We start from the raw sequence: 144,179 nt of genomic DNA on the forward strand, positions 1-144,179 counted from the left end.
TATAAGCAGCTAGTTTTTATAAGTTTATTTGAGCTTATAAGTATTTAAAATTTAAACAGTTACATATTTGGTTAAAGTACTTATAAGTGATTGATAAGTAGTTGACGCATTTGGTAAAATGTGACTTATAAGTATATTTTATTATTAAAATGACTAAAATTGTACTATAGTAACATGACCTTTATAAAATATAAAAATAAAGGTATATTATGGAATTTTAAAATTAAATAGAGATAATGTGATAATATACTTGATCAAACTAACTTATAAGTAGAGTTCTTATAAGATAAAAAAAGATACATTTCCCCAACTTATTTTGTTGGCTTATAAAAGTATCTTCAATTGTGCTTTTAATTTAAAAAGCATATTTCACATAAATAAATAACATCTTCATTAATTTATAAATATAAATAACAAAATTTGTATTCAAATCCAATAGACTCTTTAAATTAGACTTAATAAATAGGAGAGAGAATTGATAATAAAAAGCATAAAAACTTGTAATTTATTAAATAAAATTGGGATAAAGAGTGAAATTTGACACTATAGATATAGAGAGTCAAACTCATTCTTTAATTTATAATTAAAGAATAAAAAGTCTATTGCACTTATGTTTTTATGGACAAATTCTTTATAATAAAGAATTTGAATCATATAAAAAATCATTTGAAGATGCTATAAGCCCAACTTATAAGTCAAAAAAAGTTACAGTAAAACCTCTCTATAGTCATAATGATGAGACTAATTGATTTTATTACTATAAGAAGGTTATAATTTAATAGATGTGTAGTTACAAAAATTTCTTATTTTATAATTCATGTTTTAGTAGTACACTATTAGAATTTCAATTCATGTTTTAATAATATTAGAATTTCAATTCAACACTTCAATTACCTACTTTTTAAACGAATAGAATATCATGTCTTAGAATTAGCAAAGATAAGTGTCCTTGATGAAATTGCAAATACAGTTGCTGCATGACTAAATTGATGTGAAACCACATACAATTGTCAAATGTTTTAAGCATTACAAAATTAGAATCCCTGATGTCGATGAATTGCAAGTTATAAATAAAGTGGATGAGAAGAATCAAAGAATCATTGTAGAATTGAGTGATCAGATTTGATAATTTTTTTACACTAATCGAATAGATATTAATGTCTTCCTCAACCATTCAAATGAGCAACAAGTGATATATGTTTTAACTGAAGAAGAAATCATTGTTACAATTACACAAGAAGAGAAAGGAAATAATAATGAGGATGATAGTACGGAAATACAAAAAGTTTTGTGACAAGAAGCTCAAAACATGCTTGAGAAGCTATAAATATTTTGGCTTCAATAAGAAAATGTACATGCTAGTGAGTAATGTATTCGCAAGTTAAAAGACGTGCTAACAACTTTAAAACATAAATCATTCTCTCAAACAACTGTAGAGAAATATTTTATTTCATTCTAAACTTTTAATGTAACAAATAATATATTTTTTTGTAATATACACATAATTATTACTATGTGGATGCAACTTTCCTTAAGACGGAAATTAGAAAAAATATAACTTATTATAATGTAGAGTTTATTCTTATTTATAAATATCCCAAGTTGGAAATAAAATTTTTTATGACTATATAAAGTTTATTCTTATATAAAGTATTATTATAAATATATTTTACTGTATAAATAAATATATTAATTTAATTTTAGAGCTTATAAATTAGTTTTAGAAAAACACCAAATAAATAATGTCATCAAATTGGATACAAAGAGGTCCTGCTTAATAAGAAGGTAATTGAAATTGTTGCGATATTGTTGTGGTTGTGCATCTTGCCAAAAGAATATTATTAATTTAAACAATAAATAATCTTATTTTTCTCTTTGTCCAATAAATTAATTAAAAATTGGTCGCGATTAATATATTATTTAGCATCCTGAAAGATTTTACCTGATTATAAGCAATATCTGGCCTCATCATCTTTAGCTAGATTCTCCCAGTTATTATATAGTAAACGGCTTTTTGGCAACTGAACAATTGCTTAACGACAATTTTTTCACCTTTAAAATATTATTTTATTATTTAAATTTATATTATATTTTTAATTTTCACCGATTCCACGTTATGATCACTCTCTACCCCAATTATCATTCACTAAAACCCCTTATACCCTACTCTAATCGTCCCCACTAATCACCGACAATTCGATTAAAGTTTACACAGTCGCCTCTCCCAAGTTAAATTCTGATAAATCCCAACCATCAAAATCTAACTTCTCACCACTAAAATCTCATCGACCTCCCTTCTTCAAAAACCCAATTAACCTAGACCAAATTTACTCTCTATTTATCATCAAAATATAAATTTAAATAATAAAATGATATTTTGAAAGTCTGCAAAGAAAAAAAAAAAAACAATCTTTAAACTACCATTTGAGTGGAAAAAGGTCGTTAACTCCTTTAGCATAATACAATTCTATCAAACATATAAAAACTAATCAAAAATCAAAATAGCAAGATACCCATCTCAAAAATGCATAATTTTTTCTTCACTTATTTCCTCGTTTCTAGGCAAACTGAACCATATGGTGACCGATTCACCCAAACAGTACACAAAACGCAAGGACCATTCAATTATAATATTTGTAGAGACTAGCTTGAAAGCTGGGCCAATACAGAAGCACACAATCTCTTTATATTAGAAGACTTGTGAAGAAAATAAACTCAAAATCCTTGTAACGGAATGCAAAATAACAAACACAAACTCTCTTCACAACCGCATTAACATCCTACAACAAATGTAGAAACAGTAGAAGGAAGAGATCCCGGTACATATTATCTCTTTAACATATTTAGTAGATTATAAAAGCCAAGGATGATTTGCCTGCCCGGTGATGTGATCTCACCGAACAACTGAGGCACAGTGCTGCATTCCACTGCACATGAATCTCCCACGGTTTTGGATGGCACTACCCATGTGGGCAGACATGCCAGAGAACCCACGATCAGGCTGCCGCAAAATGACATCACTGTTGGATACACTAGTGACATCTGAGCAGGAGGTTACTGAAGCAACATATCCAACAGTTCCCGAGTGACTTTCAAATTCTGACGTAATGTTCTTTTTGTGGAAGTGGTTGGAGTCTGAAATGCCACTGGCACTATTAATGCTAGTTGAATCAGCCTGTTCGAGCTTCTTAGAGCTGAGAAATCGTCCACCAGATCCCCGAACCCTTTTTACCGCATGAAGATGCCGAGACTCATGGAGATATGGCTGCAAATTATTGAAAAGAATAAAGATGAGTGGATAAAGGCTCTCTATTGAAGAAGGATAGATACACCAATACAACGGGATAATTATCATTACATGCTACTTAAATTATTAATGTTAAAGTTATGTGTATACTGGATTTGTTGTCCCTTCCCTGAAAAAAGTCAGAATTGTCGAACTTCAAACATGACGTTGAGTTTCCAAGAAATTACAGAACTTTAGAGATCTACTCCTCTGTGGTACCAAAACTTCAAAACGAATGCTAACCGAACATACATACCTTTCGAGTTTTGACAAGTTTGTTCTGGGCCTCAAGCTTTGCACGTGACTGTCTTCTTCTCAGTATCCCATGGTACTGTTTTGGATTGACAAAAATGGGCCCATCTTCTGCAGGATCAAGGGGCAGTGGGACCCGTGCTGGTGCTATCCCCACCATCTGGGAGCCTATATGAGGCTGGATCTGATGATTTTTTGCAAAAAATCATCGGTGAAAAGTCATAAAAGGGACATACATAGATCGAAATGAAGCACAAATGAAAAAATATGATCTAAGCTCTATCTTTTGGCTTTCAGACCCATAGTTCAGGAGTACAGTTCAGCCTTAGCATAGATATTAACCCTCCCCACATTTTAATAAGAAGTAGAACTTCTTTTCATGGCATGGTTTTATTGCAAATTAGCATTTACTTTGATCTAATTTCTCTAGATAAAAAACTACTTAGTATGGTTGCATGTGCACACTCAGTAGAACTTACAAGAGCTTGTGGTCCATATGGAGTAAATAACCCACCAAAATAACGATCACCATAAGGATATGGAGTATGAACCTGAAACAGGTGGGAACCATTAGTTTCACAACTGAGCAAACAAGCTGAAATCCAGAAACTACATTCCAACATACCATTGATTGATTATAATCAGCGTGTGGTGGGTTGAACACAACTTCAGAATTGCTCAACAAGAAAAAAGGCTTCATTTGACCTTCCACGCCCTTCCCACAACTTTCATCTTGACCTGAGTGCACGCAAAGACAGAAATTAATTTGATTTAACTCAGCCTAGCTTATTTATCAGGTTAGTTCACGTAGCCACTTTAAGTCCCATATCAAAAATTAAAGCACAGCAAATCAATCCATGTCATCACAAATGGAAATCGTGACAGAAAAGCTATCATGATGAACCATTTTCAAAAAGAACCCAAAAGCAGATAGTATTTTTATTTCTCAAATAATTTATTAATGATATGCTGTACAAAGCTTCTCAACCAATGTTCCACAAGAACTCACAAATGCTGCGCTATAACCAGAGATAGGTACTACTAACTAGGTGGAGATGAAGGGAAAGACAAGAACTAGAAAAACGTAAGCATATGTATTAAGATGATAGAGACATGTCTCTGGAGAAAATATGAACTTTTATGACAAAGAATCAAGGATAATACTCTGCGCTATTTGGGGGAACGATTTACCGACAAAACACATGGAAGCTAAATTTAAAGATCAATACCCCCCTCATCAAACTATGACAAATCAACTTCTCCATATTTCTTCCCATAACTTCTCATTGTAAGAATCAAGTGCAACAAAAAGCAGGCAAGGGGAGAAAGATATACTATTAGTGCATCTACAGGAGCACCAGGCATAAATTATTGCAGAGATATAATGTTTTGTAATTATAGAACCGTGGTTTTGCATTTCTAATATGAAAAACAATATATACCATCAAAAGAGGACATCCTATCATCAGAAGAAATTGAGAAAAAGAAAAGAAGGATTTAAAGCTTCAATGTTTGTGAGCCACTCATGAACGAATCAAACCAAAGACAAAAAGCATGCACATATAAGGTGTAACAAGACAGCACGTTAAAGGTTCCAGGCCTATCAATACCTGCCACTTGATAGTTTCTTTCCCAATTATATATTTTTCTTCTCTTCTCTCTCATTTTGTAGGATGATAGAAACACTCTCATTATAACAACACAAGTGTGACAAGAAAATGTTTTATAATAGCCAATAAAATCATAAATCCAAAAGTATAAGTACCAGATTCTGATGATATGCATCGATCTTGAGAATTCGCCCCTCCTACAGCACTCACTTCAAGGTGAGATTGGCCAATTGATTGAGCTGAAGATGATTCCTGGTCCGCTAGTTGAAGACCTAAATACTTTCCATCATGAAAAAGCTGGGGTGGAGATTCTACTTTCAGACTACTATTCTTGGATAAAGACTGCGAAATTTTCTGTTCACTTGAATTCCACCATGATGGGCAACTAACAGAAAAATGTGGCATAGAACAACCAGAACTTTGATCAAAAATTTTCTTGGTCAAGTCTTGAATTCGAATAGCCATATAGTTCACCAGTTGTACTAAACCTTCATGCAGAAATTCACAAAATCCTTAAGAACCAACAGCTTCGTTTCCCCACTTTGGTTTAGCTACTCAAAGGAAAAGTGAGAAAACCAAAAAAAAAAAAAAAAATTAGCTTTCAATTATACTGGGGAACAAATTATGACACAATCGTAGTGTTCAATATATCTTAAAAAAAAAAAAAAAAAAAAAAGGCAAGAAAGAATCTGCCAAAAAAATCAATATATATATATATTGATTTCACATAATATAATGATACACCATTAACATATCCCAGCAAAATGCAATGAATCTCAATGGCAAAAATAATTAGTTAGTTGACAATCATAAAAATAACAGACACACAATACTTGACTAGCTGAAAGAAATGAATGCAACAGTTTAAATAGGATGAAATATTCACATAATACCAGCACTAAGGCCACCGAAAAGAGGATGTATCTAAAATATAGTGGTGTGACAATGTTCATCTAAGTCATAATAGATGCCAATAACTAGGTTTTTTAAATTGGCTTATATAAATTAGAAAATGATATTTTAGGATGTCAAAACAACATTTTTTTTTTTTTTTTGGTGACCAGGGGTGTTGGGTCAGCTTGCGCGTGTCTCAACAATCCCCCGGGGCTCTAAAGTTGACAGCTGGATAAATCCCCTCAGTGGCACCCCTATTAGCAATTCAAGTAAATCGAATCAGACTTCTTGAGTAATACACCCAAGGTCCTAGTTAACCGTTGGGCCACCCAATGGTGGTTATCCAAACAACATATTGTACACCACAGTATATCACCAAAGCAAATTCATGATATGTGTATATGCCACATGAGCAAACAATCATATGATCATATGAAGTAAGGAAATCATCCCAGCACAAAACCCTAGAAGGGATATCAATATAATTGCCAAACAATTATACCTACATTATAAACTCTAAGGGATGCCTATATCATACAATGCTAGCTCTACTGTCAAAACATCAACAATAATAAAGGAGGCCCAAAAAGGGTTTTAAAAAATAAAAAGAAACAAACACGCAAGTAATAATAGCCTTAGCAAGTGGTGAAACGCTTCACTATTACAGTATGAGAACATTTACACACTACACAATCCCAGAAAACCAGTTTTAATAGTGGGACAAACCATTGATAAAGGAACAGTGATGTTTTCTTTTCTTTTCAATCTCTCTCTCTCTCTCTTTTTTTTTTTTAAAATTAAAACTTAAACCGAAGGACATATTTATTCACTTTACAGAAAAACCAGGTAAAAGCATGTTCTAATAACGGACCAGTAATCCAGTTCGCTTATGAGTCAACAACAGAAAATTTTTCATCTCATGCACTGGTAAAATAAAGCAAGACAAAAACCAGATATACACCAGCTAACCTGATGACTCCATCTCTAACAAGAAATCAACACCAATTTGGGGTCCAATCCTGACTCTTTAGAGCACCAAAAGGATTTATCGATAAATTTTCAAACAAAATACAACTAACCAAGCTGTTTACTTTGATAATAGAGTAAACCCTAGTTCAGAAACAGACACTGACACAAACATAAGTACCCAGCCAATACATTTGTTTACTTAATATAGAGACATAAGGCAGGCTTTTTGTGTAGATGCAAAGTGAAGAACAAATCAAACTCAAACAAACCACCAGCCATATGAACCAGGGAGCCAGAGCCTCGCATCTTATTCAATGCAATGAACCGTTGAAAAGTCATTGACTTTATGAAAATAAAATGAAAAAGCTCACTCACACAAAACTCCAGGCAATAAGTGGGAAAAAAATGCAGTCACAAATTCATTTCAGAAATGGAATTTTGGTAGAGACATGAATTGTTTCAGTGGAAGCTAAAACATCCCAAAAACAGCAAGTACAGAAATTAACAGTTGTAAGTACTTCACCTATCACAAACTCTACTATTTCACACCAACGTAATCTCAAACTGCACAGCATTCAGGAAATAGCCCATAAAACAAACCCACTTGGATTCTACTACCACCCATATCCAAATATAAACAAAACTAGAAAGAAAAAGAGAGAGTGAAAGAAAAGAGAAAGAGAAAGAAAAGAATCAAAAGAGCAAGCCAAGTGAAGCAATAAGAAAAAAAGAAAAAAGAAAAAGAAAGAAAAGAAAGATGATAAGAATGAGAAAAACACAAAGAGAGAGAAGAGAACCTTTGGGATCTGTTGAGACAAGAAGAAGCATAAAACGCAAGTGTTGGGAAGAGCTTGGGCAGTCTCCTTCATGAAACTCTCTCTCTACCCACCAAAACCAAAACAAAACTATCTTCAACTCGTTTTTCTCTCTGTTTCTTGGTTGTGACTGCCTATCTAACTCAATAGTCATTAACTTTTAATAATAATTTCCTCTTAATTTTATATTGATTAAGACAAAAACCACCCACCACCACCACTATACTTTCTTACCTTTCTTCTTTTTGTTTGTGGTTTTTTTTAATAATAACGTCATTTTCTTCTGTGGACCACCCAACACGCCCTTCAACTTTTGGCTTTATCCATAGCCGCCCTTAACTGAATGTGTTTCACATACCCGCGCTCGCCATGTCCACTCGGACAAGTGTCACCTTTCTTTTAAACTTTTTGTTCTATTGGTCCGTACTTTTGGTGACGCGTGAGTAGGAGTTATCAATCGTCAAGGATGTAATAAATTTAGAAAATTTTATGTAAGTTTACCCCTGTTTAATGGATTTATTTCGAAAATACCCTGTCGTCTATTAATGATGTATCATCAGTTCCGATGCGCACAACTGGACAAATGAACTGTATTAATATTTTTAATATTAATTTTTTATATAGTATATCTTTCACTCAATTTTTTTAATAAAAATCAGTTTAATTATTTTGAGATTAAGAAATAAGATTTAAAGGATAATTAATTATTTTTGAATTATTTGGGTGAGAAAGTTAATTGACTTTATAGTGCGTTCCTTTTCTTGTCCTCGTTGGAGTTGTTTAATAGCGTGCTTTGGTCAGACAAGTCATGATTTAACGTGTTTAGGTTTTGAAATTTAATTAAATCCTTGAATTAGGGAGAAAATATAAAGATTAACTATTCTATCATTGTAATTATATAGAATAATATTTCGTCGTACATTATAATTCAAAGGGTTAGTTTGGTAGTTAAAAAATTATTTTATTTATGAGTTTTTGGGTTCAAACTTTGAGACACATACCACAATACTATTAAAATTTACTTAGTTATTCAATTGTAAAATGTTCATCAATCCAAAGATTAATTGAGGTGAAAAAAGAAAAAATATTATTCAATTGTTAGATTATGTGAATTATTAGATATAAAGGTAATATTAACATTATCAATTTTATCTTGATAAATAAATAAACTTTGGGCTATAGAATGTTCAATAGATTTTAGAAATTGATTGAGATCGTGCAAGTTGATCCGGATATCTTGGTTACCCAAAAAAAAAAAACATTCAATTGTCATCATGTGAATTATTAGAAGTAAGGGTAATATAACATCTATCAATCTTATCTTGATAAATAAATAATACTTTAGAATTATAGAATATTTAATAAATTTTAAGGATTGATTAAGATGCGTGCAAGCTAATCTGGATACCTGGTACAAAAAAAAAAAAATAATAATTAATTATCACATCATGTGAATGATTAGAAGTAAGAGTAATTAACATCTATCAATCTTATCTTGATAAATATAATACTTTGAACTTATGAATATTAATGAATTTTAGGATTAAGATGCGTGTAAGTTAATTCAGATATGTTGATTAAAAAAACAAAACAAAAATTTAATTGTCACCTCATGTAAATGATTAAAAAAGAGTAATATATCATCTATCAATTATCTGATAAATAAATAATATTTTAAATTTATAAAATATTTAATAAATTTTAAGAATTATTTGAATTACATGTAAATTATTGATAAAAAAATATATATATTATTCAATTGTGACATCTTTTGAATTATTAGAATTAAGCTTGAATCCTTAATCTTAACTTGGTAAAGATAATAGTTAAACCATCTTTATCACCCAATTTCAGTGTGATTAATAATAATCATCATGTTTCATTAATATTGAATGCGATAGACTTGATCACTTACAACTGCTTGGATTGAATCGAGTTCGGAATATAGATATAACATGGAGGGTAATTAAGTAAATAGGGATACCGAGAATGAATTTGTCGTATTGTGAATGTTGTCCTGTACAAGATAAGAATCAATAGCTTGTTGGAAAAAGTAATCAGATGTTACCCTCACAACAGGACCAAACCTTTTACGAAAGCTACTGTCACAAACAAGTGCCACTTCACTTCACCCCAACTCCTGGGCGGTTCAAAGAATCACGCTTTCAATTAATTTTCTTTTGCATACAATTTACAATTTACGTGTAGTAAAGAAAGCTTACTTGCACCAACCTCAGAGCTGATAGTCATAGATACCCAGTCAATTCTTTTTCACTTTCAGTAAGTAAACTGTAATCATTTTAATAACCAAACAACACTTCATGGGCCTTCTTTACATTTAAGATTCTTGTTTACACCAAAAATATTCAAATATATAACGCCTGTAAAGTGAACGCCAGAATGGCAAATCAAACTCACACATGCTAAAGAATCTTTATATAAATCAAACATACTAAATCTAACAAATAAATGAAATCCAAATTCGAGCCACTTGGACAAGTGAGTGAATGTGCCGGGGATACTGGGAGCCTTGTTTATGTGGCTCCTCAGATACAAATATCATGAATTTGATTCCTATAACAATGAAGACTAGAGATGACTGTACAAATTTTGATGCGGTTGTTCTGCGACTCACTTCCATTTCTCAAATTTTAACACTGCCACCAACAAACATCAAGTAATAGTTCAACATTCATCCGGTGCTTTGAAGCACCGCAGCAGAATATATTATTTTGGTCATCACTGAAAAAAGCAGGGAAAAGTAGGTTTAATGACGAGACAAGCAAGCTACTAAAGAACGATTAAAACTAACAATAATACAACCAAAAAAGCAAATAAGATCCTAGGCTCACTGATAATAAAGTATTGTTAATGGAACACTAGAAGTACTCACCTATAAATCTATAGTTGTAAGTCAATCTTTTCAGACCATTTGAAAATATCAGAGTAAACTTGATCTCCACCCAAGCGTTCTCCAGTAGCCCCAGCTGCTACTCTTAAAATATCCTCAATCAATGCAAAATTCCCCATTATATCAACATGAGCACCACTTTGGGAGCCTCGCCCCTCTAGAAGATTAGCTGGAGGAGCATGATCATACTCTCTTATGTAAGTACGAATGCCTGAAGGATTAAATCGTGTTTTCCCCCTCCATCCTTTTGCACCATGAACCCTGCACTAAAACAGGAACCGTTTCATCTCCATTGACAGAAAGAACTCCACCTTTCAAACAAGAATCTACACTTCCACCATCGCAGAACTGTCTATCTGGAAGGGAATGTAGCATTCAGAAGCTGGAGTTAATTTATAGACATATGCTCTTTCTGTAGGGACTCCAACTCCATACATAGAATAAATCTCCATGTCCGGAGCATTTGGTAACCTGAAAGAGAAGCACAGAAGTAAGCATCATATTAATGTACAAATTGGACAAACAACGAACTTTAATCAGCTGTCAGAACCAGTTTTAAATGAAGGACCTAATGAAACTATATTAGTTTTGTCAGACAAGGTGGGAAATTATTTAATTGAGCAGAGACAGTTTCCAATCACCAGAACATGTGGCATGTACAATCTGATAAGATGTATGCTCGGGTAATCAAATTCTTACACTAGTATATTACATTAGTGCAACTACAAAAAATTTCAAATTAGCTGATTTGTCAAAACAGGAACAACGAGTGATAAACAAAGAAAAGTTGAAAATCTTACTTCGTTTCTAAGGGGTTCGACCAGTACTTGTAGTGATTGTATTTCGGGTCATCCAAATTGTCAGCTATTCCATATGAAAATTGAGCACCTCCACGTGCCATCAACTTTGGGGCAACAAACTGAACAGGTCCAAAATTGATCCAGCTGTGTAGACTTTGCAATCGGCAACAGCTTTAACACCCCCAACACCCATTCATGGTACTCTGTCCATACATCACAACGGGTTTATTCACAAGGTTACTACCCTTGACAGCACCCTGCCCATCAACAAGCCATTAACATACAAGATTCCAATCAAGCAACTAAGAAAAGAATTTATGTCATAGCTCCAAGCACATTTGGGTACAATAAAACAATACACTGCCTCTCAAAGATTGGTGGAGCTTTCTAGCAGTTGAAATGAAATTGTTTTTCACGATTATAACATATGATATTGTTAGGATCCCACATTGAAAGGGAAAAGGGTGGACATGTGGGTTATAAAGGCTTGAGCACCCTCCCTTGACAAGATGGTTTTAAGGAGAGGTTTACCCAAGCCCATGGAAGACCCATAGCCCAACCCAAATTATTGAGTTATTAGAGTGGGTTCCTATCAATTGGTATCAGAGCATGATCCTGCACCTATATGGTAACGCACCGCGGCAGGCTGACCTTGGGTCCGGGTTGCTACTCAAGAAAGGGCATGGAGGCTCGGGGGAAAGGGGATCCGCGTAGTCACCAAGGGGTAAAAAGACCGACGTGGACATTGATTGCGGAAGCTGGGTGGAATGTTAGGATCCACATTGAAAGGGAAAAGGGTGGGCATATGGGTTAAAGGCTTGAGTACCTCCTTTTTGCAAGCTAGTTTTCCAAGGAAAGTTCTACCCAAACCCATGAAAGACCCATAGCCCAGCCCAAATTATTGACTTATGGAGTGGGTTCTTACAGATATAAAAACATTACTCTTAAGACACAAATTTGAGAACCAAAAAAAAAAAAAAAATAAGCAATTTGTATCTATATACTAATAAAGGAAAAGATAGAAAAGAATTCTAATGTTATTTAAAGTATGAGAAAAGAACAGTGTCCAGTTAGTTCCATTTGAGTTTTTTTTTAATATAATACCAAATTGAAACTAGCAACATTACCCTGAAATCCATCCTCTCAAACTTGGAGGAATGTGCCTCCGCCACATCTTTTCCAAAGGAAATAAATCTTCCATAATTTACTTTTTTTGTGCTAGCCAAATCCCCATTACCATTTTGGCGAGCAGTGCAAGTATCATTGTTCTTCAGCTTCTTTGCACTACAGTTATAGCCTCCTTCAGGTGACCAATCAAGACCTCCCCATATAGTATCTCCACCTTTTGGGATCATTGACATGGTTGCATCCCATGTACGAGTCATCCGCATTATATGTTGTAAAGTTTGAAGACCAAACACGTCCTTATTCAAAACACCTGGTGCGAAAGCCCTGTTTTAGGATTAGCATTTCATCAAGAGTTGAAAACTGAAAGAATAAAACATACATGTTTTAAGCGTGAAGAATTATTATAGGTCATGAAGTCAATGTATTAAACACTTAAGCTTAGTAAAGATATAAGCGTTTAATACATTGACTAAGCTTGTGGTTACTTTGATTGCTGCAAAATCTTTAGAAAAGATATAAATTTTTTAAATCTTTGATTCCTGCAAAATCTTAAGCAAGTACTATTTCAAACCAAATGCTCATTGTGGTTACTAATTTCTTGCAAGATTGTTGTATAGAGGTACTTCATCGGCTATTAGTAGAGCAGAGTGGTAGAAGGATTTTTTAAGTCAGGGAGAAAGTTACTTGTTTGTTATGGGACAAAGTTCATTTCTTTGCTTTTCTTTGGGAGTCAGTTTCCGATGTTTTCAACGATCTTCCATCCCTCTTTTTTTTATTTACTTTTTACCCGAAGAACTAGGAAGCTATAGTTAGTTAATTTTACTTTAGGTCATTCCTATTTGTGATTTGTAAATTTGTAATAGGAAGTTTTAACCTTGTGGACAGCTTCTTCACTTTTCTATATTAATGAACTCATAAGCTCCTATCCATAAAAAAAAATGTTATGATAATTATATAAGAGGAAATACTATAAAACACCTTACAAGTCAACAGGGAACCAGCCTTTCCCATTGAGGAAAAATGAAGGTCTTTCAATAACTATGTTGTCATCTCTCAAGGCGGAGAAGGAAAAATAAGAAGAAAAACTTTCTGCTACTAACATAAGTGAATGCAACAAAACTTCAATGAAAGCCTAGGCATAAGTTGGGCTTAGGGATTGACACAGCTTGCAGTAGGTATTCACACCATGTTTAATGTTTTTACAGGATACCTAGACAACAAGGTTCCAGAAACTAGAAGATATGGCCCAAATCTCAGCAGTTCACCACTCAACTAAAGAAAACAGGAGGGCTCAATAAGACAAGTCATCACAAGAAACTGAACAGAACCTATACACATCAAAACAGTTCAGAGGAATACCTGGCAACAGCAATATCCTTGGCTTCAATAGAAAATAGTCCTGCCACGGCCTTTGGAACACCTAAAAAGGGTCCCCCAATGTTCATGACTGCCTTTATATGCTTAGCGCACCAATCTGATCCACCCCCACCACCCATCGGAGTTGTTGCCTCAACCCATTTCATAAAATGCAGAAAGTACAGGACACCCATTGAATGCGGAATAACAACCACCTTTTTCCCACCATTTGTAGCTACCATGAGTTCTATGTTACTTTTAATCCTGCTTAAAGCTTGGTCCCTGACCTGACCAATTCAGTAAGCCATAAAAAAATCAAATAACACCAAGAGGACTATATACAATTTACATTTACTAGAACAAGATGACCAACTAGGGAGTGGATCTTACACAAAAACTGTACCTCTGTGTTCTGAAATGATATTCTCCAATCATATGCAGCCATGTACATGGTTTTCTCCTCATATCCAATACGAGCCAAATTAGCGATCAAAACTGCCCAAACAAAATAACCAGGGGCAAAGTAGTCAGCTGCCACTAGTCCTGATACAGGCCTGACCCTTATACCAGAAGGGTCCAGTCCAGTTTCATTATCCAGAGACATGTGCTCAACCCAGCATAGTGGTCTGCATAATCATAGAGAGAAACACGAGGGAAGCAAAATTATCAATTGCAGTGCATCTGTAAAAACTTCATGTATGATTAAAACCTGAGAAATAGTAATCAGAATCAACGAGGAGACATTAATCAAAACCAGAAACTCTTAATCAAATTATGAACTTACACAAATAGTAACAGGCATAAAGTACTTTCTTTCTCTTTAATAATGTTTTCAGTTTTATGGGAAAAGTCAAACAAACTAAAATATTTACCAGATCGAAAGAGTGGCTAAACAACAAACACTTGAAAACAGTACTTTGGCAATTTTACCACTTAAGATTCAAATAACATAGAAAACTCAAGTTTCCTCAACAAACACTTGAAAAAGTACTTGAGCAGCTCCTTCATATGTCGTTAAACAACTGATTTAGCATCCTAGAAGAACAAAGGAAAAAATCTTCCCCAAATTATTGAGCCATGTGAATAGAGGAAATCCAAAAGCTATAAGGGAGAATGAAGACCAACAACAGGTAGAATCTGCCTAATTGAAAAAAGTAGAAAGAAATTGCCTGAAGGCACAAAATTCTACAAGCAAACACGAGCATTAAATCCTCAATAATGACCTAGGAATTGTTTAGTTAACACCATTATTGGCACGAGAACATCAACATTTAGAAATTCTCAAAAGCACAGATTTCATTCTTTTGAATGCAGTATACTACCACTGTCAAATGGTTTCAAATACTCCCCCATAGAGATTAAAATGTTGTCAACGACTAAAACGAAAACATATACAACATCATCACTCACAGCACACCAAAAAGTTCTTCTAGTACACGCCTAATGTAAAAAACTTTGTTTTACTAATTTATCAACCGATAAAACAGTTGTTTATGGTAATCAGTTACTATAGTCAGCTTTTTCTATACTAGCAACCAAGTAAGTAATCGAACACTGAGAGAAATCTGCATATAAAAGCAGCAATCCAGGGAACAACTGAGTCCACTTCCTTAAATATCAAGCAAAAAGACCAATGTCTAACTTTACGCCCACATTGACCAGTCATAAGTAACTACACCTCACTCACTTAATAGCTTTCTAAATAAGCGATTCCCAGAACACATAGCAAAAACAAAAAAAAGAAATTACCTTTTATACAACTCACCAAATGTGCCACCCCAAAGTCGCTTTCTAAACAAGCCATCAGCGCACTGGTGGCCCTCCCACAGCTCGAGACCACCTGTCACGATCCCAGGCACAAACACTATGGGATGCTTAGCTTTCAAGCCCTCCTTCCACAACTTCAGGCCCGGCGGGTCTGGTAACGGCCCCGTTATGGCCTCCGTTACGTACTGAGGTAACGATGCCGGCATGGCGTTGTATAAAAACAGTAAAAGCCACCAAGTGAGACATACGCAGCCAATGAACCAGCAACAGCTATCAAGACAAGACCATTTTCTAATTTTCTCTTCGTCTGCTTTTCTTTTTGATTCATCGTCTCCTTTTCTCTTTGATTTTTCCTGTTTATCATTATGGGAATCCGAGTTCTGCGATTTTGAAGTTTCTGAGCCCTTTCTGCGTCTAAGAAACGACATCGTTTGGTTAAAGCTATAGAGTGTAGGGTCAGATCTATAAATGCTCTGAGACTGACTACTGAGGGAGACACTTTATTTCATTATTAATTAGTCTGTTTTGCCGGTGACAGACTAACCGGCGGGATTGGCTCTTTTTGCGTCCTCTCTTTTTTTTTTTTTTTTTACACCTTTTCGATGAAACAAGGGTGGATTAATTATTTTCAGTTTCAGATCTCTGACGAGGTAGTATTTATTGTACGTGGCGTAATCACGTAAGTTCTGGAACAAGGTATTTTTTATTAGTTGTTGGGGCGGTGGAAAGACAATCAACGGAGTTGGTGTGAAAGATGAATGGGGAGGAGGTGACGTTATGCTCGAAGCATGGAGGTGTAGTTTGGATGTTCGTGAACGGAGTTGGAATCTCCTCCGAAAGGCTCCTGATGTCTGCAACTGTAAGGGGGTCAGAATCGTCAGAGCTCCAATCAAATGATTTACGTAATACGCGTTTGGATGTTCGTGAAATTAGCCGCTACCAATGCAATAAGACATCAAATTTCACTTTTCTTTTTATTTTTATGTAATTTCTTTATAATTAAATTATTAAACAATTTTGTAAAATTATATTATAATAAGAATTAACAATAAAAATCGTTTTGTATAGAAGTTTGGGTTTTAAGGGATATATTATAAGAAAAATGCTATCCTAGTGAGCTACAAAGTGATATTATTAGGAAGAAAAAAAAATAGAAAAAGAGGGAGAGAAAAAGAGAAATCATAAAAATGAACGGTAAAAATTATCTTTGTATGCTCTATTTATTTTTGTCTTTATAAGAATAGTATTGCTCATATTATAATAGTACACCAAGAATAATATCTTTTCGCCTCCATATGTTTTAAGTACTCACATGAATATAATTTTAAAAAAGTATTACTATGCGTTACCATGATTTAATCTCATAATCTTTTTTTATAATCCTAATATAACAGTTAAATTAACAATTATCATATCAGTTCTTATCACACTTAAGACATTAAATAATTTTGTTTTAATACAAATGATTGTTTTTTAAAGGCAAACGATTTTTCTTTCATAAGGAATGATTGTTCTTTATAAAGAAACAATCGTTTCTCTGTCATTCTTTTATTAATGGAATAATTATTCTTTATTAATGAATTATTGGTTATCTCTAAAGAATGGTCGTTTGTGTGATAATACTAACTTTGTTGGCACATTAAGGTTGTAATTAAAGGTTGTGAAAATTGGTTGTAAACATGGTATTTTTGTTTTAAAAATAATTCTTTTCATCAACTTTTAAGTTTTTTGTTAAGATTTATCTGCGGGTTTTGACAATATATTAATGATTTATATATTTATAATTGAGTATGGTGTAGCTAGCTTCACTATTTCTAAATGAACTTTTATAGCAATTAAAAAAAATGCTACTTTTAGCTGTAATCAAATAATTAACTAATTTATAATTTTAAAATTAAATTCACTGTATCTATAACTTTTGGAACTCACAATTGAAAAATAAGATTTATCAAAAAAAAAAATTTCAAATTATTTTTAAAGTTACATTAATCCTACANGGAGAAAACAATAAAGATTAACTATTCTATCATTGTATTATTATAAGAATAATATTTCGTCGTACAATTATAATTTCAAAGGGTTAGTTTGGTAGTTAAAAAAATTTATTTTATTTATTGAGTTTTTGGGTTCAAACTTTGAGACCACATACCACAATACTATTAAAATTTACTTAGTTATTTCAATTTGTAAAATGTTCAATCAATCTCAAAGATTAATTGAGGTGAAAAAAGAAAAAATATTATTCAATTGTTAGATTATGTGAATTATTAGATATAAAGGTAATATTAACATTTATCAATTTTATCTTGATAAATAAATAATACTTTGGGCTTATAGAATGTTCAATAGATTTTAGAAATTGATTGAGATACGTGCAAGTTGATCCGGATATCTTGGTTACCCAAAAAAAAAAAACATTCAATTGTCATATCATGTGAATTATTAGAAGTAAGGGTAATATTAACATCTATCAATCTTATCTTGATAAATAAATAATACTTTAGACTTATAGAATATTTAATAAATTTTAAGGATTGATTAAGATGCGTGCAAGCTAATCTGGATACCTTGGTTACAAAAAAAAAAAAATAATAATTTAATTATCACATCATGTGAATGATTAGAAGTAAGAGTAATATTAACATCTATCAATCTTATCTTGATAAATAAATAATACTTTGAACTTATAGAATATTTAATGAATTTTAAGGATTGATTAAGATGCGTGTAAGTTAATTCAGATATGTTGATTAAAAAAAACAAAAAACAAAAATTTAATTGTCACATCATGTAAATGATTAAAAAAAAGAGTAATATTATCATCTATCAATTTTATCTTGATAAATAAATAATATTTTAAATTTATAAAATATTTAATAAATTTTAAGAATTATTTGAATTACATGTAAATTATTGATTAAAAAAAATATATATATTATTCAATTGTGACATCTTTTGAATTATTAGAATTAACCTTGAATCCTTCATTNATATAGAGACAGAGAAAGAGAGAGAGAGAGAGAGTAAAACCTCTCTATAGTTATAATGTTGGGACCAACTAAATTTATTACTATGAGAAAGTTTAACTTAATAGAGGTGTAGTTACAAGAATTATTGTTTTGTGATTCATGTTTTAGTAGTATTAGGATTTCAATTCATTGTTTTAGTAGCATTAGGATAGTAACGAAAATGGATATCAAAGAGTCATTGCAAAATTAAGTGATCAAATTCGACAACTTCACTATAATCAAATAGATATTAATGGCTTCATCAATCATCCAAATGAGCAACAAGTCATGTATACTTTAACTGAAGAAGAATTATTGGAATTAAACAAAAACAGTAAGGAGATAATCCTAAGGACGATAGTACGGAAATACCAAAAGTTTCGTGCTAAGAAGCTCTAAAAATGCTTGAGAAACTAGAAATATTTTGGCTTCAATAAGAATGTGTCTATGCTGGCAACTTATTACATACCCACAAGATAAAAGATGTAGTAATAACTCTAAAGCATAAATCATTGTCCCAAACAACTTTAGATAAATATTTTATTTTATCTTAAACCTTTGATATAACATAACATATATTTTTTGCAATATACATAAATTATTACTATGTAGAGGCAAGTTCCTTAAGACAGGACCTAGAAAAATTATAACTTATTACAATGTGAAATTTATTCTTATTTATAACTGGCTCAAGTTGGGACCAGAATTTTTTATGATTACATAGAGGTTATTTCTATACAGAGTATCACTATAAAGAGATTCTACTATATATGTGTGTGTGTGTGTGTGAAATATCCATCAAAGTATTCCATACATAGGTAATATTAATTGGGCAATAATATTGCATAGTAGGCATGCTGAATGCCTCCATTGAATATCATGTAATAGTATTAGTATGGGTGATTATAAAAGTTATCTCACTAGGACATTAGTATGGATAAGCGGTTAGTGAACTGTTTATCGAATATGACCATTTATGATGAATCACATGGACATTTAGAATGCAATAAATGATGCATCATAAGATCATACTAGTGTACTATTAATCCTTAGACCTAAGATATCATGTGGTTAGATTATGCATAAACGCATATGGTTCACATGGTGTATAAACATGAGGCTAATCATGTTATGTGTAAAAAAATCAATTTGGCCATGTGTTATTTATGTGTGACGACAAATGATAGTCAAGATGAGATCCGTTGACTTGGTATATGTTGATATCAAGTTCCTAGACAAATGTCAAGATACATTGGAAAAGGGAAATCTCCGGCCGGGGTATATAAAATGTTACCTGAAAGGTTATTTCATGGTGACACGTTCCATATATATTGATTATCAATTTGATATAAGATTAAGATAAAGATTTTGACATACCATGAATCAATTCTTAATTAGGATTAGACAACATAAAGATTTAATTACTCAGCGCATATGATTATAAAATGGTTCGTTGGAGTAAATCTTCATTGTTATTTAAGGGTTATGGTGCATTGCTAGATGCCTACCATAATCGGTGAGAGTTTCGGTCATAAAGAGTTACGACGAAACATATCGGAACATACTACGATATTGGGCCTACGGCTAAGCCACAGTGAACCTAAGAGATCACACATAAAAATCTAAGGAGAAGTGAGAAATAGCCAAAGAGAATTGATTATCCAAGGTTGACTAGCACTTATCAAGGGTAATAAAGGCATTTACATTATTATCATTGAATTAGATTCAATGGAGAGTTATATTTGTAATTATGAACAATTTGAAAGGTTAAATTGTTAAAAGGAATTAAGTGTAATTCTAAGTTTATAATTAATCATTTTCTTTATATTAAATTAGATTTAATAATGAGTTGTAATTGTAAATATATAAACAGTTTAAGAGTTAAATTGTTAATTATGATAAATGTTAATCCAATGTTATTATTTAAAGAAGTTTAATAACTTCATAATAATTATGGAATTATTTACAACTCCAAAACAATTATGGAATTGTTTAAGGAAGTCCAAAACAATTATTGAATAGTTTACAAGACTGCATGTATAAAGAAAATGATATATCAATTTTAGGATAGAGATAAAAAATTTATAATAACCCTAAATATATCTCTTAACCTAATTATTATTTTACTTTAGTGTGGATACTCTTTTGTTTAATTTCTCTTTAAATTAAAAATCTTCAAGGTTGTTAAAGACTTAAAGTAACAAGCTATACCTTACTTGTTTTCAATTTGATTGATTTTTTTTTTTTTTTTTGCAAAATACTAATATACACTAGGGGTGTTCAAAAAAATGCAAAAACCGAACCGAACCGAAAAAACGGTTCGGTTACGGTTCGAAAAATTCAAAAAACCGAATTTCCGGTTCGGGAAAAAATAAAAAGCGGTTAACCGAAACCGGTTTTTTGAACCGGTTATATATATATATATATAAAATAAAAAAGAATAATATTTTTAATGTATTGATAGTAGTGGTCAATGGATATATATGAGTGTCTAATTTTTATTTGGATATGTGTTATTTATATTTACAATTTAATTTAGGGAAAAATAAAAAAAATAAGTTTTATTAAAAAAGGGAAAACTGGTTCAAAACCGGTTTTCCCTCCAAATCGGTTCGGTTTCGGTTTGAGAATTTCTCCGAACCGAAAAACCAGTTCGGTTCAAAAAAGCGGTTAACCGGTTCGGTTAACCGCTTTTGAACACCCCTAATATACACATTACAGTATCACATACATCATTCTCCATGCATTCCAACTTTCAACACCATCGTCAGCGTTGACAAATTGGGCATGTTTATGGCGATGACAACACTCCCCATCACCACGAAAACACTTCCTTCAGCCTCTTGACCAAAACCCATATCACCTTTCCCCCGTAGCAGGCTTTTTCTGGCGACTTATTTTTGCGATTTTTGGTCGATTCACTCGTCGAAAATCACCTATGTTGCCACCATTCTAGTCACCGACCATTCCTCTTAAAAAGCCCTAACATTCTAGCCTTCAATTGTTCACGGATTGATGTTCCAATTTCTAAGGTTTTGAATGAATAGGAAAATTTGTAACTCGACCTGGTGAAGGGCCCGAGTCCCGATTGAACCGGTTCAATACTTCAATCGGTTAATCATTGTCAACATATAGTCTTAGGTTTCATCAAAAACATCAATTTTTTTAATTTTCAACATCCTCAATTAAAAATGAACTCAAACAACTAACATTAACCACTTATCTACATAAAACACCTTAACTAACATGTCACTTACATACCTATTTGACTCCAACACAAATGCAATGTTTTTTTTTTCAAATATGTCCTTGTGTATTGGGGGCAATTTCATCCTTCCAAATTAGAAAAATTGGGTTAGGCTAGGGGTGTGCAAAAAAATCCGACATCCGATTTGTATCCGGTCCAATTTGATCTGAAAAAATCGGATATCCGAAAATTTGGATCGGATTAGGATATCAATTTTTGGAAGACCCGAATTTCCAGATCAGATATCGGATCAACTCTGCAAAGAAATCGGATATTCGGATCCGATCTGGTTTTGTCCATAACTACAAGTTTTAAGAAGTTCTTTCAGGGTAGGTGAAAGTGGTAAAGTATGTGGACTATTCTAAAATACAATGACAACTTTGGGTGGACAAAATGTAATGAAATGCTGATGCAGCACAGGGTACTAAATAAGTAAATAATAATGCAAAATTTGAGGTGGCTAATTGATATTTGCCATGCATTTTCGGGTCAAAACTGGATTGGACGAGATCTGGATCAGCTTTCATCCTAATCCAAATTTTCGAATCGAATCAGAAAAATGCAAAACCAGAACGAATATACAGTTTTGCACACCCATAGGTTAGACTATTTTATAAGATATTTTCTACTTTGAGGGTAGTTTTCATTTCACACCCTAAAATAGGGTTAAATAATATAATTTCTCTAAGATTTTAGATATAGTAATAAAGATATTCAAGACATAACTACATAAATTTATTTTAGTAAGTAATTGTAATTTATCAATTAAATTGTTCATTGTAGTAATGCAGTTTATTCTAGACTTACACTTGGTATTTTTCCACTTATAAGGATGACAATATAAATTCATTTTAACCATTACTAGGTGGTTGAGTGGTCAACTATGACTGTTGGGTGTATTGTTTAAGAGGTCATGCGTTCAATTCATTTTCTCCCTTATTAGGGTGACCACTAGAGCTCTTATCCAACCAGTAGTTTCAGGATCCCACCGGTTATATATATATTCATTTGCAAACAACTTTTATTAAGTAGCTTATGCATGATTAGTAGGTAGTTTGCATAAGATTCAATTGTAATGTTACAACAATGATTTGGCCAAATAATTCAAGTAGTTAGATAAAATTACGTATTATGTAAGACTCAATATACAAACATTACTTGTAAATTAAGGAGTTTTTTTCAGATCTAATAATGTCCACTAAACTGATACTGCAACAATTTTTAACCAATTTAGTCAACCAGTTGCGGCATGAATCTAAATTAAGGGCATGCTTTGCCAGTAGCTATTTGTAATTAATAGATTTAGGTGATGTGTAATATCAAGCTTGCAGACATGAGTGGTGTTGATTATAAGCATCAACAAATTTATACTCAATTTTAAAACTTTTATGGTTGATTTGAGAGACGGGTCCACTTAACCATTGATGTGTAATTTTATTTTGATTTAAGTTTCATGTTGGGTACAAATTCTATTAACCTAGTTAATGTTTCTGCCTCCTGCACCAGTCAAGTTAGATGAACATTAAAATTGTAATTTAATTAAACTTAACTCTGTAGTTATTGCTGTTAATTCATATACATTATTGCTTTTATTGAAGGTCCAACAATTCCAACCTGGATTTCTGAAACAGAAAATAATTCAATTTAATTCTTTAATAAATAGAATTTGAATCAAAGTAAAAAATGAAGACAGATTGGTCCCATTGGATAACCTTTGGTCAGAAAATGGTTAATTCTATGAAGTATTGATTGCCTTATTCTGATCAAATTTGTTGTTCATTCAAAATGGTTTAAACCCAATCACATAACTTAGTGGGCCGTTTAGGCCTTAGCCTAATTACAGCCGAAGAATCTTTGTTTGACTATGGAGTTAATAAGGAAGGTCAAGGACCAACCAAACCTGACATGGCATTACCCGCGAATATTAGTGTCCTGGCTAAACCGGTGAACAACCGGTAGCAGGTAAAGAAAGAAAGAAAAGGCAAAATTCCACACTTACCGAAATCAGACACTATCCCATTGTAGTTATTACCATTAGCCAGCAAGCAAAAGCCTTGGCTTCTCCCTCCCTCCACCTCCACTTTTTCATCCAACTTTCAGTTTAGAGCGCTAAATCTTCATTTAAAGGTGATTATCTCTTTTCTCTTTTTGTATTTTTCTTTTAATTATTCTTTTTTAATTTTGTTTATTCTTCGCAGAGATTCTCTGCTAGTGTAATTCATCGTGGCATTAAAGTGTCTGTGTGTAAGCCTCTTGATTCTCGCCCTTTCGAGCTCCAATCAACAACTGATCATCATCATCATCCTCAGATTTCAGAATTCTATTACTTATATACGTACTTATGTCTTCTCACAATCTCTTTATGCTCTCTCTTCATCCCTCCGTTTTTTTTTTTTTTTTTATTTCTACAATTAAGCCCTTCTCAAATCTAACAATGTGCTGTGACATTTGTTTCAGAAGTTCTTTATTCTGTTGAATTCCACAAGAGATAAAAAAATGCTGACGTGCATAGCTCGCTCGAAGCAACCTGGGGATGACTCACTGAGTCAACCCGAAGACTCAGACTCCTCCAACACGCCCGGTGCCAAAGTTTTGGCTCCTCAGATACAAATATCATGATAGTATTCGGTGATTCCTATAACAATGAAGACTAGAGATGATGTACAAATCTTTGATGCGGTTGCTTCCGCAACTCACTCCGTTTCTCAAATTTTAACACTGCACCAACAACATCATCAAGTAATAGTTCAACATTCATCAGGTGTCTTGAAGCACCGCAGCAGAATATTCTGATATTATTTGGTCATCACTGAAAAAAGGATGGCAGGAAAAGTAGGTTTAATGACAGATAGTAAGCTACTACAAGAGAGATTAAAAACTAACTATAAACAACCAAACAAGCAAATAAGTATCCTAGGCTCACTGATCATAAAGTTATTGTTAATGGAGACACTAGAAGTACTCACCATATGAATCTATAGCTGTAAGTCAATCTTTTCAGACCATTTGAAAATATCAGAGTAAACTTGACTCCACCCAAGTGGTCTCGTAGCCCAGCTGCTACTCTTAAAATATCCTCAATCAATGCAAAATTCCCCATATATCAAAATGAGCACCACTTTGGGAGCCTCGCCCCTCTAGAAGATAGCTGGAGGAGCATGATCATACTCTCTTATGTAAGTACGAATGCCTGAAGGATTAAATCGTGTTTTCCCCCTCCATCTTTGCACCCATGAACCCTGCACTAAAACAGGAACCGTTTCATTCCATTGACAGAAAGAACTCCACCTTTCAAACAAGAATCTACACTTCCACCATCTGCAGAACTGTCTATCTGGAAGGGAATGTAGCATTCAGAAGCTGGAGTTAATTTATAGACATATGCTCTTTCTGTAGGGACCCCAACTCCATACATAGAATAAATCTCCATGTCCGGAGCATTTGGTAACCTGAAAGAGAAGCACAGAAGATTAAGATCCATATTAATGTACAAATTGGACAAACAATGAACTTAATCAGCTGTCAGAACCAGTTTTAAAGAAGGACCTAATGAAACTATTATTAGTTTTGTCAGACAAGGTGGGAAATATTTAATTGAGCAGAGACAGTTTCCAATCACAGAACATGTGGCATGTAACCTCTGATAAGATTGTATGCTCGGGTAATCAATTCTTACACTGGTATATTACATTAGTGCACTATAAAAAATTTCAAATTAGTGATTTGTCAAAACAGGAACATGATGAGAATAACAAAGAAAAGTTGAAACTCTTACTTCAGTTCTAAGGGGTTCGACCAGTACTTGTAGGATTGTATTTCGGGTCATCAAATTGTCAGCTATTCCATACGAAAATTGAGCACCTCCACGTGCCATCAACTTTGGGGCAACAAACTGTTAACAGGTCCAAAATGATCCGCTGTGTAGACTTGTAATCGGCAACAGCTTTAACACCCCCAACACCCATTTCATAGGACTCTGTCCATACATCACAACGGGTTTTATTCACCGGTTACTCACCTTGACAGCACCCTGCCCATCAACAAGCCATTAATATACAAGATTCCAATCACGCAACTAAGAAAGAATTTATGTCATAGCTCCAAGACATTTGGGTACAATAAACAATACACGCTCTCATAAGATTGGTGGAGGTTCTAGCAGTTGAAATGAAATTGTTTTTCACGATTATAACATTGATATAAAAAAATTACTCTTACACAAAATTTGAGAACCAAAAAAAAAAAAAAAATGAAGGAATTGGGATCTATATACTAGTAAACTGGAATAGATAAGAAAAAAATCCTAATTATATTAAAGTATGAGAAAAGAACAGTGTCCAGTTAGTTCCATTTGAGTTCCTTTTTAATATATACCAAATTGAAACTTGCAACATTACCCTGAAATCCATTCTCTCAACGGGAGGAATGTGCCTCAGCCACATCTTTCCAAAGGAAATAAATCTTCCATAAATACTTTTTTTGTGAGCAAATCCCATTACCATTTGGCGAGCAGTGCAGTATATTGTTCTTCAGCTTCTTTGCATTACAGTTATAGCCTCCTTCAGGGACCAATCAACCTCCCCATATAGTATCCACCTTTTGGGATCATTGACATGGTTGCATCCCATGTACGAGTCATCCGCATTATATGTTGTAAAGTTTGAAGACCAAACACGCCTTATTCAAAACACCTGGTGCGAAAGCCTGTTTAGGATTGCATTTCATCAAGAGTTGAAAACTGAAAGAATTAAACATACATGTTTTAGCGTGAAGAATTATTATAGGTCATGAAGTCCATGTATTAAACACTTAAGCTTAGTAAAGATATAAGCGTTTAATACATTGACTAAGCTTGTGGTTACTTTGATTGCTGCAAAATCTTTAGAAAAGATATAAATTTTTTAAATCTTTGATTCCTGCAAAATCTTAAGCAAGTACTATTTCAAACCAAATGCTCATTGTGGTTACTAATTTCTTGAAAGTTGTGTTATAGGTACTTCATCGGCTATATAGTAGAGCAGGTGTAGAAGGATTTTTAAGTCAGGGAGAAAGTTGCTTGTTTGTTATGGGACAAGTTCATTTCTTTGCTTTTCTTGGGAGTCAGTTTCCGATGTTTTCAACGATCTTCCATCCCTCTTTTTTTTATTTACTTTTTACCGAAAGAACTAGGAAGTATAGTTAGTTAATTTTACTTTAGGTCATTCCTATTGTGATTGTAAATTGTAATAGGAAGTTTAACCTTGTGGACAGCTTCTACTTTTCTACATTAATGAACTCATAATCTCCTATCCATAAAAAAAAAATGTTATGATAATTATATAAGAGGAAATACTATAAAACACCTTACAAGTCAACAGGGAACCAGCCTTTCCCATTGAGGAAAAATGAAGGTCTTTCAATAACTATGTTGTCATTCTCAGGGGGGAGAGAGAAAATAAGAAGAAAAACTTTCTGCTACTAACATAAGTGAATGCAACAAAACTCAATGAAAGCTAGGCATAAGTTGGGCTTAGGGATTGACACAGCTGCAGTAGGTATTCACACCATGTTTAATGTTTTTACAGGATACCTAGACAACAAGGTTCCAGAAACTAGAAGATATGGCCCAAATCTCAGCAGTTCACCAATCAACTAAAGAAAACAGGAGGGGCAATAAGACAAGTCATCACAAGAAAATGAACAGAACCTATACACATCAAGACAGTTCAGAGGAATACCTGGCAACAGCAATATCCTTGGCTCAATAGAAAATAGTCCTGCCACGGCCTTTGGAACACCTAAAAAGGTCCCCCAATGTTCATGACTGCCTTATATGCTTAGCGCACCAATCTGATCCACCCCACCACCCATCGGAGTGGTTGCCTCAACCCATTTCATAAAATGCAGAAAGTAAGGACACCCATTGAATGCGGAATAACAACCACCTTTTTCCCACCATTGTAGCTACCATGAGTTCTATGTTACTTTTAATCCTGCTTAAAGTTGGTCCCTGACCTGAACAATTCAGTTAAGCCATAAAAAATCAAATAACACCAAGAGGACTATATACAATTTACATTTACTAGAACAGATGACCAACTAGGGAGTGGTCTTACACAAAAACTGTACCTCGTGTGTCTGAAATGATATTCTCCAATCATATGCAGCCATGGACATGGTTTTTCTCCTCATATCCAATACGAGCCAAATTAGCGATCAAAACTGCCCAACAAAATAACCGGGGGCAAAGTAGTCAGCTGCCACTAATCCTGATACAGGCCTGACCCTTATACCAGAAGGGTCCAGTCCAGTTTCATTATCCAGAGACATGTGCTCAACCCAGCTGTGGTCTGCATAATCATAGAGAGAAACACGAGGGAAGAAAATATAATTGCATGCATTGTAAAAACTTCATGATGATTAAAACCTGAGAAATAGTAATCAGAATCGCAGGAGACATTAATCAAAACCAGAAAATCTTAATCAAGTTATGAACTTACACAAATATAACAGCCAACGGCATAAAGTACTTTCTTTCTCTTATAATGTTTCAGTTTTATGGGAAAAGTAAAACAAACTAAAATATTTACCAGGTCGAAAGAGTGGCTAAACAACAAACACTTGAAAACGTACTTTGGCAATTTTACCACTTAAGATTCAAATAACATAGAAAACTCAAGTTTCCTCAACAAACACTTGAAAAAGTACTTGAGAGCTCCTTCATATGTCGTTAAAACAATGTTTAGCATTCTAGAAGAACAAAGGGAAAAAATCTCCCCAAATTATTGAGCCATGTGAATAGAGGAAATCCAAAAGCTATAAGGGAGAATGAAGACCAACAACAGGTAGAATCTGCTAATTGAAAAAGTAGAAAGAAATTGCCTGAAGGCACACAATTCTACAAGCAAACACGAGCATTAAATCCTCAATAATGACCTAGGAATTGTTTAGTTAACACCATTATTGGCACAGAACATCAACATTTAGAAATTTCAAAAGCACAGATTTCATTCTTTTGAATGCAGTATACTACCAATGTCAAATGGTTTCAAATACTCCCCCATAGAGATTAAATGTTGTCAACGACTAAACGAAAACATATACAACATCATCACTCACAGCACACCAAAAAGTTCTTCTAGTACACGCCTAATGTAAAAACTTGTTTTACTAATTTATCAACCGATAAAACAGTTGTTTATGGTAATCAGTTACTATAGTCAGCTTTTTCTATACTAGCAACCAAGTAAGCAATACGACACTGAGAGAAATCTGCATTAAAAGCAGCAATCCAGGGAACAACTGAGTCCACTTCCTTAAATATCAAGCAAAAAGCCAATGTCTAACTTTAGCCCACATGACCAGCTAAGTACTACACTCACTCACTTAATAGCTTCTAAATAAGCGATTCCCAGAACACATAGCAAAAAACAAAAAAGAAATTACCTTTTATACAACTCCAGTGCCACCCCAAAGTCGCTTTCTAAACAAGCCATCAGCGCACTGGTGGCCTCCACAGCTCGAGACCACCTGTCACGATCCCAGGCACAAACACTATGGGATGCTTAGCTTTCAAGCCCTCCTTCCACAACTTCAGGCCCGGCGGGTCTGGTAACGGCCCCGTTAGGCCTCCGTTACGTACTGAGGTACGACGATGCGGCATGGCGTTGTATAAAAACAGTAAAAGCCACCAAGTGAGAATACGCAGCCAATGAACCAGCAACAGCTATCAAGACAAGACCATTTTTTAATTTTCTCTTCGTTTGTTTTCTTTTTGATTCATCGTCTCCTTTTCTCTTTGATTTTTCCTGTTTATCATTAGGGAATCGAGTTTCTGCGATTTTGAAGTTTCTGAGCCCTTTCTGGTCTAAGAAACGACATCGTTTGGTTAAAGCTATAGAGTGTAGGGTCAGATCTATAAATGCTGAGACTGACTACTGAGGGAGACACTTTATTTCATTATAATTAGTCTGTTTTGCGGTGACAGACTAACGGCGAGATTGGCTCTTTTGCGTCCTCTCTTTTTTTTTTTTTTTACCTTTTCGATGAAACAAGGGGGATTAATTATTTTCAGTTTCAGATCTCTGACGAGGTGGTATTTATTGTACGTGGCGTAATCACGTAAGTTCTGGAACAAGGTATTTTTTATTAGTTGTTGGGGCGGTGAAAGACAATCAACGGAGTTGGTGTGAAAGATAAATGGGGAGGAGTGACGTTATGTTCGAAGTATGGAGAGTTTAGTTTGTTGAAGCTGCCTGGAATCTCCTCGAAAGGCTTCTGATCTGATGTCTGCAACGGTAAGGGGGTCAGAGCTCCAATCAAATGATTTACGTAATACGTGTTTGGATGTTCGTGAAATTAGCCGCTACCAATGCAATAAGACATCAAATTTCACTTTCTTTTTATTTTTAGTAATTTCTTATAATTAAATATAAACATTTTGTAAAATATATATTATAATAAGAAAATAATAGTTAGTAAATTCTCGAATTATTCGTAAATTATATGCCACCCGTATAATTTGTATTATTCGCGAATTATATGCTCAGTCATTTTATTCGAGAATTATTTCCATATCGAATTTTTATCGAATTTTATAAACGTATTTTCACCATTTTTTGTATCATACCGTAAAATTTCCGTACATTTTTTTGCCGTACCCGTATATTTGAAATGTTATATAGATTTTAACCAAGTAGCCCATGAAAAGTGCTAAAATTAGGATTGATATTGCCGTATTTTTCAAATATATTATTGACAATATGTCATATTAAACCTGTATATATCCGTATCGTATTTTTTTATATCTAAATTTATGATCGAATTTTCACAAATATATTTTTTATCATTTGCCGTATCACCTATAAAATTTTCATACTATTTTTTGTCATATCCGTATTTACTAACTAAAATTAAACAAAAAAAAATCGTTTTTGTATATAAGTTTGAGTTTTGAGGGATATATTATATAGTACACCAAGAATAATATCTTTTCTCCTCCATATGTTCTAAGCACTCACGTGAAATAATTTTAAAAAAGTATTACTATGGCTACGCCGCGATTTAATCTCATAATCTTCTTTTATAATTCTAACATAACAATAAATTGACAATATCATTTCAGTTCTCACCACACTAAATATTAAATGATTTTGATTTAATAGATTATTGTTTTCCAACGATTTTTCTTTATAAGGAATTATTGTTCTTTATAAAGAAACAATTGATCATATCATTTTTTTAATGGAACAATCATTTCTATAATGAATATTGGTTGTCTCTAAAGAACGGCCATTCGTGTGGTAATACTAACTTTGTGTCACATTAAGATTGCAATTAAAGGTTGTGAAAATTGGTTGTAAACGGGATATTTTGTTTTAAAATAATTCTTTCATCAACTTTTACGTTTTTTGTAGGAAAATAATACAGTCACCGATGATAGTGCACCGAGACGTAACAAAATCTTGACCGTTGATTAATTTTAACTTAATATTAATAACGGTCATGATTTGTCACGTTATTGGTAACAAATTCAGTATACTACGTCGGTGGCTGTAGTATTACTCTTTTGTAATATTATCGGGTTTTGTGTGAATTGGAATGTAGTAACAATATATTAACGATGTTATATTATATTTTGTGTATTTATAATTGAGTATGGTGTAGCTAGCTTCACCTATTTCTAAATGAACTTTTTAGCAATAAAAAAGGCTACTTTTAGCTGTAATCAAATAATTAACTAATTATAATTTTAAATTAAATTCACGGATCTATAACTTTTGGAACTCACAATTGAAAAATAAGATTATCAAAAAAAAAAAAATTTCAAATTATTTTTAAAGTTACATTAATCCTGCATAGCCCTAGAATTGTATTTATATTAAATAATCAAATTGTGAAAAAAGAAAGAATATATATATATAAAAGAAACTATTTCATATAATATATATATATATATATATATAATATATATATATATATATATGAAAGAAACTTATTATATATGAAAAGTTTGCAATTTAATAAATACCCGCAGTGCCAGATTTAAATTAGCAAATTTGGGGTAACTTATCACTGACCGTTACCCCAAATTACTATACCCTATAAAATACTATAGGGTTAAGTATTTTATGTAATTTAATATAGGTAAAATACTATACCCCTCTAGGTCACCAATAGTGATCGATACCCCCTATTGGTGGGCATTGGTCATTTCTATCATTTTATCCATAGGATGCTCTATGATTGATATCCACGACACACAATGTTCTAAAACCCAACCCGTGTAGAGACTGGTTAGGCCACAAGGGTCTTGGGTCGAGCGGTTTGATCGAGGGTCAAACTGGTGTTTAAAGTTTTAAAATCCAATAAAAAATATCCCTAAAAATTACTACAAGTTCTTATAGGTTTGAAATCTTACAAAAACACCCCAAACACCAGTTAGTATATGCCCTAGGAACCAATCATGTCGTCGGTTCTAGGGTGTTAGTGTTTGTTATATATATGTTAATGTATATATTTGTATATACATTTTTATCTAATTAAAAATGTTCTTATATATATATATATATATATAATATATATATATATATATATATATATATATATATATATATATATCAGTAAGACATCTATAGTTATAATATGAGACAACTAAATTATTACTATAAGGAGGTTTAACTTAATAGAGATGATTATAGGGTTAAAAGAATTATTGTTTGATTCAAAAATTATTGTTGATTTCTTGTTTATAATTTATGTTTTAGTAGTATTAGGATTTCAATTCATTGTTTTATAGCATTAGCATAGTAACGAAAATGGATATCAAAGAGTAGTGCAAAATTGGTGATCAGATTCAAACTTCACTATAATCAAATGGATATTAATGTCTTCATCAATCATCTAAATGAGCAACAAGGCGTGTATACCTTAACCGAAGAAGAATTAATTATTGGAATTAAACAAGAAGAGTAAGGAGATAATCTAAGAATGATAATACGGAAAATATCAAAAGGAGATAATCCTAAGAATGATACGGAAATATCAAAAGTTTCATGCTAAGAGAAGCTCTAAATATGCTGGAGAAACTAAAAATATTTTGGCTTCACAAGAAGGTGTCTATGCTAGCGACTATTACATACCACAAGATAAAATGTGATAACAACTCTAAAGCTAAATCATTGTCCCAAACAACTTTAGAAATATTTTATTTCATCTTAAACATTTGATGTAACATAACAATATTTTTGCAATATACATAAAAATTATGTAAGAGCAAGTTCTTTACGAGACTTAGAAAAAAATATAACTTTTACAATGTGAAATTATTTCTTATTTATAACTAGCCTAAGTTAGGACCAAATTTTTTATGATTGCATTTATGTTATTTCTATATAAATTATCACTATGAATAGGTTATTATTTATATGTGCTCTGTGTGTGGTGTGGTGTGAAGTGTCCATCAAAGTATTCCCTACATAGATATATTAATTGGGAAGTATATTACTAGTAGGCATGTTAAAAGCCTCGTTGAATATCATGTAATGGTATTAGTATAGGTGATTATAAAAGTATATCACTAGGGAATTAGCATGGATAAGCGGTGTTAATGAACTGTTTATCGAAATGACCATTATAATGAATCACATGAACATTTAGAATTACAGTCAATGATGCATCATAAGATCGTACTGTGTACTGTAATCCTTAACTGAGATATCATGGTTGGATTCTGCATAAACGCATATGGTTTACATGGTGTATAAACACGAGGCTAATTATGTATGTGCAAAAAAATTAATTGGCCATGTGTATTTATGTGTGACGACAAGTGATGTATAAGATGAGATGTTGACTTGGTATAGGTTGATAAAGTTCCTAGACAAATGTCAAGAGACATTGGAAAAGAGAAATCTCCAGTCATGGTATATAAATGTTACCTGAAAGGTTATTTCATGGTGAACGTTCCATATGTATTGAGTGTCATTTAAATAAGATTAAGATAAAGATTTTGACATACATGAATCCATTCTTAATTGGGATTAGACATAGAAGGATTAATTACTCATCGCATATGTATAAAATGGTTCGTTTGAGTAAATCTTCATTGTGACTTAGGGGGTATGGTACATTGCTAGATGCCTATCATAATCGGTGGGAGTTTCGGTATAAAGAGTTTGATGAAACATATCCGAACAGACTACGATATTAAGCCTACGGCTAAGCCACAGTGAACCTAAGAGGTTACCCAAAAAACTAAGGAGAATGGAGAAATAGTCATAGAGAGAATTGATTATCCAAGGTTGGTTGGCACTTACCAAGGGCAATAAAGATATACATTATTATCATTGAATTAGATTCAATGGAGGGTTTATTTGTATTATGAACAATTTGAGAAGGTTAAATTGTTAAAAGGAATTAAGTGTAACTCTAAGTTATAATTAATCATTTCTTTATATTAAATTCTATTTAATAATGGGTTGTATGTAATATATAAACAGTTTAAGAGTAAATTGTTAATTATGATAAATGTTAATCAAATGTTATTATAAAGAAGTTTAATAACTCATAATAATTATGGAATTATTTACAACTGCAAAAAACATTATGGAATTATTGAAGAATGTCCAAAAAACAATTATTGAATAGTTTACAAGGCTGCATTATAAAGAAAATGATATCAATTTAGGGTAGATAAAAAATTTAATAACCCTAAATATCTCTTTAGCCTAATTCTTCTTTTACTAGTATGAACACTCTTTTAATTTCTTTAAATTAAAGTCTTCAAGTTGGTAAGGACTAAGGTAACAAGCTATACCTTACTTGTTTTCATTTGATTGAATTTTTTTTGCAAAATCTAATATACACATATAGTATCACATGATCATTCTCCATGCATTCCAACTTTCAACACACTATTGTCGGCGTCGACAAATAGGACATGTTTCTGGCGCATGACAACACTCCCCTGAGTCTTTGACCAAACCCATCTCACCCCTCCCCTGTTAGCTCCCCAATCGCCGGCAGCAGCATGCTTTTTTGGCGACTATTTTTGTGATTTTGGTCAATTCACTCACCGGAAATAACTATGTCGTCACCATCCTCTTAAAAAGCCCTAACATTCCAATCTCAATTGTTCGGATGAATACCTAATTCTAGGGTTTTGAATGAATAGGAAAATTTGTAATTCGACCTGGTGAAGGCCCCGAGTGCTAGTTGAACCGGTTCAATCGGTCGAGTGGGCTGGGTTCCTAATCATTGTCAACAATAGTCTTAGGTTTCATCAAAAACATCAAATTCTTTAATTTTCAGCATCCTCGATTAAAAATGAACTCAAACACTAACATTAATCACCCTCTAAATAAAACACTAAACTAACATGTACACATACTATTTGAATCCAACACAAATGCAATGGATTTTTTGTTTTTTTTTTTTTTTTCAAATATGTCCTGGTATTGGGGGCAATTTCATCCTTAAAAATTAGGAAATTAACAGTTGTAAGTACTTCACCTATCACAAACTCTACTATTTTCACACCAACGTAATCTCAAACTGCACATGCATTCAAGAAATAGCCAATAAAAACAAACCCACTTGGATTCTACTACCACCCATATCCAAATATAAACAAAACTAGAAAAGAAAAAGAGAGAGTGAAAGAAAAAGAGAAAGAGAAAGAAAAGAATCAAAAGAGCAAGCCAAGTGAAGCAATAAGAAAAAAAGAAAAAAGAAAAAGAAAAGAAAAGAAAGATGATAAGAATGAGAAAAACACAAGAGAGAGAAGAGAACCTTTGGGATCTGTTGAGACAAGAAGAAGCATAAAACGCAAGTGTTGGGAAGAGCTTGGGCATGTCTCCTTTCATGAAACTCTCTCTCTACCCACCAAAACCAAAACAAAACTATCTTCAACTCGTTTTTCTCTCTGGTTTCTTGGTTGTGACTGCCTATCTAACTCAATAGTCATTAACTTTTAATAATAATTTCCTCTTTAATTTTATTATTGATTAAGACAAAAACCACCCACCACCACCACTACTTCTTCTTTACCCTTTCTTTCTTTTTGTTTTGTGGTTTTTTTAATAATTTAACGTCATTTTCTTCTGTGGACCACCCAAACACGCCCTTCAACTTTTGGCTTTATCCATAGCCGCCCTTAACTGTAATGTGTTTCACATACCCACGCGCTTAGTCCATGCCCACTGTGACAAGTGTCACCTTTCTTTTAACTTTTTGTTCTATTGGTACGTACTTTTGGTGACGCGTGAGATAAGAGTTATCTATCGTCAAGGATGTAATAAATTTTAGAAAATTTTATTAAGTTTATCCCTGTTTAATGGATTTATTTTCGAAAATACCCTGTCGTCTATTAATGATGTATCATCAGTTCCGATGCGCACAACTGGACAAATGATACTGTATTAATATTTTTAATATTAATTTTTTTATATAAGTATATTCTTTCCACTCAATTTTTTTAATAATAAAATATCCTAGTTTAATTATTTTTGAGATTAAAGAAAATAAGATTTAAAGGATAATTAATTATTTTTTGAGTTTATTTGGGTGAGAAAGTTAATTGACTTTCATAATGTGTTCCTCTTCTTGTTCCTGGTTGGTTGTTTGTTAATTAGCGTGCTTTGGTCAGACATGATTTAACGTGTTTAGGTTTTGAAATTCAATTAAATCCTTGAATTAAGGAGAAAACAATAAAGATTAACTATTCTATCATTGTATTTGTATGATAATATAATACAAATACAATGTATTATTATAAGAATAATATTTTATCGTACAATTGTTAATACTATTCAATTGTAATTCCAAAGGGTTGGTTTGATGGTTAAAAAAATTTATTTTCTTCTTTAAATTTCTAAGTTTAAACCTTGAAATCACTTATCATAATAATACTGTGGTTTACCTAGTCATTTAAACTTGTAAAATGTTTAATGAATATCACGAATGGGTTAAAGTGAAAAAAGAAAAAATATAATTCAATTATCATATCATGTGAATTATTAGAAGCAAGGGTGATATTAACATTTATCAATATTATCTTGATAAATAACTAATACTTTAAATTTATAGAATATTCAATAAATTTTAAGAATCGATTAAGGTTAATGTAAATTGTTAAAAAGATATATATCATTCAATTGTCACATCTTTTGAATTATTAGAATTAACCTTGAATCCTTCGTTTATCTTATCTTGGTAAATGAATAATAGTCAAACCATCTTTATCACCCAATTTCAGTGTGATTAATAATAATCATCAATGTTTCTATTAATATTGAATGCGATAGACTTGATCACTTACAACTGCTTGGATTGAATCAATGTGAGTATAAAAGATTCGGAATAAGATATAACATGGAGGGTAATTAAGTAAATAGGGATACCTGAGAATGAATTTGTCGTATTGTGAATGTTGTCCTGTACAAGATAAGAATCAATAGCTTGTTGGAAAAAGTAATCATAGATGTTACCCTCACAACAGGACCAAACCTTTTACGAAAGCTACTGTCACAAAACAAGTGCCACTTCACTTCACCCCAACTCCTGGGCTGGTTCAAAGAATCACGCTTTCAATTAATTTTCTTTCTTGCATTACAATTTACAATTTTACGTGTTAGTAAAGAAAGCTTACTTGCACCAACCTCAGAGCTGATAGTCATAGATACCCAGTCAATTCTTTTTCACTTTCAGTAAGTAAACTGTCAATCATTTTAATAACCAAACAACCACTTCATGGTCCTTTCTTTACATTTTAAGATTCTTGTTTACACCAAAAAATATTCAAATATATAACGCCTGTAAATGAAACGCCAGAATGGCACAAATCAAACTCACACATGCTATAAAGAATCTTTATATAAATCAAACATTTACTAATCTCTAACAAATAAATGGAATATCCAAAATTTCAAGCCACTTGGACAAGTGAGTGAATGTGCCGGGGATACTGGGAGCCTTGTTTATGTGGCTCCTCAGATACAAATATCATGAATAGTATTCGGTGATTCCTATAACAATGAAGACTAGAGATGACTGTACAAATCTTTGATGCGGTTGCTTCCGCAACTCACTTCCGTTTCTCAAATTTTAACACTGCCACCAACAACATCATCAAGTAATAGTTCAACATTCATCAGGTGTCTTGAAGCACCGCAGCAGAATATTCCGATATTATTTTGGTCATCACTGAAAAAAGCATGGCAGGAAAAGTAGGTTTAATGACGAGACAAGCAAGCTACTAAAAGAACGATTAAAACTAACAATAATACAACCAAACAAGCAAATAAGTATCCTAGGCTCACTGATAATAAAGTTATTGTTAATGGAGACACTAGAAGTACTCACCATATGAATCTATAGCTGTAAGTCAATCTTTTCAGACCATTTGAAAATATCAGAGTAAACTTGATCTCCACCCAAGCGTTCTCCAGTAGCCCCAGCTGCTACTCTTAAAATATCCTCAATCAATGCAAAATTCCCCATTATATCAACATGAGCACCACTTTGGGAGCCTCGCCCCTCTAGAAGATTAGCTGGAGGAGCATGATCATACTCTCTTATGTAAGTACGAATGCCTGAAGGATTAAATCGTGTTTTCCCCCTCCATCCTTTTGCACCCATGAACCCTGCACTTAAAACAGGAACCGTTTCATCTCCATTGACAGAAAGAACTCCACCTTTCAAACAAGAATCTACACTTCCACCATCTGCAGAACTGTCTATCTGGAAGGGAATGTAGCATTCAGAAGCTGGAGTTAATTTATAGACATATGCTCTTTCTGTAGGGACTCCAACTCCATACATAGAATAAATCTCCATGTCCGGAGCATTTGGTAACCTGAAAGAGAAGCACAGAAGATTAAGCATCCATATTAATGTACAAATTGGACAAACAATGAACTTTAATCAGCTGTCAGAACCAGTTTTAAATGAAGGACCTAATGAAACTATTATTAGTTTTGTCAGACAAGGTGGGAAATTATTTAATTGAGCAGAGACAGTTTCCAATCACCAGAACATGTGGCATGTACACCTCTGATAAGATTGTATGCTCGGGTAATCAAATTCTTACACTGGTATATTACATTAGTGCAACTATAAAAAATTTCAAATTAGCTGATTTGTCATAAACAGGAACAATGAGCTGAGAATAACAAAGAAAAGTTGAAACTCTTACTTCATTTCTAAGGGGTTCGACCAGTACTTGTAGTGATTGTATTTCGGGTCATCCAAATTGTCAGCTATTCCATACGAAAATTGAGCACCTCCACGTGCCATCAACTTTGGGGCAACAAACTGTAACAGGTCCAAAATTGATCCAGCTGTGTAGACTTTGTAATCGGCAACAGCTTTAACACCCCCAACACCCATTTCATGGTACTCTGTCCATACATCACAACGGGTTTTATTCACAAGGTTACTACCCTTGACAGCACCCTGCCCATCAACAAGCCATTAATCATACAAGATTCCAATCAAGCAACTAAGAAAAGAATTTATGTCATAGCTCCAAGCACATTTGGGTACAATAAAACAATACACTGCCTCTCATAAGATTGGTGGAGGTTTCTAGCAGTTGAAATGAAATTGTTTTTCACGATTATAACATCTGATATAAAAACATTACTCTTACACAAAATTTGAGAACCAAAAAAAAAAAAAAAATGAAGGAATTGGTATCTATATACTAGTAAACTGGAATAGATAAGAAAAAAATCCTAATTATATTTAAAGTATGAGAAAAGAACAGTGTCCAGTTAGTTCCATTTGAGTTCCTTTTTAATATAATACCAAATTGAAACTTGCAACATTACCCTGAAATCCATTCTCTCAAACTTGGAGGAATGTGCCTCAGCCACATCTTTTCCAAAGGAAATAAATCTTCCATAATTTACTTTTTTTGTGCTAGCCAAATCCCCATTACCATTTTGGCGAGCAGTGCAAGTATCATTGTTCTTCAGCTTCTTTGCATTACAGTTATAGCCTCCTTCAGGTGACCAATCAATACCTCCCCATATAGTATCTCCACCTTTTGGGATCATTGACATGGTTGCATCCCATGTACGAGTCATCCGCATTATATGTTGTAAAGTTTGAAGACCAAACACGTCCTTATTCAAAACACCTGGTGCGAAAGCCCTGTTTTAGGATTTGCATTTCATCAAGAGTTGAAAACTGAAAGAATAAAACATACATGTTTTAAGCGTGAAGAATTATTATAGGTCATGAAGTCAATGTATTAAACACTTAAGCTTAGTAAAGATATAAGCGTTTAATACATTGACTAAGCTTGTGGTTACTTTGATTGCTGCAAAATCTTTAGAAAAGATATAAATTTTTTAAATCTTTGATTCCTGCAAAATCTTAAGCAAGTACTATTTCAAACCAAATGCTCATTGTGGTTACTAATTTCTTGCAAGATTGTTGTATAGAGGTACTTCATCGGCTATTAGTAGAGCAGAGTGGTAGAAGGATTTTTTAAGTCAGGGAGAAAGTTACTTGTTTGTTATGGGACAAAGTTCATTTCTTTGCTTTTCTTTGGGAGTCAGTTTCCGATGTTTTCAACGATCTTCCATCCCTCTTTTTTTTATTTACTTTTTACCCGAAGAACTAGGAAGCTATAGTTAGTTAATTTTACTTTAGGTCATTCCTATTTGTGATTTGTAAATTTGTAATAGGAAGTTTTAACCTTGTGGACAGCTTCTTCACTTTTCTATATTAATGAACTCATAAGCTCCTATCCATAAAAAAAAATGTTATGATAATTATATAAGAGGAAATACTATAAAACACCTTACAAGTCAACAGGGAACCAGCCTTTCCCATTGAGGAAAAATGAAGGTCTTTCAATAACTATGTTGTCATCTCTCAAGGAGGAGAAGGAAAAATAAGAAGAAAAACTTTCTGCTACTAACATAAGTGAATGCAACAAAACTTCAATGAAAGCCTAGGCATAAGTTGGGCTTAGGGATTGACACAGCTTGCAGTAGGTATTCACACCATGTTTAATGTTTTTACAGGATACCTAGACAACAAGGTTCCAGAAACTAGAAGATATGGCCCAAATCTCAGCAGTTCACCACTCAACTAAAGAAAACAGGAGGGCTCAATAAGACAAGTCATCACAAGAAACTGAACAGAACCTATACACATCAAAACAGTTCAGAGGAATACCTGGCAACAGCAATATCCTTGGCTTCAATAGAAAATAGTCCTGCCACGGCCTTTGGAACACCTAAAAAGGGTCCCCCAATGTTCATGACTGCCTTTATATGCTTAGCGCACCAATCTGATCCACCCCCACCACCCATCGGAGCTGGTGCCTCAACCCATTTCATAAAATGCAGAAAGTACAGGACACCCATTGAATGCGGAATAACAACCACCTTTTTCCCACCATTTGTAGCTACCATGAGTTCTATGTTACTTTTAATCCTGCTTAAAGCTTGGTCCCTGACCTGACCAATACAGTAAGCCATAAGAAAATCAAATAACACCAAGAGGACTATATACAATTTACATTTACTAGAACAAGATGACCAACTAGGGAGTGGATCTTACACAAAAACTGTACCTCAGTGTTCTGAAATGATATTCTCCAATCATATGCAGCCATGTACATGGTTTTCTCCTCATATCCAATACGAGCCAAATTAGCGATCAAAACTGCCCAAACAAAATAACCAGGGGCAAAGTAGTCAGCTGCCACTAATCCTGATACAGGCCTGACCCTTATACCAGAAGGGTCCAGTCCAGTTTCATTATCCAGAGACATGTGCTCAACCCAGCATAGTGGTCTGCATAATCATAGAGAGAAACACGAGGGAAGCAAAATTATCAATTGCAGTGCATCTGTAAAAACTTCATGTATGATTAAAACCTGAGAAATAGTAATCAGAATCAACGAGGAGACATTAATCAAAACCAGAAACTCTTAATCAAATTATGAACTTACACAAATAGTAACAGGCATAAAGTACTTTCTTTCTCTTTAATAATGTTTTCAGTTTTATGGGAAAAGTAAAACAAACTAAAATATTTACCAGGTCGAAAGAGTGGCTAAACAACAAACACTTGAAAACGGTACTTTGGCAATTTTACCACTTAAGATTCAAATAACATAGAAAACTCAAGTTTCCTCAACAAACACTTGAAAAAGTACTTGAGCAGCTCCTTCATATGTCGTTAAACAACTGATTTAGCATCCTAGAAGAACAAAGGGAAAAATCTTCCCCAAATTATTGAGCCATGTGAATAGAGGAAATCCAAAAGCTATAAGGGAGAATGAAGACCAACAACAGGTAGAATCTGCCTAATTGAAAAAAGTAGAAAGAAATTGCCTGAAGGCACACAATTCTACAAGCAAACACGAGCATTAAATCCTCAATAATGACCTAGGAATTGTTTAGTTAACACCATTATTGGCACGAGAACATCAACATTTAGAAATTCTCAAAAGCACAGATTTCATTCTTTTGAATGCAGTATACTACCACTGTCAAATGGTTTCAAATACTCCCCCATAGAGATTAAAATGTTGTCAACGACTAAAACGAAAACATATACAACATCATCACTCACAGCACACCAAAAAGTTCTTCTAGTACACGCCTAATGTAAAAAACTTTGTTTTACTAATTTATCAACCGATAAAACAGTTGTTTATGGTAATCAGTTACTATAGTCAGCTTTTTCTATACTAGCAACCAAGTAAGTAATCGAACACTGAGAGAAATCTGCATATAAAAGCAGCAATCCAGGGAACAACTGAGTCCACTTCCTTAAATATCAAGCAAAAAGACCAATGTCTAACTTTACGCCCACATTGACCAGTCATAAGTAACTACACCTCACTCACTTAATAGCTTTCTAAATAAGCGATTCCCAGAACACATAGCAAAAACAAAAAAAAGAAATTACCTTTTATACAACTCACCAAATGTGCCACCCCAAAGTCGCTTTCTAAACAAGCCATCAGCGCACTGGTGGCCCTCCCACAGCTCGAGACCACCTGTCACGATCCCAGGCACAAACACTATGGGATGCTTAGCTTTCAAGCCCTCCTTCCACAACTTCAGGCCCGGCGGGTCTGGTAACGGCCCCGTTATGGCCTCCGTTACGTACTGAGGTAACGATGCCGGCATGGCGTTGTATAAAAACAGTAAAAGCCACCAAGTGAGACATACGCAGCCAATGAACCAGCAACAGCTATCAAGACAAGACCATTTTCTAATTTTCTCTTCGTCTGCTTTTCTTTTTGATTCATCGTCTCCTTTTCTCTTTGATTTTTCCTGTTTATCATTATGGGAATCCGAGTTCTGCGATTTTGAAGTTTCTGAGCCCTTTCTGCGTCTAAGAAACGACATCGTTTGGTTAAAGCTATAGAGTGTAGGGTCAGATCTATAAATGCTCTGAGACTGACTACTGAGGGAGACACTTTATTTCATTATTAATTAGTCTGTTTTGCCGGTGACAGACTAACCGGCGGGATTGGCTCTTTTTGCGTCCTCTCTTTTTTTTTTTTTTTTTACACCTTTTCGATGAAACAAGGGTGGATTAATTATTTTCAGTTTCAGATCTCTGACGAGGTAGTATTTATTGTACGTGGCGTAATCACGTAAGTTCTGGAACAAGGTATTTTTTATTAGTTGTTGGGGCGGTGGAAAGACAATCAACGGAGTTGGTGTGAAAGATGAATGGGGAGGAGGTGACGTTATGCTCGAAGCATGGAGGTGTAGTTTGGATGTTCGTGAACGGAGTTGGAATCTCCTCCGAAAGGCTCCTGATGTCTGCAACTGTAAGGGGGTCAGAATCGTCAGAGCTCCAATCAAATGATTTACGTAATACGTGTTTGGATGTTCGTGAAATTAGCCGCTACCAATGCAATAAGACATCAAATTTCACTTTTCTTTTTATTTTTATGTAATTTCTTTATAATTAAATTATTAAACAATTTTGTAAAATTATATTATAATAAGAAATAATATAGTTAGTAAATTCTCGAATTATTCGTAAATTATATGCCACCCGTATAATTTGTATTATTCGCGAATTATATGCCTCAGTCATATTATTCGAGAATTATTTCCATATCCGAATTTTTATCGAATTTTATAAACGTATTTTTCACCATTTTTTGTATCATACCCGTAAAATTTCCGTACCATTTTTTTGCCGTACCCGTATATTTGAAATGTTATATAGATTTTAACCAAGTAGCCCATGAAAAGTGCTAAAATTAGGATTGATATTGCCGTATTTTTCAAAATATATTATTGACAATATGTCATATTAAACCTGTATATATCCGTATCGTATTTTTTTTATATCTAAATTTTATGATCGAATTTTCACAAATATATTTTTTATCATTTGCCGTATCATACCTATAAAATTTTCATACTATTTTTTTGTCATATCCGTATTTACTAACTAAAATTAAACAAAAAAAAAATCGTTTTGTATATAAGTTTGAGTTTTGAGGGATATATTATAATAGTACACCAAGAATAATATCTTTTCTCCTCCATATGTTCTAAGCACTCACGTGAATATAATTTTAAAAAAGTATTACTATGCGCTACGCCTGCGATTTAATCTCATAATCTTCTTTTATAATTCTAACATAACAATTAAATTGACAATTATCATTTCAGTTCTCACCACACCTAAAATATTAAATGATTTTGATTTAATACGAATTATTGTTTTCCAAACGATTTTTCTTTTATAAGGAATTATTGTTCTTTATAAAGAAACAATTGATCATTATCATTTTTTATTAATGGAACAATCATTTCTTATGAATGAATTATTGGTTGTCTCTAAAGAACGGCCATTCGTGTGGTAATACTAACTTTGTTGTCACATTAAGATTGCAATTAAAGGTTGTGAAAATTGGTTGTAAACGGGATATTTTTGTTTTAAAATAATTCTTTTCATCAACTTTTACGTTTTTTGTTAGGAAAATAATACAGTCACCGATGATAGTGCACCGAATGACGTAACAAAATCTTGACCGTTGATTAATTTTAACTTAATATTAATCAACGGTCATGATTTTGTCACGTTATTTGGTACACAAATTCAGTATACTACCGTCGGTGGCTGTAGTATTACTCTTTTTGTTAATATTTATCTGGGGGTTTTGTGTGAAATTTTGAGAATTATGTAGTAAACAATATATTAACGATGTATATATTTATAATTGAGTATGGTGTAGCTAGCTTCACTATTTCTAAATGAACTTTTATAGCAATTAAAAAAAGGCTACTTTTAGCTGTAATCAAATAATTAACTAATTTATAATTTTAAAATTAAATTCACTGTATCTATAACTTTTGGAACTCACAATTGAAAAATAAGATTTATCAAAAAAAAAAAAATTTCAAATTATTTTTAAAGTTACATTAATCCTGCACTAGCCCTAGAATTGTATTTATATTAAATAATCAAATTGTGAAAAAAAGAAAGAAATATATATATATAAAAGAAACTATTTCATATATATATATATATNAAAGAAACATAAAAATGAAGGAATAATTAAGTTCTAAAAGAGATACTACAGATGAAAATCACATGATTTTTTTTATATCTTTAATTTAATGCTGAATCGCGCAAGTTCAATTAGTGGGCACTGAGATATACACCTCTTTAATTATTTACCCCATAAAAAAATGTGAAAAAGGAAAAAGAATAAACTGACATAATGTTAATATATCACTTGAAAATGAATTTTGATATATATATATATATATATACAGTAAGACATCTCTATAGTTATAATATTGAGACCAACTAAATTTATTACTATAAGGAGGTTTAACTTAATAGAGATGATTATAGGGTTAAAAGAATTATTGTTTTGATTCAAAAATTATTGTTTTGATTTCTTGTTTTATAATTTATGTTTTAGTAGTATTAGGATTTCAATTCATTGTTTTAGTAGCATTAGCATAGTAACGAAAATGGATATCAAAGAGTCAGTGCAAAATTGAGTGATCAGATTCAACAACTTCACTATAATCAAATGGATATTAATGTCTTCATCAATCATCTAAATGAGCAACAAGTCGTGTATACCTTAACCGAAGAAGAATTAATTATTGGAATTAAACAAGAAGAGTAAGGAGATAATCCTAAGAATGATAATACGGAAATATCAAAAGGAGATAATCCTAAGAATGATTATACGGAAATATCAAAAGTTTCATGCTAAGAAGCTCTAAATATGCTTGAGAAACTAAAAATATTTTGGCTTCAACAAGAAGGTGTCTATGCTAGCGACTTATTACATACCCACAAGATAAAATATGTGATAACAACTCTAAAGCATAAATCATTGTCCCAAACAACTTTAGATAAATATTTTATTTCATCTTAAACATTTGATGTAACATAACATATATTTTTTGCAATATACATAAATTATTATTATGTAGAAGCAAGTTCTTTAAGACGAGACTTAGAAAAATTATAACTTATTACAATGTGAAATTTATTCTTATTTATAACTAGCCTAAGTTAGGACCATAATTTTTTATGATTGCATTTATGTTATTTCTATATAAATTATCACTATGAATAGGTTATATATATATATGTCTCTGTGTGTGTGTGTGTGTGAAGTGTCCATCAAAGTATTCCCTACATAGATAATATTAATTGGGAAGTAATATTACATAGTAGGCATGTTAAAAGCCTTCGTTGAATATCATGTAATGGTATTAGTATAGGTGATTATAAAAGTTATATCACTAGGGAATTAGCATGGATAAGCGGTTAATGAACTGTTTATCGAATATGACCATTTATAATGAATCACATGAACATTTAGAATACAGTCAATGATGCATCATAAGATCGTACTAGTGTACTGTTAATCCTTAGACCTGAGATATCATGGTTGGATTCTGCATAAACGCATATGGTTTACATGGTGTATAAACACGAGGCTAATTATGTCATGTGCAAAAAAATTAATTTGGCCATGTGTTATTTATGTGTGACGACAAGTGATAGTTAAGATGAGATCCGTTGACTTGGTATAGGTTGATATCAAGTTCCTAGACAAATGTCAAGAGACATTGGAAAAGAGAAATCTCCAGTCATGGTATATAAAATGTTACCTGAAAGGTTATTTCATGGTGACACGTTCCATATGTATTGATTGTCAATTTAATATAAGATTAAGATAAAGATTTTGACATACCATGAATCCATTCTTAATTGGGATTAGACAATAGAAGGATTTAATTACTCATCGCATATGATTATAAAATGGTTCGTTTGAGTAAATCTTCATTGTGACTTAGGGGTTATGGTACATTGCTAGATGCCTATCATAATCGGTGGGAGTTTCGGTCATAAAGAGTTATGATGAAACATATCAGAACAGACTACGATATTAAGCCTACGGCTAAGCCACAGTGAACCTAAGAGGTTACCCATAAAAAACTAAGGAGAATGGAGAAATAGTCATAGAGAATTGATTATCCAAGGTTGGTTGGCACTTACCAAGGGCAATAAAGATATTTACATTATTATCATTGAATTAGATTCAATGGAGGGTTATATTTGTAATTATGAACAATTTGAAAGGTTAAATTGTTAAAAGGAATTAAGTGTAACTCTAAGTTTATAATTAATCATTTTCTTTATATTAAATTCTATTTAATAATGGGTTGTAATTGTAAATATATAAACAGTTTAAGAGTTAAATTGTTAATTATGATAAATGTTAATCAAATGTTATTATTTAAAGAAGTTTAATAACTTCATAATAATTATGGAATTATTTACAACTGCAAAACAATTATGGAATTATTGAAGAATGTCCAAAACAATTATTGAATAGTTTACAAGGCTGCATATATAAAGAAAATGATATATCAATTTTAGGGTAGAGATAAAAAATTTATAATAACCCTAAATATCTCTTTTAGCCTAATTCTTCTTTTACCTTAGTATGAACACTCTTTTAATTTCTCTTTAAATTAAAAGTCTTCAAGGTTGGTAAGGACTTAAGGTAACAAGCTATACCTTACTTGTTTTCAATTTGATTGAATTTTTTTGCAAAATACTAATATACACATTATAGTATCACATGCATCATTCTCCATGCATTCCAACTTTCAACACTATTGTCGGCGTCGACAAATAGGACATGTTTCTGGCGATGACAACACTCCCCTGAGTCTCTTGACCAAAACCCATCTCACCCCTCCCCTGTTAGCCTCCCCAATCGCCGGCAGCAGCATGCTTTTTTTGGCGACTTATTTTTGTGATTTTTGGTCAATTCACTCACCGGAAATCACCTATGTCGTCACCATTCCTCTTAAAAAGCCCTAACATTCCAATCTTCAATTGTTCACGGATTGATATCCTAATTTCTAGGGTTTTGAATGAATAGGAAAATTTGTAATTCGACCTGGTGAAGGCCCCGAGTGCTAGTTGAACCGGTTCAATCGGTCGAGCTGGGCTGGGTTCCTAATCATTGTCAACATATAGTCTTAGGTTTCATCAAAAACATCAAATTCTTTAATTTTCAGCATCCTCGATTAAAAATGAACTCAAACAACTAACATTAATCACCCATCTACATAAAACACCTAAACTAACATGTCACTTACATACCTATTTGACTCCAACACAAATGCAATGGATTTTTTGTTTTTTTTTTTTTTTTCAAATATGTCCTTGTGTATTGGGGGCAATTTCATCCTTCAAAATTAGAAAATTTGGGTTAGGCTAGGGGTGTGCAAAAAAATCTGACATCCAATTCGTATCCGGTCCAATTTGATCTGAAAAAAATCAGATATCCGAAAATTTGAATTGAATTAGGATATCAATTTTCGGAAGACCCGGATTTCCAGATCGGATATCAAATCAACTCTGCAAAGAAATCGAATATTCGGATCTGATTTGGTTTTGTCCATAACTACAAGTTTTAAGAAGTTATTTAAAGGTAGGTGCAAAGTGGTAAAAAATGTAGACTATTCTAAAATACAACGACAACTTTGGGGGACAAAATGTGATGAAATGTTGATGTGGCACAGGGTACTAAATAATAATGCAAAATTTGAGGTGGCTAATTAATATTTGCCATGCATTTTCGGGTCAAAACTGGATTGGACGAGATCTGGATCAGCTTTCATCCTAATCCAAATTTTCGATTCGGATCAGAAAAATGCAAAACCGGAACGAATATCCTGTTTTGCACACCCTTAGGTTAGACTATTTTATAAGATATTTTCTACTTTGAGGGTAGTTTTCATTTCACACCCTAAAATAGGGTTAAATAATATAATTTCTCTAAGATATTAGATATAGTAATAAAGATATTCAAGACATAACTACATAAATTTATTTTAGTAAGTAATTGTAATTTATCAATGTTATTGTTCATTGCAGTAATACAGTTTATTCTAGACTGGTACTTGGTATTTTTCCACTTATAAGGATGACAATATAAATTCATTTTAACCACTACCAGGTGGTTGAGTGGTCAACTATGACTGTTGGGTGTATTGTTTAAGAGGTCATGCGTTCAATTCATTTTCTCCCTTATTAGGGTGACCACTAGAGCTCTTATCCAACCAGTAGTTTCAGGATCCCACCGGTTATATATATATTCATTTGCAAACAACTTTTATTAAGTAGCTTATGCATGATTAGTAGGTAGTTTGCATAACATTCAATTGTAATGTTACAACAACAATTTGGCCAAATAATTCAAGTAGTTAGATAAAATTACGTATTATGTAAGACTCAATATACAACATTACTTGTAAATTAAGGAGTTTTTTCAGATCTAATAATGTCCACTAAACTGATACTGCAACAATTTTTAACCAATTTAGTCAACTAGTTGCAGCATGAATCTAAATTTAAGGGCATGCTTTGCCAGTAGCTATTTGTAATTAATAGAATTAGGTGATGTGTAGTATCAAGCTTGCAGACATGAGTGGTGTTGATTATAAGCATCAACAAATTTATACTCAATTTTATAACTTTTATGGTTGATTTGAGAGACGGGTCCACTTAACCATTGATGTGTAATTTTATTTTGATTTAAGTTTCATGTTGGGTACAAATTCTATTAACCTAGTTAATGTTTCTGCCTCCTGCACCAGTCAAGTTAGATGAACATTAAAATTGTAATTTAATTAAACTTAACTCTGTAGTTATTGCTGTTAACTCATATACATTATTGCTTTTATTGAAGGTCCAACAATTCCAACCTGGATTTCTGAAACAGAAAATAATTCAATTTAATTCTTTAATAAATAGAATTTCAATCAAAGTAAAAAATGAAGACAGATTGGTCCCATTGGATAACCTTTGGTCAGAAAATGGTTAATTCTATGAAGTATTGATTGCCTTATTCTGATCAAATTTGTTGTTCATTCAAAATGGTTTAAACCCAATCACATAACTTAGTGGGCCGTTTAGGCCTTAGCCTAATTACAGCCGAAGAATCTTTGTTTGACTATGGAGTTAATAAGGAAGGTCAAGGACCAACCAAACCTGACATGGCATTACCCGCGAATATTAGTGTCCTGGCTAAACCGGTGAACAACCGGTAGCAGGTAAAGAAAGAAAGAAAAGGCAAAATTCCACACTTACTGAAATCAGACACTATCCCATTGTAGTTATTACCATTAGCCAGCAAGCAAAAGCCTTGGCTTCTCCCTCCCTCCACCTCCACTTTTTCATCCAACTTTCAGTTTAGAGCGCTAACTCTTCATTTAAAGGTGATTATCTCTTTTCTCTTTTTGTATTTTTCTTTTAAGTATTCTTTTTTAATTTTGTTTATTCTTCGCAGAGATTCTCTGCTAGTGTAATTCATCGTGGCATTAAAGTGTCTGTGTGTAAGCCTCTTGATTCTCGCCCTTTCGAGCTCCAATCAACAACTGATCATCATCATCATCCTCAGATTTCAGAATTCTATTACTTATATACGTACTTATGTCTTCTCACAATCTCTTTATGCTCTCTCTTCATCCCTCCGTTTTCTTTTTTTAATTTCTACAATTAAACCCTTCTCAAATCTAACAATGTGCTGTGACATTTGTTTCAGAAGTTCTCTATTCTGTTGAATTCCACAAGAGATTAAAAAATGCTGACGTGCATAGCTCGCTCGAAGCAACCTGGGGATGACTCACTGAGTCAACCCGAAGACTCAGACTCCTCCAACACGCCCGGTGCCAAACACCAAGCTATCAAATCTCTCACTTCTCAGGTAATTGTTTATTATGACTCGTTATGTAAAACGGGGAGCTCTAGAGTGTTTTTTTTTTTTTTTCCGGTTAATTTGTTGTTTTTGGTTTTTCAGCTCAAGGATATGGCATTAAAGGCCTCGGGAGCCTATCGACACTGCAACCCATGTACGGCTCCGGGGGCTCAGAGTCGGTTCAAAAACTCGGGCGAGTCGGATGCCGACTCGGACCGGTTCAGATGGTCATATAGGAGGACCGGGAGTTCCAGCTCGACGACGCCTAGGACATGGGGGAAGGAGATGGAGGCGAGGCTTAAGGGGATATCGAGTGGCGAGGCGACTCCGATAAAATCAGTGAGTGGGCGCCGAGTTGACCCGGTTGTGTTAATTGAAGAGAGTGAACCCAAGGAGTGGGTGGCCCAGGTGGAACCCGGTGTGCTTATTACCTTTGTTTCTCTGCCACGTGGAGGGAATGATCTTAAGCGAATACGGTTCAGGTACTCTTCAATTCCATTGTTCTTTTCTTGTGATTTTGATATCTACGGTCATTATCCCTTCTTCTCGTATTTTGATGATTATGATCTGACGGTGAATTTACTTTTACTAAGTTTGTCTATTACGCTTTTGCACCGTCGTCACTTGAGAGAAGTGTTGGTGTTCATTGGTTTATGAGATTAGAGACGTCTGAGGGCTTGTTTGGATTGTTTTTTTAGTTACTTATTTTCTTAAATCATTTTGTTTTATTAATTTTTTTTAATTCTTTTTTTATATGTGAATGACTTATAAGGTGTTTGGATGTCCAGAATTGAATTGATTTTAAAATTTGTTTCGAAAAAGTCATTATTTAATAATTATATTCTATTAGATTAAATATATTTGGAGTTGTAATTTGGGTATGCCAAGATTTTAATGGACCGGCTTTTGCATCCATAGTGGGGGGAGTAGGTGGAGGATGAATGAATATGCATTTGAGATGCTTAATTAAGTGTTGTTAATTTGAAGCATTTTAATGAAATGATTTTTTTTTTTTTTTGTTGGTGTGAATGTATCATCCAAACACGGCCTAAGAACCGCATTTGAAAGGGAAGAAATGAGTTGAGGTTGAGAGGGCCTACAATGAACAGTTAATATCACGCCTTATGAAAAGCAATCTAAAAAAAAGTCCAAAAGGGGAACTCATTGTGCCTTATTAGTGGTGGTGGGACAGAATTGATTGTGTTGGGAAGCTTTTTCACTGAGCTTTGTCGTTCTGTCGGAGAAGACTCTTCTTTCTTTCATTTCAAAATTTTCTTCACGCCTGATTCTCCGTGGCATTGTCTTCTTGTGACCCATTTTTTTTTTTGTTGTCTTATAAAACTAAGGACTACCCACATTTATCTGTCACTCCAAATACTACAAAATAAGACAAAATTTGACTGTCTATAAGCTAATGGTCCTTTCTTGTTTCCTAGAGACAATGACAACCACAAAGAGGGCTGCCACTGCTTAATCTAACCTTTACTATGTTCACATTTGACTCTCTGTTACTTCCCTGCTGTTCATTTCAACCTAAAACTGCTTTTTCTGACTGATCTAATACTATTTCCTAGTTGAATGCTTATGAACAATTTAATTGGACCTTTCCCTGTTATTGATGGAGTAGACTGTAGATATCCACTACTGCAATAATCAAATGTTCACATGAAAACCATTTTAGCTAGGCTTATGCCTTTCAATAATGCTATTGAGTCTTAAAATAAGAGGTGTTATTCCTTTTGTCAAAAAGTATTTGTAGTCTCACCTAGTGCCCTAACTTATATATTTAAAAGGTCCATAATGATAGAGGATTGAAGGTTTCAAGACGCACTTAACATGTGGACTAGTTATAGGCTTAGTCCTTAGACCAACTTTATTATTCTATTTGTAAATTGTCAAAGTTCTTCAATTATCAAAAGTGGTATTCTTAGTCAACTGGATAATCTTAACCCAAATTTGCGCTTGGTGTAGCTTATGTCACGTTTTGTTTTTTTCTGCTTCTCTGTACCACTTCATAGTACATATTTTTAATTGCTTGAGCTTCATAACATGCATAGCACGTGACACTTCCCGCATCCTCATGGTACTAATTACAATTTCCTACTTCAAAATTTCCCGAAATCTAAGTGTAGTTTATTTTGTTTTTTCAGTCGAGACATGTTTAACAAATGGCAAGCTCAAAGATGGTGGGCAGAGAACTATGATAGAGTCATGGAACTCTACAATGTCCAGAGGTTTAACCGCCAAGCTTTTCCACTTCCAACACCCCCAAGATCTGAAGATGAGGTGAGCTCTGAGCCTAGTTACCTAAAAGAGAATGAACACGGAAAAATTATTTAACTGTTCTATTGAGGCAATGTTGACGTTGGTGTGGATTGCTAATATTTAATTTCCATCAGTTTGTTTCATGTTTCAACAGCATCTGTATGAAGTAATATCATATGGGGTGCTGTCATGTTATGAAGAGATATGCGGGGCCTATTCCACTCCCTGCACTGTAGTTGTAGTTTCAGGCAAACATTTTCCATGTATTACTTTCTAGGTTTAAAGTTGCCTTTTGTTTTAATTTTCTACAGAGCTCAAAAATGGAATCTGCAGAAGCGAGTCCTGTAACACCACCACTTACCAGAGAACGGTTACCTCGTAACTTGTATCGTCCAACTGGGATGGCAATGGGCTACTCATCCTCAGATTCACTTGATCATCAACCAATGCAAGCACGCAATTACAACGACTCCGGTGGTCTCACCTCAACCCCGAAACTCTCCAGCATTAGTGGGGCCAAGACAGAGACATCATCAATGGATGCCTCTATAAGAAGTAGCTCATCAAGGGAGGCAGATCGCTCGGGAGAACTATCCATCAGCAATGCTAGTGATCTTGAGACTGAATGGGTAGAACAGGATGAACCAGGGGTTTACATCACTATCAGAGCTTTACCAGGAGGCAAAAGGGAACTCAGACGGGTCAGATTCAGGTGAGCTTTTGTGTCATCTATATTTATAATCTCTAAGGAAACCATGTGAAAAGACTTGGGAGGTATGGAAGGTATAGGAACAGACCTAAAAAAAAAAAGCATACTTCGGCTGCCAATGGGGGCCATAATTTAGTAGCTTCACTGGTAGCACATTAAGCTTTTTAGCTTACATTTCAAAAGTTTGATTTATTTTCATAGGAAAGATATTGGTTGAGAATTGATCTTAGTGGCCACAGTTTGAATTTTTATACGTTGTTACTGGAACATGTGCAGAGTTCAGACACATCTGATCTTTAGATTCATTCGCCATCCATAGGTTTGATAATGACCATAGGTTTGATAATGACAATAGTATTGTTATTTTAGCTGCTTGAAGTCCAGGTATAATGGTTTCTCTGAAAGGAATTCCAATCACTTGAATTCTCTACAATTATATGATAATAGATACAACTATAGAAGCTGCTCTTCTACTTTCATGCTGGAGGCTGTGACTCTGTCGTATGATCTATTAATCAGCCTGCTACATCTCATTTGGTTTATATAGGAACTATTGATCAGGTTGGCCACTAAAGCTTCTGCCAAGACCACAATTGAACACCAAGGAAGTGGCCATGGGCAAAACTAGTGTGTCTCATCAATTTTTTTTAGAGGTTTTTGTTGTCATGTGGTCAGGGCAAACAAAAAATACCTGAAGATGGATTTTCAGCATAAACTGATCGCAATTATTCCTTAATTTAAGAAAAATAATTCGAGTGACCTATTAGTAAGAGAATGGAGGGTTGCTGACCTGTTTGGGAGAACTCCAAGAGGTTGAGTTTGACTTAGAGGATTCTGCATTATGTCAAGGTTATAATGAGGTCAAACTTATTGACAATTATGACTTAGGAACAAAAGTATTAGTGGTAAATTTCTTCTGACATCGTTATTACTGCCTGCAATCATGCCGCTTATACTAATTCTTTTATTCTCACAGACATAAGTTGAAGCATGTCTTTTTGTAGTGTAGATATGTAGTGGTCTTAGATTCCTATCTTGTTCATTATTTGGTTTGGATTTTGTTGATGAGTGGTTCTTACTGTATGCAATTATGATGCAGCCGAGAAAGATTTGGGGAGGTGCATGCTAGATTGTGGTGGGAAGAGAATAGAGCAAGGATACATGACCAATACTTGTGATGGGGGGAGCTGGTTTTTTTGCATTGGGGGTGTGCTTTTTCTCAATATTGGTTCAGTAATACTAGTAGAGTCTCTGTAATGGAGATGTGAATCCTTAAACAAGTCCAAGTTATGGACTGTGTAATTGCTTGCGATTATCTTCTTGGGATGCAGGTGGTGAACTCATGAAAAATCAAATTTATATTAATAGTTTTTTCTTTTGTCTCCATGGGTGGATAAAGAGCATCAAATGTGTAATTGGAATTATTGGGTTGGGTGGTCAATACATCAATATCAATGAAAAAAAGGTGTTATCTTTTTCTTCTTTGCTGCCTCTTTACCTGTCAGTTAATTATTCCATTCTGCCTTTCTCATTATGTTTGTGTGGTCTTTTTCTAACTTCTCTAATATCAACCACATTCTCTGTTCTTATACATTGTAGTTGTAGCCTTTTGTTTCATCTTCTTATTTAGTTTGAAGTACTGAAGAAGTCTTTAATATGGAAAAAACTTGGGAACTTTTAATATCATGAATATTAACTTCTCTCTTTTCTTATCAAACCTAAACCTTGACTGGGCAAGAAAAATAGTTTATCCATGCATACTAATAGGGGTGGGCCTTTGCTTAGCCTTGCAAAAATTGTAAAATTTTATGTGTAAAAACTTAAGGACTTGTCATAAAGAAAAAAACTTTATTGTGGTTCAACCCATAGGGAATCGATTTACAAAGAAGAAGAAAGAGTAATAATGTTACAAGGCTATATACTCCCAATCCCATATCAGATCTCTATCAAAGCTACCTTTCTGTCTGTCCTAATTAAGAATCAGCTCTCTTTATGACAAGTAATTGTTTTATACTTGGTTAAAGTTGTATATAACTACCTGATCCGCCAAATACAAATACAAATGTAGCAGATTTCTAAGATTTAATCACCCATCACTTGTCTATTATTTATTGCCTACCTTCCCGTTGAAGTTGAAGTGACTTTGAGTTTGTGGTCATTTGTTTCGCACAATTTAGTGAATGTAATGCTGCATGTATGCTATCCTATGGTAAATGTTTGATGTTATTTCATAGTATTTGATATCAGATGCTACCCAGTAACCATATCTGTAAGTTGAATAATATGATATACCACTAATTTTGTCGAAATTTGAGTAAGAAAAACACATTTCAAAGTATAGATGGTAATTCAATGTAATTGGGTGCAAAGCTTAGAGCAGATATTAAGAGTAAACGACATATTTCCACCTTAAATCCTAAACCTCTGGTTGCATTTATTCTAGATTCTCACCTTTAAAATAATGAAAAATTGTTTAATATAACGTTAAAGGGGTAAATTGGTCATTTTGCAAGAGGCGGCTCACGTTAGTAGATTACCGCCTCTAAGAGTGTTCCAACTCACATTAGCAGACGTCACCCCTGGTGTTTTTTGCCCTTTTCCAACGATTCTTCCACCCAAAATCACCATTGTCACCACCATTTGAATCTTCATCCTCCCATTTACAAAACCTTACCCTTCACAATCCCTTATCATTCGCCGACCACGGCAACTGCATCGTGCGATTGCTTTTTGCCGGTTTCCTATCATTTTCAGCAACGACAATCCCAACCACCACCATCGTTTGAGTCCTCGCATGCCCCTCTACAAAACCCCCTAACCATCTCGGCCACGACAATTCACTGTTTTCCGGCCTCCGAAAAACATGAAGCTCTCAGCCAACGAACGACAACTAAACAGTTGCTGGGGACATAGGGGTTTTGTAGAGTTGAAGACACTAGTTGTAGTGGTGGTGTCCAATTGGATTTTTGCTGGTCAGAATTGACTGGAACCCGACGAAGAACAGCGAAACCCTAAACTTAACGGCGCCAACGATCGAAGGGGCCAATGAGTCAAGAACCAGAGGGGTTTTGAATGACATACTATGGGGAAGGTGATGGAGGTGACTAGGGGGTTCAACGCCGTCAAAAACAAGAAGATTAGGCAAAAACCTATAGGGTGCATAGTCGTCGAGGGTGTTGTTGAAATAATTTGAAAATAAGATGATTAATTATAATTCTACTAATTTAGGGGTTAATAAGTAATTTATTAATTTACTTGTTAAGGGAATTATGATAATAGTATCCTCCGTAACCTAAAAATTATTAATAATAAGAGTGTAAATCTGGAATAAATACAATTAGAGGTATCAATTTAAGATTCCGCCAAACCTCGGGTGGGAATATGTCGTTTACTCCCGATATTAAGATGAAGTTTTTGATGGTAGTTGAATAATTTGAAATGTGAGTTAGTTATAAAAGTATGATCATGTGGTTGAAAATGAATGATTAAATTGAGTAAGAGTAATTATGGTTGCGTTTTCACTCACGCTATTCAAGACAACCAACGCAACGCGTTTTCAACAACATCCATATCCATTCATCATTATCATTCTGCTTTTTCCACACCTACTTTTGTTTTCTCATTTGGTTCCCACATTTTTTAAGGAATTCTTCTACCACAAAGCCCATACCAACCAAGTAGCCGCAAAGGCCCAGGCAGCTGTAGGGAACGTCCCTATAAATTCGCTTTTCCTTTTCCCCCTCACCTTTTCAAATTAACACTCTGGCCCCATAACTGATTTTATCATCCCAAATTATTATAATATCATTTAGATTTAAAGTTTGTTAGAATAATATAACGGAGGTTCATTCAACTAGATAAATAAATAATAATTTTTACAAAAAAATAAAGATTAAAAAAAATAAGAAAATCTATTAGAAAAAACTATCTTTAAGTGGCCGAATAATTCGATGGAAACTCTTTGATATATTATTCAAGATGTTTTGAATTTGAGTCTCTTCTCGGATGCTAATATGGGATAGCTACTGAAGCTTTTATTTAGTTGATAGTTTTAAGGTCTTAGAAAATTAGTTGAGATATACGTAAATAGATTCAAATACCCATAAAATCTATTAGAAAAAGGATGAAAATGAGTTAATATTCAAACTTTAGAGACAAGGCTGGTTTATGGTTAAATGGTAATAGAAGCGCGTGGGAGTGAAATAAAGAGTTAAAAGTGAAGTGAGAGTTCACCTAATCTAATTAAAATATTATACTATATCTCATACGTCATCCACCAGTAAAAAGCTTCTCAAAAACCTGACACTAAAGTTAAAGTCATCTCTCTACCAGACAACTACAACTGCCACCCTGGCAATATCCCTCCTGCTATAATTTACCCGCACGCGCGGCACTGCCCTTTATTACTTTTTCCCTCTCAACCAAAAGTACATTCCCTCCTCCCCCAATTTTCTCTTCCCATTCCCATTTCAAATCCTTCCTCTTTTTTTCTTCTCACTATCCGTACACAAAACATAACATAAACATAACATAGCCACATATAGCTAAACCCAACACACTCCAGTTCGGTTTAGTCTTAAGACTTCATTTTTTTTTTTCTCTATCTGTCTACTTGCCTTCTAATTAATTTGTCTCTGCAGCTTTTGACGTTCTCTTAGCAGACATTAAAGCTCTTTACCTTACTTAAACTATACCCTTCCTGTCTTCTTATTGCATGTTTATTACTCTCTTCTTTCACTTAGATTCACTATAAATCCCCCACTTCCCCTTCTTGTGTTTTACTCTCAATTATTATTTAGCATGTATAGGAAAGATAGATCTTTAAGAGAAAATAATACTCTTCCTCAGAGGAGAAGAACTCCTTCTTTCTCTTCTTCTCTTCTTGATGCTATTTACCGTTCCATTGATGACTCAAATAACGGTACTAGTGGTGGTGGTGGTGGTGGTGGTGGTGGTGGTGAAGAGTTGAGTTTTCATAGAGAGAAAACCATGTTGAAAAAACAGAGGAATTATAGCACTGTCAAGCAGGGTGGTTCTCTCGATAAAAAATCTAATGCTGGACGGGCGATTATGATTGAGAACTGGATGGAGAAGCAAAATAGTCTTGGCTGCTCCTTGCATTTCAACAATTCTACTTCCAGCTCCTCGGATTCTAGCTCTACTGGAGGTTTGTTCTCTTCCTCTGAAGCAGAGTCTTCAAGTTATAAAGAGAAATCCAGAAGATCGAAACCCGTTCGATACTCCATGAAATGTATGCAGTTTGAGCAGAGGAACGAAGAAAACCATGCTCAACAAACGCCAAAGCGTGAAGGTGGTGGATTCACAAAGACCAAGCTCAAAGCTATGAAAATATACGGTGAGTTAAAGAAAGTGAAGCAGCCCATTTCACCAGGTGGCCGCATCACGAGTTTCTTGAACTCTATTTTCAGTTCAGGAAATGCAAAGAAAGTAAATGTGTGCACTGTTAAGGCTATGGAAGACGTGAATTTCGATCGAAAATCAAAGTCTACATCTTCATCGGCTTCAAGATCTTGTTTGAGCAAAACACCATCTTCCACCAGAGGTAAATACAGTTCTAGCAATGGCGGCATGAAAAGGTCAGTTAGATTTTATCCCGTTAGTGTCATTGTCGATGAAGATAGCAGACCTTGTGGCCATAAATGTATTTATGAAGATGATCCAAGTTTAATGCCATTACCGACTTCTCATCAACAAATTCTCAAGAATTGTTCGTTTAAAGAGGACCTGAAGAAGAACGAGACTGGAGTTGGCACACTATTAGCCCAAGATTATCTCAGGAGTAGTTATAATCCTAAGAAGAAGGGTATTGGTGAATTCGTTTCAAGAGGGTTTGTTGATGAAGAAGATGTTGAAGAAGAAGAAGATGATGCTTTGAGTTATTCAAGTTCTGATCTCTTTGAGCTCGATCATCTTATTGGAATCGGAAGGTACAGAGAGGAGTTACCGGTTTATGAAACTACTAATTTGAAAACAAATCAGGCCATTGCAAATGGATTTATTTTGTAGTTTTAATCAATTATTGCGTTAATCAATGTAATTAATTAATGATGGTTTGGGAATTTTTATTTTCTGCTTCTTAACTTTTCGCTTGATGATCTAAAGATGCATTCACACAGGGAAGAGACAAGGAATAACTAAAAAGTGAAAAAAGTTAAAGCACACAACACATATCTTCCACCCATGAATGGAGAAAGTAAAAAACACCCTTACTTTTTCCCTGGCTCAGCACATGGCCTCAACGTCTTCTATTATATAATTCCACTTACACATCAAGTAATTAATTATGATTACAAACATGATTTTGAATCTAGTGTTTTGCTAGTATCACTATCACCCCAGGACGGCATTGGATTGGTTGTGTATATGAGAAAAAAGAAAAGGGATTTTAATCCTTCCCTCAATAGAGTTTCACTTTGACAAAAGATCCAAATTAGAATCGAAATATTTCATAACAAAGTAGCTGGGCTGCTGAAGAAACAGTTGGTCACAATTTAATGCGGTGTCTGTTGATATAGAATTCTAAATAGTACGTACGTTGTAGCCAGTAGGTAGTACTACCACTGTCGAGTGCCAACCGTACTAGTTACTACTACATGTTGAGGTTCCTTTTGCTTTTTACTTGTATAACCTGGTACAAGTACAACCATCAATTGTTTAACGAGAATAAACTGGGAATTTACTTCGTTAGAGATATCATTAAAATTGATTTGGTGTAATCAATCAATACCATCTAACGATGCATGGTATTAAATATTGAATGTTTGAGACGAGATTACATCAAATCAATGTGAAGCCATGGTGCCGTTCACTAAATCTGGCTCATTAGGTTCAGTTGTTCAAACTAAACGCCAATCTATGAATGATCTTAATGTCGTAGCAGACGACCAAATAATACAGATGAATTAGGTTAAAGACAATGCAAACACGTAGGGTCACAGATGAAGAATCTCAAAGTCAAAAATACAGCAGGATCTGACAAAATCCAAACCAACTTTTGTACCAAAGTAGAAAATAAAAAGTCGTTTTTGTTATCAAATTATAATAGATTCTGTGGATGATAATATGAGATATCGACACCAGTGTCTTGGTAGTGGCCACCATGGTTGACTTGAGCACCAAAAGAAGCGAAGAAAAAAAAAAAAAAAAAAAAAAATTTAAAAAAAGGACTGAATGAAGGAATAAATCAAAGAAACTTAACTTAAAATTCCCCCAGAAAGCTGAAAATTAAAATTTGGGAATTATGAAAGTAATAGGCTCTGAAAAAGGCCATATAATTATTCAGAATAATGCAACCTTCCAGACAATAAAAATAGGTGGGAATGGGATTGTTTCTTACCAACCATGCAGAAATCTGTGGTATGTATATACGTACATTAATTGAAGGATGATATATATTCAAAATATTGTAACAGGTGCATGTGGAGCAACCCCGTTTAATATTAATCATGGTTGAAGCCAATTCAAAACCACTTACCGGCCGTGGGATTCTGATCATCTTGATGATCCTTCAGCCCTTCACATTTGTGATTTGTCTTAACACGAGGGTGCATGATTGGTCACCTGTAGATGTTGTCCACCTCAATTTGCAATAATCTGTTTCTGTGTAGGGTTGCCTTTGCCTTAGATCACCACCTTCCACAATTCACTGTCACATGTATGCAATGAACCATCAACATACATGCATTAATTGGAAGATTAGTTTCAATAATTACTATATATATATATATATATATATATATATATGATCTGGGGTGTTCCCATTTTATACATTCTAGAAAATCTATAAAAAATATGTAAGGGTTACGATTTATCAGATGCATATAATATCCCTAAACACAGAGTTTGAGAAAAAAAAAGCTTGTATACGAAATAAATTATATATTAAGGTAAATTAATTTCTTTCTCTTTTTCAATAATGAGTTTATGAAATATAAACGGTTTGATTGACTAGGCCGGAGAATGATTTATATAAATAGAACAAGATTCTGAATTTATCTAAAGAATTTCTGACGCAAAAATTAAATTTAGAAACAATAATCTTGAAGATAATCTCCAACTAGTTGTTTTATATTGTTGTCAAGTTGGTAACGTCTCAGCTTTAAATTGATTAAGTAACTCTAAAACAAAAATAAATATATAAGTTTGTATAATTGATTTGGACATGCAACATCACTGGTTATTGGCTAGATGAGTTGGCCGTATAAGTTAAATTTTAATTGGATATTATAAGATAATTAAATTAATTGTTAACGATTATCCATGCATCTTATATTTAAAAATATCTTTGAAAAAAAAAAAAAACCAGCCTACTTAAAATTGATTTCTTTAATTTTAATTTTAGGAGATTGATCTGATGATCGAGAAGATTATTTCAATCCTTGAGTTTCTAAGTTTAAATCTTAAGACTATTTATCATAATAATTAAGTATTCAATAGCGTTCGATAATTATCCAAAAAAATTCTCAGACTTTATCTTTAAACTCATCAGAAACAAAATCAATGAGGCATTGGACAAAAGATAGTCGAAACTAAAAATTTGTGGTGAGTAATCTTTTGACCTCCAACTCCTAGTTTGAACTAAGCAATTATTCGAGGCATAATCATCTACGATTGTAAAACTGATAATCTTTGACCATCTCAATTCTACTCGTGACCAAAAAGAAGAAAGAAATGGAAAATTATTTGATGAGGCCCTATTGTCAATCGTCATGGGCCCGGCACGTGCTTAGGCTTTGCCAATTTGATTGAAAAACTAAAAATATAAACCTCACGAACAGCGCGTGAAACTAATAAATGTTAACAGACAGCACCGCACGTGACCAACTGGCCTGTCTGTGCACGCTACTTAAAAGCATGTTCCACATGCACACGTGTGCCACGCATTAACGGTCCTTTATTTATTATTTAATTGGTGTACTTAAATTTTATGGTCAGGAAATATGTCAGAGAAGGATTCACTCATAGTATGTAGATGTAAGAAAAGTAAAGTAAAACTCAGACGTCTTTATCTCGCGTGGGTAGTATCTCCAACCTTAAAAGGCAACTCAATGCGTTGTCACAGAAACAGACAAGCTTTTCTCCGATGTAAGGTAGCTGAATAATTAGCTTTCCCCACGCGCTTTTTAATGGTTTCCAATACCATGTCCGCTTAGCTTTATTTTTCGTTTTTAACCTATTCTAAATACTAAAATTATATGTATTTAATTATAGGTGGACGAGTGGTTGGAAAAAAATTCTATGGGTAAAAAAATAGTTACATTGTAACATATAGGTTGAATTCAACCCACTCAATTTTTCTTTTAAAAAAAGGTTTTCTATTTTATAATATTTATAATTTTGATTTCGTGTAAATTTATAGTGAACTCATTCAAACTTTGAATAAATAAATAAAAAAAAACTTTTTATATTTTCAATAATACGGGCGTCACAAAAATCTCTCACTAACCCATGTGGTAGCTCGTAATTGGTTTGGTCAGGTGAGACTAATTATTGAGCAGACGAGACCCATACGAGTTAACTAATTGCGAGCTAATACGTCGCGTTTGTGAGAAGTGTTTGTCAGTGTAGTATCACTCTTATTTTTTAGGGAGAACGACTTACATGTACCCAAGGTTTGTCGTAACGACAAGTTGGTACCTAAAAGGTTTTAAAACGACAAATAGGTACCTTCCGTCATGTTCTGTTAGTGGTTTCTGTTTATTAATAGTGAAAAGACTAAAATGCCCTTAAAAGTTTGAATTTTAGTTTTTTATAAATTTAAAAATTTCTAAAAAACCCCCCTAAGTTTACAAATTTAACTAAATACCCCAATATATAAAATTTTTATAAAATAACAAAAACACCCCCGCCACCCGCAGTGCCAAATTCCGGCCACCACCGCCGGAATCTGGCCGAAAAGTTGCGTTACGACACAGACCCGTCGGATCTATACTCCAGCTCCTCGGATTCTAGCTCTACTGGAGGTTTGTTCTCTTCCTCTGAAGCAGAGTCTTCAAGTTATAAAGAGAAATCCAGAAGATCGAAACCCGTTCGATACTCCTTGAAATGTATGCAGTTTGAGCAGGGAACGAAGAAAACCATGCTCAACAAACGCCAAAGCGTGAAGGTGGTGGATTCACAAAGACCAAGCTCAAAGCTATGAAAATATACGGTGATTTAAAGAAAGTGAAGCAGCCCATTTCACCTGGTGCCGCATCACGAGTTTCTTGAACTCTATTTTCAGTTCAGGAAATGCAAAGAAAGTAAATGTGTGCACTGTTAAGGCTATGGAAGACGTGAATTTCGATCGAAAATCAAAGTCTACATCTTCATCGCTTCAAGATCTTGTTTGAGCAAAACACCATCTTCCACCAGAGTAAATACATTCTAGCAATGGCGGCATGAAAAGGTCAGTTAGATTTTATCCCGTTAGTGTCATTGTCGATGAAGATACAGACCTGTGGCCATAAATGTATTTATGAATGATCCAAGTTTAATGCCATTACCGACTTCTCATCAACAAATTCTCAAGAATTGTTCGTTTAAAGAGGACCTGAAGAAGAACGAGACTGGAGTTGGCACACTATTACCCAATTTACTCAGGAGTAGTTATAATCCTAAGAAGAAGTTATTGGTGAATTCGTTTCAGAGGGTTTGTTGATGAAGAAGATGTTGAAAGAAGAAATGATGCTTTGAGTTATTCAAGTTCTGATCTCTTTGAGCTCGATCATCTTATTGGAATCGGAAGGTACAGAGAGGAGTTACCGGTTTATGAAACTACTAATTTGAAAACAAATCAGGCCATTGCAATGGATTTATTTTGTAGTTTTATCAATTATTGCGTTAATCAATGTAATTAATTAATGATGGTTTGGATTTTTTATTTTTTGCTTCTTAACTTTTCGCTTGATGATCTAAAGATGCATTCACACATGGGGAAGAGACAAGGAATAACTAAAAAGTGAAAAAGTTAAAGCACACAACACATACTTTCCACCCATGAATGGAGAAAGTAAAAACACCCTTACTTTTTCCCTGGCTCAGCACATGGCCTCAACGTCTTCTATATATATTCCACTTACACATCAAGTAATTAATTATGATTACAAACATGATTTTGAATCTAGTGTTTTGCTAGTATCACTATCACCCCAGGACGGCATTGGATTGTTGTGTATTGAGAAAAAAGAAAAGGGATTTTATCCTTCCCTCAAAGAGTTTCACTTTAACAAAAGATCCATTTAGAATGAAATTTTCATAACAAAGTAGCTGGGCTGGTGAAGAAACAATTTAATGCGGTGTCTGTTGATATAGAATTCTGAATAGTACGTAGTACTACCACTGTCGAGTGCCAACCGTACTAGTTACTACTACATGTTAGTTCCTTTTGCTTTTTACTTGTATAACCTGTAAGTACAACCATCAATTGTTTACGAGATAAACTGGGAATTTACTTCGTTAGATATGTGATATCATTAAATTGATTTGTGTAATCATTAATACCATCTAAATGCATGGTATTAAATATGAATGTTTGAGACGATTACATCAAATCAATGTGAGCCATGGGCCTTCACTAACTGGCTCATTAGGTTCAGTTGTTCAAACTAAACGCCAATCTATGAATGATCTAATGTCGTAGCAGCGACCAAATATACAGATGAATTAGGTTAAAGACAATGCAAACACGTAGGGTCACGATGAGAATCTCAAAGTCAAAATACAGCAGGATCTGACAAAATCCAAACCAACTTTTGTACCAAAGTAGAAAATAAAGTCGTTTTTGTTATCAAATTATAATAGATTCTGTGGATGATAATATGAGATATCGACACCAGTGTCTTGGTTTGGCCACCATGGTTGACTTGAGCACCAAAAGAAGCGAAAAGAAAAAAAAAAAAAAAAAAAAAATTAAAAAAGGACTGAATGAAGGAATCAATCAAGAAACTTAACTTAAAATTCCCAGAAGCTGAAATTAAAATTTGGGAATTATGAAAGTAATAGGCTCTGAAAAAGGCCATATAATTATTCAGAATAATGCAACCTTCCAGACATAAAAATAGGTGGGAATGGGATTGTTTCTTCCCAACCATGCAGAAATCTGTGGTATGTATATACGTACATTAATTGAAGGGTGATATATATTCAAAATATTGTAACAGGTGCATGTGGAGCAACCCCGTTTAATATTAATCATGGTTGTGAGTTAGTTATAAAAGTATGATCATGTGGTTGAAAATGAATGATTAAATTGAGTAAGAGTAATTATGGTTGCGTTTTCACTCACGCTATTCAAGACAACCAACGCAACGCGTTTTCAACAACATCCATATCCATTCATCATTATCATTCTGCTTTTTCCACACCTACTTTTGTTTTCTCATTTGATTCCCACATTTTTTAAGGAATTCTTCTACCACAAAAGCCCATACCAAGCAAGTAGCCGCAAAGGCCCAGGCAGCTGTAGGGAACGTCCCTATAAATTCACTTTTCCTTTTCCCCCTCACCTTTTCAAATTAACACTCTGGCCCAATGACTGATTTTATCATCCATATATCAATCCCAAATTATTATAATATCATTTAGATTTAAAGTTTGTTAGAATAATATAACGGAGGTTCATTCAACTAGATAAATAAATAATAATTTTTACAAAAAAATAAAGATTAAAAAAAATAAGAAAATCTATTAGAAAAAACTATCTTTAAGTGGCCGAATAATTCGATGGAAACTCTTTGATATATTATTCAAGATGTTTTGAATTTGAGTCTCTTCTCGGATGCTAATATGGGATAGCTACTGAAGCTTTTATTTAGTTGATAGTTTTAAGGTCTTAGAAAATTAGTTGAGATATACGTAAATAGATTCAAATACCCATAAAATCTATTAGAAAAAGGATGAAAATGAGTTAATATTCAAACTTTAGAGACAAGGCATGGTTTATGGTTAAATGGTAATAGAAGCGCGTGGGAGTGAAATGAAGAGTTAAAAGTGAAGTGAGAGTTCACCTAATCTAATTAAAATATTATACTATATCTCATACGTCATCCACCAGTAAAAAGCTTCTCAAAAACCTGACACTAAAGTTAAAGTCATCTCTCTACCAGACAACTACAACTGCCACCCTGGCAATATCCCTCCTGCTATAATTTACCCGCACGCGCGGCACTGCCCTTTATTACTTTTTCCCTCTCAACCAAAAGTACAATCCCTCCTCCCCCAATTCTCTCTTCCCATTCCCATTTCAAATCCTTCCTCTTTTTTTTCTTCTCACTATCCGTACACAAAACATAACATAAACATAACATAGCCACATATAGCTAAACCCAACACTCTTCAGTTCGGTTTTAGTCTTAAGACTTCATTTTTTTTTTTTTTCTCTATCTGTCTACTTGCCTTCTAATTAATTTGTCTCTGCAGCTTTTGACGTTCTCTTAGCAGACATTAAAGCTCTTTACCTTACTCTTAAACTATACCCTTCCTGTCTTCTTATTGCATGTTTATTATTACTCTCTTCTTTCACTATAAATCCCCCACTTCCCCTTCTTGTGTTTTACTCTCAATTATTATTTAGCATGTATAGGAAAGATAGATCTTTAAGAGAAAATAATACTCTTCCTCAGAGGAGAAGAACTCCTTCTTTCTCTTCTTCTCTTCTTGATGCTATTTACCGTTCCATTGATGACTCAAATAACGGTACTAGTGGTGGTGGTGGTGGTGGTGGTGGTGGTGGTGAAGAGTTGAGTTTTCATAGAGAGAAAACCATGTTGAAAAAACAGAGGAATTATAGCACTGTCAAGCAGGGTGGTTCTCTCGATAAAAAATCTAATGCTGGACGGGCGATTATGATTGAGAACTGGATGGAGAAGCAAAATAGTCTTGGCTGCTCCTTGCATTTCAACAATTCTACTTCCAGCTCCTCGGATCTAGCTCTACTGGAGGTTTGTTCTCTTCCTCGAAGCAGAGTCTTCAAGTATAAGAGAAATCCGAAGATCGAAACCCGTTCGATACTCCTGAAATGTATGCATTTTGAGCAGAGGAACGAAGAAAACCATGCTCAACAAACGCCAAAGCGTGAAGGGGTGTGGATTCACAAAGACCAAGCTCAAAGCTATAAATATACGGTGAGTTAAAGAAAGTGAAGCAGCCCATTTCACCTGGTGGCCTCACACGAGTTTCTTGAACTCTATTTTCAGTTCAGGAAATGCAAGAAAGTAATTTTGGCACTGTAAGCTATGGAAAACGGAATTTCGATCGAAAATCAAAGTCTACATCTTCATCGGCTTCAAGATCTTGTTTGAGCAAAACACCATCTTCCACCGAGGTAAATACAGTTCTAGCAATGGCGGCATGAAAAGGTCAGTTAGATTTTATCCCGTTAGTGTCATTGTCGATGAAGATAGCAGACCTTGTGGCCATAAATTTATTTATGAAGATGATCCAAGTTTAATGCCATTACCGACTTCTCATCAACAAATTCTCAAGAATTGTTCGTTTAAAGAGGACCTGAAGAAGAACGAACTGGTTGGCACACTATTAGCCCAAGATTATCTCAGAGTAGTTATAATCCTAAAAGAAGGGTATTGGTGAATTCGTTTCAAGAGGGTTTGTTGATGAGAAGATGTTGAAAAGAAAAGATGATGCTTTGATTTATTCAAGTTCTGATCTCTTTGAGCTCGATCATCTTATTGGAATCGGAAGGTACAGAGAGGAGTTACCGGTTTATGAACTACTAATTTGAAAACAAATCAGCCATTGCAATGGATTTATTTTGTAGTTTTATCAATTATTGCGTTAATCATGTAATTAATTAATGATGGTTTGGGAATTTTTATTTTTGCTTCTTAACTTTTCGCTTGATGATCATGATCATTCACACATAAGGGAAGAGACAAGGATAACTAAAAAGTGAAAAAGTTAAAGCACACAACACATATCTTCCACCCATGGAGAAAAGTAAAAAACACCCTTACTTTTTCCCTGGCTCAGCACATGGCCTCAACGTCTTCTATATATAATTCCACTTACACATCAGTAATTAATTATGATTACAAACATGATTTTGATCTAGTGTTTTGCTAGTATCACTATCACCCCAGGACGGCATTGGATTGGTTGTGTATATGAGAAAAAAGAAAAGGGATTTTAATCCTTCCCTCAAAGAGTTTCACTTTAACAAAAGATCCATTTAGAATGAAATATTTCATAACAAAGTAGCTGGGCTGTGAAGAAACAATTTTAATGCGGTGTCTGTTGATATAGATTCTGAATAGTACGTAGTACTACCACTGTCGAGTGCCAACCGTACTAGTTACTACTACATGTTGAGGTTCCTTTTGCTTTTTACTTGTATAACCTTGTACAACCATCATTTGTTTAACGAGAATAAACTGGGAATTTACTTCGTTAGAGATATGATATCATTAAAATTGATTTGTGTACAATAATACCATCTAATATGCATGGTATTAAATATTGAATGTTTGAGACGAGATTACATCAAATCAATGTGAACCATGGGCGTTCACTAAACTGGCTCATTAGTTCAGTTGTTCAAACTAAACGCCAATCTATGAATGATCTTATGTCGTACAGACGACCAAATAATACAGATGAATTAGGTTAAAGACAATGCAAACACGTAGGGTCACGATGAAGAATCTCAAAGTCAAAATACAGCAGGATCTGACAAAATCCAAACCAACTTTTGTACCAAAGTAGAAATAAAAAGTCGTTTTTGTTATCAATTATAATAGATGTGGATGATAATATGAAATATCGACACCAGTGTCTTGGTAGTGGCCACCATGTGTGACTTGAGCACCAAAAGAAGCGAAAAAAAAAAAAAAAAAAAAAAATTAAAAAAAGGACTGAATGAAGGAATCAATCAAGAAACTTAACTTAAATTCCGAAAGCTGAAAATTAAAATGGGGAATTATGAAAGTAATAGCTCTGAAAAAGGCCATATATTATTCAGAATAATCAACCTTCCAACAATAAAAATAGGTGGGAATGGATTGTTTTCTCCAACCATGCAGAAATCTGTGGTATATATACGTACATTAATTGAAGGTGATATATATTCAAAATATTGTAACAGGTGCATGTGGAGCAACCCCGTTTAATATTAATCATGGTTGAAGCCAATTCAAAACCACTTACCGGCCGTGGGATTCTGATCATCTTGATGATCCTTCAGCCCTTCACATTTGTGATTTGTCTTAACACGAGGGTGCATGATTGGTCACCTGTAGATGTTGTCCACCTCAATTTGCAATAATCTGTTTCTGTGTAGGGTTGCCTTTGCCTTAGATCACCACCTTCCACATTCACTGTCACATTATGCAATGAACCATCACATACATGCATTAATTGGAAGATTAGTTTCAATAATTACTATATATATATATATATATGAATTAATGATCTGGGTGTCCCATTTTATACATTCAGAAAATCTATAAAATATGTAGGGTTACGATTTATCAGCACATATAATATCCCTAACACAGAGTTTGAGAAAAAAAAGCTTGTATACGAAATAAATTATATATTAAGGTAAATTAATTTCTTTCTCTTTTTCAATAATGAGTTTATGAAATATAAACGGTTTGTTGACTCCAGAATGATTATAAATGAACAAGATTCGATATCTAAAGAATTCTGAAAATTAATGAACTATCTGAGATAATCTCCAACTAGTTGTTTATATTGTTGTCAAGTTGGTAAGCCTCACTTTAAATTGATTAATAACTCTAAAACAAAAATAAATATATAAGTTTGTAATTTGATTTGGACATGAACATCACGGTTTTGGCTAGATGAGTTGGCCGTATAAGTATAAATTTTAATTGGATATTATAAATAATTAAATTATTTTGTTAACGATTTCCATGCATCTTATATTTAAATATCTAAAAAAAAAAAAAAAAGCTACTTAAAATTGATTTCTTAATTTTATTTTAGGAGATTGATCTGATGATGAGAAATTTTTATCCTTAGTTTTAAGTTATTTAAACTATTTCAGAATATAAGATTCAATCTCATAATTATCCAAAAAATTCTAGATTTTTTTTTAAACTCATCACAAACAAAATCAATGAGGCATTGGACAAAAGATAGTCGAAACTAAAAATTTGTGGTGAGTAATCTTTTGACCTCCACCTCCTAGTTTGAACTAAGCAATTATTCGAGGCATAATCATCTACGATTGTAAAACTGATAATCTTTGACCATCTCAATTCTACTCGTACCAAAAGAAGAAAGAAATGGAAAATTATTGATGAGGCCCTATTGTCAATTGTCATGGGCCCGGCACGTGCTTAGGCTTTGCCATTTGATTGAAAAACTAAAATATAAACCTCACGAACAGCGCGTGAAACTAATAAATGTTAACAGACGCACCGCACGTGACCAACGGCCTGTCTGTGCACGCTACTTAAAAGCATGTTCCACATGCACACGTGTGCCACGCATTAACGGTCCTTTATTTATTATTTAATTGGTGTACTTAAATTTTATGGTCAGAAATATGTCAGAAGGTTCACTCATAATATGTAGATGTAGAAAAGTAAAGTAAAACTCAGACGTCTTTATCTCGCGTGGGTAGTATCTCCAACCTTAAAAGGCAACTCAATGCGTTGTCACAGAAAGACAAGCTTTTCTCTCGATGTAAGGTAGCTGAATAATTAGCTTTCCCCACGCGCTTTTTAATGTTTCCAATACCAGCCGCTTAGCTTTATTTTTCGTTTTTAACCTATTCTAAATACTAAATTTATGTATTTAATTATAGGTGGGAGATGGTGTCGGATAAAAAATTTATGGGTAAAAAAATAGTTACATTTAACATATAGGTTAATAACCCACTCAATTTTCTTTTAAAAAGGTTTTTATTTTATAATATTTATAATTTGATTTCGTTAAATTTATAGTAAACTCATTCAAACTTTAATAAAAAAAAACTCTTTATATTTTCAATAATACCTCACAAAAATCTCTCATAACCCATGTGGTCGCAATTGTTTGGTAGTGAGACTATTATTGAGCAGACGAGACCCATACAGTTAATAATTGCGACTAATACTCGCGTTTGTGAAAGTGTTTGTCAGTGTAGTATCACTCTTATTTTTTAGGGAGAACGACTTACATGTACCCAGGTTTGTCGTAACGACAGTTGGTACCTAAAAGGTTTTAAAACGACAAATAGGTACCTTCCGTCATGTTCTGTTAGTGGTTTCTGTTTATTAATAGTGAAAAGACTAAAATGCCCTTAAAAGTTTGAATTTTAGTTTTTTATAAATTTAAAATTTCTAAAAACCCCCCTAAGTTTACAAATTTAACTAAATACCCCAATATATAAAATTTTTATAAAATAACAAAAAACCCCCGCCACCCCCAGTGCCAAATTCCGCCACCACCGCCGAATCTGGCCGAAAAGTTGCGTTACGACACAGACCCGTCGATCTATGTCGTACCGCGTCGATCTGGCCTTTTTTCGGTCAGATCCGTGGCTGATCTGCCGGAAAAGGCCAGATCTACGGCTAGATCCCACCGTCGACGCCCCAAAACTCCATCTGCGGCGTCGAAGGCCAGATCTAGCCGTATCTGGCCTTTTCCGGCCAGATCAGCCACGGATCTGGCCGGAAAAGGCCAGATCTGGCTGCTGCTTCGACGACCAGACTTGTCTTTTTCGGCCAGATCCGTGGCGATCTGACCGGAAAAGGCCAGATCGGCACGTTACTACACAGACCCAACGGGTCTATGTCGTAATGCAGTTTTCCGGCCAGATTCTGGCGATGGTGGCCGGAATCTGGCACTGGGGTGTTTTTATCATTTAACAACTTTTTATATATGGGGGTGTTTAATTAAATTAGCAAACCTAGGGTTTTTTTTAGATTTTTTAAATTTATAAAAAACTAAATTGAAACTTTGAAGGGATTTTAGTCTTTTCACTATTATAACGAAATCACTAACGGAACAGACGGAAGGTACTTATTGTCGTTTCAAACCTTTTGGGTACCAACTTGTCATTACGGTAAACTTTGGGTATGCACAAGTCGTTCGGCCTATTTTTTATAGTTTTATAATTCTGACCCCACACATTTTGTTGTAAATTTATTAACTTAAATGTTTTCAACTAAAATCCTAGACACATCCTTATTTAGGTGTATTACTTAAGAGATCTTGAATTCGAGTCCCTCCTAAGGTGTTAATAGGGATAACCACTAGAGTTCTTATCTAATTGATAATTTTAGGATTCTAAAAATTAATTGAGACACGCGTAAACTGACTCAACACCTTCGAGTTAAAAAAAAAAAAAAGAGTAAACGACATATTCCCACCCAGGTTTGACGAAATCTCAAGTTAGTACCCCTGGTTCCATTTATTCCAGATTCCCACCCTTAAAGTGACGGAAAAACGTTTGATGTAATGGTAAAGGGGTAAATTGGTCATTTTACATGGGCGCGCACGTTGCAGACCACCGCCCTTAACAGTCCTCTGGCGCACGTAACAGCCTCGTTTCCGACGTTTTTCGCTCTTTTCCGACGATTCTTCCACCCAAAATCACCCTTGTCACCACCATTTGAACCCCCATCCTCCCCTCTACAAAACCATACCATTCACAACCCCTCTCACTCGCCGATCTCAAGCCACGGCAACGAAAAATGACCGATGAACACGACTCTCAGCCTGCAAATGACGACGAAACGGTTGCGGGGACATAGGGTTTTTATAGATTTGGGATGGTGGTTGCTTTGGTGGTGTCCAATTGGATTTTCACAGCCGGAATTGACCGAAATCTAGTGAAGAACACCGAAACCCTAAGCCTAACGGTGCCGACGATTGGAGGGGCAAATGAGTCCGGAACCAGAGGGGTTTTGGACGACGACTACGGGGAAGCTGATGGAGGTGACCAGGGGGTTCGACGTCGTCGGAAACAGACTAGATCGGGCTGTTTCCGGCGAGGGTGTTTTTTGATATATTTGAAATAAAAATGGTAAGTTTTGTAATTCTACTAATTTAGGGGTTAAAACTAATTTATTAATTTAGGTTAAGGACATTATGGTAATTACACCATTTAAACCCTAAAAATCATAACACTGTTACTTTAGGTGCGAATTTGGAATAATGGAATTAGTGGTACTAACTTGAGATTTCGTCAAACCATGGTGGAAATATGTCGTTTACTTTACTACTATGTTTTTGTAAGAAAATACTTATAATCAAGGATGGAGAAGGCCATGGGACAAAACCGTAGAATAATACTACACATACATCATTCTCATACAATATTTCTCATACAACATTATGTGGCAAGATGTGATTGGATGAAAGTTTAATTTTAACTTTAAATTAGCCAATCATATCTTGCCAAATAATGTTGTATGAAAATATTGTATGAAAATGATGTATGTGTAGTATTACTCCAAAACCGTATCCGCTGGGGAGAAAAATGGCCGATATGTATATTATCGAATAATTAAAACGAAATTCTGTAAAAACATAAAAAAAAGAAAAGAATAAATTCTGTAATTTCTCTTGATATCATATAAGTAGTTAAAAATTAATAAAAGAAAATATTCTTCACTGATAGTGATTCAGTGCAAAGCCAAAGTGGAGGGGTAAATAGTAGGTCGAGAAGCGAGGAAAACCTGCACTGAGCACTGAGCACTGAGCAGTGCCTCTTTCAATTGACAAATGACTATTCCTCAGAAGCAATGAAGATTGGAATTTGTGGAGTTGGTTGCGTTTTGGGTGCGGTTTTGTCAGACGCTGGCTCTATAAAAAGCTTAAAAGAATACTGTTCTCTGAAAACGGGGCTCAAAATTGGTTGTCACCATTACTTGTTTTCGAGATGGTTAAAAGTAAAAGCTGTTATAGCAGTATTACAAGACAAAGAAAACTATCATTCTAGTTAGAGCTGTGCAAAAAAACCTGAACCCCAAAATATTTATCGAAAATAGAAAAAAAAGAAAAATACTAAGAAATTTGCAGGTAAAGGGTTCCTGCATTTCCGGCTACTATAAATGGGCTAAAACGAAGCAAAATATCGATGGGCTCAAACTAAGCAAATATTGGGTAGCCACACAGCTATATTTGGGCCCCAATGGAAGCCCGAATGTTCAACAAAAAGTCCTGAATAGACTAAAAAAATTAAAATGGGGAGATAGGCTAAGGCCACTGACGTGTAAAACCAAAATGGGATATTTTAAAATTTTCATTCCTTAACTACTACACCATATTACCATACCGCGTAAGCAGCCTGTTCTGTTCAGAGGATCAAAACCTTTAAGAATTATTCTCGTCAATAGAGTTGAAATCTAGAGAGCGAGGCTGTACGTCTTCAGATCGAGATCGAGATCATCGGATTTGTTTGGTTAGTAATTTTGTGGTTTGATCATCATCATCATCATGAGTTTCCTCTTCGGCAAAAAGAAAACCCCTGCAGGTTCGTTTCTTTGTTCAATCCTAGTTGGTTCTAATTAATGTTGGTCTATTTCGTTATTATTTGTCTAGTTTTGTATTACGATGGAGAAATTGTATGAATTGCTTATTTTATGTCGGATGATATCATGTGTCGTTCTTAAGCTAATGGGGATTGTCGTTTTTAGAACTTCTGCGGGAGAATAAGAGGATGTTGGATAAATCTATAAGAGAAATAGAGAGGGAAAGACAAGGTCTACAAACGCAAGAGAAGAAACTTATTACAGAGATTAAGAAAAGTGCCAAACAAGGACAGATGGTGCGTTTTTATTACTCTCTTCTTAATTATTTATTTAATTGGTATCATGTACAATATTTAATTGTTTATCTCTGCTGGTAGCATGTTTTGAATTGCACAGTGTAAGTGTTTTAGTTGTTGTATGCTGATCATCTGGATGAGATTAACTCTTTAAGAACTTGTTCTCACTGTATTTCTTGCATTGTGTTTTTCATGTAACTGCCGCTCACAAATCTTAAGTTTATAGGTTTTGGGTTTGATTAATTGAAGTCTGAACATAATGACAACCAAAAATATGGCTTATTATGGTGTAGATTTAACATTTAGAATGTTTACTTCATATCTTAGTTTTTGTGTATGAATGTCAAAATAGAGTGCTGATTGCTCTCTTATTGGGGTGAATAATCAGGTATACAATTTGCCAACTGTTATTTTTAGTCTCTGCATTGGTAGAACATCTTTGTAAATCTTTTCATTCCTTGAAAAATTGTTTACACAAAACAAAACCTTTTTGACCATTGTGTCAGGTCATAAATTTGGCACTATTGTTGCATGAGCTGTTTATGTATCTTTATTGTATCAGGTTAGTTGCAACATGTAATTTGTTTTCCTTGACACTTCCTTTATCTTGTATTGTAACATATTCACCGTTGAGTGATGCATAAAGTTAATATGACTAGAATAATGGTAAGGTGGGTTTTGAAGTTTATTAAACTTACATAAATTTTTGTCGATAAATTGGAGGATTCAATGCCTTTTTTTAAGAATTTATATATTGATTTTACATGCTTCTATTGACAAGAAGTGGGCCAATGCTTTGCATGTTTGAGTATGGTTCTTGATTTGTGAATGATTGTAAGCTTTGAAAATGAATCTTGGGTTAATTGTGGTAATCAAAATTACAAAGTGATTTGACATGATGTATGCATATATACTAGTACGTGCAAATGCAACATGGCTATGGTACCTGCCTCTCATGGATGTATTTGCATTTGCTGTAATTTTTTTCCCAGGGAGCTGTGAAGGTGATGGCAAAAGACCTTATTAGAACACGTCATCAAATTGAAAAATTTTACAAGCTTAAGTCACAACTCCAGGGTGTATCTCTTAGAATTCAGGTATATTTTGCTCCCTATTACTTATGCATTCTCACTTATATCATAAACTCATCCTTTTGCAGTTTTTCATTTGTCAACTTCTTTAGGCCTGGTGTATGTATTTTTCTCCTAAATGTTGTTACAGTGTAATAAAGATGGAAGTAGCAAAAAATTAAGTGATTTTTTGAGAAACCCGACATCGGCAGCTAATTATATTAATTTTAGAAAAAGTGACAAGTTTTTTTGTTAATGCTAAAGTATATTATAATGATTGGACATTTCTATGAAGTTGAAAGATTACAAATTTGCTTGACCTCAGTCTGATAATGTTGCTGTAACTACAAAATTTATAATTATTTGCCTCCCCTATTTGAGAGGCACTTGCTTGCAAAGCTATTTAGGTGAGTTATGGCATCATTATTCCTTGGATGATGGAGGACTCTGAATAGATTCAGGGGCGATCCATGCTAGTTACCAGATATTATCTTTTTACTTAATCGGGCATTTGAAATTTATTTGCAACCCATCAGCCACTGTGAAACAGGTTTTGTTTTTCTTTATTCTGTAAGTACAAATTTGTTTCATTGTTTTTTATGTTATTGTCCTGGCTATGCTATATTATTGCAATTTAAATTAAGTATGATAGTCACCATAGTTATTTATTTTATTTGCCTTGGTATCTTCCACCATGACAATTCAAATTACTTGCTATTGGTTCTTATTACAGATTTCTAATAATTATCTTTTTCAAAAAGGTGCTAATTGACTCAGAATTGCAGATAGGGATTCATATATAGTTGATTCTAATTAACTAGTGTGTGTATTTCAGTTATGAGCTTTAATATTGCACTCTTTTACTTTGCAAAACCTACGAATTGTTTGCTGTTGTCCAACTGTGTATTAAAATTGGAAATTCTTTTGGTTGGGTGATAGACATTGAAATCAACACAAGCAATGGGAGAGGCAATGAAAGGTGTGACAAAAGCAATGGGCCAAATGAATAGGCAGATGAACTTGCCATCACTGCAGAAAATTATGCAAGAATTTGAGAAACAAAATGAGAAGATGGAAATGGTGACTGAGGTCATGGGTGATGCGATTGATGATGCTTTAGAAGGAGATGAGGAAGAGGAAGAAACAGAAGAACTGGTGAATCAGGTTCTTGATGAGATTGGAATCGACATCAATCAAGAGGTATTAACATACTTTATATACTGCCTTCCAGATGGTGTATTCGCCATCGTTGATTTATCTTTTATTGAAATTAATGTGTTGAGCTGCAATAACAATGATTTTGATGTTGTAATTAATGCAGCTTGTGAATGCTCCATCTTCTGCCGTTGCGGCACCTGCTGCAAAGGGCAAGGTTGCACAAGCGGAAACAGCAGCAAATGATGACAGTGGGATAGATAGTGAGTTGCAGGCAAGGTTAGACAATTTAAGAAGAATGTAATATGTCTATTGTACAATATAGATACCAGCTCAAATGTGAGAGTTCATTTGGGGCATGTAATATTTGTGAAAATTCTGCCAGAATTTGTTGACTCGGGGTTTGAGACAAATGGAGATTTTAATGATATTATTTTTACTGTAAAATTGTGCATGCATATGAAAAACCTCTATACGAATGCGTTTATATGCCAACAATACATGTTTCCATTAGCCAAGTAATTGAGCTCTTAACGGGTTAAGCTCCAATTAAGTACTTAAATGGGTTTTATATTGCATTATTTTGTGTATGCATAAATGCATATCAGAAAACTATCATATTGCATTTAGGGAGCGTTTGGATAGGGGGTATATAAGATAATAAGAATAATCTTTATTTATTTTACAAGGTTTCGGTGTTTGATTTACAAGTAATAAAGTATTACGGGAATATTTTATTGCAAATATAGTGTTTATTGTTGGTAATGTGAAAGGTAATTTGATACCCTCTCCCACCCCTGGGATTAAAACATTATTAGGGTAATCTGATTTTTCTACCTATTTTGTCTTTAATTAAAAACCATTTCGGACACAATTGCCCTTAAACGTCTACTAAATAACAATTAGCTCAGCCCTCCTACATATGAGAAATTAGCTAAAATATTCTAGTCACAAAAAAGTTTAAAATTTAACAAAATATCTCTAGTCATCCAAGATCACTGCCAGTTGTGACTCACTACCGCAAGTTGCCGACATCAGTTGCTGTAATGATGTATGACCGGAGGGATCTGGCTGGTCGTGTGTCGGTAAGACGTTTTTCAATAAAAAGGGTGAGATCTGGTATTTTTATGGCCATTTCACGGCAAAAGATGTAGCCATTATCAATATTTCTACGCACATTTTTGTTAATTTTAGTCTAACGAGAGTCATTTGAAAAACAACAATCACTCTTTTAATTCAATAAAGGGATATTATCATCTAGAGTACACTTCTTTAGAAATATACATTTAGAGGACACAATTTTGAGGAATCGATTGTTAAAAGACACTTTTAAAAATTCTCCTCTAAGGACATTTTGCGCTGTAAACACACCCCCCCCCCCCCCCCCCCCCCCCCAAAAAAAAAATGTATAACTATATAAGTTAAAAAATTAAAAGCAATATATTAAAAAAAAATTCTAAAATGCAGAGTATAGTAAAAAATAAAAAATATCTGTCAACTTAATTTATTGAAGAATCTCATTGAAATGAAAGGTGTATTTTTAATTAATTTTGGCCTAACATTGTATTTATAGTTTCACCCAAAAATCAAGAGATAAGTCTTGTTTTAAGAACATGATCTCTGTTCGTTATCTTCGAGACATTTTACACCACCCTGTATATAGGCAAGGACTTTATGTAGTTCAACTTATTTTAGAGAGTTAATTTTTTCCCATTAACCTTCTCTACATGTCTTGTTCGCAATGAAAAGAAATTTGGGTTTGAAATCAGTTAAAGGAGATGCACTTATCTGTCCGACCGATGAATATTAAATTTCATTAGATATAACTACAAAAGCAAAGAATTTGTATGGAAAAATATAGTAAGACAGACGAACAAACGTAATTATTTTTATAGCACTAGGTGTAATGATCTACTTGATTTGAACCCATATGGAAGAGCTTGGAACTCCTTTGTAAACGACGGAGAGAAGATAATACCCAGGGGGAGCTACTTCACCCGACCTAGGTGCTTTAACTATAAGGTTGTGAACTCTTGACTGAATCCAAGCGTTGCTATCCACATCCACCAAACCTAATATAAGGAGCCTTTGATTCATTGAGATACCATGCGTTGTGAAAGCTGGTGCGTACATTGTAACTTTTACTTCATTCTTATTAAGTATGGGCTCATTTGACCTAACCTTCACCGACAACTGTTTGTCATAGCTTATCACCTTGTCTAACAACTCATCCACTATCTGTTGTCTTAGTCCAGCCAACGATGGATCCAAGTAAGGTGGGGAAAATTTCTCAACCCTAAGCTCCGTGGGATACTTGGCATTAAAGTCGTATCCATCATGAGTATTGCTGCCTGCTACAAGAACTTTTCCGTCTGGTAGCATCACGGCTGATGAATGGTACATTCTCGGAATGGTTGAAGGGGCTAACTCCTTGAACCTTTGGCCACTTAGTCCTTTAGGCATGTATAAAACAGGGGCGAAATTAGGGTCCTCTGCATCATTCCATGCTGAAGTACCTGTTTTTGCACCATTAAGCATTAGTACATCTGCGTTTGGAAGAATCATCATATCCCCCATTACACGAGGTGATGGCATCTTTTCTATCTTCCAAACTGAATTGGGCTCGTTGATTTGTATTCTTCCGCAATCTTGTAATGCAGGCAAGAATTTCTTTTGAGTCTCAGCGTAATAAAATGAATCCCAAGGTGCGCCACCGCAAACCAAGACTTCAGCGTTGGTCTTCTTAAGCGAGCCAAGTTTGAGTCTTAAAGGGAGGAGAACAGACATTCCCGATGCAGGGTAATTGCGGGAGCCACCAGGGAGAACTGGGAACTCACGGACAACTGTGTTAATTTTAGGGTCGAGCAAGATTGATCGGTTGTTCGAGAAAATGAAGAGATTGCCATCGGGGGAGAGGTGGACAAAAGGGTATAAGTTATTCTCTATCACAAAAGGTGTTTGAGCATTGAGCAGATCCCGAGTTTGTTGAAGCAAAGGGAAGAAGGTGGGGTTCTTATTGGTTTGTCCTTCTGTTGGAATGTATTCGTAACTCAAGGCACCACGCCCACCAAACACCATGAATCCACCATTAGGTAAGGTTACTTGTGTTGAATACCTACGGCCATCAAACAAAAATTATTTCCAAGAAATAAATTTTAGAAAAAAAAAAAAAAAATCAATTATGGAAGTGTATAGATGAATATACCATCGAGGATCTGCAAGTGATGCTGGGTATTCTCTCCAGTCACATTTTTCGCATGTGGAGAGGTATCTAACAGTGTTGGCTCCTTTTCCATTACCTCCAGTGCCAACCAAGTTTCCGTCCACTGTGAGGCCTCCTGATGAGCACCATGTGTCGTGCTCAATCTGTGTCACACAACCATTACACCGTTTAGCCAAAATAAGGAAACCAAAAAAAATCAAATCAAATTCATTATTCATTTAAGTACCTTGAGAGCTGTCAATTTTGCTGTTTCATAATCATATAAGACTGAATGACACCAACAGTCTAGTTCACCAGTCTCCTCGTTCGCAATACGACAAGGCATCTTTTCAGGAGGCAATGGAATCTTTGATGTCCTCCAAACAGTGGCATCATACATCAAAACTTTGTTTAGTTTTGGAAGCAAGATTGCATGCATGGCTGAGACACCGGAGTTTTCAGATACCAACTCCCATTGGCCATTAAAATTAGTTAATCCAATGGGGACATTGAGAAATTCGTCTGCATACCCCGAAACGAACAAAAGAGAAAGAAAACACAACAGTTTGTAAATGGTTACCATAGTATTATGTCTTTGCTTTTGCTTTTGCTTTGATTGCATTATTAATTTTCACAAGAGACTCTCTCTATTTATAAGGTTCTCTAGCTTCCCTCCAGTCAACCTCCATCTTTTGAACAATTTGAGGTTGTGAAATGTTAGTTAAAGAATATGCTAAAAATAAATTTAATTTGTTCTTCGTTTCGAGGAAATTATCATAGTTGTTAATTAGTTAGGTGTTACAGCAAGAAACAAATGTTAGTTTTAACAGAAAGACGGTTTGTATGAAAAACCATTCCTCTTTAACTAAAAGTATTTTGTTGACAGAGAATCCATAAGCGAATCCAAAATCTAAACAACAAGGATTGACTTACAACTCAATCTTATAAATTTTTTCTCATAATTATGACGTGTTAACTAGCAATTAGTCAGCTTATAATTGGGAAGACAAAACCCATTATGTCAGCTTACAATTGGGCAACATGACTCATTATTGGACAACGAGATCCATTACGAGCTGACCAATCGCGAGTTGTTATATTTGGGTTGTAAGTGTATTTTTGCCCAAATCTAAATTAGCATGAGTTTAAAATATAGCAGTATGCCTCAATTTTAATTGCGCTAACTTCTATAAAAAGAGTGACATTAAATATCTAATACGAAAACTTTGAATTTTATTATTAGAAAAAATAAAATTGTATGATGGTGCTTGAATCAAATAATGATTTAGGTTCATGTAGAGATAAGTTAAATATGCATTCAGGACATCACAGATTCACAATAAAATATTTTGCTTTACAATAAGTTATATTAACGACTTGTCCCTTTAAGCTTTTATCTATATTAATAGTCATCTCTATATCTCTATCACCAAAAACAAATGAAAATAGAGTGTAAATTGAAATGGTGGAGGAAACAAAAATGATTTTTTGAATAAATTAATTATGGATCAGTGAAGAATAGTGTAAAAACTTCTACATTGGAAACCACCACTTAGTGACATGATGTTAAAAGAGTAAAAAAAGATCTAACATGGTTCATAGGTTCGAGTCCTCTTGATGATAAAAGAGCAAGAAGATGATCTAATATGGTTTTCCAATAGGTGGCCCCTTGAGGGTAAAAGAGTAAGAGGAGGATCTAATATGATCTCCCGAGTTCGAGTCTCCACAGTTGTTAATAGGGGTGACCACTGGAGCTTGTACCCGACCAATAATTTCAGAGTCCTGAAAGATTAATTGAGATGCGCGTAAGTTAACTTGAACATCCTTGATCATCAAAAAAAAAAAAAAAGAAAAAAACTTCTAGATTGAAGATGGTACTCAGTACCCTAGGTGCACTTCAAAATTCTATGAATTGGATTATCACCTCTATTTTCTAATAACATCCCAATATATACGTAAAAATAAATTTTTACGGTATTTTAGTATAAGGATAAGTCGATGTCAAAATTCTATGTTTCTATACTTTTTTACGGTATTTTATTATAACAATAAGTACATGTTTACGTTTCAATAAATTTTTACAGATTTTTGGCATAAGGATAAATAAATGTCGAAATTCTACGTTTTAATAACTTTTACTGTATTAAGCACGAGTAAATTTGTGTATTAAGTTATTTATTGTCTAGTAAAATTAATCCTATTACATATGCATCCATTTAAAAAAAAAAAAAAATTCCCAGTATAGGAAGAGAGACATGAATAAATATGAATGTAATTATTACTCATCGAAGCATCTAATACCATTTCATTAATCCTAGCTTGTTTTATATAAAAGTTAAACAATCCCATTTTAATTTATTTTAGGAATAAAAAATACAGTCTAGAAACCAAAAGAAGTTTCTTTTCATGACTCTTCAACATACTGGCTCCTCTCAAATCAAATCATAATTAAAAAGGATAAATTTATTGAAATTGCTTACACTTTGGTTAATGTATGTATTACTTAATTTTTTGTATTTTAATGGCTTCTCGTGCAAGGAGTGCTTATGAAAAGGTTGTTGAAGTTGATCCCCATAATTAACTACTTCTTTTTGACCTTTTCTTTATCAACAGTAAAATGTTCAATTATAGATTTTCTTCTTTAATCTTTTTTTTTTTCTTTAAGATTTTCATAAAATACCAAGGTGTTTGATTTTGATTTTTATTTTCAAAATATTTTTAAACCGGTTCAAAATCAATTAACCAAAAAAACAGTTCGACTGAAAATCGGTTTTCCTCGTAACCAGTTTGGTTAACTAGAAAAATAGCTTGATTCAAAATATTTGAAACACCCCTAGTTGCAATGTCAAATTTAAAAACTTTATCAATTATGGTATACTATTAATATAATGTTAAAGCAAGTAAGCAATCATGTTTTAATGTCACTTGGGTCAAATATTAACAGATTTATAATTTGTAAAGAAGTGTAATTTTTTTACCAAACATTGTATTACACTAATTTAGTACATGAGATTTACTTAATGTTATACAATACTGCATGTCAAACACACTTTATAACTTTATTAGGGCTGAATTTGTATTGTATAGAAGACCTACAAATAATAAAGTTATATGTATATTAATGATATGATAATGGTCCCATCATTTTCCCTTGAACTCAATATTATATGAATTTCATCCTTCAATTTTGAATAAATTGTAACATTAACAGTAAAAATTACTGTTGTGAAGGCCAAGTTGTGCACCAAAAATTTGACTTTTATATACAAAATGGACCAAGTGGCTGGTTCTGGCCCCGGTTTAAACATAAAACAAATCTACATCTTCCTCATAGCTATTCTTCCATCAATTCTCTTCGTTATCATCGTCCTAATTCACCAATCCCACGACTCTAAATGACATCAAGACTTGGAGGATATCAAATTATCAACAAAAATAAATAAATAAATAAATAAATAAAATCATGCCTGAATCTAGAGCAAACCTTCCCTTGAATGCTCTGGTGTATCTGACATCGTATGCCGATGATTGTAGCGCAGCTCCACCGGAGCACGGCAAAGTGGGCAATCGAAGTGAGAATAAAGCCACATATCTATACAAGGTGCATGAAATGAATGTTTGCATCTTGGCAGTTGTCTCACCTCCTCTCCTTCTTCAAATATTGATAAACAAACTGGGCATTCATACTCCCCACCTTCCTCTTCACCTCCCATGTTGATATTTATATCCTTCTTATACTTGAAACTCGACAAGAAGTTCCTGTTTATGTTTTCAAAACTCTGACTTGCCGTTGTAGCTTCTATATACCGGTTAGGTGTCTGCTCTGACCGGCTTTGACGACGCGTGCACCACTTTATTATGATAAGATTATATATCACAAGAACTAAAGCCGCCGTGCCCACCACCACTAGGCCGTAGTATAACATGGGCAGGTTTGATTTTGGAGGGTGAGACGGTGGTGGCGGTGCCGGTGGCGGTGGCTGTGGCGGAAGGTAGTCTCCTTGAATTTCTCTCATGTTAGTTGAGTGTTTGCGTATGCCGACGGCGAAGAATTTAGAAAGGAGAATCAAGGTTGGGTTGTGTATGGAGGTATTTGATGGAGAGAATTAATGTATTGGATGTGTTAAAAAAAACATTAAGTAGTTAATCTAAAAGACGTGGTGGTTACGCTGTCGTAGAAGGAAATTAAAATTTTGTTTTTTTTTGATAATTTATGGGCTCATCCTCAATAAAAAAAGACAAAAAAATGTACAATCAATATAGAGTGAACAAGGTTGGCAGGCAGCAGGGATTGATTGAATTCTAGATAAGAGCATTCTTTGTCTTTGTCTTCGTCTTCACTTCTAGTTATGGCTATCTCATTTTCTTTTCTCTTCTTTGTCTATATATATAAAATACGATACGATACGATATTTTCGGTGATGAGGCAACCAAGAAGAGAACTATGGGATCAAACATTATATTTCTGATAAGCACAGTTCTAGGAACCTAGATTTGTTTTTATTAACAACTCTTTCATGTTCATATGAAGAGTGTAATTAATATACGTGCCTACTTTTATCATGCAAAAGATTTCTTTTGAGAGCTACGTACTATAAATGCTACCCGGCTCGAATATCTGTATAATAAATGCGATGGAACAGACAACAAACATTTTCTCTCTCGATTTCTATCTAATAATGTGTTTTGATTTGAAGATTATTTTACAGTAATTATTTTTAATCAAATTTACCTAATTTTAAATGTTTTTACAGTTTAACCTTTTTTTTTTTTTTTTTGAACTTTTTAAAGCCGACCACCTATTTGTATTGATTCATTTTGTTTAGATTCTCATACCAAAATTCATGTATGCCAACGTGGTTCGTCCACAATAACAATCCAAGTTGGGTAGGCCACGGGCCACCATCTGGCCTCCTTGGACCTTGATCCACTAAGCGCCACAACACAAAATAATAATTTAATTTGGTTTTGGAAATCTAACCATTGCACATAACATAACCTCTCTGCTTAAAGATTAAAACTTTACATAGAAAATGAAACATCTATGCAATTTTAATTCTATACATACAGAGTTTAATGAAAGATATTGAATAACTGAAAATTAAAGAAATAAAAAGATTGAAAGATATGAAGTAATAAACTGATAATCACATATTTAATTATTTTATATGAAAAAGAAAAAAGATTAATTAATGACTCATTTACTAATCAATATTTTATAACATGCTGGGTCTTTATGTTAAACATGATAATATGTAATAAGCCTCATGTTAACAGAGAAAATGCTTGGTACTAGTTAAAATCATTACAAATTTTATTTTTTACATAAGTAGTTAACATTTTATTGATCTTTGAAACGGATGACAATGTAATATTCACAACCCCAAGGGATTAGCTTGGTGGTCAATAAAGTTTGCTTCCTTCATTGATTTTCTAAATTCAAATCATCTATCACATTTGTGACTTACCTTGGAACATCGGGCAAGCCGCTCAGACACCTCAGTCATTAAAAAAAAAAAAATGTAATATTCACAAAGTACAAATTTATTATATATCAAAATGTGAAACAACCAAGTAATTGATCTAGGTAAAGGGGTTTCTTAGAGAGCAATCCATGCTACAAATCGATATTAATTTTTCAATTTGAAAAACTAATTTCATTTTATTAATTATTATGGTGGAAAATCAAATACAAATAGGCAAATATGGGGTCCGTTTGTTTTAATATTCTTCCCCTATCCTATTCTTATCATTTTCAAAATACATATTTGTTTTCCTATTCTAAAAATGCTATTATATTTTATTCAATTATTTTTTAAATCCCCTAAGTTTGTTAATTTAACTAAACACCCCTAAAAAAAGTTTAAAAATTGATAAAAACACCCCTACTACCCACATTTGCCAGATTTTTGGCCACCATCGTCGGAAGGTGGCCAGAATTTGGCACAACAGCACACTACCAGTCGGAACTGGCCTATAATGCACCGATTTGGCATTTTTCGGCTAGATCTGGCTGGCCGTCAATGACGACCAAGAGATGGCCATCTTTGATGGTCGACGACCAAGAGATGGCCATCTTTGATGGTCAACGACGACCATATCTTTAGCTATCGCTGACGGCCAAATTTGGCCATAGATCTAGCTGAAAAAGGCCAAATCGGTGCGCGACTGGCCGTATCGCCGGAATCTGGCAGCTGTGGGTGGGTGGGGGTATTTTTGTCATTTTACAAAATTTTTATATAGGGGGAACAACTTAAACATACCCAAGGTTTTCCGTAATGACAAGTTGGTATCCAAAAGGTTTGAGAAAGACAAATAAATACTTTTCGTCTTGTACTGTTATAGATTTCCGTTTTATAATAGTGAAAAGACTAAAATGCCCTTTGAAGTTTGACATGTTAGTTTTTTATTAATTTATCACTAGTCAACTTATTCAATTACATAAATACCCACATCATTATGGTGAATTACATTATGCCCTCATGTTACAATTGACCAATTTATCCCTGTTTTGGCAGAAGCAGTATCAATATACTCAGTTGTGGCTGAAAATTGAAATTTTTCATAATTTAAAAGAAAGCCTTCATAATTAACATCAATTCAGTACATGATATTTAGTATCAATTAAGTCTTCATGGTTTAAACAGAAACCATGAATTAAGTACATGAAAATGTGATATGCAACTGAAACTTCAAACTTCAAATCAGGTTTGAAAAACTGAGCAGTTTCCAGATGCACACCCATAGCTACAAAAATAGGCACAAAATTGTCCTCTTCTTCATCCTACAAATCCACAAATGCACACCCATAGCTGCAAAAACAGGCACAATTGCAATGTAATAAACTGTAGATATATACTCGTGTCTAGTACAAACATCATCATTGTAAATCCACTACAATGGGAACGCATCGTGCAATCCTTGTCAATTTGACCATTATTTTTCTTCTGTAATTTATTAGAGGCCAACACAAAGGAAACTCCTCCACCATTTATATATAAATATATATATATATATTTCCACAATTCAATCTTGTTAATTTAGCTCTCATTATTTGCCTTAATTCTCTTCTATTTAAATAAACAGAAAGAGCAGAGCAATCAGCCAAGAACCGAAACAATTTCCAACAATTTATGTTTTTTTTGAAAGAAACATAAACTTAAAAAAAAAAAAAAATCAGATGTGATACCCTTCTAATACTCAACCCCAAACAATGAAATTGTAGTAACCCTTTTAGACAAGAACCCATACAATAATAGTAATCAGCAACCAATAAACCAGAGTAATCAGCCAAGAAACCTAGAAAAATATAGCAACCAACAACCAATAAATCACCCAACCAGTAAGCCAATACAAGGATAATAAACAACAAAATGCAACCCAACGACACATATAAAGAGCAGCAAAGCAAAATTAAGACAAAAAGAGATAAAAACAATGCAATACTTCGAATATCCTCCCCTATTTTCCACTCTTCACTTTTCTGAATATCCTCCGCGATTCTCCCTGACTCCTTTTTATCCCATTCAGAATCTCTCCATGAAAGAATTCCCACCTATCTCACATAATTCTTCCTCAACATTCACACGCCTAGGAACACTTTTGCTCAACTGCAAATAATCCTCTACTACCCATTCCAACAGATTAGGTGTTTCATTAGATTCCCATAATTCAACTACTAATAATCTTGCACATGAACATATCACATTACAGCTAAGTAATAATACACACCTATTCTTTTGAGTTGTTGTGTTAGAGGTCTAGGTGGCAAAAAAACCATTTAGTTGACTAAGCAACATGTTCGAAACACTGAACAAAGTATAGAAACAGTGGGTTAGAATAGGATAATCAAAGTACAAAAAAAAAAAAAAAAAAGTGATAGAAACAAAAACAACCTACTACTACAGCAAGCAAAAGAACTTTCCCATTGCATTATTGACTTGGTTGACCTATTAAGAGAAGTAAGAATAACGTTAGCAAAGGTAAAAAGTAATAGACATAAATATTATATGGTTTAAAATAGTTGTAAGTACCCATTGAACTTGAAGCTTGGGACAAGTTTGTTACAAATCGAGCTCCTGAAGAGGGTGCAGTCATTGTGGACACAAAGGTTCGCTACAAATAAAAAAATAGAAATCAATATTATAAGAGAAAATATGATGAAATTGACATTTTTTCTATTACCTTCTGCTTCTTCCTTTTATCTGCATTTGCTGGATTTTTTTTGCAAGACCTTTTGTTATGCCCTCAAACACTGTAGACACTGCACCTAAGTGTAGAGACCCTTTTAGATTTTGGTTCTTCATTTGGATCTCTCCTTCTTGATTTCGAAGGTCTGCCAACCTTGGGCTGCCTGTATGGTGGCCAAATATATTCATCACTGATCTCTAGCCAACTAGTCTTGTCGGGAACAAGGTGGACCATGTATGCATAAGTTTGCAGGTACATCGGAATTCTAAGCTTCGGATCAACATAATGTTCATAGTTGGAAATGTTTTTGTGTAACAAACAGGCAATAGCATAAACACAAGGAATTCCCGATAGTTGCCACATCCCACAATCACATAGTTGCTTACCCAAAACCAGAACATGAGTTTTACATGGGTTTACATCTACTTCAAACTCATCAGATCTAGGGTACCGGACTTTGATATTTCTAGCTGCCTCAATCATCTTGTTTATCTTTCTGTGAACTACTGGTGGAAGAGGTGTAATCCACTCTGTACCAGCTTTCAATTTACATTGTAACCGCTTCATTACCCTATGTCGATAAAGTTCCAGTAGACTTAGTATAGGAAGTTCCCTATCTTCACCAAGTCATGAGTTGAAGCACTCACTCATGTTGTTAGTTATGTGATCTGACTTTGCTGTTGTGTCAAACGCATGTTTGGACCATTGCTCTGGTTCATTTTCAAGCAACCATTTGTATGCACCCTCATCTACATCCTTGATACTTCCCATGACTTTAACAAAATCTGGTATGTTTGCAGGCTAACTCATTGCCTAAAACAATTTCCTCATGTGAACCACAAGAATTTTTTTTTCTGAAGTTTGTGTACACATGTCGAGCACAAAATCAACTCCTTGCATTTGGCCACTTTGCTTCTAGTGCATTTAGAATACCTTTCTGCTTGTCACTCATGAATGTAACATGCTCTAAATCACCCAAAAAATCATGCAATAGTCCAAGGAAAAAGCCTCATGAGTCATTATTCTCCACCTCACAAACACATATTGCCAAAGGGAATATCCCATTGTTTGCATCCATAGAAACAACCGATAGAAGTACCCCACCATAGTGACCTTTCAAATGATACCTATCAATTCCTATGAAATACCTACACCCCTCCAAAAATCCTATTTTTTGAGCAGCAAAACTTACAAAAAATCTCTTGAATCTAGGACTTTGTGGGACAATTTCTCTAATTGTAAGATTGTCTGGGTCTTCTTCCCTAACCAACCTAAGTTCTATCATGGATCCAGGGTTGGTGACCTGAAGAATATGGTTGTACTTGAACAACCAGACAAAAGACTCAGCATGTTGTTTTTAGGTCATTCTGGTGGTCAACCTCCTAGCCTTACACAACTTCCTTTTATGTATCTCCAAAAAGTGCACCCTTCCTAATTCAGCATCTAAGGGCTTAACACAACTCCCCTTGTGTGACCGAATGAATCCCCCCATCTTCTTAGCAATCCATGAGGTAGAGACATCTGGGTTGTTATATCCTCTAAGGCATGTGTGGTTGGTTTCATATTTCCTAATTTGCCACGATTGTTTGTCAACCATTAAGGCTGCATATAGAAAGAATGGACAACCCTCTTCTTTACACACTGCTTTGATCCTTCGCTTGTCATTATGCACCCTTCTTATTGCGAACCCTCTTTGAATTATGTAGTCTTTGAAAATTTCACTAAAATGGATTTTATTTCTAAAAACTTGCCCCACCTCAAATTTAATTTTCCCATCTGCCCCATACTGAAACTCACTTGCCTTCATATGCCTACTCATCCTACTCACTGCATACTTATCCTCACTAGAGCCCCCCTCCCCCTAATGAAATCGTCATTGTTTTTCTTATAATCAGACAGATGCCCCCCAGTTTCAGCCCCTACCTCTCTCTCATTATCACTAGTTTCAGCCCTGTCCTCTCTCCCATCACCTCCATCATTATCACCAACCTCACCATCAACATTCCCAGCTGCACCAGCAAATCCATTACTGCTTTCATCATCATTGGAGGCATCACTCCAATAGAAGTCATCGTCACAATACTCTTCGGGAGAAATTTCTGTTTGAGTGTCATTAGGTTTAGTATGGTTGGGGCCTGGCAAAGGATGCAATGGTTCCACATGCTGTATAGGTAAAGCTTCGACATACAACCTAATGTCCTTTAACCCCTCGGACCTATATTGCTGAAAAAGGAATGCCACATCCTCATCACTATCTATTAAAAATTTCTCCCCCGATAATGGTAAAATAGATGCCACCCTATACTTCTCATTAAGATTAAGTTGAACTACCTCATTCTCTTTTGCAACACATTTTTTCATATCTTTTATCAATACTATGTAGGTAAATTCATCGGGGTCCATATTTCGCATCTCACAATCAATACCAAACAACTGAAATTTCAAATTAAATAGTTATGGCTCCATCCTGCAAAAAACTGGGCAGAATCAATAAATTGGAATTTATGTTTTATTAAGTAATGAAAAACATGCAAATAACAGTTACTTTAATTAAATTAAACCTTTTTTATTATTGAATAATTAACTAAAATTTAACATACGTTCAGATTTGCAGTGGGTTTTTAAATTAATTAATTAAGTTGATGAGAATGTAAAACACCATTTAATGGATTTAAACACAATTTTAATGGAAACCTCTATCGCTAATTCTATTCAGTATTCACTAAAAGACCTTATACTTCCTCTAATGATCACTTTCAGATTTAACTACACAAAGATTACGGGAGATAAATTTCTACAATTCTACATATATTACTCATTAACCAATCAATTAACTGAAGAAAAAGGTATGAACACATACTGAGCTTTTAGAAAACCCAGTAAATTTAGAAACAGAGACAACATTCAAAAGCATATGGAAAATTGAGGCCAGTTATATCACAGAACTAACTCAAAGTCTTCAAACATCAAGTAATTTCAAATAACATTTTAGCTGATTGGAGACAAAGGCCAGGTACCGAGGCTTATTCTTATTTTCTTTTGTATTTAATTTCTTTTTCTTATTTTCTTTTGTATTTAAGATCAAAGGCTTCTTAAAAAGTACACATTAAAGTTCATTGGAGACAGAAGGTACTTGGCCACGGTTTAGACATTAAACAGTTGGATGTACAAGTTTGTCTCCTGTAGAAAGCACTGCAATAGTAGGTGTTCTATATACCTACATGACATTATTAGCCCTCACCTATTACAAATCTATCAAACACAGAGAGAAGTATTTTAATACCTTCACATTTGTCACACCCACTGTAGCAAGTAACCCAGTTTCAAAAGCTCTTATTCTTTGTCCAGATTGTAATATTATCACATCTTTGTCAATGTCACATCCCTTCATCCCTTCAAAATAAATAGTTATGAGCTTTTAAATTAAAAAGTATTATGGAATAGAAAATAGTGAATCTTTAACTAATCTAAATTAAACATGGTAAAGTCAAAAACTCAATGAAAAAGCGTTATAGTGGACTAAAAATAGCATAAACCATCCTCAACTTATGTGTTTCTATCTCTAAGTTATTAAGAACCATTAAACAAACTGTCTTCCTAAGATCATGGTTGTTGAAGGTTCCCAGCTATAGTGACAAAAGCTTTTTCTACTCAGCACTTCTCAAATTGAGCTAGTGCAAGAATTAATTAGAATAATGATTCTATAATAACTTTTCAATCCATCTGAAAGCCAAGAAATGACAAACCTATTAAGAGACATTAGATCTACATGGTTTGAGGTGGCTTTAAGGACATTTATCTTCCCCATTTTTCTTCTCAAAAACTTCAAGTGATTCCCTCTAAATTTTATTTAGTGATTGCAATGTATACTTGATAATTATTTGTTAGCAAAAACTTAAGACTATGATGGCTTAGAAGCGACAACATAACCAGCATCAAATTAATTGCCTTTAGCAAAATTTTCGGGTGAACAACGCAATTACTATTACCATGGGAAAAGGGAAATGATAAACAATGCTCTACATATTGATGATAATAATATAAATTCAATTACTTGTGCCATGAGCCTATTACTGAATAGCAAAAAGAGTTTGCTCCAAAAGAGTCCGAACAATCCCTAATAAACTATTGGCAAATAATGGGCTGCAAGAACAATGAACTCTAGCAAATGTCCTCATAAAGAAGAAAGAGCTTGCATGTTCAAATAGGACAGAAAAATTGCAAAAATAAAACAATGATGCAATACCTCTGTGAAATCAAGCAATAAAAGAATAAACAATGAATTTCTAAGATATCATAAGTATTAAAGTTCCTTCCACAGATTTAATGGCTAGGTACCGAGGCTTCTCCATAATCAGACATTAAATACAAAAGAAAATAAGAATAAGACAGTCTATTTACACTCAATGAGATTGGTACGTGGCGTTGTTAACTGGGTGGTCAACCCGTAAACTTATAGGCCTTTGCACATAAAGAGCACTTTTTCCCGCCAATAGCAGTGCACACCCAGTTTTCTAGTTGATATACCATACCTCATTAACAAAATGTACTATCAAACATCACAAATGAAGGATATCATATAATCAACTCTGTTAAAAACAAAAATCTAGTTGTGGCTTCACACGCCCAATAATCAATTCAAGCAAACCAGCCCCACCGTTTGGCTGGATTTTATTCATTACACACTCTAGCATATAATCAACTCTTTAAGAACAAACCCTAAACCAAACAAACAAAAACCCTTAAAAACAACCAAACATGCAAAACCAAGAACATTCATTACACATCGTCGTCGACCTTAGTTCAGTCATCCTCCATCATCGTCGTTACCCCATGACCCTAAACCAAACAAACAAACAAAAAACTTTAAAAACAACCAAACATGCAAGTAAGAAAAACAAAGAACAAATAAGAAAAACCAAAAACTTAGAAGTGCACTAAAATAAGAAAAAACCGAAGAACAAACAAGAAAACCAAGAAGAAACTTTCGGTTAACCCTTCAGTTTTCATTGTTCAGTCGTCGTCGATGATTTATACTATTAATAACGTCGGCCTTAGTTCAGTCCTCCTCCATCGTCGTCATTACCCCATGATTCTCTCGTTCAGTTTTCATTGTTCAGTCATCGTCGTCGTCGTCATTGTTCAGTTTTCGTTGTTAGCCTCAGTTTAGTTTTCATTGTTCAGTTGTCGTCGTCGATGATGGTCTCCAAACAATGGCGCAGCTTCGTCGTTCTTCAATTTTCGTTTTCGTTGTCATCGTCATCGGCCTCAGTTTAGTTTTCATTGTTCAGTCGTCGTTGTCGATGATGGTCTCCAAACAATGGCACAACTTTGTTCAAAACCTTCCTTTAGAGAGTTAAGAGACATATGAGAAAGAGAGTTAGAGACAAATGAGAAGGAAACGAAGAGGCAAGCCAAAAGTTTTGCTTTACTTTGTTTTATTTGATTTCTGCAAAGTCAACTTAGTGAGACACGTGTCAATCTCTAAAGTGAATCTTCCGAAAGAAGTTTCGCTCTAGATATCGAGGTGATATTTTGAAAGTTAAAAGTTTGATGGCTGTACAAAATTACTATATTGCCCTTTATGAAACGGAAATCACTAACGGTACAAAACGGAAAGTACTTATTTGTCGATTCTAAACCTTTTGGGTACTCATTTGTTGTTACGGCAAACCTTGGATACTTGTAAGTCGTTCGGCCTTTTTATATATTGCGGTGTTTAGTTAAATTAGCAAACCTAAGGGGTTTTTTTTGTTAATTTTTAAATTCTACCTCATAATAATCATCCAACTCTACCTATTAATAATATTTCAAAAATATTACTCAAAATACTAAAACAAACACACCCGATATCTTCCTCTTAACACAATGCGCATGATTTTTTGAGTTAGAAAAAGAATTTCAATTTCCTATACAAAATGCAAGATTTCTCTTTCTATCCCCATCAGCAAAACTTATGAACTGTTTCTATTTAAATTAATACTATTATATAATATACTCTAATTCATAATTTATAATTAGAATCCAACTTAAGAGCTAGAGTTAGTACATGAGTCCCCATAATTTAGTAGACAAGTTTATGGGAGAAAATTAATTAAAATACCATTTCAAGTTTGGAATGAATTAAATAGTCATAAAGTTTGAAACTCTTTACTAAATGACCATTCGCTTAAGCGATATGAGTTTATCGTTTTAGCGATATAGACTTATCTATAAGCTTATCGCTTAAGCAATATGTGTTAAATTGCTTAAGCGATAAAGTTCATGGCTATTTAATTTATTCCAAATTTAAGATGATGTTTTAATAGTCAACCCTAGTTTATAGTGCTTGAGTCCCCATAACTTATGACGAGTTTTGAATAAGGTATACATGTTTGTGCGAAACTTAAAACAAACTCAAACAAATCTATAAACTTATATAAGTCTAAATCCAAAATAATCAATAACGCAGAAGCAAAGAAGAAGAGAAAAAAATTATTATTATGTTATGTTTTGACTTTTGTTTTTATCCCATATGGAAAAAGTAAGCCTTAGATTTTCACTTGGTGGGCTATAAATAAAACCTTACTTTGTCTTTTGTAATCATCCTAGAAATATTAATAAGTACATCTTTGAGTAAGCATTTGCTTCTCTTCCTCTATTGACCTTGGCTTAGCCAACCAAGGTGGCCTTTTTGGCTAATCTCGCCATAGTGGGGTTTTTCTAACCTCACCACAATTGGCATCCATAGTAAGTTTTCCAACCTCGCCAAGATTGAGTTTCTCGTGACGTCCCAGTGTCAACTTGGTATCAGAGCCTTGGTTTCTTCTTCAGGTATTTTTTTTCTCTTTTCTCACTTTTACTTTCAACTAGACATTATTTTAGCTTTCCGTTGCCTAGTCATTAGTTTATAGAACTTTGGTTTAGGACAGTGAGCAGCTATTTAATTCATATGCATGTCTAGGAAAATTCTGTGAACAAGATAATAAGAATCCAAGGAAAGTGGGTCTTAAGTGGGACCGCTTGGGACCCCTCCACTTTCTGGGAATTTTTCTGGTGCGCATTGAACCATAGTAGCACTTACTACTATATAAAGTTTTTGTGAATTATTTAACTTTTCTACCTCATCACCCGTACACCACAAAATGCCACCAAAACTCCAAAATCGTTGGAGAATTGTTCGAGATATTGAAATAAAGGAATTACGAAACCAAATTAAAGAATTACATAAACAACTTGCAAGATAGGGACCATATGAGACAAAGGTCCAGATGAAGAAATCGGTAACAGCTCTAACAGTGAATCCATTTGGTGAAGACTCTTCATCTCAAGATGAATCACCTTGGTTCCATCCAAGGGGTCGAGCCAGTGAATTGGGGTTTTCAAGTTTCAAAATAAACATTCCTGAGTTTGAGGGAAGACTTCAACCGGATGATTTTATTTGCTGGTTACACTGTGGAAATAATTTTTAAGCTTCAAGATGTTCTTGATGAGAGGCGTATAAAATTGGTTGCAATAAAATTGAAGAAGCATGCATCTATTTGGTGGGAGAATCTGAAACAGTAGTGACAAAGAGAAGTGATCCAAAAATCAAATCATGGGAGAAGATGCATCGAGAAGTCAACGTAAGTTTCTTTCAGCACATTATCGGTAAGACATTTTTCTTCAATTTCATAATTTAAGATAGAGAACCATGTCGATAAAAGAGTATACGATAGAGTTTGAGAAACTTCTTCTGAAGTGTGATATCCATGAACCTGAAAAGAAAACTATTGTTCATTATCTTGGAGGTCTTAATGTGAAGATTGCAAATGTCATATAGTTACAATCGTATTGGACTCTGATTGATGTTATCCAACTGACAATCAAGGCTGAGAAGTAGCTTGCACGAAAGAACACTATAAATTCCACTAGATAGAGAGAGACTACTATAAGTCGTGGGAAACAAAGCTCAACACACTTTTCAAATCCTAAAGTAAACTCTTTCAAGTTTCTTTACATAAATGATAAAGAGGGTGGTTCTAGCCGTACTCCTAATGTCACTTTAAGAAAATGTTTCAAGTGTCAAGGTTTTGGGCATACTGCTTCTGATTGTCCAAATTGAAGATCTGTTTCACTTGTAGAGGATCATGCTAAGGAGGATACAATAGGTGAAGTAGTAGTGCTTGATAAATACAGAATATAAGAAGTACATGTTCATAATGGAGAATTTTTTGTCGTACGTAGCAGTCTTAGCATCGTTATGATGACCGTAAATGAAAGTTGGTTTCATCACAATATTTTTCATACAAGGTGCATGTCCAAAAGGAAGATTTGTAATGTCATTATTGATAGTGGTAGTTGTGAAAATGTTGTTGCCAATTATATGGTGGAGAAATTGAAGCTTTCATTCATAGCACATCTTCATCCTTATAAACTGCAATGGTTGAGGAAAAGAAATGAAGTCAAGGTGTTCAAACATTGTTGTGCTCAATTTTTCATGGGGGATAAGTATCAAGACGAAGTTTGGTGTGACATTGTTTTGACGGATGCTTGCCACTTATTATTGGGACGTCCATGACAGTATGATCATCTTCATGATGGATACAAGAACACGTATTTTTTTTCTACTAACATGGTTCTCTATCTTAAATTATGAAATTGAAGAAAAGTGCCTTGTTGATAATGTGTTGGAAGAAACTTACGTTTGAGTTCTCGATGCATCTTCTCCCATGATCTGATCTTTTGATGACCTTCTCTTTCTAGTTGTTGTTTCAGATTTTCCCACTAGATAGATGCATACTTCTGCAATTTTATTGCAACCAATTTTACATGCTTCTCATCAGGAACGTCTTGAAGCTCAAAAATTCTTCCTATAGTGTGTAACCCGTTAATAAAATCATCTGGTTGAAGTCTTCCCTCAAACTCAGGAATGTCTACTTTGAAACTTGAAATCTCTAATTTACTGGCTTGACCCTCAAATGGAACCTAGGTGGTGATTCATCTTGAGATGAAGAGTCTTCACCAAATGGATTGGTGCCCTTACCTTCACTGTTGGAGTTGTATTGATTTCTTCATCTAGACCTTGGTCTCGTGTGGCTCCTTATCTTGCAAGTTGTTTTTGTAATTCTCTGATTTGGTTTTGTAATTCTAGTATCAGAGCTCTTCATGATGGATACAAGAACACATATTCTTTTAACAAGGATGGGGTGAGGGTAATATTGACCCCAATGAAACCAAAAAATCGTTTGAAGAAATTAGAGGAGCCTACAACATTTATTACGAGATCTAGTCTTGATAAAGCTTGCCGGGAAATAAACCTGGTGTGCTTATTACTATTGTGTGAAGAAAATGAAGTGTCTTTTGCCTTACCTGAGAAAGTCAAGCACTTACTTCAAGAATTTCTGATGTTGTGCCAGATGAAATACCTCATGGTTTGCCACCAATGTGAGATATTCAACATGCTATTTATTTCATTCTTGGTTTTGTCATTCCAAATAAACCAGCATACCACATGAGTCCTAAAGAACATGAAGAGCTATAACGCCAAGTTAAACAACTTTTAGAGAAAGGCCTAGTAAGAGAAAGTGTTAGTCCATGTGCAATCTGTAATACCCAAGATGTCAAAGGTATGTTCCTAACTCAAAATAGTCCTTTAAATGATTATTTTATGTTAAAAAGCATAAAATCTAACTAAGGGCAAAATAGTCAATTCATTTGGAACGGTATGAATCAATTATCCATAAAGAGGCTTAGGGGCAAAATGGTTATTTTACCTATGGATAAGCATTGAAAAAGTCAAGGATGAGTAGGCTTCATTGCATTTAATGGCATTAATTAAGTAATAATTATGTCTAGTGTGAAATGACCAAAATGCCCTTATATGAAGAATTAAGGACTTATGAGTTATACAATTAAAATAATTGGGCCAATTGCATAATTTTGGAAAATAAATGAAATATTTTCCTATAAATGAGATGAAATTCGTTCAAGCCAAAGGAGAGAGCCTTTCTTCAACATTTCTTCCATTTTCTCTCAAATCTTCCATGAAACAAGCTTTCTTTCTCTAGGTTTTCAAGGAGTTTTGCATAATTTTTCAAGGAGAACAAGATAGGAGCCTTGGATCTTCAATTTGAAGGGTTTAAGGTAAGGATTAAAAACTTTAGTTTTGATGTGATTTGAAGATTTGAGGTAGATGTTGAGGTATAATGTTATATATGTAGGATTAAGGTGTAAAAGAAGTCAAAGGCAAAGGATTTGTTGGAGGAAGTCTTTAAAAAGGTAAGGAAGAACCTCCCATGACTTTAGGGTTTATGCTAGGGTTTGTAGATTTTTATGAAACCTTAAATTAAAGCTTTAAGGCATAGAATTAGTTGATGGCAAGTGTAGTTGAACTCATTTATTCTACTTATTGCCTTGAATTCATTATACATGAAGTTATTGCTATTTATGTTTTATGAGTTGTGATGTTTGATTGAAGAAAATGAAGTGTGGATACTGATTGTGGCAAAAATTGTAGTATTGGAGGCCACATGGTGTTGAATGGTTGCTATTAGAAGTGTTGATGTGTTGTTTGCATTAGCTTACAATGTTATAGCAATAATGGATGGTTATGGGAATGAGATTTTACACTTCCTTTAAGATGTTAAAGACTATTAAGGGGAGGTTTATTTGATCTATAAGTTAACCTATTGGTTAATGTCAATAGGAATTGATGTGGCATAGTTAATATGAAAATTCGGATTTGGTGGGCTTAGGGGTTTTGTTAACCCTGCTTCAGTATTTCGACCATAACTTGAGTTATAAAAATCGAAATGAGATGATTTTTGAAGCATTAGAAAGCTAAGACAAAGACCTGTAACTTTTATGTTTATGCTAGGAGCCAATTCGTTTGAGAAGAGGATGGAAAATGGCCTAAAGCATAAACTGGTTATTAAAGTTTAAGATTTAACATAATCAATTCTTATGATTATGAATTGATTATTAATGTATTATTGTAAGTATGCCATGTACTAATGTTTACCCATTAGTTAGATGATATTTGAAAGATATACATGGTCATGATGTTAATACATGATTAATGTTATGAAATGGCATGAAGATGCAATATAATACATGTTTTAAGATGATGTATGTGAGCAAGAGGTAATGTAAATGGATTGATAATCCATAGATGAATTAAAAGTATTAAGCTCACCAAAATATGTATTTACATGCCATAAGATGTTAGAGATGCAAATAGACATGATAGAGATGCATATAGACACGATGGAAAACGCGTAAGCATATCCTCGTATACCGGTTGAGGAAAGATGAATATATGCTTTAGATGCTAAATAACGCGTAAGCACGCCTCCCGATGATATGAGCTCTAGATGAAATTTGAGGCTAGATGATATGAAGTGCTTAAGATGCTAAGAAAGGTCCGATCGGCTAGACGTTAAATGTTTCATATGCATTTAGTTGCATTACATGAGTTATGATGTTATTTACATCATGAGATGATTTATACTCATGTTAGATGATTTTAGATGTTATGTCATGATATGTGATGTGTGTGTACACATTGATGTTTATATAGCCATGGGATAAAATGATGAAAAGCATATGAATTAGTAATAAAAGGGGAAGTATCCCTAGATGTAAAAGATAAGTGATGTGTTAACAGATAAACGGATCATTCCTTACTGAGCGATTAGCGCTCACCCTTTCATTGTTGATTGCTTTGCAGGTAGACTAGAAGCGAGGGATGCTAGAGACAGCGGGACTACACGTGAGGGGAGATGATTTATTATCATCTCGATATTTTTATCTTGATGTAAATATGTAAATGATAAATATCTGTGAAATACATTTGGAAGCTTCCACCCTATAAATATGTTTTGATCTTGTAATTTCTTAAAGTTTGTAAATTATAAGTTTAGATCCTGCGTGATATTTTATATGCATGTTTTGGATATATTATTATTATCCTTATACAGATTTTTTCTAAATACAACTCGTTCTCCAGACATATATCCTCGGGATTCTCATTGAGGGATATTCAGAGGATACTTGACTGGAGGGGGGTTTTACACAATCCTTGCTTTACTAGTTCCAAAGAAAGATGGGACTTGACTCATGTGCATCGACAGTTGAACAAAATTACTATCAAGTATCATTTCCCCATTCCTCAACTTGATAACTTACTAGATTAATTGCATGGATCCACCGTTTTTTCCAAGACCTACGAAGTGGCTATCATCAAATTCGAGTGCGGGTTGGGGATGAATGAAAGACTACATTCACAACTCGTGATGGGCTATACGAATGGACAGTCATGCCTTTTGGCCTCTCCAATGCACCCAGCACCTTTATGCGTCTCATGAATCAGGTTTTTTTGCCCTTTCATTGGACAGTTTATTGTGGTATATTTCGATGATATCTTGATATATAGTCAAACCCCTGAAGACCATTTGGAGTATTTACAATAGATCTTCAAAGTGTTTAGGGAGCAAATACTCTTTGTCAACTTGAAGAAATGTGGGTTCCTAACAAACAATGTTGTCTTTCTGGGATATGTTGTTTCTAGCCAAGGAATTGAAGTGGACTAGAGCAAAGTTGAAGCTATTATCAGTTGGCTCACTCTGAAAACCCTTCATGATGTGCGAAGCTTTTATGAGTTGGCCTATTTTTATCGGCGCTTCATTGGAAATTTCAACTCTATTGTCGCTTCACTCACTGAATGCCTTAAGAAAATAGTTTTACATGGAATACCAAGGCACAATAGAGCTTTGAAGAATTGAAAGAAAGGTGAGCTAAGGCTCATGTGCTTGCCCTACCTAACTTCAAACCTAACTTCGATCTAGTGTTTGAAGTTGATTATGATGCCTCTAGTGTTGGTATTGGTGCTATACTTTCTCAAGAAAGGTGACCAATTGCATTCTTTAGTGAGAAACTTAATGATGCAAAGTTGAAGTACTTTACCTATGATAAAGAATTTTACGCCATTATTTAGGCCTTAAACCACTAGAGCCACTACTTGTGTCAAAAGAATTCATCTTATATTCCGATCATGAAGCCCTCAAGCATCTCAACTCCCAACAAAAACTCAACCGCCGTCATGCAGATTGGAGTGAGTTTCTTCAAGCCTTTCCATTTCTTCTCAAACACAAATCAGGTGTGCCAAAATAAGGTAGCCATGCCTTAAGTCACTGTCATGTTTTACTTTCCACCCTACAGTCGAAGATTGTTGGTTTTGAAGTTGTGAAAGAATTATATGAAGAAGATCCTAACTTTGGTAACATCTGGAAGTCTAGTTCTTTGCAGCCTTGCTAGCAATTTCATCACCAAGACGAGTATCTTTTCAAGGGCAACCAACTATGCATTCCCTAGTGTTCTCTACACCAGTGTATCCTTTGAGAAACTCCTAATGGAGGATTAGTTGGACACTTTGGTAGAGACAAAACCTTAGCTTTTGTGAACGAACAAATCTATTGGCCCAAGATAGAACGAAATGTTATTCGCCACATTTGAATGTGTTGTATTTGCCACATTGCCAATCTTGGAAATCAAAACACTATTACATATAAACCCTTACTTGAATCTCCTTGGGAAGATATGAGCATGGATTTTGTTATGGGTTTGCCAAGAACACAAAGGCAAAAAGACGCCGTGATGGTAGTCGTCAATAGATTTTCTAAAATGGGTCATTTTGTGCCATGTTACAAAACTAATAGTACTTATCACATTGCTGATTTATACTTCAAAGAGATTGTGCGTCTTCATGGAATTAAAAAAAAAAATCACCTCGAATCAAGATGTCAAGTTCATGGGTCATTTTTGGTGGACTTTATGGAGAAAAATGGGAACACGCTTACAGTTTAACTCAGCAAACCACCCCTAGATTGATGGCCAAACTATATAGTCAACAAAAGTTTGGGAAATCTATTGTGAAGCTTCGTGGGGAAACATATTTGCCAATGGGATCTTGTATTAGCACAATCAGAATTCTCTTACAATATACCTGTAAGCCAAACCACAAGAAAATGTCCCTTTGAAGTAGTGTATGAAAAACGCCCTCTTAGTCCTTTAGATCTTTCATCATTACCCACTACTTGTGAATTCAATGCTGATGCTGATAGGCATGCCAAACAGATCAAGAAGCTTCATGAAGAGGTTCGAGAGAAGATTCTTTGTCAGAATGCTAAGTATCAACAACAAGCCAACAAGCACAAAAGACCGGCTAAATTCAAGGAAGAAAACTTAGTATGAATTCATCTAAGGAATGAACGTTTCCCTAAGTCTCGAACGAAGTTGTCTCCTCATGTTGATGGACAATTCCGAGTTTTGAAACGTATTAATGATAATGCTTACAAGATTGAGCTTCCTGGAAATTATGGAATTTCTACTACTTTTAATGTTGTTGATTTGTCTTTTTACTACGAAGAACATGATGAAGATGTAGAACTTGACGGTGAGTCTCTTCCAATCTCGGAAGAATGACGCAGGAACAAAGAAGAAGAGGAAAAAAAAATTATTATTATGTTATGTTTGACTTTTATTTTTGTCTCACATAGAAAAAATAAGCCTTGGTTTTTCACTTGGTGGGCTATAAATAAACCTTATTTTGTGTTTTGTAATCATCTTAGAAATATTAATAAATATATCTTTGAGTAAGCATTTACTTCTTTTCCTCTTTTGAGGTTATAGTTATCCTTGACTTAGCCAACAAAGATAACATTTTTCTAACCTCATCACAATTGACATTTATAGTGGAGTTTCCAACCTTGCCAAGATTGAGTTTCTCACGACATCCTGGTGTCAATCAATATCTATTCGGTTGGACTCATAATTTATCATATTATATCATTAATTCGTTGTCTATTTTATATATTTATGATTCTACCTTATTTAGATGTTTCTTTAATTATAACTTAGTTTGAAATAAAATTGTAAGGATATAGTCAGTGAATTTGTTTGCATATTTTAATCAAATTCTTCATTATACAAAAAGTGTTGGACGATTAATGTATGAGCAAATGGAGAATGGGCTACCTGCAGCTGACACACACTATTTCGACGACAGATATATAATTCATTGAATTATGTATCTTTTTTGTCAGCTCACCTACTGGTTACAAACCTTCATAAATCTAACTCCCTAATAATTTCTATAAACTATTTTACCTTAATTACTTTTGTCTAAAAACCTGATTCTATTTACAATCTATCAGTCGTATGTTATTTCTATGCCATTCACATGGATTAATTTTAACACTTGTACAAATAGGTAGGTGACCATTCTATTAAATTACCTCATTAGAAGCCATAGGCACAATTATTCTTTCCCATGTATTAGTGGCTACTAGGCCAGTATAAAAAATTACCACTTACCTTACATATGCTCTATTGCACTATGCCTTTTTTGGATTCAACTTAACTTCAATCTCTTACAATAAAAATGAGTTAATTAAAACGCAACACTTCATTATCAAACCTACTCCATAATTGCTAAATTATGTACATACCTGTTCCACGTGCTTCATGTTCAATTCTCCAGCTCAATAACCTTTTAGTATTCTTCAAAACTCTTGCCTACCCTTCAACTAAGTGATATGGACGGACTAATTTAATTCATATTTAGAAGGAAGATACCATTAAAATTTAAAACTATAACGGTCCTTTAAATTCCATTAATGCCCTTTCTTTAATTTTCAAGAGTATAGATAGTATTGTAGCCATTTAATTGTAATATTCTATGATGTATATGATCCACAAGCATAAACTAAATAATAATAAAACAGGATTCTTCAAAATTATTTATATACTATGGTGTTGATATAGAATAAGAATATGATTAATTACTAATTAGATACTGTAGGAGTCTGCAAGTTGCCATTTTAAAAAAAAATAGTCGTTGCCGGGAAACACGAAAAATAGGATTGAGTTTGTGTGCGTCTCTCTCTCGCTCGCCTTCTCTTCTCTTCTCTTCTCTTCAGTCAACTGATTGCGGCGCCAAAGACACCGTCCTTTTTATTTCCCCTCTCAAATTTTGTTTTCTTTATTATTATAAATACTCTCTTTTATAAACCAAACTATTTTATTCTTTTATTTTAGAAACGAACAACTGTCCACCAATTTGACTTGCGGAGGTGTCCTCTGTTTGTTTCCCGAGAAAACACTCACATTTTGCTAGGAAACTCTCAATCTCTGACATTGGACTCACGTTCTAATTATCCACGTTTTCTCTTTGTTTCTCTTCAACTTTCCTTCCAACCTAACCCAACCTTTTGCTCTTTGTCGTTTACTTATCAACTTCTACCTCCTCTTCTGCTTTCTCTTTCTACGATTCTTACAATACGTTCCCCTCTTAACTTTTGAATTCGTGAAAATTTCCTGCTTTCTCATTGGTTTCCGATTCCGAGAAAATTCAACAATACAGCTTATATTGTGAAACATGTGTGCATTGAGCATGTGAGGTTCAATGAAGGAGAAGATTAGGGTTTCAACTGTAACAAAGAGTAAAGCGAAATGGAATCTGGAAAAGGAGTGCCTGAGAAGAAAGGAACTAATGCAAATGATGTCGTACTACACATTTCAGAAGCTGAAGAAGCTCCTTTTACTAAGCTGGAATCTTCAAATACTGAAGGAACAGAGTTGCAGAATCTGAGATGCAGAGACCAGGCATCCACATTTACAAGCTCACCCTCTCCAGAAATTGTAACTTCGAATCCAACTTTAAATAAGCCTCCTAAAATCCCAGCTCAGTTCTTAACTCAGAGAAAATCACTTGCAAGATCCGAGTTTTCGAAGCCCAAATCAAGATTGGTTGAACCTCATAATCCCAATGATGCTAAAGTGGTTGAAGAGAAACCAGCGTTGGTGACTTCAAGCTCCCCCTACAGGAACTCACCAAACGTTACCACTCCAAAAGAGAACTTGAAATCAACTCCTGTTACACCAAGAACACCTTTGATTGGAAGTCCAGGAGATGAGGATGAGGAGGATGAGGATGAAGATGTTTACAAGAGTAGTCTTAAAGTGAGTAAAAAGAAGGGTAAGAAAATGAAATTTTTTGTCATAATTGAGTGGATTTTATTGATAGGTATAACAGGCTTTTTAGTTGCTAGCTTGACAGTGAATAAATTGCAACACCGCGTGATTTGGGGTTTACAGCTGTGGAAATGGTGTGTGTTGATAGTGGTGATTTTTTGTGGTAGATTGTTCACTGGATGGTTTATGAATATATTGGTTTTCTCGATTGAAAGGAACTTCTTGCTTAAGAAGAAGGTTCTGTATTTTGTTTATGGGTTGAGGAGGAGTGTCAGAGTTTTTGTTTGGCTAGGTTTGGTTCTCTTAGCTTGGGGCTTGTTGTTTAATCATGGAGTTAAGAGATCAGAAAAAACTACTAAGATTCTAAATTATATTACTAGGGCTCTTGGTTCTTGTCTTATTGCTTCGGCTATATGGTTGTTGAAGACTTTGTTAGTTAAGTTACTAGCTTCTTCTTTCCAAGCTACAAGATTCTTTGATCGGATTCAAGAGTCAATCTTTCATCAATATATACTTAAGACTCTGTCGGGACCTCCATTAATGGAGATGGCTGAACAAGTTGGGAGATCAAATGCTCCTGGGCAGTTGAGTTTCATGAGTATAAGAAAAGAAAATAAACAGCAAAATGAGGAGGTGATTGATGTGGAAAAGCTGAAAAAGATGAAGCAAGAGAAAGTTTCTGCTTGGACCATGAAAGGGTTAATTAATGTCATAAGTGGCTCAGGCCTGTCTACTATCTCAAATGCACTTGACAATTACGAGGATGAGGAGGGTGAGCAGAAAGATAAGGAGATTACTAGTGAATGGGAAGCAAAGGCTGCTGCATATCAGATTTTTAGGAATGTGGCCAAGCCTCGTAGCAAGTGAGGATATCTAACTTCGAAAAATTCAGCTATTATGTTTTATAATTTTTTCTAAAATTTTCTCACCGTTTTTCTCTGTTTACCATACTAGGTACATTGATGAGGAGGACTTATTGCGCTTCATGAAAAAGGAGGAGGTGGACAATATGATTCCACTGTTTGAAGGAGCAGCAGAAACAAGAAAAATCAAGAGGTCCACTTTTAAGAACTGGGTGGTAAGTTAGTTGCCAAATTTTGCATAAGTCTTCGTGGTATCTAGTTTCCTAATTATATTCATGAGTTCAGATAACTCTCGGTGCTTCAATCATCAATTAATGTGTTTCCTTCACATACATTTTGGTTTAACTTATGGACTGCATCACTAAATCCATATTTCACGCATCACATACAAATGGAAGTCTGGAGGGATCAGTATATTAACACCACTAGATTATTTAAACAAAACTGAAAACCACTGCCAAAATACTTTTCAAGTTCTGTTTGCTATGACTAAACTGTGATCTCACTATATTGATTCTCAAAACCCACCCTTCTACAAGACTTTGTTTCTCAGTCCAGTGAACTTGAGTAAAGAAGTCTAGAACCTCCTTATGATTTGTTATGTATCCACTCTTATGAGCAAGTTATTTTTTTGCAGGTAAATGCTTACCTTGAACGAAAATCTCTGGCACATACCTTAAATGACACCAAAACAGCCATAGAAGAGCTGAACAAGCTTATTTCAGGAGTTGTAGTTGTTGTGGCTATTATTGTGGGGTTGCTTATTATGGGATTTTTAACAACCCAGATACTTGTATTCATTTCATCCCAACTCTTACTTGTGGCATTCATGTTTGGTAACACTGCCAAGACTATATTTGAAGCCATCATATTTGTGTTTGTGATGCACCCATATGATGTAGGCGATAGATGTGTCATTGATGGAGTGCAGGTAACTGTTTGATCCTGAAATTGTATTATTCTATTTTTTTCGGGTAACCTTATTTGACATATTTGATTCATCATAGATGATCGTTGAGGAGGTGAACATTTTGACGACAGTCTTTTTGAGATTTGACAATGAGAAAATATTCTATCCCAATTCGGTTTTAGCTACAAAACCCATCAGCAACTTTTACAGAAGCCCAGAGATGAGTGATTCTGTGGAGTTCTCTATTGATGTTTCAACGTCATTTGAGAATATTGGAGCTCTAAAATCTAAAATAAAAGCGTAAGTCTACTCTTTCCATCTGTACCTGTAATATGAGATTAAAAGTACATATTATGTATGAGTGGAATTGTTTTTCCAAAGATCGTGTGGCTGCAAAAAACTAGGCATGTATTACCGTGAACATTTCACACGGATATGGATTATCAGCGGTTGGCATCGGGGAAAGACTTAATTTACTTTTCTTGTTATTAAGTACATATTTACTTGCAAGTTTTCAACCAGTCATGAGACAGCAGTAACAGCTTTAGGATCTATCATGATGGACAGTGGTAGCTGTTGATGTTCATAGAGAAACTCACTCCCACTCAACGTGTGTGAAACTTAGGATACTAAGTTGATGTCTTGAAGAATTTTCACACTACTCAAGAAGCAAAGCTGAGTAGCCCTAACACATATATCTTCCTTAGATATTAGTCACCACTGTTGTCTTTTCTTTCTTGGTTCTTATCTGTCTTTCCAAGTTAACTGCTAAGCAGTGAGCTTTAATAAAGTAGAAGCGCACACAATAATGGTTTCATGTATGATGCATGTTCTTGTAGGTTTTACAGAATGACTTAGTTTCAGGCTGTGGTTCTTAATTCAATATTGGGACTATGGAAGCCAGACCTAAACCGACTCTTGTACAGCTTTACAGTGACATAAGATTATTTACTATTGTATTCATAAATGGTGACTGGTTTTCTGCATGATTCAGATTATCAGTGGCAATGATTGCTCTTCCTTATGCAATCTATTTAGGCAAATATTTTTTGGTGAAAATATCTATTGTAATTGAAATGTTCCCATGTTAGCTGATCTTAACTAAACCACAGTAAATATTTAATCGCTTGAATTGTCTAAATGGCCTCAAGTTCTTCAACTTAAAATAAGGAACAGATTAGCTTAAGTCGCTCTTCTAGGTCTAGGTACATGATTATAGTTGTGCTTCTACAAACATATAAATAGTCTGAAAAGCTTATGTGAATCATTCTAATTTCTGTTTGTCAATTGGTTAGCCTTTCATCTTGAACATTGAATGGAAAGATTGTACAGGGTGTTTGATTTAACTTGGGTCTTCCCTTCAGATCTTTACAAGTAGGTGTATCTAGATTGCCATCTATGTGAAGTTCATGATTTCACATCATTGTTAATGCTATTCATTCTCTTTGTTTCTATCTTTTTCATTTTTCATATCATATTGAACAGTGAAGACTTTATTCTGGAACATCAGGTACTTGGAGAGCAAGCCACAACACTGGCGTCCAGGTCACAGTGTGGTGGTTAAGGACATTGAGGATGTGAACAAGATGAAAATGGGTCTCTACGTTACACACACTATAAACTTTCAGAACTATGGGGATAAAAACAGTCGAAGATCTGAACTAGTCCTAGAACTAAAGAAAATATTCGAAGAACTTAATATCAGATATCATCTTCTACCTCAAGAAGTTCAGGTCAGCTATGTCGGGTCAGCTGTTCCACCTCGTGCAAGGTGATGATCTTTATTGACAACACTTGTCCCTAATACACACACACACACACACACACACACACACACAGAGACTACCTCTTAACTCTTAAGAGTAGCACTTTAAGTTTCTTCAACATTCTCTCCTCGTTTTCATTAACAAGGACAGAGAAAAAGAAACACCAATTTGAATCATTCAGTTTCATTTGGTTTTTCCCGTTGTTTATATGGCGGAACTGACTTGTGATCAACTTTTGGATTTTCATTTTTTCCTTGTTGAGCGTAGATGATCTTGGGGAATGCAGGGATTTGAAATAGAAAGGAAAAAGAAACACATTGATCTTCGGGATGTGCTGTAATTCGTCTCAAGGAAGATTGCTAATCCACAAGGGATACCAATGATTATTTGATCAGTTCATGGTTTAATTTTCCATAGTTGAGTGATGGTTGCCGCTTTTCTTCACTCCTGTGGTCTCTTCATTTGTAAGCACGGCTCTTTCATTCAATTTACATACGGGTGAGAAGTAGTCAAATGATAGACATTAAATTTCTTTTTAATCATATTTCACTTAGATTCAATTGAAATTTCTATTAATCATTAAATGCAATTATGTAATTAAATTTTGTCAAGAGTGATGCTATTAGCCCCTATAATTAATTTTAATAAACGTTACTTCTAAAATTACTGTATTAAAATTTTCAAACATTTCTAAGTAAACTCCATACATTTATAAAATAACCCTTACTTTTATATTTTTGCTACTCCTCGTTATATATATATATATTTTATCTTTATTTAACATAACAATCAAACATATAAACAGTTATGCAATTAGAATTACATGTATTTTCTTTTCTTTTTTTAAAAAGAAAGAAAGAATACCAAATTTTTAAATTTTATAAATGCGTAAATCAATTGAAAGTTAAAAAAAAAATAAAATATGATAAAATAACCCTAAAGATTTTAATGCATGTATATTATTGATCAAACTCATTTCATCTTGATTATACCAAAATAAAATTAGAGTTTATGATGTAAAAGAAAAAATAGAAAATTTAAATTAATATTAGAAGATTTATTCTAAATGAATTATATATAAAATACTCTTGAACCTTATTTAATAATTTTCATAAAGAATAAAACTATAATTAAGAAGAAAATAATAATTAGGACCAACTAAAATAAAAGACGGGGGCGTACACATTTCCGGGTTTTTGTAGCCTTTAATTTTATTCGGGTTTAGAGTTTGAGGCTTGGCAGAATGCAACAAATTTGAAGACAGGCCCAAAATGACTTAAAGCCACCTAACCCATACTCTAATTAGTATTAGCCACAGACACACGAGGCATCTCAATTCCTGGCTGTGAACTCCCAAATTTCAAACTTGATGGTGATTGGGCCAATTAGATAACCTTATCCACTCTTCCATATGGAGAAACTGCCACGTGGGACAGAGATAAAGTTGACAAGCCTTCCCAATATCTAAATTTACGACCTCTCATTAGACCACCACTACTCCACTACCTCTATCTATTATCTAAGCTACCCAAACCCTCAGAACACCCTCTAGAATTAACGGTAAAACAAGCAATTGAAGAGACAGAGAAACTTGAGAAGAGAGGATAAATGGCTTCAACTTCAGCTGTTTCAATGGCTATGCCATTAACTCAGGCAAGCCAAAAGAGGGTGCCAACCTCTGAGGCCTTTTTCAAGCCATTGCCAATGAAGCCGTCCAAGGCAATTGCGGCATCAAAATCCAACGGCAGGTTTGAAGTTAAGGCTTCTTCTTTCAAGGAGAAGGCTGTCACCGGGTTGACGGCAGCTGCACTGACGGCTTCCATGGTGATCCCAGAAGTGGCTGAAGCTGCCGGATCTGGAGTTTCTCCATCCCTGAAGAACTTCTTGCTCAGCATTGTAGCCGGTGGTGTTGTGCTTACTGCAATTGTTGGTGCTGTGATTGGCGTGGCCAATTTCGACCCCGTCAAGCGGAGCTAAGACATATAAATTCTTAGAATGATGGAAAGTGTTTTCCACTTTTATGTATCTGTTTAATGTTTTCAGCTATGAACTGTTGTTTGTGTAATTTGGCGGAAACCTGTGAATTCTGAAATTTCTATTCATTTTTCGCATTACAATGGAACATCAAACTGGTTTCTTCACTGCTCTTTTCTACCCCAACAATTACTCTAGAGTTATATTATTACTGATCGTCCCTCGATACAGAGAAATTAGAGACAACAATCAAGTTAACATCTGAAGAAAAAATAGAATCATAACTTTATCTGACAATACTTTTCAAAGCTCCACAAACAAAAGAAGGAATCTCAATTCCCATTCCATCAGGTGATGAACTCTACTCTAAGCATGCTAATATAATGTTCTCAAACAAAGAAATAGAGAAATGGTCCTAATTCTAAATTGCCGAGTGCAGAGCATTCCCATCGCCAATTACCAAGCACTCAATTTAAGGGATGGCAGAAAACTAATGATACCACTTACTACCAAATGGCGCCTAAAAATGCTGATCAATTCAAAGAACCACAACTACACATTTCTTTTTACTGCTGATCATTCATTTAACCTTGGTCTAAAATCATTCACCTTTTGAGCTTTGATATCAAATCGAGAAGGTACCTACTTTCAGAAGAATAATTCAACTGGTCTGCTTTAATAACAGTGATCTTCACCCTCTGCTCATCTCCATACATTTCCTCTTTGATCTTAAGCCTGAAAAGGTATTGGTTAAAGACTCTACTCCTTATTATCTCTCCGAATTTGATATCATCCTGCAATTCATATTTCAACACATACAACTCCTTGGCCGGGCAGCCCATGATCTCTTCACCAGATTCCTGGAAAGCTGTTACCCAAGTCAAACCTGTCTCGTCTTGAATCTGGGCCTGAAGTAGATATCTGTAATCACATTCCTCAAATTCTTGATTGCACCTGTTACATTCCCATCTGTTTCCAGACTGTGTCACTTTCTTATTGCACTGTCTATCTCCAATCATCAATGGGCAAGCCGTATAACAGAAAGTATCTGATTTAATAAAAGTTATGAATGCCCTCACAGTGATCCAGTCGGGCTTCTCAGATCTTCCAAGACCTTCATCCTTGATCTGAGCAACAGTTTTGCGTATTTCATTCTTAGAACCAGCTGCCAGCATTTCTCTAGAAATGGACATGGAAGCAGTATCCTTTCCCCCTCGATCAAACCACTCTCTCAGGTCACGGGCCTCTGGGAATTCTGGATTTATAAAGAGCTGGGTTGAAGAGATCGTCCCAATTGATTTCCCACTGAAATCATTAACCTTCCCAGCTTTAACAGCTAAAACAGGGAAAAAACCAACATCAACCATCTCTTGCAGCTTTTGACCATCCTTACTGCAGAAATCTCCCCAAAGAGTTAGCTCAATACTCCTACCAGATCTATCCTTCAGATTCAAAATTCTTCTCTGAGTTTCCATGCCGTTCTTTCTCAAGATAGGAACTGACGGGTTCACAGATATCACAATACCGATAACATCAACTATGGAATTGTTTTCAGCATTCTCAATTTCACTGATAGGTCTGAAGGAGAACTGCTGTGTTGGTATTGAACCATCCTCCTCAGGGCAAAGATCCACGGTTGAAGTAGCCTCCAAAAATATCTCCCATTCATTCTTCAAATGGTTAAAATTCTTCTGTGCAGGTTTCAAACTACCTTTTGAAATCAAATAGACTTTACCAACCTCAATAACATCATAGAAGCGGTCAACAATAGCATTAAAACAGGTCACTCTTATTTCCCCTCCATCAGAATCAAGGAGGTCAAAAGAGAAAACCTTCCCATCCCCCCGAGCATTATTGTAGCGTCGGAGATCTCCCTTCGCAGTCACTCTTGCCTTGATAGCCCACCGGCCTTGGTAAGGATTCAACGCAGCAATAGGAATGATTCGTGCCGGTGCCTCATTCTTCAATATTGGACCATGATTTCTGTAGTTTGGAGGTGGTTGGTATGATGGCTGAACAGTGGGTCGAAAACTCTGTACATTATTGCCAGGATATGGAGCCCTAAATGTGCCAGAATTTGCCGCTCTGAATGTTCCAGTATTTGGAGTTCTTGTGGTAGAATTTGGAGTAGAAAATGTGCCAGGATTTGGGGCATTATATGTGCTAGGATTTGGAGCGTTAAATGTGCTAGGATTTGGAGCACCGAAATTATTAATCTGCACCGGGTGCTCTGGGTTTCCATTTGGAATTGCTCTTTGAGTCGTTGACGCCGATTCTGTAAACATTTTTGGATTCCCAATGATTTCGCAGTCCAGTATAATAGTTTCCATGTTCAGTACAACAATAATCCTGCACAAAGAGGGCAAAATAATTATGCACAAAATTTAAATACAACCCATGGAAAATCAAAGAAAGAAATTACTTTTCCAAAGATTTCACGATTAAATTACTTTTCCAAAGATTTCACGATTCAATAGGCCACAGAATAATCAATCATTTCCAGAAACACATACAAAGTTCTTTATTCTTGCTTCCCTTGATCTTCATACAAAGCAAAGCTCACATTATTTTGAATTAAACAACTTACTCAACCTCCACAAATCCTGAGGCAATAAAGCGACCAATTCCAAACAAATAGACCACAGTATGAGATCTGATTAATATTTATATCTAATTTTAGTGTTCTTTTTCTTTGCACTTATTTTCATACTAAACTGCTTTGCAAGTCAAGTAAATATAGCACACTTCATAGCATGAATAAGATGCCTATTTCCTTCCTAAATCAAATCGACAAAAAGAAGCAAGTTAAAACTACTCTGCACGACAGTACAGAGAAAGTGATCGTGAGTGTCGCATAATAACAACCAAATATTACATATAAACCACTTAGTTTAAGAATTAAACCTAGACAATAATTCAAAACATAAACACTAGCCTCATTTTCATAAAGTTATAATTAACAAGTGTAAAGTTAGCATGTCTTTGTTTGTTTAGAACTTATAATTCTGATTCAACTTACACTTCCGCTGATCAAATAAAACTACTATTAATTTCACAATACTTGTTTTTTTGTTTTTTTCACATTTTAAAGCAAAAATAAATATTCAATAGAAAATTTGCTTTCTAATGCACTGAAACAAAAAAAAAAAAAAAAAAAAAAAAAAAAAAAAAACTGCTTCCAAAAGTATATTATTAAGACGCTAATATATAAAGCATCAACTAATTAAACAAAATAACAAAGCGATTAACATACTTGCGATTTTGAACAGTGCTGCAGATGTATTCAATCAACTGAACAACGGATCCTTCTTGACTTGACCAGTCTTGACTCGGTCGTTAAGCTGAGTGGCAAGCATCGCGTGCTGAGTTGAGACCGGTCAGAAATCAAAACCGGTATCGCTCCTGAGTGCTCCCAATCAGCTTTATATCCATGACCTGAACCAGCGGTTTCGAGTTCATATCTCCGCCATTATGGAGGCAATAGCGTTAGGCGTCAGATGACAGGCATCGTTCGATTAAAAACAAAAACAAAAACAACAAATTGGTAAACTCTTTGGAGAACAGAAGGTAAGGAGGAAACCCTAGATATGAAAATGAGAGAGAGAGAGAGAGGGAATATTGAAGCCCTATCAATTTTTGTTGCGTGGAGATACAAGAGAGAGATCTGATTTAAAAGAGGCAGAGCGGTGGTGGCGAATGAATGAAATTTTGAGGGTGGTAATGGCGGGGTATTAAAGGGTGCGATAACCGAGTTGTATTTGATTTTAAAAATGCACTTGTGGCGTGGCTTGTTGCACAATTCTTTTAGCGGCGTTTGGTTGCCGTATTATTTGGGTAATGTCATTCTAATTATTTGATTATCATATTTAGTTGTCAAGTAATATAAGATTTTATAATCTAAATACTAATAATAGTTTTATTGGTAACATTTGAGGTAATCTGATTACCTCTATTTTCTTAGGTATTCTGGATTACCAGGGTTATCCTTTTTTTTTAATTTTATCCCTTATTGATAAAATTTGGACAATAATGTCCACATTTTAAAATAAATTTACATTTATCCTATTTCAATTTTATCTTTATTTAACTAAATTTTGGATAATAATATCCTTGTATTTAAAACAATTTACAGACCACTGCCACTCAGCCACCACCACCACTACCACTCAGCCACACCACCACTGCCACCCAGCCACCACCGCCTACAGCAGCCAACCACCATGGACCGCCTTCGAAACTCGTCAAAGTCCCTAAAAAAGAACAAGTTCCTGTGGAAGGCTCCGGAGTCATCGCTATGGCCGTTTTCGGCCATATTGATGGCCGAAAACGGCCATAATCAGCCAGATCTCGCCCAGATCTGGCCGATAATGACCAAGGATCTGGCCATTGGTGGATCTGGCCAGAAATGGCCAGAATAGATTTGGTTATTTCCGGCTAGATTTGGCCTGATATGACCGTTTTCAGCCATCAATATGGTTGGAAATGGCCATATCGAAGCCTCTTGGTCACGGTGAGTTGCTGATGGGGACTTTCGAAGACTTCTGGCGGTAGTCTGCAGTGGCAGCAGGAGGTGGGGGTGATTTCATAATAAATTAAAGTTTTATATAAGCATGAGTGTTTTAACTAAATCTGAAATATTGGTGGTTAAAAGAAATTATTTAAAAATTAATAATAAAAATAATATTATATTAATATTTGTAAAGGAGACAATTTAGTAATTTAAATAACATACCCACCAACTAACCAAACACATTTTCTTAAAGATTCCTAATACTCTTTCAAGGTAATCTATCTTTCCAGTAATCCAATATTCCCAATAATCTAATATTTCTGAACCAAATGCCCCTTAGTAACATGAAAGGATTTTCAATTTCCATGATATTAGTTTAATATACAATACAAGTTATTTATATATTTATAATTATTAAATAATAATTCGCTGATTTAAATAATAACTCTATCTTTTCTTCAAAGTTTTATTGAATTATATTTAGTCAAAATTTTGTGTTATAGTTTATTCATTTGATTTGATTATATATATAAAGCCTTTTCTTCAACTCACATAAGATGGGCAAAGGCCGGGCCCAAGCAATCCCAGGCCCGGGGGTTTTAGATATTTATCAAGGGTTTATGTAATTGAGTGGGGGTTTTCAAAAATTAACGGGTTGGGTCCTGGGACCGGGTTTTAGGCCCGGGCTTTTTTTCCCACCTCTTAAATTTATTTTGGATATTAAATGCTTGTAATCTAACATATTAAAGTGTTATCACTCTTGTTCGGATCGAGTCCGTCTAATTTTGATTTGACATGTCCAATTCAACTGATCCACATTCAAGGCCAGTTTGGTGGGTGTATTAAAGTAGCCTGTTCAATCCCATCCAGTAACAATATTGCTTTCTTCAAACATATATATTATTAATGGTTGAAAGATTTAAAAAAACATTTGCAGAGAGCTTAACTATTTAAAAAAGCTTCCTTCAAAACATAACCCGGTGCATATACTTTAAAGCACACATACATATGCAAAAGTAAAGTTTCAGAAATACTTTTTTAAAACTGCTTTATCGTTTTTTCCCCCTCTTTTAACTAAATTTCACTCTGTGAATTGCCAAAGATTCCACGTCCATGAGTAAACCTGGAGCTTTCTTCTGTATAAATGTGAGTTTCATTCACCAATCTGCAGTAAATGTAAACTCAATTAGAAAGCATCACACAAATATGAGATTGATTGTAATAAATAAATATAAAACTTACGAAGTGTGAAGGGTTTTATTCATAATGGTGGATGAAGCAATAGATGCCCCATCTAGATACTGCAGCTCCCCTCTGATTCTCTCTCTGATTCTAACTTCCAGTTCTTCAACATCCAACTTCAGTGGTTCATCTGAAGCCTACATTTGATTTATGTAAATTCAGTATCTAACAATAATCAATTTAAAGATGCAAAATCATCAAACATCAAGAGTAACATACCAACACCCATCCGCACGTATCTACAAAAGAAGGCACATGAGCGGTGTATGCTACCACATCTGCATGCCCAATTAATAAGTATTTTATGAAATTAATATCGCCTGAATCAAAATTACATTGAATGAAAAGAAAACACCTACACTTGAAAACATGTTTTAAGGTGTTGTATATTGAAGTAAAGACCTCCTTGTGGGTGAGGACTCCAGCTAAAGTACCCAGCATAATATGAATGTATATATATATTTTATTTTTAAGTTTGGAGGAGGAAGGAACACATATCCTGTTAATATATCATCTCAAGTAGACGATGAATTGCACGAACGAAATAGAGTTAATTACTTGAGTGACAAAGATGCCAGAGTCGTTGAGCTTGGGCTTGAGAACTTCCTCATAGAAGGTTTTTGTGTAGAGATGATTGCAAGGACCTCCCTCAAGTGGGTCTGCCAAGTCTCCTATGATAACATCAAACTTCTCACTCCTCTTCTCCAAATCATCCCTAATCCAATTCCACCATTAATTTGCTTTTTATCATTTCAATCAAACTAATAGAAAGTTCCAAGAAAAGAGAACCACTCACTTTGCATCATTAAAAACTAATTCCAGCTTTTCATTGTTAAAGGCTTCTTGGTTTACTGTCAAATGGCTACGGCAGAAGTCTACAACCACCTGCACAATTCTCACAAAACCATTTATAAATATATTTGCATAAATTAAATGAAATAGAGGTTATATATATATATATACACACACCCGCACACATATAATAGCAATGATGATTTGATTTCTTTTGTGTATATAATTAATTGAATAACAATCCAAAATGACCACCATACCCTATCAATGTCGCACATCACCACTTTCTCTATGTCCCTGTGCTTCAGAACTTCCCTTACAGTCGACCCTTCGCCGCCTCCCATTATATATACTGTTTTCGGTCTGCAATTAATATTATTCCCATTGTCAAATTAAATAAAATAATATATATTTTTAAGTATATATAATTCTTTAACAGAAAAACGTATGTACTTGTGATGAAGTAATAGAGCAGGATGAACTAAGCTTTCATGGTAAATAAACTCATCTCTTTCAGCACTCTGCAACTTTCCATCAATCACCAAAACCTGTACCCACATTAACCATCAAACCACTTCTTTAAGATCTCTACTATCTAAACAGGCCAAAAGCTATAAATAACTTACCTTTCCAAAGTGTTTTGTGTCCAACAGAGCTATCTTTTGGAAGGCGCTAGTACTTCTATGCAAAACGCTGGAAAGAGATTAAAATCATATTGTCAAATTTAGACTCAAATTTAATTTATCGTATTTTGGATCGAAACCAAAATTGACATGTTATATTATGAAGAAACTCGTCATCATTCGAATTGTGAGGTTAAAGTACCTGTTCAAAGCAAAAGACAATTTGAGATCAGGATGAAGTTGCTCTTCAAACCATTGTTCAATTTGTAGTAGCGGCAGCTGCCATCTATAGGTTTCAGCGTCTTGAAGCGGGGACTGAATCAGCTGATCATGAGGACCGTCTGGGACTTCTTCTTCAGTTATATTATTATCAGAATTCTCATTGAAACCATGAAAAGGAACATAGAGAACCATAATCGCATACAGTAAACACCACATTTTAATTTGTTTGAATCCCAGCTCTCAATGAATCAAGATTTCAATATATAGAATTATAGATGAAGGTTAAGGGGTAATTTGTGACGAGCCCATGTCCAGGTTCAGGGGTGATTTTGTTTGAATATGGAATCCCTGTCATAATAAAGGTCATTAATTTCATTTAAATTGTACAGAGATTTCTTTTCCTTACGTAGATTTTGTAAGTTAAAAGACTACTTTTTATGGACAGATTTCTTCTGTTATGTAATCTGATTTTCTCACAAGATTAATATTACGTGTCTTAAAAGATATCTCAAAATTTACATCTTAAACGATGTGTCATCATATTTGATAATGTCATGTCATTCATCAATTTATCACTTCATTTAAATCTCAATATCACATAACTTTGAGGGCGTGTTTGGTTAGGAATAATGGGGAATTACTGAGGTAATGTTATCTTATATTACTTTATTACTATGTTTGGTTGTTAAATAATATAAGATTACGGTAATTTTCTAAAACTAATAATAATTACTGTTGATAATATAGGAGTAATCTAATTACCTCCATTTTCTTATGTATTTTAATATTACTTGGTAATCTTATTTTTGTTACAATTTTACCTCTTATTAATAAAATTTTTGGATAAAAATACATTTATTTTGAAATTAATTTACAAATATATTCATGAAATATTTTATCCTTATATACAAATTTTTTAGGACATAAATACCCATAGACTTTAAAAAAATTACCCAAGGGTGGTGGCCAGATCTGGCCACCATAGCCAGTCGCCGACAGGCGACGGAATGGCGCACGAATAACTAGATCTGGCCAGTCGTGCGCCATTAAGGCTAACGTCTAAATCTGGCCGTGAATCTGGCCATGAATCTGGAAAAGGCTTTACCAGTGCACGATCGGCTAGATCCAGTCGGTTGTACGCCATTTTGACGATGGTGGCTGGCTGTCGGTAGTGGCTTAAGGTGGGTGAGGGTGATTTTGTTACAAATTAAAGTTTTATATGGTTTGGGTGTTTTAGAAAAAATTCAAATGTAGAGGGTTAAAAGAAATAATTTATAAAATAATAATATTATATTAATATTTAAAAAGGAGGGCAATTTAGTAATCTTATAACATAATTTATTCTTCCAACCAAACATATTAATATAACATACCCACCAATTTATTCTAACCTAACCAAACACATTTCCGTAAACATTCTCAGTAATCTTCAAGGTAATCTATCTTTCCATTAATATAACATTCTAGGTGTGTTTGGATTAGGGGCATATAAGATAACGAGGGTAATCTTCATTTACTTTGCAAAATTCCAGTGTTTGGTTTGCAAGTAATAAAATATTACGGGAATATTTTATTGTAAATAGTGTTTACTGTTGGTAATGTGGTGGGTAATCCGATATCCTCCCCCACCCCTAGGATTAAAACATTACTAGGGTAATATGATTTTTATACCTATTTTGCCCTTAATTAGAAACTATGTCGGACACAATTGCCCTCAAATGTCTACTAAATAACAATACCCAGCCCCCATATATTTGAAAAATTAGCTAAAATACCCCAACCACAAAAAGTTTAAAAGTTAACAAAATAACCCCAGCCAGCCATTACTCACCACTGTTGGCCACCGGCGTCAGTCACTGTAACGGTGCACGACCAACGGGATCTAACCGGTCGTGCACTGGTAAGGCCTTTTCCAGCCATAGACCACAAATCCATGACCGAAAACAACCAGATCTAGTTTTTTCTATAGCGTTTCATGGCCAAAGATCTTGCCTTTTCACGGCTAGATTTGTGACCATGAAATGGCCATAGATCTGGCCGTGAAACGGCCATGGATTTGTGATCCATGACAGGGAAATGGCTTTGTCGGCGCACGACCGACCATATACGGCCAGTCATGCACCATTCCGTCAACTGCCGACAACGGCTAGTGATGGTAGCTGGTTGCCAGTGGTGGCTTGGGGTGGGTGGGGGTGATTTTACTACAAATTAAAGTTTTATATGGTTGGGGTGTTTTAGCAAAATTTCAAATGTAGGGAGTTAAAAGAAATGATTCGAAAAATAATAATAAAAAATAATATGATATTAATATTTAAAAATGAGGGTAATTTAGTAATCTATATAACATACCCACCCACTTATCCTCCCAATCAAACATATTATTCATCAATTTATTTGAACCAACCAAACACATTTTCTAAACATTCTCAATACTTTCCGTTAATATAACATCCCCCTATAATAAAACATTATATGATCCAAACGCCCCCTGTCAGTAGTATAACAATCTCTAAACTAGACACACCCTGAAGGAATTTTGGGATAGCTTTTGGAATTAATTATATTATATATATACACTGTCCGATACAAACTAACATGACATCAAGTGAATGAATAAATTTGCACTTAACTCAATTCATAAATATTGAATTGGTATAGATAAATGATGTGACAATAAAGGAGTTGTGTCATGTTACTTTTAGAATAATTCTAGATGTACAAACTCTATATACAAACTGATTTAATACAATGGATTTACAGAGAAAAAGAAATCCACAAATATTCAATTAATCAGATGAAAAATATGACAATAAATGAGTTAATCAACCCTAAGGGATTGGCCTAATGGTCAAGAAGGTTTTCTCATTTCATTGACTTCTTGGGTTCAAACCTTGGGGCCACCTACCAAAAATTAAATTTGTGGCTTACCTGGTACATTTGGCTTGTATCCAAAGATTAGTCGAGATACACGTAAGCTGGTTTGGACACCCTAGTGATAAAAAAATAATAGTAATAAAAAAATAAAAAAATGAGTTAATCAATTTGTTAATGTTCTATATGTAACCCCACTTTATTTATAAAGAGTTTATATATTTATTACTCCCTTTATTTTTTTATAAATGTTGTTTAGAGAGTGTTAATTTTTTTCAAATTAAATGACGTTGTCTTTTCTTGACCCACATCTCCATTCTCCACTTTGTCCCTCATCTCCTCTCTCTACTTTTTTCTATGGCCCAAATCTCCTCTCTCTCTCTTTATCTATTTTTTCCCCTCATCTCCTCTCTTCCACATTTTCCATCACCCACATCTTCTTTCTCTACTCAGCCTCTCATCTTCTCTCTCCACTTTTTTCTGTGGCCTACATCTCCTCTCTCTTTTTCACTATCTCTTCCCTATCTCCTCTCTTCCACATTTTCTATCACCGATGTCCCCTTTCTCTCTTTCTCTATTCCGACCCTCATCTCCTTTCTCTCTTTATCTACTAAGGTTGTAGAACCTGCAAAAAGGAAGGAAGCACCTTTCAATTAAAAGCATGTATGCTATGATCTCTTGTGTACTCTGTAACCTCTCCTTTTTTTTTTTTTTTTTAAATAAAGTTGCATTTTTGTTTAGGTTATTGAGATTCTCAAACGTGAAGTGGCTGCGCTTGCTCAATTTGGTCAAACCTTGATGTTGCAACTCCGACATTGCTCAATCTAGCAGTCCGGAAGATGGTTGAGTGGCAGGTATTTCTTCCTTGCTTTGATAGCATTTAATTGCATTGCCGCCACTATTTTGTGCTTTGTTTGTTTATGAAGTAAAATGTGTGTGACAAAGAAAAAAATGTTATGGTTGACTATGGTTGATGTTGTTGCATTATTGTGTTTTGCAAATTGAGATTCTGTAAATACATCAGGCTGTAAACATAGTGGAGATTATGAGTAGTAAACTTTCGAATGAAGAATTAGAACAAATGAGGATATGGGTGCCTTTATCATGTAAGTGGCTTTTTGTGTTTTCTTAAGGTTATTTATTCTTAAAAGTGATAATGGTACATTGTTGCATGACTCATTTGACTATTTAATTTATGAATGATTAGGTTTTGAAGATAATCATAGCATCAACAATGAGGCCAAATTAATTGACATTGAAGGCAGTCCAAGCATTACAAATCAATCTGGAATGGTGGATGTCAATAGTGGAGGTTTTATTTGATTTTTTCTCTGGTTGATGTTAATACACTTTTTTTTTTTGCTTTCATCAATTCAGTTAATTAGTTACAATATTTTCTCTTATATAGTACATGTTGCAAAAAACAATGTAGAAGGTGCATCAAGACCGATTGTCAAAATTGAAATTTCTGGAGTTTGGAATAACCAAGAAAAATTAGTAGTGGGCATTGTAATGCATGATACAAGCTGTGGAAATTTGACTTTATTGGAACAGTATGTGTCAGCTTCTAACACACTACATGCAGAATATCTTGCCTTATATCATGGACTGTGTGTTGCTCGTGAAAATAGTGTTAAAGAAGTCCAATGTTTGTCCTACTCTCAAGAACTAATTGACAGCCTTAATAGGAATGATGAACAAAAATGTGTATTGGGTGATTTGCTTGATTCCTTTACATATGTCGAAGTCTATAAAGTGCCTGTTAGTGTGGATATGTTCGCTGATGTTATGGCTCGCATGGCCGCCAGGAGATAATCGAGCCTTGTACTCCTTGGTGAGAGTGATTGTTGGGTGTTTCAAATTTTCTTAGCTGGTTGCTACTTTTTATTTGGGTTTTGGCTCAATTTTTGTGACTTTTGCCTGTGTTTTGTTTTAGCCTATGCTGCAGGGCCTTTGGTGTTGAAAAGGGCATGTGGCTGCCCCAAGTTGCAGGTCATGGATTTGGTTACAAAACCTTCTTTGTTGGAGTTTCCATTCTTGCCGGGAGGTGTTGCTTGTTTTCTCCTGTCCTTGGGTGTGTGTTTTGCAGGAGTTTTGAGGTGCTGAGTCTTGGTTTTTCTACTAGTTGGGGATTGAAGCTTTTGTTGGATTTCCTTGAGGGTGGCTGGAGTTTTTAGACTTTTTAGCGGCAGACCTTTATGCACAGACTGTGTAGTTTGTTTTGTGCCTAGATGGCCTACTTTTTTTACTGCTAGCCTTTTTTTTTTTGCAGTTGTTCTTGCTTTGGTTTCTTGGGCTTGTCCAAGGATCGTGACTTTGTAGGGTCCTTTGGTTGGGACTCATTCTTATATATTACCACAATAAAAGCTTATATTACAAAATAGTACAAGTTCTTTTCTTGTATGTTGGAGTAGAATTTCTTTACAGCAAAAAAAAAAAAAAAAAAAAAATCAAAATGAAACACAAACTACTACTAAAAGACAATATCTTATCAGAACCCATATGAACATCCTAGACAAAACAAAAATAGTCTACAATACTAGATAGGTCAATTGTAACACTTATTGACATTGAGCAATTGCTTCTCCAATTAACGCGGGGTCAACATCTAACTGCCTAGGAAGGCAATTTTGTCTCTCCAACCTATGTTTTTTCATGTGCGGGACCTTATATTTGTTCAAACCTCTGGCTTTCAAAATTGAAATCATATATGACTATAAAGTTAAAAACGTATGATTCAATTTTGTTGGCGAGTATTCATCAAATGACTTCTAAATAGCCTCTATGAGCGCATCTACAGAGTTGGGCGCCTGTTGGTATTGTAGTCTCTGTATCGCATTAAAAAAACCAAGGTCTAGAACATTCATATCTGGAGAATTCAGAGGTTGACAGATCAAACGTATGTCGAAGCCATCCTTAGTAGCATTACTTTGAAAATACTCATCATCCAAACCAATATGAGGTTTCACATTGTCTTGTTGGATAAATATTGGACTTCTTGCATCAATTCTTGGCCACTTATCTCGGATAGCCGGCAATAGTTTCTCAACTATGTAAGATCGATAAATTTCTTTATTGATAGAATTGATTGTTTTAGTCTCCATGGTTCCGGCAGAACGATTTTTACTACTCCTCTTTGCAGGTTCTTTATTTATGAAAGGAAATATCTCGATTTTTCCATAAAATAATTCATTCCCTGATTCATCAAGCCTTGGGCGTGTCACTGCAGCCATAAACATGACTTTAGTAATAAAAGTCTTACTTTTACATGTGCGTCAAGGCTCGTCTTCGTCAGGAAGGAGGTAATACTTCTTTGACTGCTTTGTCATGTAGAACCACTTCTCATCAACATAAATAATATTTTCCATGGTTATAAACCTCAAACAACTGGGGTTGTTTCCATGTTCAACCATCGATAAACAAAAGCATATTCTAGCTTTCATGTTTTCCACGTTTAATAAAGGTTTTATAGCATTTGAATGAGACGTATGGAGCCCACTTTTAACCGCCTAAACAACGTTGTCACTAACAAATTTGTGGCAGCAGATAAAGACCTCGGTGTCGTCCTTCTTCGCAATGGAATATTTCAAAATTGATTGACATCAATTTGAAGACGTTTGCGCTTGCAATTGAGTGCCTTTCTGCTAGACACATTAGTGTTAGAATCCAATACTTCATTTTCTTTTCCTCGTTGCCAAATGTGTTGGACTATACGCATACTAACTGAAAATAATTGAGCCACCTCAGATGTAGTGTTTTTCTTCAATTGTCCATTAACACTTTGCTTCAATGGAGATTCAAAAATTGCTTGCCTTTATTCACATGTGTATTTGTGAGGTTTTTTTTTTTTGGCTCACATGTGTATTAACTTTCTCGGTTATGTCATCTACTTCATTCGTAGCTTCTAATGTTGGAAGAACATTCAAATCAATTTCCCCAAGCACACCTCTACTATTACATTGTTCGGCCATGGTGAGTGACGAACATAATCAGAGAGATGAAAGTCAGTAAAAAGAGATAGTCATGGTGAGGGACAAACAGAATAAAAGAAATGGAAATGAGTGACTAACAGAGTAAAAGAAAAGTAAGTGACGAAGACGAACAGAATAAAAGAAATGGAAGTAAGTCAATAATAGGAGAGAGAAAATGACAATATATATTATATATATATATATATATATATATATATATAAATTATTTCATATTTCACTTATGTGTGCAGCGAGAAACACAAAGTTTTTCACCACTACAAAATTAGATGAAAAAGTCAAATTAGGGAGAGATAAAATTGTTTCATTAAAAGTTATGTAAAAACTTAAAATGACACTTATATTGAAATGGAAGGAGTACTATTTTAATGGATATATTTTATGCAATCGCATATTTCGATGCACATATTACATCAGTCACTTGGAAAAATGACATTATGAAGTATTTAATATTTCTTTTGTGAGGCCTACAATTTTATTTTCAATAATGTTAGGGACACCGATTAATCTCACTGAATTATTGTACCGATTTACGTGACATCTGAGTCAGAAACAGTCATGTTGCACACTATAACACGTCTTCCATGAATGAACGGTAGTCCAAAATTTATGGACAGCTGCGCATTACAAATGGATGGCCATCCACCAATCTAGACGAAATTTTGAACGAAAATAACAATTGACTCCTGTCCATATTATATGGATGGCAATCCATTTCCTATGGATGGGCATCCACCTTGAAGGGACGCTTGTCCATAATGACTTGCAGTATTTTTAAAATAAGGAGGAATGATTTTTTAAAAGAATAAGAATGGACGCTCGTCTGTATTAGATGGACGACTGTCCATTGAACAACGAGGCAAATTAAAATTTTGTGATCCTAAAAAATGTTTTATAAAACAAAATAAGCGATAAATAAATGGATGGCCATCCATTTTCATGGGATTATTGAAAGAAAAAAGTTACATCCAACTCCAAGTTCTTCATTGAAAAATAACCGCATCTGTCGTTCTTCACTTCTTCGTCTTCGTTCCTCATCTACCATTCTTCTTCTTCATTGAAGTCATCTGTCGTTCTTCCTGTAAGTTATTGTGTTTGTTTTGTTTTTGTTCATCATGTGAATTTTTGTGATTTTATTGGTTTTGGTTGACGATTTCATTTGATTGAGTTGTAAGGTGGGTAGATGAATTCATGTCAACTTCAAATGTTAATTTGCATGTTACTTTCAAACTCTTGTTTGGTGGATTCTCACTAGAATATGAGTAAGATCCGAATGCAGATCTGATAATTGATTAGGTGGGATTTTCTTAAATCTATTATGAAAGTGAACTAGTTTGTTTATGTATGTACATATTTGGGTACCTAATTCAACACAAGTGAAAATAAAAGAAAACCTCAAGGGGTTAAATGGGATATTTAGTACTTGATTAGATCTTCACTTGCTTAGGATTTGATCCTATCAGCCACAAATTTGGCATATCAAACCACCAAAACACTTAATTGCATTGTAAGTGACCTATCTGATGCTCTTTTCATAACAAATTCTAAGATTGACATGATATATGTTCAAATATTAATGAAGCTCTTATTTTTCAAAGCCATTAATTTTTGAAAATTTTGCCTACATGAATAGAAATAGAAATTGATAGTATTTTCATATGTTGACAGTATTGGATTTCAAACACTCATATTTCTATAGACTGAAAGTAAATGAATATTTGAAATAAACCTTTTTTTTTTTTTCAACTAGTTCAAGTTCAATTTCTACTCGTATCACTTGACTTACAATTTCCTTGCCAGTTAGTTTTCTGTTTCCTCCTGCTGTAGGTACGTTTATGAATTAATGGCACTTAACACGGTTCAGGCTCATGTACAAGTTGTTTTTCTCTGTTTTATATTCACTAATTTGTGTTGTATGCACATATTTTTTTCAATGTGTTGTACACACTGATTGTGATGATGACTTTTTTATATGTAGGTTTTAGAAGAAAGCAGAAAATGGTAAAAGCAAAAAATACAACCATTCCTCATGGAGGCACATCATCATCTGGAGTCCAATTTCGAGACTTGCAACATAAAAAGCAATACAAGGAGATGGTGAAAAGAGATATTTTCCTTGGAAGAAGTTTGGATTTAGGATTTATGACAAGTTTGGGTTTATTTGATGAAATTAATGGTTGGATCCATAATTTGAAATGGGAACAGTTGGTGAATATTAGATATTATGGATATAAGCATTTGATCTATTAGTTTTTTAGTAGTTTGGAAGTTGTGGAGACGGATACTAATGATTTTCTAGCCTATACAATATTTTTTAGATTAAAGAATCAGAATTTTGTAGTGAGACCGCAAGAGTTAACAACCAGGATAGGATTTGATTTTGAAGGTTTGGATAACTTATCCAGAACGTGGGATTCCAAACAAGCTTGGACAGATGTTTCTTGAATAGGGATTTACCATCCACATAGGTGTAGATCTCCAAAGTTAAAGAATCCTGTTATGATAGTATTTCACAGATTTCTGACTTTCACATTTAATGACAGGAAAGAGATAAATTGAAATGTGACGGTCAAGGATTTATTGTTCATGGAAGCAACAATAGCAAGGAGGCAAGTAAAGTCAGCAAAGTTATTGATTAAGAAGTTGGGAGAGATTCAAGCAGAAAAATGAGAAATACATTGGGGGATGCTTTTTACGTTAATATGTGAGAAGTTGGGTTTTCATATCACCCCTAATGATGAAGCAAATAAAATTAAGTTTACTACAAGTAATTTGTTGGGGGATGTCATATTGTGTAAAATGGGTTTGATTAGAAAGAATATGACAGCAAAATGGTTTATGACTATGGATGAAATAGAGGAAGATGCAATGGTTTAGAAAGGTGTAGGACTATTCAATGACGCAAGCCGCTCGCGAGCCAGCTCAACTCGGCTTGAGTATGGCTCGCCTCGTCTGGAATCGAGCGGGCTCGGCTTGATTCGTGAGAGAGAACGAGCCAGGGTCGAATTATTAGTGGCTTATAAAGTATGGGGGTTAAACTAAAAGTTGCAAAACAAAAGTTTGCAAAAATGACAAAGGTCCCCCGATGTTAAATTCCCTAAAACCTTTGCTATAAAACCAAACCAAATCAAACCATTTTAGGCAAGTTGTTGCCGTCAGAGTTGGTGGAGAGTGCAGGGGAAACAAGGAGAAAGAAGGAAAGAAAGGAAGAGAAAATAAAATAAATAGGAGCCATTAGAGAGAGAGAAAAGAAGAGAAAGCAAAGGAGTAATAAGTAACAAAAAGAGAAAAGGAAGAGAATACCTTCAGAGTTGGTGGAGAGAGCAAGGGAAACAGGGAGAAAGAAAGGAAGAAAAAATAGAGAAATGATAGCCATTGGAGAGAGAAAAAAAGAGAAAGCAAATGAATAATAAATTGGAGAGAGAGAAAAGAAAAGAAAGGAGAGGAGAGGAGTAATAAATGAGAGAGAGAGAAAAGAAGAGAAATGAAATAGTAATAAATTAGAGAGAGAAAATCTGCTCTGAATTTAAAAAAAAAGAATTGCATGCTTTTCATTGGCTCGCGAGCCAGCTCTAAGTCGGGTTCTTAAACCAATTCATGAGCCAAGCTCGAAATCCTCTTGTCTTTTCACGAGTCAAGCCGTGTCAGGAAATCAGCAACTCGACTTGGCTCGAACTCGAATCCGAATTCGCCTTTGGTTTTGCCTTTTGTTTATAAATATGTTAATTGATAAATATTGGTTTCACAAGATGTTCTTGATAACCTGAACTTCTCCAACTGATTTGTTTTGTTATGACAAGTTTTCATAGACTGCCAACAAATGAATGAGATATTTCATTAATTATTGTTCTATACATATCTCAACTACTCTTTTAAATGCATATGTATATGTGATACTAGACATACCAATAGACATATCAAAATTCAAATGTCAAATGAAATGCATATCCAAAATTCGTTATAAAACGGTTAACAAACAGTTCGTAATGTGACGGTAATATATACTGAAAACATTCAAATTTCAAAATAAGTTGCATTAACGTTATTATTATGAATTCACAACCTTACAGCAGACATCCTACTCATACTCAACCAACGAAAAAAATAATAAAAACAAAACAACTGAATCAGTATACAGCTCAACTGCATTTGTAAAAAATTAACCAAAGCGCGAATAATTTCTACCAAATATAATTCTATATGCTTCAACCTGTCAATAACATCAAATCTCTCTCAACGAAACATGTTCATCATTTACAGACTCCTACCCAATATATGCATTACTTTTTCCTACGAGATTCTAAACCGGGCAAGTGGACAACTGTTAATATTTAACAACCACATTTTAGCATACATTATAGAAAACTTAAGCTAGTTACAATTGTACAACATACATAACACATACCTGGGTAGCAACAACATCATTTGACAACACTTGAGTTTTCGGTATATTTTCAACAATGTTGACATAATCATATGTGAGGGCATCGGCCACGGAAGTAGATGAAAGAAACTGTTCCTTTTCTCGCTCTATTGATGATCCTTTTCCTAAAAAGTAGCATAATATATTAATAATCAAGTCGATATTATTATAACCTTCAAATAAGTAAATAATATTTCATAAAAGAAATATCATGTAAGAATAGGTGTATAACTCTTACCAATTCTTTGTTTTGTAATTTTTTCTTTTTAACCCTACGTACAATTTCTTCAACCTTCGATTGCTTTCTTCTACATGGAGGACGACATTTGCTACGAACTACCTGTGGACTAATAGTTAGATTATTCCCCTCTTTCAGAGGACTGTCCCCATCTTTACTACTCAAACCGGTTGTGGAGGAGATGTTCACTTTTGTACCAAGCCCTCCCTCACTTTCCTTTTGCTCCAACTTTTTTCTCATGTCAATCATAAACTCCGTCAACATATTGTAATCTTCCTCACTGTTTGATGTCATATCGGCTACTATCAACATTATATTAGACAACTTATCAAAACGTTGTCCTTCAATGTTGGTGTTCCACCAATTATAACTCACCTTAATTTTCGCATGGCATTTGTTTATATTTTTCCTCCAACGCCGTAAAATGTACTTTTCTAGAACGTGTGAAACCCTTTTATGAATCAACACCATAATGGCATGTCTGCGTAAAATCCCCCTGTACTCAAACAAATGACAAGTACAACGAATATCACACAAACTTTATTCAAAGTATACCGCAAAGGGAACACGGTGACTACTATCTCCAAACCAAACATTTTCTAAAACTTGATACTCCTCGTATGAATCACATTTATTCAGAAAAGATAATTCACAATAAATCTTCCCCGCAATCTCTTCTTGAAACTCTTTAAACTCTGCAGTTGTGTATGCACTTTGAAATTGTTTCTCAATAAGGTAATTAGTTATGCATGGTATCCAAGATTTGAAAGATCTAAAATCAGCCTCCCTTTCTTTTTCCACTTTATCTCGCAATGCATTATCATATTGTTCCACAAATTGTTTCAAAGTAGTTTTGGAATTTACATATCCATCAAAAAATGTATGCATACTTTCACTACGTTGGGTAGTAGACATACCTACCCAGAAAGTATCTTTAAGAAATGCAGACACCCATCGTACTCTTTTTTCGTACAATCCACATTACCATCCATTCTCGTGAAGGTTGTGCACATCAACAAATTGGTTCCACCATTCTTCAAACTCTTCACGAGTAAATGAATCATACACAATATTTTGCAACTTAAACTTTATAGTTTCATATTCCTTATACCATCTTAACTTTTCAGGCAGTTTCTTCATTATATACCACAAATACCACCTATGTCTTGTACCAGGTAAAACAATCTCAATTGTATTTTGCATGGCCTTATCTTGATCAGTGATAATTCCATTAGGAGCAACATCCATGCATTCAAGCCAAGAAAAAAATAGCCATACAAATGTCTTAGTGTCCTCATGGGAAATTAACCCACAACCTAACAACATCGAATGTCCATGATGATCAACCCCTGCAAAAGCAGCAAATGGCATGTCATACTTGTTTGTCAGATACGTTATGTCGAAGGTGACAACATCACCGAATTCTTTATATGCAGTCCTACATCTAGCATCAACCTATAGCACATTCTGTAATCGACTCTCTTCATCTACATCAATCATGTACCAGAAATTTGAATTCTCCTTTTGCATTTTCATAAAATACTCAAGTACTGTCAAAGCATCTCCAACTCCAAGTTTTAGTCTTCTCACTTTTTCAATGTAGTTCGTACAATCTTTTTGTAGAAACGTCAAATTCTCTACACCTCTTGCCTCAACTGAACATGACTGAAAATTTTTACACGGTCTAATCCCAGCCAGATCATTAACTTCAAGTCTTCTTTTCACATAAGGTTGTATTTTTCGGTTTACCTTGAAATATCTTCTTTTCGTCGGACTTGTAAGATCATGGTTATGTTCTGTTAAGCCTTATCTATATCTTCATTCAAATCACAACATCTTTATCTATCTTTATTCAAATCTCAGCAATTGCTTATCTCTATCTTCTTTGGGTTTCTTATCTTGTTATCTCATCCTTGTTATTCTTGTTATTATCTTGTACAGCTGCTACTTATCTTCTCATGTAAATTCTCTATATATGTTGATATTGTAATTCAAGCAAGGCACAAGAAATACAGAATATTTTTCCAACCTATTCTTTCTTTTACATGGTATCAGAGCTGTGAGTATTGCATATCAAGATCCGTAAAACTCTCAAATAACTATGGCCAATCCCATTGCTTCTTCTCTAGATGCCCATCACATCTTAACTGTCAAGCTTAATACAAAGAATTTTCTAGCTTGGAGAACTTAGTTTATTCCTCTCCTTAAGTATTAAAATCTCAACAGTTTTATTGATGGCTCCTCATGTAAGGAAACGATCAAGCTTATGGCAGTGGAAAAAAAAAAATTACAAAGCATAGATCATTCCCATTGAACCAAGATTAGGGCACAAATTATACAGTTTATATGTTAAATCAAAATCTACAGTAATATGAACAATCAGAGTAGAGTTTAGAGTTCATATGCATGTTTGGAGGCTCCTTCAAACTTGTCTCTGGCTGGGTTCGCTACCGATCCAAGAGTAGGATCGAACCAGTGGTAATCCATATGAAGATAACCAGAAGAGCTAAAGAGGGATTTGCTAGATCCTCTCTAACTTCAAGAATCAAGAAATTTTGATTCAATGAAAAACAAGGCTGGCGTGAGACTTGGGAGAGGGTTGTGTATTCTTTTCTTTCAAGTGAAAAATGATTGAATGAATTCTCTAATAATTAATTCACAAAACATGGCACTTATATAGTGCACATAAATCCCTATTCCATCATGGAATATGCTTGGGTTTCAACCCAAACAGTCTCTATATCCAGACACTCCTAATCATGATATTTTAATTACAATTATTAGTATTTTCAATTAAACTCAATTAATGTATTTATAGAAATACATTAACATTTAATTAATAATAATAATCCATTTAAATATATGTGTACATATATATAAATATAATCTCACTTATTTAATTTTAATATCAAATTAAATATAGGCAACAACCTTAGCAAATTTAATTGTACTGTGAGATTAAAAAAATACTCTTTCACCCAAGAACACGAAAACGCCCCTGACACAAACTGATTCTTAAATTATCTTCTAAGTGTGTGGCCCATAGGCTCCTCATCATACTGGCAATATGTAGCATCACAATTAACACCAATTAATCATCTCACTACACACAGACCAAGATTGACCCCTAGCAAGGCATCATGGCCACCCGATAGATTCGGATTCAACAAAGCAGCTACCTACCAACGATATAGTTACCGTACAATCAAATCATTTCATCATCTATTATCTCATCGAGACTGAGGTACAGAAATAGTGTCAACTTCTGTTACTCTTGATATGTATGTATTCAGTTATTGGACCAATGATCGGAATAATAACTTAGATTGAGCAACAACTCAATCCCACTATAGCCATAGTTTTAGTGTCATTGCCATTTACTGAATTGCGCCATGAGATAACTTCTCCCGTACCTAGGAGTGATGAATCCTTTGTCGATCCACCATAGTCTTGATACACTCTTTGATGTAGCCAATCACTACCGTATTGGCATCTCTAAATAGAATTGCGTTAGGCTAGTGTCAAACTACACCAATCGGTGCACAAGGCTCTCCGGTGATCTCAAGTCTAAGGATCACATGTACTACTATTCGTTAGAGGATTTATTCCATAGACACTAGGGTTACCATCTATATGGAATCCTCTGATGGATCAGTTCAGTGAACTTGCCTATAGCAAGCACCAATGTGTTTCACCAGGCTACGAACAACCTTGACAAGTGTGATCAGTCACTGCCTTTCGACAGGGTCGTTCAACACTATGATAGCCTTACCGTATTATATGTGCCCTTGGTTTCTAGAATGGCCACCATATGTGCTCATAGGGTTCTCACTATCAAGATTTGAAACACTCGATACCCTCGTCAGGGTTCTACCATTCTAAGGACATATATCAATACATATAGATATGATTTACTCAATATAGAATAAAAATGACTTTTATTAATCAATGAACATTATTACAAAGAGTCAATTCTACAATAATTGATTGGCTCTAGGGCACCTACTCTAACAATCTCCTACTTGCACTATAGTCAATCATTCATGTATTTAATACCAAATGACCTCAAGTGTTGTGCATGCTTCTGTTGCAACAGAGGCTTTGTCAGTGGATTTGCAAGATTGTCGTCAGTATGCACTTTACTTATCTACACATCTTTCCTCTCAACCATTTCTCTGATGAGATGGAATCGTTTGAGTATGTGTCTGGACTTCTGGTGAGATTGTGGTTCCTTAGCTTGAGCTATTGCTCCATTGTTATCACAATAGACATCTATTGGATCAACAATCTTAGAAGCCACACCAAGTTCGGTGATGAACTTCTTAATCCAGACTGCCTTCTTAGCCACATCGAATAATGCAATATACTTAGCCTCCATTGTAGAATCTACTACTGTGTTTTGCTTGGAGCTCTTCTAGCCCACTGCACCCCCATTGAGACAAAATACGAACCCAGATTACTAACGATAATCATCTTTGTCCGTTTGGAAACTAGCATCACTGTATCCTCGTACAGTGAGCTCATCTTCTCCTCCATAAACCAAAAACATATCCTTAATTCTCTTTAAGTACTTAAGAATGTTCTTGATAGCCATCCAATGACGCTCACCTGGATCCGACTGATATCTGCTACAAGTGCTCAAAGCACATGAGACATCAATCCGAGTACATAACATGGCATACATGATGGATCCAATTGCTGATGCATATGGGATCCTCTTCATCCTATCTCTCTTATCTTGTGTTCTAGGACACATATCCTTAGAGAGATAAACACCATGTGACATCGAAAGAAATTCCTTCTTGGATTCTTCCTTACTGAATCTTTTCAGTACCTTGTCAATGTATGTACTCTTACTTAGGCTAAGCAACATACGCGATCTATCATGATAGATCTTTATTCTGAGATTGTAGGCTGTCTCCCCTAAGTGTTTCATGGAGAAGCACTTGGATAACCAAGTCTTTACCGACTGCAAGTTCGGTATGTCATTCTCGATCAGAAGTATGTCATCAACATACAACACTAGGAATGCCACTACGTTCCCACTCACTTTCTTGTAAACACAGGGCTCATCTTCGTTCGTGATAAAACCGAATTCTTTTACGGCTTCATCGAAACGAATGTTCTAGCTCCTTGAAGCTTGCTTGAGTCCATAAATGGACCTTTGCAGCTTGCATACCTTGTCAGCTTGCCAATCAAGAATGAAACCATCGGGTTGTGTCATATACACATCTTCTTCAAGGTTTTCGTTCAGGAAAGCTGTTTTGACATCCATTTGCCAAATCTGATAGTCATGATATGCAGGAATCGCAAGCATAATCCGGATGGATTTAATCATGGCAACTGGCGAAAAGGTTTCGTCATAGTCAATACCATGAATTTGTTTAAAACCTTTGGCAACCAGTCGTGCCTTATACATATGCATCTTGCCATCCATGTCAGTCTTCTTCTTGAAGACCCATTTACACCCTATGGGTTTTACCCTTTCAGGTGGATCCACTAGAGACCACACTTGGTTTTGGTACATGGAGTCCATCTCAGATTTCATGGCTTTTAGCCATTTAACGGAATCTGGATCCGATATAACGTCTTCGTAGGTTCTAGGTTCATTGTCTTGGTAGATCAGCACGTCACCATGTTGAGTCATGAGATAACTGTATCTCTCGGGCTTACAACGTACTCTCTCAGATCTACGTAGCTCCTATACTATCTGAGGTGGTTTACTTTGATCCACAAGTTGTGGAGTAACCTCCTCCTGATGTTCAACCACCTCCTATGGCACATCATCTCATCCTTCGTCTAATATATCTCGTGATTCTAGAACTTCATCGAGTTCTACTTTTCTCCCACTAGAACTTCTTAGAAAAAAATCATTTTCTAGGAAGACACTAGTACAAGCGACAAAAATTTTGCCCTCTTCTGGGTAGTAGAAATAGTATCCTTTGGTCTCCTTAGGATACCCCACAAATATACATTTACAGGATTTTGGGCCCAGCTTGTTCGAAGTCAATTTCTTGACATAAGCTTCACAACCCCAAATCCTTAGATAAGACAAGTTGGGCTTTTGTCCACTCCATAGTTCGTATGGAGTCTTATCTACAGACTTTGACGGCACACAGTTCAAAACGTGAGTCGCAATCTCTAAGGCATAACCCCAAAATGATGCAGGTAGATCATAAAACTCATCATGGACCTAACTATATCAAGTAATGTCATATTCCTCCTTTCAGACACTCCATTGTGTTGGGGTGTATATAGAGGGGTGAATTGTGATACTCTCCCACATTCTTTCAGGTATTCAGAAAACTCTAAGCTTAAGTATTCACCTCCTCGATTCGACCGAAGAGTTTTAATACTTTTGCCCAACATATTCTGTACTTCTTTCTTGAATTCTTTGAATTTATCAAAGGCTTCAGATTTATGTCTCATAAGGTAGACATAACCATATCTACTAAAATCATCAGTAAATGTAATGAAGTATGAATATCCACCTCTGGCTTCAACTATTAGTGGACCACATACATGACTATGGATGATGCCTGACAGTTCAGTAGCCCTTTCACGTTTTCCTGTGAAAGGAGACTTGGTCATCTTGCCTAAAAGGCATGATTCGCATACCTCAAATGACTAAAAGTCAAAAGGGTCCAAAACTCCATCCCTTTGAAGTTTTGCAATGCGAGTCTAATTAATATGACCCAATCTACAATGCCAAAGATATGTCTAGTTTTGATCGCTATGTTTAGCTCTCTTGGTTTCAACATTGAGAATATCCTTATTGTTTAAATCAAGAACATATAACCCGTTATATAACCTTGCACTTCTAAATAGAATACCATTCAAACTACAGGACAACAATCCATTAGAAATCTCAAAATGATATCCTATATTATCCAAAGAGGATACTGAAATAATATTTCTAGAAATAGAAGGTACATGATAACAGTTATGAAGTTGCAACAGCAAGCCCGAAGGCAAAGATAAAAGATAAATTTCTATAGCCAATGCAACTACATGTGCTCCATTTCCAACTCATAGGTTCTTCCCTGGTGAGCAATCTACTCTGCCTTAGTCCCTGCACATCAGTGCAAATGTGAGAACCACAACTTGTGTCAATGACCCAAGATGTTGAAGGAGAGAAGTTAATCTCCATCATGAACATACCTAAAGTCAAAGCCTCTGACTTCTTCTTGCTAGTGAGGAAAGCCTTGCAATGCTTTCTCTAGTGGCCAGGCTTGCCACAATAGAAGCAAATTACTTTCCCGCCTTTCCCAATGCCACTCTTAGGCTTAAGAGCACCTTGTCCTTTGGGTTTGGCCTTGGCTTTACCCTTTCCTTTACTAGCAGCAACCAGTAAAATAGGTTTGGACTTTTTCATGTCCTACTCTACAGTCCTCAGCATGTTTAGAAGCTCTGACAGACGTTTCACCATCGTGTTCATGTTGAAATTCAAAATGAATGGCGCAAAAGAATCAGGTAAGGATTGCAGAATTAAATCCATTTGTAATTCTGCATCTAACCCAAACCCCAAAGTCTCAAGCCTCTCTATGTGCTCTATCATCTTGAGCACATGAGGGCCAACTTCGGCTCCCTCAGTCATGCGACTTCCAAATAGTGCTTTCAACACCTTGTACCTCTCATGTCGAGCATTTCCTTCGAAAAGCTCTTTGAGGTCCAGAATAATGGCAGCAGCGTCCATATTCTCATGCTGGTTTTCCAGCTCAGGTGTCGTCGATGCTAACATCAGGCATTGAACTCCATCAGCATCATCAAAGAACTTTTGATAAGTATCCTTCACTTCCTGAGTGGCATCAGGACCAGGCTCAGCCACGTATAGCTTATCAAGGATATTCAATCTCTTTCCGGACTTCAGTATAATCCGAAGATTACGATACCAGTCCAAGAAATTGGATCCCTCCAACCTGTACTCTTTCTCCATTATTAGTCGCAAGTTTATAATGCTCATTTTGGTGAATCTACAATTGCAGAAAAATAAAAGTCATTATAATGTTCATTAATGTTTAATATGGTTTTTTTATTAAACAACGCTCCTACTATTTTACTCAAGTCAATAGCCCTCACTATTAACTCGGGAAAGCCCGTTGGCTTTCCTAGTGGACTGAGATTCCATCTTGCCCATTTCAAACCTTCGCTTTGGCGAACAAGCCAAAATGGGTTGATTAAGTAGGCCAACAAACTTAATCCACACCAGTTAATAGCTCCTACTATCAACCTCAAATGTGAAATAAGCCAACAAGCCAATCACACAATCCAACGGCCTAGCCATCATCCTCAAGTATGATTCCCAGTATCAGTAGAGTGGACAGTACATGTCACCACGTACACAACATGTGTACTTCTCTACTATGTCTATGACGTGTTTATCAACCTTCGCTTTGGTGAAAAAGCAAAATTGTCATTTTAAGTTGACCCATCACCATTAAGGAAACTCCTATGAATTTTAGCATCCCACTGGTAGAAGTGTATCCTTCGTTTTAGCAAACAAGGTTCCGACAAATAGTAGTTTGATTAAAACCATGGTGATGGAAGGCTTACGTGACTTAATATACTTTATTTGAAGGTTTTTGTTTTGATGTCTCACCAAATTATTATCTTTGTTAGAATGACATTGTTTGGCATGTTATTGAACATTTAACCTTAACATGCATTCTAAACAAAATTTTAAACGTGTCGGTACATGGCCTAACTAAAACTGATTTCCTCGAGCCTAGAGGAATCGATGGGTCACCGAGGGGTCCTGTAATAAATATCTAGAGTCTTCAAGTATGATTGCCTCGCCCTTTGCTCCATCTTCAAGTACATTACAAAAACATCATACTAAATTTACAATAAAATGAATCTCAAACTAATGTTACATCAATAAATTTAGAAACCTCGATTTACATTTGAGGGGAATGAGATGAGAAGAGAATGTACATCGAGAAGGGAAAGAAAGGCAGGACACACAGGCCCTATTTTAAAATTTACAACCATACATACCCAAAAAATATTTTAAAACATTCACCATAGGTCTTAAGGCTCATGTACCGGGCACCATGCAATATTCAAACAAATACATTGCATACATTCAAAAACAATCAATTTTTGAATTGGGTAGCTGAATTATTAATTACCCTCTGACAATTTGCAGATCTACATTTGGTTTTGAAAGTTTTGAAAGTTTTCACTTTGGCCCCTGTGCACTCAAAAGTACGCTCGCTGCGGCGATGGATTATATCGCCGCGGCGTGTGCTGATTTTCATCGCGTACATGTATCACGTTTGATCACGGCGACGATGGGTTATATCGTCGCGGCTAGCGCTGATTTTCGTCAGCGCGTACCTTAGACTACGATCGCCGCAGCGATAAGTTATATCGCCTTGACGAGCGCTAATATTCAATCAACGATCGCACTAAGGACGATCGTTGCGACGAGCGTTGATTTCCAACCAACGAGTACGCCAAACAACGATCGTTGCGGTGATGAGTTATATCGTCGTGGCAAGCTTACACTAATCTGTAACATATCAATTCAACCAGCAGCAAACAAAACGCCAATCAGATTTTGCAATCAATCTAAACTTTTGATCTCAACAAAAATCCATATCCCAATACACCAATCTTGCAGATCATCAACAAATTGAATTAATCAAGTAAACTGATGTCTTAAAACATCCTTTCAAGGCATATTTTATACAAATTCAACAAGGCAACATGTTATCAATCAAATACATGTAATCAACCATACATTAAATTGTAAAATCTGGTACCCTAGGCTCTCATACCACTGTAAGGAAATGATCAAGCTTATGGCAGCGAAAAACAAAAATTATAAAGCGAAGATCATTCCCATTGAACTAAGATCAGGGCAAAAATTATATAGTTTATATGTTAAATCAAAATCTGCAGTAATATGAACAATCACAGTAGAGTTTAGAGTTTATACGCATGTTTGGAGGCTCCTTCAAACTTGTCTCTGGCTGGTTTCGCTACTGATACAATAGTGGGATCGAACCAGTGGTAATCTACACGAAGATAACCCAAAGAGCTAAAGAGGGATTTGCTAGATCCTCTTTAGCTTCAAGAATCAAATTCAAGAATCAAGAAATTTTGATTCAATGAAAAACAAGGTTGGCATGAGACTTGGGAGAGGGTTGTGTATTCTTTTCTTTTAAGTGAAAAATGATTGAATGAATTCTCTAATAATTAATTCACAAGACATGGCACTCATATAGTGCACATAAAACCCTATTCCATCATGAAATAGGCTTGGACTTCAACCCAAATAGCCTCTATATCCAAACACTCCCAATCATGATATTTTAATTATTATTATTTTTATTATTTTCAATTAAACTCAATTAATGTATTTATAGAAATACATTAACATTTAATTAATAATAATAATCCATTTAAATATATGTGTACATATATTTAAATATAATCTCACTTATTTAATTTTAATATCAAATTAAATATAGGCAACAACCTCAGCAAATTTAATTGCACGGTAAGATTATCAAAATACCATTTCGTCCAAAAAGACAAAAATGCCTCTTGCACAAACTGATTCTTAAATTATCTTCTAAATGTATGACCCATAGGCTCCTCATCATATCGATAGTGTGTAGTATCGCGATTAACACCAATTAATCATCTCACTACATATAGACCAAGATTGGCCCCAAGCAAGGCATCATGGCCACCTGATAGATTCGGATTCAGCGAAGCAGCTACTTGTCAATGATGTGGTTACCGTATAATCAAATTTTTTATCATCTGTTATCTCGTCGTGACTGAGGTACAAAAATAGTGTCAACCTTTGTTACTCTCGATATGTATGTATTCAGTTACTAGACTAATAATTGGAATAATAACTTAGATTGAGCAACAACTCAATCCCATTATGACCACAGTTTTAGTGTCATTGCCACTTCATGAATTGCGTCGTGAGATAACTTCTCCCGTACCCAAGAGTGATGAATCCTCTGCCAATCCACCATAGTCTTGATACACTCCTTGATGCAACCAATCACTACCGTATTGACAGCTCTGAATAGAACTGCGTTAGGCTAGTGTCAAACTACACCAATCGGTGCACAAGATGCTCCGGTGATCTCAAGTCTAAGGATCACATGCACCACCATTCGTTAGAGGATTTATTCCATAGATATTAGGGTTACCATCTATATGGAATCCTCTAGTGGGTCAGTCCAGTGAACTTGCCTACAGCAAGTACCCATGTGTTTCACCAGGTTGTTAGCAAACAACCTTGATAAGTAAGATCAGGCATTGCCTTTCGATAAGGTCGTTCAACACTATGATAGCCTTACCGTATTATCTGTGCCCTTGGTCAGAATAATACTGGGGCTACAGATGTTTCTAGAATGGCCACCATATGTGCTCATAGGGTTCTCACTATCAAGATTTGAAACACTTGATACCCTCGTCACGATTCTACCATTCTAAGGACATATATCAATACATATAGATATGATTTACTCGATATAGAATAAAAATGACTTTTATTGATCAATGAACATTATTACAAAGAGTCAATTCAATAATAATTGATTGGCTCTAAGGCACCTACTCTAACACCTCACACACCCCGCCAAAAACAATTCTTTCTACCACCACAAGAAATTCCTAATCCTGCATATCAAACATGGTTCCAAAAAGACCAAATGCTTCTCTCTTGGTTATTGTCTTCTTTAATAGAAAAAGTGTTCCCTTATGTCATCAATCCCTCTACCTCTTTCCAAGTCTGGCAAGCCCTCTCCACCGCCTTTGGTTCTATTTCTCAAAACCGCCAATTACAATTAAATATAGAACTTCAAGAATTGAAAAAGAATGACTTATCTATCAGTGCATACCTTCAGTGTGCCAAATCACTTGCTAATGAATTAGCAGTCGTTGGTCATCAGATTACCCCAGCAAAATTTAACGCTATCATTTATCGTAACATTGGGAGTGATTATCATAGTATAATCACAGCACTCAATCTTCGACCAACAACTATCCCATTTCATGAATTACACGGGCAACTTGTTGCTCATGAAATTCTTTTGAAAAGCACGCAAGAACCTCCCTTAGCAAACTCCATCATGCGGCACTCTCCATCTTTATCTCCAACTCCGCTCCTCCTTACATCGTCGACTTCACCAGTTAGATCTTCCTCTCAGAACAAGAAGTTTTAGAACAACAGGTGTCCATGTGGTCCATGTCAAATTTGTGGACTATGAAATCATACTAATTATTGATGTCGTAGGCACTATACTCCTAGCCAATCATTCAATTCTCAAGCCAACCATATTTATTCCGGTGCATCAACTGACTTTATCTCATGGTTTCCAGATACTGCTACCAATTATCATGTTACTCCGAATTTTGCAAATTTGAGCATGGCCTATGAATACAAGGGTAAAGATAAACTCCATGTTGGTAATGGACAAGGTTTGCACATTTCTCATACTGGCAATGCCTCTTTCCCTTCAGCTAATGGTCAATTACATTTACATAATATTTTACATGTCCCTAATATTGTGAAAATTTATTATCTATCCAAAAATTCACAACTGACAATAATTGCCTTTTTGAATTCTAGCCTTCTCATTTTTCTATAAAGGATTAGGAAACTCGGAAGCTTCTCCTTTGCAGGCCAAGTGAGCATGGAATTTATGCCCTTCGTCAACCATCGAATCCAAAACAAGCATTTGCTAGTGAACAACTCACGGATCAGGATTGGCATGTTCGTCTCGATCACCCTCACTCCCTCACTGTCAATAAAATAATAAAGGAATTTGGCTTGCCTTTTTCTCAAAGCAAATCAAATTATGTTTGTTCCTCATGTTTCTTAGGAAAATTAGCTCGTCTTCCCTTAGCTTCTGTCGAGCATTCGGGCAAAGAACCATTTGACATCATTCACTTTGATGTTTGGGGACCCGGTCTAATGCTCTCTAGTTTAGGACATCGTTATGCTGTTCTTTTTATCGATGATTTTAGCCAATATACTTGGGTTTATTTTCTTAAAAATAGAAGTGAGGTATTTTCTATTTTTCATAATTTTGAGTCTCTTGTCAAAAGACAATTTAACAAACAAATTAAAGCCTTCCATTATGATTGGGGAGGAGAGTACCAAAAATTAAATAAATACTT

General features: G+C 34.6%; 12 protein-coding genes and 3 pseudogenes across 17 annotated transcripts; 7 read left to right on the forward strand and 8 right to left on the reverse strand.

The window, feature by feature from the left end:
* Positions 1–2,520: 2,520 nt before the first annotated feature.
* On the reverse strand, positions 2,521–5,702 carry LOC116146818 (nuclear transcription factor Y subunit A-3-like). The gene is made up of 5 exons (XM_031432268.1): positions 5,304–5,702; positions 4,164–4,276; positions 4,018–4,089; positions 3,543–3,722; positions 2,521–3,265 (listed from the first exon to the last, which is right to left on the reverse strand). The coding sequence occupies exons 1-5, from the start codon at positions 5,611–5,613 to the stop codon at positions 2,894–2,896; spliced, it is 1,047 nt and encodes a 348-aa protein (XP_031288128.1). The 5' UTR covers positions 5,614–5,702; the 3' UTR covers positions 2,521–2,893.
* Positions 5,703–10,721: 5,019 nt separating this feature from the next.
* Positions 10,722–16,576, reverse strand: LOC116146809 (annotated as a pseudogene).
* Positions 16,577–24,091: 7,515 nt separating this feature from the next.
* Positions 24,092–55,636, forward strand: LOC116146810 (protein Brevis radix-like 4). Of its 5 annotated transcripts, none has more exons than XM_031432260.1 (8): positions 24,092–24,170; positions 24,242–24,378; positions 24,501–24,632; positions 51,256–51,285; positions 51,379–51,758; positions 53,427–53,562; positions 53,853–54,253; positions 55,350–55,636. In XM_031432260.1, the coding sequence occupies exons 3-8, from the start codon at positions 24,540–24,542 to the stop codon at positions 55,426–55,428; spliced, it is 1,119 nt and encodes a 372-aa protein (XP_031288120.1). In that variant the 5' UTR covers positions 24,092–24,170; positions 24,242–24,378; positions 24,501–24,539; the 3' UTR covers positions 55,429–55,636. The 5 variants fall into 5 exon arrangements, with proteins under 5 accessions (XP_031288120.1, XP_031288121.1, XP_031288122.1 ...); XM_031432261.1 differs by having other exon boundaries at positions 24,504–24,632; XM_031432262.1 differs by lacking the exon at positions 24,242–24,378 and having other exon boundaries at positions 24,108–24,170.
* On the reverse strand, positions 25,019–28,358 carry LOC116146811 (annotated as a pseudogene).
* On the reverse strand, positions 37,876–43,754 carry LOC116146808 (phospholipid:diacylglycerol acyltransferase 1-like). The gene is made up of 7 exons (XM_031432256.1): positions 42,960–43,754; positions 41,614–41,836; positions 41,214–41,497; positions 39,854–40,178; positions 39,217–39,476; positions 38,385–38,877; positions 37,876–38,225 (listed from the first exon to the last, which is right to left on the reverse strand). The coding sequence occupies exons 1-6, from the start codon at positions 43,403–43,405 to the stop codon at positions 38,394–38,396; spliced, it is 2,022 nt and encodes a 673-aa protein (XP_031288116.1). The 5' UTR covers positions 43,406–43,754; the 3' UTR covers positions 37,876–38,225; positions 38,385–38,393.
* Positions 55,637–58,710: 3,074 nt separating the features above from the next.
* LOC116146831 (protein BIG GRAIN 1-like C) lies at positions 58,711–60,320 on the forward strand. The gene is made up of 2 exons (XM_031432286.1): positions 58,711–59,183; positions 59,214–60,320. Exons 1-2 carry the CDS (start codon positions 59,051–59,053, stop codon positions 60,275–60,277), a joined length of 1,197 nt encoding a protein of 398 aa, XP_031288146.1. The 5' UTR covers positions 58,711–59,050; the 3' UTR covers positions 60,278–60,320.
* A 1,270-nt stretch (positions 60,321–61,590) lies between these two features.
* Positions 61,591–65,109, forward strand: LOC116146871 (protein BIG GRAIN 1-like B). Its single transcript, XM_031432317.1, is given in 5 exon segments — positions 61,591–61,627; positions 64,335–64,457; positions 64,460–64,596; positions 64,742–64,785; positions 64,899–65,109. Coding segments are annotated over 5 exon segments (552 nt in total).
* Positions 65,110–67,789: 2,680 nt separating this feature from the next.
* Positions 67,790–68,990, forward strand: LOC116146872 (annotated as a pseudogene).
* Positions 68,991–75,439: 6,449 nt separating this feature from the next.
* On the forward strand, positions 75,440–78,664 carry LOC116146833 (vacuolar protein sorting-associated protein 2 homolog 1). Its single transcript, XM_031432288.1, has 5 exons — positions 75,440–75,698; positions 75,862–75,992; positions 76,985–77,089; positions 78,002–78,262; positions 78,384–78,664. Exons 1-5 carry the CDS (start codon positions 75,662–75,664, stop codon positions 78,519–78,521), a joined length of 672 nt encoding a protein of 223 aa, XP_031288148.1. The 5' UTR covers positions 75,440–75,661; the 3' UTR covers positions 78,522–78,664.
* A 1,464-nt stretch (positions 78,665–80,128) lies between these two features.
* Positions 80,129–82,002, reverse strand: LOC116146873 (aldehyde oxidase GLOX1-like). Its single transcript, XM_031432318.1, has 3 exons — positions 81,667–82,002; positions 81,423–81,583; positions 80,129–81,332 (listed from the first exon to the last, which is right to left on the reverse strand). Exons 1-3 carry the CDS (start codon positions 82,000–82,002, stop codon positions 80,129–80,131), a joined length of 1,701 nt encoding a protein of 566 aa, XP_031288178.1.
* A 2,604-nt stretch (positions 82,003–84,606) lies between these two features.
* On the reverse strand, positions 84,607–85,529 carry LOC116146877 (RING-H2 finger protein ATL52-like). The gene has a single exon (XM_031432321.1). It carries the CDS (start codon positions 85,433–85,435, stop codon positions 84,893–84,895), a length of 543 nt encoding a protein of 180 aa, XP_031288181.1. The 5' UTR covers positions 85,436–85,529; the 3' UTR covers positions 84,607–84,892.
* Positions 85,530–105,674: 20,145 nt separating this feature from the next.
* Positions 105,675–110,531, forward strand: LOC116146724 (mechanosensitive ion channel protein 10-like). 2 transcript variants are annotated; one of them, XR_004130562.1, is made up of 6 exons: positions 105,675–107,464; positions 107,556–107,679; positions 108,102–108,395; positions 108,472–108,674; positions 108,942–109,343; positions 109,885–110,009. XR_004130562.1 is itself a non-coding variant. In XM_031432146.1 (6 exons), the coding sequence occupies exons 1-6, from the start codon at positions 106,080–106,082 to the stop codon at positions 110,409–110,411; spliced, it is 2,271 nt and encodes a 756-aa protein (XP_031288006.1). In that variant the 5' UTR covers positions 105,675–106,079; the 3' UTR covers positions 110,412–110,531. The 2 variants fall into 2 exon arrangements, 1 of the variants encoding a protein (XP_031288006.1); XM_031432146.1 differs by lacking the exon at positions 108,942–109,343 and adding an exon at positions 110,408–110,531 and having other exon boundaries at positions 109,885–110,145.
* A 1,084-nt stretch (positions 110,532–111,615) lies between these two features.
* LOC116146743 lies at positions 111,616–112,281 on the forward strand. The gene has a single exon (XM_031432173.1). The coding sequence runs from the start codon at positions 111,749–111,751 to the stop codon at positions 112,115–112,117; it is 369 nt and encodes a 122-aa protein (XP_031288033.1). The 5' UTR covers positions 111,616–111,748; the 3' UTR covers positions 112,118–112,281.
* A 364-nt stretch (positions 112,282–112,645) lies between these two features.
* LOC116146742 (replication protein A 70 kDa DNA-binding subunit A) lies at positions 112,646–115,645 on the reverse strand. The gene is made up of 2 exons (XM_031432172.1): positions 115,368–115,645; positions 112,646–114,463 (listed from the first exon to the last, which is right to left on the reverse strand). Exon 2 carries the CDS (start codon positions 114,442–114,444, stop codon positions 112,720–112,722), a length of 1,725 nt encoding a protein of 574 aa, XP_031288032.1. The 5' UTR covers positions 114,445–114,463; positions 115,368–115,645; the 3' UTR covers positions 112,646–112,719.
* Positions 115,646–117,698: 2,053 nt separating this feature from the next.
* Positions 117,699–119,719, reverse strand: LOC116146874 (thermospermine synthase ACAULIS5-like). The gene is made up of 10 exons (XM_031432319.1): positions 119,484–119,719; positions 119,285–119,351; positions 119,112–119,206; positions 118,919–119,021; positions 118,663–118,751; positions 118,426–118,581; positions 118,226–118,302; positions 118,086–118,144; positions 117,867–118,003; positions 117,699–117,789 (listed from the first exon to the last, which is right to left on the reverse strand). The coding sequence occupies exons 1-10, from the start codon at positions 119,717–119,719 to the stop codon at positions 117,699–117,701; spliced, it is 1,110 nt and encodes a 369-aa protein (XP_031288179.1).
* Between the last annotated feature and the right edge of the window lie 24,460 nt (positions 119,720–144,179).

This window comes from Pistacia vera, unplaced genomic scaffold, assembly GCF_008641045.1.
Source record: "Pistacia vera cultivar Batoury unplaced genomic scaffold, PisVer_v2 Contig483, whole genome shotgun sequence".
Taxonomy (NCBI): domain Eukaryota; kingdom Viridiplantae; phylum Streptophyta; class Magnoliopsida; order Sapindales; family Anacardiaceae; genus Pistacia; species Pistacia vera.

Bases quoted from the DNA above. Each gene is read 5' to 3' on its own strand.
- LOC116146818 (XM_031432268.1), bottom strand. From the start codon at position 5,613: ATGGCTATTCGAATTCAAGACTTGACCAAGAAAATTTTTGATCAAAGT. The intron at 4,090-4,163 runs GTATGTTGGAAT...CACCTGTTTCAG, and splicing joins CTGATTATAATCAATCAATG to GTTCATACTCCATATCCTTA. The intron at 3,723-4,017 runs GTAAGTTCTACT...AAAAATCATCAG, and splicing joins CATATGGACCACAAGCTCTT to ATCCAGCCTCATATAGGCTC.
- LOC116146810 (XM_031432260.1), top strand. From the start codon at position 24,540: ATGCTGACGTGCATAGCTCGCTCGAAGCAACCTGGGGATGACTCACTG. The intron at 24,633-51,255 runs GTTTTGGCTCCT...CCCGGTGCCAAA, and splicing joins CCAACACGCCCGGTGCCAAA to CACCAAGCTATCAAATCTCT. The intron at 54,254-55,349 runs GTGAGCTTTTGT...ATTATGATGCAG, and splicing joins CTCAGACGGGTCAGATTCAG to CCGAGAAAGATTTGGGGAGG.
- LOC116146808 (XM_031432256.1), bottom strand. From the start codon at position 43,405: ATGTCGTTTCTTAGACGCAGAAAGGGCTCAGAAACTTCAAAATCGCAG. The intron at 39,477-39,853 runs GTAATGTTGCAA...GTTGATGGGCAG, and splicing joins TTGAGAGAATGGATTTCAGG to GGTGCTGTCAAGGGTAGTAA. The intron at 38,878-39,216 runs GTAAGAGTTTCA...CTTCTCTTTCAG, and splicing joins TCGAACCCCTTAGAAATGAA to GTTACCAAATGCTCCGGACA.
- LOC116146831 (XM_031432286.1), top strand. From the start codon at position 59,051: ATGTATAGGAAAGATAGATCTTTAAGAGAAAATAATACTCTTCCTCAG. The intron at 59,184-59,213 runs GTGGTGGTGGTG...GTGGTGGTGAAG, and splicing joins AAATAACGGTACTAGTGGTG to AGTTGAGTTTTCATAGAGAG.
- LOC116146833 (XM_031432288.1), top strand. From the start codon at position 75,662: ATGAGTTTCCTCTTCGGCAAAAAGAAAACCCCTGCAG. The intron at 75,699-75,861 runs GTTCGTTTCTTT...TGTCGTTTTTAG, and splicing joins CAAAAAGAAAACCCCTGCAG to AACTTCTGCGGGAGAATAAG. The intron at 77,090-78,001 runs GTATATTTTGCT...GTTGGGTGATAG, and splicing joins GTGTATCTCTTAGAATTCAG to ACATTGAAATCAACACAAGC.
- LOC116146873 (XM_031432318.1), bottom strand. From the start codon at position 82,002: ATGGTAACCATTTACAAACTGTTGTGTTTTCTTTCTCTTTTGTTCGTT. The intron at 81,584-81,666 runs GTACTTAAATGA...TGTGTGACACAG, and splicing joins CAAAATTGACAGCTCTCAAG to ATTGAGCACGACACATGGTG. The intron at 81,333-81,422 runs GTATATTCATCT...TGATGGCCGTAG, and splicing joins TCACTTGCAGATCCTCGATG to GTATTCAACACAAGTAACCT.
- LOC116146877 (XM_031432321.1), bottom strand. From the start codon at position 85,435: ATGAGAGAAATTCAAGGAGACTACCTTCCGCCACAGCCACCGCCACCG.
- LOC116146724 (XM_031432146.1), top strand. From the start codon at position 106,080: ATGGAATCTGGAAAAGGAGTGCCTGAGAAGAAAGGAACTAATGCAAAT. The intron at 107,465-107,555 runs GTGAGGATATCT...TTACCATACTAG, and splicing joins GTGGCCAAGCCTCGTAGCAA to GTACATTGATGAGGAGGACT. The intron at 108,396-108,471 runs GTAACTGTTTGA...GATTCATCATAG, and splicing joins GTGTCATTGATGGAGTGCAG to ATGATCGTTGAGGAGGTGAA.
- LOC116146743 (XM_031432173.1), top strand. From the start codon at position 111,749: ATGGCTTCAACTTCAGCTGTTTCAATGGCTATGCCATTAACTCAGGCA.
- LOC116146742 (XM_031432172.1), bottom strand. From the start codon at position 114,444: ATGGAAACTATTATACTGGACTGCGAAATCATTGGGAATCCAAAAATG.
- LOC116146874 (XM_031432319.1), bottom strand. From the start codon at position 119,719: ATGTGGTGTTTACTGTATGCGATTATGGTTCTCTATGTTCCTTTTCAT. The intron at 119,352-119,483 runs GTACTTTAACCT...ATCTCTTTCCAG, and splicing joins TTGTCTTTTGCTTTGAACAG to CGTTTTGCATAGAAGTACTA. The intron at 118,303-118,425 runs AGTAATTAACTC...TCATATTATGCT, and splicing joins TCTGGCATCTTTGTCACTCA to GGGTACTTTAGCTGGAGTCC.